This window comes from Choloepus didactylus, chromosome 15 (assembly GCF_015220235.1).
Source record: "Choloepus didactylus isolate mChoDid1 chromosome 15, mChoDid1.pri, whole genome shotgun sequence".
Taxonomy (NCBI): domain Eukaryota; kingdom Metazoa; phylum Chordata; class Mammalia; order Pilosa; family Megalonychidae; genus Choloepus; species Choloepus didactylus.
In genome coordinates, this window is record NC_051321.1 from 15,212,728 (window position 1) to 15,335,138 (window position 122,411).

The 122,411-nt window shown below is 38.9% G+C and overlaps 1 long non-coding RNA gene across 1 annotated transcript; it reads left to right on the forward strand.

Moving 5' to 3' along the window:
• Positions 1–15,921: 15,921 nt before the first annotated feature.
• On the forward strand, positions 15,922–98,629 carry LOC119510960. Its single transcript, XR_005212084.1, has 3 exons — positions 15,922–16,114; positions 69,326–69,519; positions 98,206–98,629. It is a non-coding gene; the product is annotated as an uncharacterized LOC119510960 (long non-coding RNA).
• Positions 98,630–122,411: the final 23,782 nt, after the last annotated feature.

Consider the following 122,411-nt stretch of genomic DNA (forward strand, 5'->3'; position numbering starts at 1 on the left):
ACAAGGTAAAATTCATAGTATCTGGCATTCAAGCAAAAATAGGCATGCAAAGAAGCAGGAAATTATGACACATAATGAAATGAAAAATCGATCAATCAAAACCAACCCGTAACTGACACAGATGTCAGAATTAGCAAATAAGTGTATCAGAAAAGTTGTTATAACTGTATTCTATACATTCAAAAATTAAGTATAGATGTGGAAAATTCCATGTGAATTCCAAAGAGGAAAACTACGATGTATGAGATGGAAAATACACTGATAGAAGTAATAGCAGATTAGACCTTGGAGAAGAAAGAATAAGTAAAATTGAGAACAAATCAAGAGAAATTTACTCAAATTAAGAGAGAAAAAAACTAATGAAAAAACATCAGTGACCTGTGAGAACACTTAAGAATGGACTAATAGAACTGGAATTGGAACCCCCAAAGGAGAGGAGGGGTGAGAAACAGAAAAAAAAAAATAAGTGAAGATATAATGTCTGAAAAAATCTTCCGATTTCATGAAAACTATAAATTAAGAGATCCAAGATGTTCAATAGAACCCAAGCACAAGAAAATTACACTATGGCACATCCTATTCAAATTGCTAAAGGTAAAAAATGTAAAAAAAAATTTTTTTAAATAAAAAATCTCAAAAGCAGCCAGAGAAAAAAAGATGCATTATATAGAGAGGAACAGGGATGAGGATTATAGCAGATTTCTTGTCAGAAAATAAGGGAAGCTGGAAGGCAGCAGAGCAACATCTTTATAAGCTGAAAAAAAAAAACTGTCAACTTAGAATTCTTTACTATATAAAATGTCTTTCACAAATGAAGGGGAAATAAAGATTTTTTTTCAGATATACAAAAATGGAAACGATTCATTAGCATCAGACACGCACTATGAGAAATCTTAAAGGAAGCTCTTCAAGCAGAAGGAAAATGATACCAGATGGAAATAGTGATCTTCCCAAGAGAATGAAGATCCCTGGAAATGATAACTACATGGGTAAATATATGCTTTTTTTTTTCTTTTTTTTAAATCTCTTTAAACAGTAACTGACTTTTTAAACAAAAATAATAGCAATGTACTATGGGATTTGTTACATGTAAAAGTAAAATGTATGATAAAAGCCAAATGCTTGGAAGGGAGAATGGAAGTATACTTTTGAAGATCTTATAAATATGTGAAGTAGTATAATATTACTTGAGATTGCAATAAGCTAAAGATGTATACTAGAAACCCTAAATACCACCACTAAAATAACAACAAAGAGTTATGGCTAATAAGCCAACAAAGGAGATAAAGAAAACAGGTAAAGACAAAAAAGGGGAACAAAGAAAAGAAGGGATAAAAAGAAAACAAACAGCAAGATGATAGATTTAAATGTAACTATATCAATAATAATGTTAAATATAACCAGTATAAATATTCCCAACTAAAAGCAAAAATTGTTATATTGTATAAAAAAGAAAAACTTAACTATATGCTGTCTACAAGAAATACACTTTATATATAAAGACACAAATAGGTCAAAAGTAAAAGGATAGAGAAGATATTATGCTAACACTAATCAAAAGAAAATTGGAATGGCTATATTAATATTAGACAGAGTAGATTTCAAAGCAAAAAATATTACCAGAAATAAAGAAGTTTATTTCAAAATTAAAAAGAGGCAAAAGGGGGATGTGAAAGAAAATGAAATAAGCTTCAGTGGCAGAGAGATTCCAAAAGGAGCCGAGAGGTCACTCTGGTGGGCACTCTTACGCACAATATAGACAACCCTTTTTAGGTGCTAATGAATTGGAATAGCTAGCAGTAAATACCTGAAACTATCAAACTACAACCCAGAACCCTTGAAACTTGAAGACGATTGTATAAAAATGTAACTTACGAGGGGTGACAATGTGATTGGGAAAGCCATGTGGATCACACTCCCCTTTGTCCAGTGTATGGATGGATGAGTAGAAAAATGGGGGCAAAAAACAAACAAACAAAAAACCCCCAGTGTTCTTTTTTACTTTAATTGTTCTTTTTCACTTTAATTTTTATTCTTATTATTTTTGTGTGTGTGGTAATGAAAATGTTCAAAAATTAATTTTGGTGATGAATGCATGTGCCGGTTTGAATGTATTGTGTCCCCCAAATGCCATTATCATTGTGGTCTTGTGGGACAGACATTTTGGTGCTGGTTAGATTTGCTTGGAATGTGCCCCACCCAGCTGTGGGTGGTGACTTGGGTGGGATACTCCTATGGAGGTGTGACCCCACCCATTCAGGGTGGGCCTTGATCAGTGGAGCCATATAAAACATGCTGACTCAAAGAGACTGAACGGAGTGCAGCTATGAGTGACATTTTTAAGAGGAGCAAGCTTGCTAGAGAGGAACATCCCAGGAGAAAGCCATTTTGAAACCAGAACTTTGGAGCAGATGCCAGCCATGTGCCTTCCCAGCTAACAGAGGTTTTCCGGACGCTATTTGCCATCCTCCAGTGAAGGTACCCGATTATTGATGTGTTACCTTGGACACTTTATGGCCTTAAGACTGTAACTGTATAGCCAAATAAACCCCCTTTTTATAAAAGCCAATCCATCTCTGGTGTTTTGCATTCTGCAGCATTAGCAAACTAAAACAATGCACAACTATATAATGGTACTGTGAACAACTGAATGTACGCTTTGTATGACTGCATGGTATGTGAATATATCTCAATAAAAATGAATTTAAAAAAAAAAGAGGTTACTTCACCAACCCCTAAATGTTTATGCATGTAATAACAGAGCTTCAAAATACATAATGCACAAGTGAATGAAAATGCAAGCACAAAATATCAAACTTTGTGAGATACCTTTAACAGTACTTAGCAGACATGTATAGCACTAAATGTGTATATTAGAAAGAAGAAAGGTCTTAAAAAATATTCTCACCTTCAATATTAAGACAGTGGAAAAAGAAGAGCAAATTAAACCCACAATAATAGAAGAAAGGAAATAATAAAGATTGCAGCAAAAATCAAAGGAATAAAAAAGCAAAAAAAAAAAATAGAGAAAATTAATGAAACAAAGATTAGTTCTTTGAAAGGATAAATAAGATTCTAGCCTGACCAATCAGAAAAAAAGATAGAAAACACAAATAACCAATATCAGGAATGAGAGAGATGACATCACTACAGAATAGACAGATATTACAGGATAATAAGAAAATAGCAAAAATAGCTATGTAAATACATTCAACAGTTTGAGTTGACAAAAGACACCTATGAAAAAACTACAACTTTATTATTATACTTAACGCTCAAAGGCTGAATGTTTTCCCTCTAAAAACAGGAGCAAAAGAGGAATAACTGCTCTTACCAATTCTATTCAACACTTGCTGGAATTTCTAGTGAGTGTGCAAGTCAAAATAAAAAATAAAAGTTATTCAGTTTGGAAAAGAAGAAGTAAAACTGTTTTTATTTGCAGATGACATGATCATCTATGTAGAATATCTGATGAAAGTTATCAAAATGTTACTAGAACTAATAAGTGAGGTTAGCAAGATTGACGGATGCAAGTTCAATATACAAAAATCAACTCATATAAGTACGCTGGAAAAACAATCAGGAATTGAAATTATAAAAACAATACCATTTACAATAGCATCATATAACATGAAATACTTAGGGATATATCTGGCTAAAGATGTGAAAAACCTGTACACTGAAAACTATAAAACATGGTTTTTCATTAAAGAAGACATAAATAAATAGCTATATCTTGTTCATTAGGCATTAAGTTGTCAATAATTTAAGTAACTGATAAAGTTGCTTTCTTTAATTTACTTATATATTTAATGCAATCCTAATCAAAATCCCCACAGGCTTTTTTTAATACAAATTGGCAAATTTATTCTAAAAGTTCATATGAAAATTCAAAGGACCTGAAATAGCCAGAACACTATGAAAAAAAAAATCGACTTCAAGGCATATTATAAAATTACAGTAGTCAAGACACAGTGGCATTGGCATAAAGATAGACAAAACAACCAAAGGAATAGAATAGAGAATCCAGACATAGACCTACAAATATATGAAAAACCAATTTTCAGTGAAAATGTAGAGGCAATTAAGCAACAATTGAACTTCAACAAGTGATCTGGAACAACTGAATATCCACTTGAAATGAAATAAAATTTGACTCATACCTTACAACATCTAAAAATTAAAAATGGATCATACCTGAATGTAATACTATAAAACTTTGAAAACTGTAGGAGAAAACCCTTGTAATCATGAGTTGGACAAAAAGTACTTAGATACAACACCAAAAGTACAATCCATACTGATATTCATAGCAGTAATATTTATAATAAGGAAGTTTTGGAAACAATCTAGAATCCAACCGTAGGGAATTTTTTTGTCACGGAAATTATACAACCATTTAAATTCTATTTACAAAGACTTTGTAATAACTTGGGGAGAAAGCAAATGATTAATGCTAAAAACCAAAACCAACTAAACAAAACAAAGTCAACCCAATTATAAACACAGTATGATTATGACTGTGCTTTAATAAACTATTTTTATAAGGACAAAAACATATTAAAGATTGGACTGAATTCATCAAGGGTGTTGACAATGGTTTTATTTAGGATTCTAAATTTATAGTTGATTTTCTTTCCTTCTTTCTTTGGATGTTTCTAATTTTTTTTTAGTGACGTATTGTACTTTTGTACTAAGGAAATTAAAAATAGAGAAGCAGAAAGTTTGGCCAAGTGTTCACAAATTTTACAGTTTGAGAATAAAAGTTTGAGTTTCATTTATTTCCTAGTTATTTGGAGGTCACTGAATATAGGCTGTTTTTAACTCATAAAATATCTGGAAAGAACACTGTCCAGTTCCCATCTTCGACACCAATTGTCTGTGGCAAATTTATTTTAAATCTTAGTTTCTTGTCTTTTCAATGAGAATTAGATGAGTTTTATATAGTCCTTCCTCACATATTTATGAAGTTCCCACTGTGGAGAAGGCCCAAAAAGTGGAAAATCCATGAAGTTCTTAAGAATCGAGGATTCTCTCTAGGGAGCTCATTTGAAGATCAGACTTCTGAGAATTGTTGATTTTCCATGAGCTGGCCTTGGTTTGGTTTTGGAGTGAAAACAGCGTACAGTGGTCTCTTTCCCTGAAAGAGTGAGAATAACCCAAAGGTTAATGGCTAAATGCACATTTATCACAGGGATGTGTCCATCTCTAGGCTAAAAGGACAAATAAGTTTGCGGGGAAAATAAAGTATAATATAGACCATTTCTTGAAGCCCAGGTACTACATCCACCCTCAGCATAGAGACATTTTCCTGGAGAAAGAAATGACAGCGTGTGGGAATAGTTAGAAGGAGGAAAAGGCAAAATGCTAGTGATGTCCGGGAGGAGGGGTCCACTCTGAACTTTGTGAATGTATAATGTATTTATAACCAAGTTGAATAGGACTTGAAGACTGGAGGCTTTGTAACAAGTCAGGGGGATAGTTCTGAATGAGTCACGAGTTCTGCTTTCACTGGAAGATTACGATGCTTTAGCTAAGGTTGACCCCAGGATGCATCCTCCCCACCTCGAGACACCTTGCCTGTCTGTCTTTACCATCCTGACTTTAATGTTGGTGAATCAAGAGTAATCCGCCTGCTTCAGACACTCATTGGGAAAAATGTGCTAGTCAGTCTTTAGCCTAGATCAACATTATGCTTCTGAGTTAAGCCTAAGAAAGAGGATCTATTTTGACTTTTCTATAAGCAAAAAGTGCTCATTTGATGATAGTTTCTCATGCAATTCAAAAAGAAAATTATGAAATGCATGTAGACAAGTACCAACTTGCAATGATAGGTTCAGCGAGGATGTAGAGTGTATCAAAAAAATACGTTGCTAGAAATTTTCTGTTTGTTTTCATTATCTAATGTGCGTGGGGTTTGGGGGATGTGAGCGTGTGTATATGTGTTTTTCTATGCAGAGAGAAGGTGTAAAGTTATTAACATTCTCATCTGCAGAAATTGATCGAAAATGTATTCATTGACTCACAAGTAAGATACGTTACAGGGCACTGGCTGGCACTGTCTACTGAAAAGTATATCGTGAGTAAGAAATTGTCACTCTGGAGGCAGCAGTGGCCGCTTTTTCTGAGACAAGGGTTTGGAGGGGCTTTTTTAAAGGAGTCTGGCTAGAGTTGGAGGGCCCTCCAGGCTCCCAGGAAAGGTTTGAAAACAGTCACACTCTGGCTTGACATATCCTTAGAAAAGCGGATCCGTTTTCTAAGTCCACGAGTGACAGGATTATTGTGTAAGTGCCCCTGAAATGCTTTCATCTTGACAGTTTTCGTCTGAAGCTGCTGGAAGGGGCTTTATCAAGAAAAGCAAAGAATAAAATAGAAGGATGCCCTGCGCTAATGTCCTAGGTTTCGCAAGTGCAGTGCCAGGAATACAAATGGGAGGCCTCTGAGAGGAAGTGGAGATGGGATGGAGGCGCTCGAGGATTTGCACAGCCGGGAGGCAGGAGAGCACCTTCACCACGTGCCCTCGCCCAGGGCAGAGCCTCAGCCCTGGAGATTTTCCTCCCCAGCCAGAAGTGTCAGAATCTCTGCAGTGACAAAGCCATCTGAAGAGCTCATCCTGGGCCAGGGCAGTGTCCCCGCTTTGTGCAAGACACTTGGGATAAGTGTGTGTTGTTTCTCACCATCTCTCCTCTCGAGAGGCCCAATGCTTTATCAGCACCCTCTGTTGATCCTAAACCGAGCGGCATTTCTCTAAATGTGCTTTGTGGTCTCCCTGCATCAACACTGTCAGGGGCAAGCATTGAAACTGCAGATTCCAGACCTACTGAATCAGAATTTCAGGGGTTGACGGTCAGAATCTGTTTTTCACGAGCTCTCCAGGTTTGAGGACTGCTGACATAGAGCAAGAAGTGTGGTTTGGCTTCTTTTACCCTTAGGCCTGCTCTAGCAGTCTGCCCTGCACCCTCCCACTCTGCTCCCCACCACCACCCCCCAACTAGGAACCAGAGTCCTGGGGAACATGTACACAGGACCCCTTCTCATCCAACCATGATCTGCTGGGAACTCAGACTACGTAGTTCTCCGAACATCTTTGGTAAGCAATGCCAGGGCCCCATCAGGCTGGCTCCTCAACCCTCTTTTCTACTCTCTTCTGTTTATCTGCCCCCTCTTGGGTCCTCTTGCTACTCACCCCAGCCTGTTCTACACACTGGGCCCAGGGGTACCCCTGTTTTGTTGTGAACAGACTGTCTTGCAACTGGCATTTTCTTTGGACATTCCTTTCCTATCCTTGTTATCATTTCCACTCCCGTCAGGATTGTCAGAATCTATCCAAAAAGTGTATTCTGGGTCAGGACCCACTATTGACAAAATGTGCAATGTGGGTCTCTACCTCCCTCTGACGTGTGTCCTGTATTCTCCTGATTGCTGCCTGCACTGAAGCAGGGGATCCTGTTTACTTCTCTTTTCTTCCCTCTGATTCATCCAAGCTTACATACCCTGGGTTCCAGGGCCTCAGGACCCACTTTGGAGCTGAAGTCAAAGTTCAGTGTTTATAAAAGACTGTGTATTACCTTCTCTTGGACACTATGGAATTTCATCAGAGTCTCTCAATATTTGACCTAAGGGTGGGAGCAAAGTTGGCCTTTTAAGCTCCAAGTTGGACCAGAGGAAGAAAGAATGTTGTAACCATTAGGATAGGAAGGGGTGCTGCCTACCAGCTTTATGATCAGGCTTAGAGATGGTAAACTTACTTAGCAGCTTTTTTTTTTTTTAATTAGAGAAGTTGTAGGTTTTTAAAAAAAATCATGCAGAAAATACAGAGTTCCCATAAACCTGTCCCCATTCTTAACATTTTGCATTAGGTGGGAACTTTGTAAACACAATGTAGCTTTTAACATGCCTCAAGAATTAGTCTCTGCCCTGCATTGTGTGTGTGTGTGTGTGTGTTAGGGACACTGTGCATGGTTGTGCAGGTTGTGGACTGCACAAGTGCCACATGTAAGGAGGGGCCATTCATGAGGCAAATGTTGTGGATGCAGATTTTTATTATGACAATTAGCTGGCACATGTGACTTATTCTAACAAAATCATTATACACTGATAATTTGCTTACAGATGGAAGTAAAGTGTCTCAAGACAGAAGTCCATTTCTAACTTAGAGATGGAAAAGCCCAATGCAGGTTTCAGGAGAGACAGGCAGGTTGCAGCTTGTTCCTTACAGGCTCTCCCTTCTCTAGTGTCTCTTTCCTTCCTGCTCCCTGCCCTGTAACTTCAGGCTCAGCTGAAGAGGAAACAGTCATACTGGGTTGGTTTTACCAGCTCGTTGATGGCTTTTTCTGCTGGGTCCTGGTGGTCCTGCTTCTCTGATTTGCCACACCCTCCTATGCAGTCTGTCCTCACAGCCCCCTGCTTTCCTGGCCTTCTTTCAGTTCCTGGGAAGTGCCGTGCTCTACTCCCTCCCAGCTGGAGTCTCTGAGAATGCTGGGACTTCAGAGTACCCCAGATTTTATAAGGATATACATTTACTTATGCCTTTGTGCTAGAAAAGTAAAGAAAAAAGATGTTTCCTTGCTGTCTATTAAATAAGTCTAAGCTTCTTAGCTGGACAGTCACCTCCTCCAGGATTTATCCTTCCTTGTGATTGTGAACTTTGGTTGGTTCTGGGATGCCCGGCATCCTTTTCTCCTTCCTAATTGCACCCTGGTTTCCTTTTTCTCATCTTCATTGGATATAGTTACCTGGGGCTATAATAAGAAGCCCAGCCTCCCTGAGTCAAAGGACCAATAGGCCCATGGAAGTTTCCCTCCCTGGAATTTGAATCTTGAGCAGAGGGTCAAATAGATGGACGGTTGGAATTCCATCCTGCTAGGGGCTGCCTGAGTCTGACCACATGTTTGACCTCCAAGCTGCATTAGTTCCTTCTCATTTCTGTAACCTCCCCAAATCCTTCCAATTAACTCCCTGATGCTCAAGTTACCCAGAGTTAGTTATAGTTATAGCTCTGATTAACTACGGAAGAATCCTCTCTGATAACCCTGCCCTACTTCTTTACATTTCCAAATCCTACCCATTGTTTAAGACCTTGTGCAAATATCACTTCCTCCTGGAGGTCTTCCAGAATCTTCTTCCTCCCATTCCAGGCAAAAAGGAATAATCCTTGCCTCTGCTCTTCCAGAGCTCTTTATCTATTCTTATTTCGTATATCAAAAAGTACCAGCATTAGTCAGTGTGGAATGTTTACTAACTACCCAGGTTCTTTAGAGCAGGGGCAAGTTCTCCTTGAATGTGTGGCTCCCTAAGGGCCCCACACAGTGTCTTTCACAGAGTAAGTTCTCAGCAAAGTCTTGGCAGATGAATACTGAATTAGCTGGGGTAGTTGGGAGTAGATTATGTTCTCTCTGCCTCCTTGGCTAACTGTGCATGTGTTATCATCTTTGTTTGCTTCCTTTGAAGAGAGGAAACAGAGGCATAGAAACCTCGGAACTCTTTCTGGTACTGTTACTCCATAACCTACTTTGGTAGTGCATGTTCTTGTAAACAGTGAAAAGCATGATGATTTTAAGGGATAAAAATAAACTGGTAGCACAGAAATGTTAAGTAGCTCAATCACATCCTTGTGCATAAAGAAACTTGGGTAAATCTGAGGTCTTGCAAATGATACCAATCCTAATCCCGTAGTGGTCTTCTGGTTTAAGGATGGCACACAGGTGAAGGCTAAGAGTCCCACAGCTCCTGCTTTCTGAGTCTCTGTGCACTGAGCAGGATAACATAGAATAAACATGGTGATGCTCCAAGGTTACTAGGCAGCTCTGTCAAGCCAGTGAAAGAAAAAGTGACATCAGTAGAGCAGATTGGGGAGAAAGAATGAACAAAGCCTTTCTTGTTTCAGATTGAGATGACACATTGAGGCAAATTTACCAATGGAAATGGGCTGTCTTTTTCCAGACTCTTTAAAGTCTTATAGGAATATTCTAGGAGACATGGTAAATTCAAAGCAAGCCATGTTCCAATGAATGCAATCATTTCATCTGATTTAAGGGCTGCAAGGTTATTGATAATTGTATTTATACTAGCTTAATGAAATTAGTTGACTTTGGAAAATATCTTTGTTAAAGTGAAGTGGAATGCTTGAATTATTTGGGGACTGACCAGAAAATCACCATGACTTTTGAACACATCACTTAGGCCGTCTCCTCTCATCTTGCATCATGCCTTGCATGTCACAGAATGTTTTATTTGGAAGGAAAACCTAAAAATTCTCTTATGTGTCAGTTACTATTTTAGTGGACAAATAGCTTTTAAAAAACAGCAAATCCCATTTCCTTTCAAGGACATTTCAGCTTTGAGTTAGCATTGCTCGTTCATGTGTGTAGTGCAATGAGAAACGGCTTGGGTGTGGTAGAAAATTAGGTAGAATGTACAGTTGCTCAACTTTCCATGTCATATTAGAGAACACTGATGAAGCACAAAGATATTTAGATCAACCCTACCTCATTCCTAGAAGATTGCTGGGAAGAATCTCTCAGAGTCTTTACAAAACCTCCGAGAACAGATTGTTTTCAAGATTATCTACCTTGGATTGTCAGTTTTGGACACTCAACTGGCCGTCTGGTGAGAGCTCATCTCATTGACTGACTGAGGATGGGATGACAGAACTTTAGGACAGGAGGGGCCCTCCTGATCAACTTTGCTCACCCCTTCTTATTGTCACTCCCAAATCTGCTCCACTTCCAACGTCCCTAGCTCAGTAAATGATTTACCTTCACCCTGTTGTGCCCACCTATCCCTCAACATTCATTTAACCAAACACCAAGTCCTCTCCAATCTGTTCCAATTATATCTCAAATCCATGTCTTCCTTTTCCACTCTCACTGTCCTAGTCCAAGCCACCATCATCTCTAGCCTAGACTGTGGCCCGAGTCTCCCAATTGCTCTCCCTGTTTCCTCTCTTGTCTCCCTCTCCCTTCCCCATCCCTTCTCCACACAGCAGCTAAGATGATATGTTGAAGTCACCAATTTGATCATGTATTACCCTTATCTAAAGCTCTTCAGGGGATTTCTCTATGATCTCGAGCATGGCCTTCGAGACCCAGTGTCATCTGTCCCCTCCCTCACTCTCTGGCTGCATCACTTACATGCACCCCAACCTTGCCATGACTCAGCCATCAGAACTTGGCTGTGCTTTGCTCCTGCTGATTCAGGGCCTTCATTTATGCTATCCTTTCAATTTTGCCCCAACTTCCTCCCTTCCACCCAAATGTGTCTGGTCAGCCCATTTCCAACCTTCTGTCTCACCTTGAATGCCAGTTCCTTAGAAAGGTCTTGCATGATCCCTGAGGTTAATTCCTTCTGTTAGATGTGCTTGGTGTGGGGGAGGCAAACTTTTCCTGTAAAGGGCCAGATAGTAAATATTTTTGATTCTGTAGGCCAGATTGGTCTCTGCAGCAACTCTGCTGTTGTAGTGTGAAAGTAGCCATAGAAAATATGCAAATGAATGAGCATGACTGTCTTCCAATAAAACTTTGTTTAAAAAAAAATAGGCGGTGGGCCGTATGGAACTCACGGGTGGTAATTTGCCAACCCATGGCTTTGAGTATCCTGTCCTTTTGCTTTATAGTACCTATACAAATACGTAACTAGCATGATATCTGTGTGATTAGGACTTAATGGCTGTCTTTGCTCTTAGGACTGCACCTCCATGAGGACAGAGATCAAACCTGCTTTGACAATAGGCATCCAACTAAAACAACATGTGACTCAAGCCAAGCTGGTCATTCCAGTCAGACTGTATCCCAAGTCTTTAGCTTGAGCACTGAGGAAGTGGCCTTTGCTCTTACTCTATAGGACATGAGCCTTTGTGTATAGGGGGTTTATGGGGCATGTTGGTATCACACAGGGCCTGAGAACGGGGACAGCACAGGGGAAGTAGATCTGAAAAATGGAGAGAAAAAAATGGATCACGGTTACATCATTGAGGCTCTGGGTCAAGCCCTACCTGACTTATCCTGTCTATTATTTGACTGCAAAGTTACATGAGCCATATATTCCCATTTTTTTTATTAAAAGCATTTTAATCAGATTTTTGGTCACATGCAATGGAAAAATACTTATATAGGACCCAAATAATTCCTCATCTGTAGAATGAGGATAATAATACATACCATGAAGGGCTATTTTAAGCTTATAAAAGATGTATACAACAATACCCAATAGGGTAACATTATGCAATAGTGCATAACTAACAGCCACTATTGCTATTAAATAAATGAGTAATCCTACTAACAAACACATATGATTTGATGAACGGCTGTTTATAATAATATAACTTTACTCCCACCTCTCCTTCCATTTAAAACTTTGGATTATTAAAAATCTTGTCATTGTCAGTTGGCAAGCAATCAAAGTAGAGCTATCATCTTAATATACAGTATGAGGCACCAGAAAAACAGAATGTAAATTATAAGAATTTGTTTTACCTACAATTTTAGGAATAGAAATCTTACATTCAAAGAGGCTTGCCTTTGACGACAACATGTTGAGTGAAATAAACCAGCCACAAGAGGACAAATATTGCAATGATTCCACGTACATGAAATACCTAGAATATGCAGATTCAGAGACAGAAAGTAGATGAGAGGATACCTGGTGGAGCAATGGGGAGTTATTGCTCAATGTGTACAGAGTTTCTGTTTAGGGTGATGAAAAAGTCTATAGTAATCGATGGTGGTGATATATATAACATTGTGAATATAACCAATGCTACTCAATTGTATATTTGAAAGTCGTTAAAATGGGAAATTTTCAATTGTATATATGTTACCACAATAAAAATCTTAAAATAAAAAGGCTTGCCAGCACAATGGTTAAAATAAAATTTACTTAACTAATCAAAATTTTCCTTGGCACCCCCCCTTCCAAAAAAATTAAAGAGGAAAAGTGAGACACTATTTCGGAAGAATCAGAAAAGAGAAATAGGAAAAAAAGAAAACTGATGAAATCTCCAAACACACCTGAGGATTGGGCCACACTATCTTTGGCACCAGCTTTTCAATCTTCAGCATGAGTAGAAAGAGAATAGAATTCATTTTCTTTTGTCTAATCACGCAGGAACACCAATAGCCATTGTGACTGGGGCTGCCAAAATGTGAAAATAGTGGGGTGCCTCTGATGCAAAGAGCAAATGACATGAAGCTGAGACTAGAATGATGACTGGGCCAGACATAAAGGTGCCACCTCAAATGTAAATTGGAGTTGGTTTTACCCCATGCTGAGCCCTTCAGTGGCGCTTCACCCCACTTAGAATAAAACCCCACGTCATCACCAGGATCTCCGAGGTCCTGCGTGTGCTGATCCTGGCTGCCTCTCGGACTTCATCTCCCACTCGCCCTCTGCCACTCTGGCCTTCTTGTTTCTGCTCTCCCTCCCTGGAAAGCTCTCCTCCTGTCTGCACTACTCCCTGCTACTTCACTCTATTTTCTAATCAAATGCGACCTCCTCAGACAGAGTTGCCACGCGATTTAAAATGTCAGCAATCCTCCCTCCATCTCTCTATTCCTGCTTTGTGTCTCTTCACAGCATTTATCACTATCGAATACCATGTCACTATTGCTTCATTCATCTGCTCCTTGTCTGTCTTCCCACCTGAATGTGAGCTCCTGAGGACAGAGATCTCCATCATCTTATTCCCCTACCCTCACTGCAGTATCCACAATAGTGCCTGATACACTGTAGCAACTCAATATTTATTGATTGAATTTGTTGCAACCAATTTCTATGTCTATTTGGCAATTGCATTAAATTCACTGTTTGATTTTCAATAAAAGGAAATGTCAGCGACTACGAACCTCCCTGGAACCACCCACCTGTCTCCAATGACTGAGGCACTGGTGATGGAGAGCGCAACCTGACTCATTTATTTCTGATCAACCTCAAACACTCATAACGTAAAGAATATCATATGCATCCTCATGGAACGGAGACATACTTTTCAAGAGGATTAGCTTATAAGAGTATGATAATCCTCCTGGGTTAGATAAATAGATCTTATAGAAATTCCTGGGGCACGTTCTACATAAGGCCTTTTGCTAAAATTAAATTAGCAACAAAATGAGCTTTTCTTGGGGTAAATTAAAGTTGATTTTCTTTTACAAGCTGTTTTAAACGACCACAATGTGATAGGCAGAGACTTCCCCAGACATGCACTGTTTCAAATGCTTCCTTCCAAACTGTGTGCCCAACTGGAGAACAGGAAAGACGAAGGAGAGGAGGGATGGAGCTCTCGAAGGGGCACTAGCCAAGTTTGCAAAGGGCAGCAGATTTGGGGCTTATAAAAAAAAAAGAACCTAAGGACCAGTGATTTAGGAAAACTGCTTGCTTAAATCAGTGACTGTAGCAGTGAGAAACACACAGAGGAACTGAGATGAATTAAAAAAGAAAAGAAAAGAAAAACGGAAAGAAAAGAAAAAAGAAAATCAGCCTGTTAGCTGCTTCCCTGACCCCACCCCCATCCCACAACAAACACAGGCTGAAACTTCCATTATGTCACAGCCCAGCAATGTTTGTCAATAGCTGTCACTGGGGCAGTGACCTAACCCAGGGCATGCAAAATGAGGTTTGTGTGTCTCCTACAAAAATGTTGGTTCTGGGAAGGTCAGTGTAAGCATCTTCCTCTCCCTTCGGTACCAGTACTATCTCTGCTCCAGACTGAATCACACAACTGTGCAAATATTGTACTTTCATATATCATCTGTAGCAAGTGTAATACTGAGCTCTGAAGGTAAATAGCCAGAGAAATTGCAGTTGTATTATCGGACAGACATTCCTATCATCTCAAATCAAACTCTGTTGTGCGGAGCCAAAAGCAAATAGTGGTTTTAGTCAAGACCCTTTTTGGTGTGTGTGGGCTGTTTCAAACTATATATACAAGGCTGTGATTTTGGTCAGCAAATAATCAAGTAAAAATATATTTTATAAGGGTTATCCTTGTCTAAGGGGTTGGACCCTTGAACTCTTCATTTTAGAGTCATATATCTTCTCACTAGGAGTCAGAGCTAAATTGGGGGAGTTAACATACTCGAAAGTATCTGGTTTAAATTGGCAAGCACTCAAAATCTCATCGGAAGAGCTCAGGCCTGAGGCGGCCTCTCTGCAGTGACAATGAGCAGAAGGTGAGGCTTATTACCTGCATGTGAAGGCTCAAATCATGTGAGGCCAACCTAGTGCAAAGCTCTGTGCTAGGGTTTGGGGATATAAAGCGTGCCCGCACCCCTTCCTGCCCCCGCCCCCGCCTGGAATTTATACAGGTAGGGAAATAAATGACCCACAGGCATCAATGGATATGAAATAAAGTTTGTTACTCACACAGTAAACAGGAAAATGATTCATTCCCCAAGGAAAAAGGCTCAGGTTCGGTCCGCAGTGAAGCAAGAACCAAGCTGGGCAGGTGGCCTTGGGGGAGCAGCTGGCTGCAGCTGAAGGCTGCGCTATTTGAAATTCCCACGGATGTGCCGAGGCGAAAGCACGCACGCAGGCGAGGAATCCTTACCGGGTCCCGCAGCGAGCTGTGTTGCAGGGGCCCTGGGAGCCGGTCAGTGGCTAAACAACAAGGGGAGAGTCGGGGGCTTTATTACAAGTGCCCAGCCCAGGAGAGCTGCCATGTCCTGGGCAATGGGATGAGCTGACTGGCTGTGGCCCGGGCCCCACGCTTCAGGCTGCCCCAGGGACAAAGGCTCAGGAGGCGCCGAGCGGAGGGTGAGGGGGGGCTGGTCACCCAGAGGGAAGTCAGGCGTGGTGGCCGGTAGAAGGGCGAACGGCGGCTGGCAGCAGGAAGGATAGATTTCCATTCATCGAGGCCAGCTTGTCCCGGGTCATGTGGATAACAAGGACAGAGCGGGATTTGATACTCGGCCTGGGTGTCTCCAGCATCCTGTTGTTCTGTATATCCCTACTGACTACTTGAGCTTATCTTCCCAACCGGTGGTCCATCTGTCCAGAAGGGCTGGAAGCGTGTGGAGTTTCTTAACCTCTGGCGCCTTTGCAAGCTTGAGAAGTGCACACCAAGAAAGGTTTTCAATGATGTGAGAGGATCCTTTGAATCTCTTTCTGTATCCCAGTGCAGGTAAGTAAGACTTGGTCTTTACCCAGCTCAAGCGTGGTTTCAGGAAGCAGCCAGATCTTCCAGGCTGCAAAGGGGATTTAGAAGACCCTGGACACCTTTGTGAGGGGGTGTATGTGTGGCGGGATGGACACCGTTATCTATAAGCCGATTCAGTTTCATAAGGCATGACAGAGTACCTGCTTGATACTGGAAGAGTGGAGGTTGCAAAGATGAGTAAGACCCAGCCTCTGCCATCTGGCAGAGCAGGGACACGCATCAGTAAGGCGTCAGGTAAACAGCATGTGAGGTTTGGTGCAAGACAGTGGAAGGTGAAAATCCAGATACTGGTTTTCCCAGACTCTCTTGAAATTAGGGCATGGGCAAATGACCTGGGCTCTATCTGTCAGGTTCAGGTTCAATCATCCAGACTTTGAACTAGCGACTCAGAAAAGCAGGGAACACAAAGAATCCTATCTGATAGTGGAGGAAGTGGAGGCATGATCCAGTTATTATCCATGGGGTGTTGACAGCGTGGGTAATATGTCAGAGAGTGGCACTGGGGTTGGTGATACAAGTGGCCGCATCTAGTCCCTCCCCTAAGCAGTTATGTGGCATGAAATTAGGCAGTGTTTTTAGCCAATAATTGTCCATCCTAGGGATTTGGATAAATGCTCAATATCCTTCTGTTTATTTATTTTTATTTAAATGGATATTTGTCCTTTATATTATCAACTTTACTGAGGAATAATTGACATACAATACACTGCATGTCTTTAAAGTGTACAATTTGATAAAGTTTGACTTGTGAAACCATCACTACAATTTGGATAATGAACAGATCATCGCCCCTAAAAATTTCTTCTTATCTCTTTGTAATTCCTCCTGCTTACCCCAAACGGCATCCCTAGCCCTGATCTGATTTCTGACACTATGAATTAGTTTTCCTTTTTCAGAATTTTATATAAATAAAATCATACAGTATGTACTCTTTATCTGGCTTTTTCACTCAGCGTAATTCATACATATTGTTGCATGTATCAACAGTTTATTCTTTTTTATTACTGAGTAATATTCCTTTATACGGATATACCGTGCTTTATTTAGCTACTTGTCTGTTGATAGACATTTTGGTTGTTTCCAGTTTTGGTCCATTACAAATAAAGCTTCTGTGAACATTTGTGTATAAGTTCTCCTACAGACATATGCTTTCATTCATCTTTGGTAACTACCTAGGGGTGGAAGGGTTGGATCATATGGAAGGTCTATGTTTGACATTTTGAGAAATTGCCAAATTGTTTTCCAGAGTGGTTGTACCATTGAAGATTCCCGTCAGTGGTGTACAGTCAGCCTTTTGACTTTAGACATTCTAATAAACGTGTAGTGGCATCTCACTGTAGTTTTAATTTGTATTTTCCTAATGAGTATTGAGTTGAGCATCTTTTCATATGCTCACATCTTTGCTAAAATGTCTTCAAATTTTTTGCTGCATTTGAGTTATTTGTTTTCTTTTTATAGTTTGGAGAGTTTTTTATATTTGCATGTTCTGTATCAGATCCATAGTTTGCAAAGATTTTCTCCCAGTCTATGGTTTATATTTCCATTCTCTTAACAGTGTCTTTCAAACAGAACAGTTTTTAATTTTGCTTCAGCCCAGTTTATCAATTTGTTCTTTTATGGATCATGATTTTGGTGTCATATGTTAAGAACTCTTTGTCTAACCCAAGGCCACAAAAGTTTTCTCCTATCATTTCTTCTAGAAGTTTTAAAGTTCATGGTTTTACATTTAAGTCTATGATCCATTTTGAGTTAATTTTTGCATATGGTACAAAGTACTGATAAAAGTTCATTTCTTTGCTTATGCATATTAAACTGTTCTAGCACCAGTGGTGGAAGAGATTTCTTTCTCCACCGAATTGCTTTTGTGCCTTTGTCAAAAATCTGTTCTCCAGTTATGAACTCTATTCTGTTCCACTGATCTACTTCCCTACCTTTATGCCAATACTCACTGTCTTGATTTACTATATATATAGTTACATAGTAAATCTTGAAATATTCTTTTCAGAGTTATTTTGATTATTGTTGGTTCTTTATATATCCATATGAATTTTAGAATAAATTTATCAGTTTTTACCAAAAAACCTGCTGAGACTTGAATTGGTGTTATGCTAAATCTATAAATCAATTTGCACAGAACTGAATTCTTAAACATATTGATTCTTCTCACCCATAATCGTATATATTGGATTTCCTTAATTTCTCTCAGCAATATTTTGTAACTTTCAATGTCAGATCTTTCACATCTTTTGTCAGATTTATTCATACTTCTTATTTTCGATCGTATTGTAAATAGTATTTTAATCTTACTTTCCAATCATGTGTTGCTAGTATGTAGAAATACAATTATTTTTTCTGAATTGAGCCTCTATCCTATAAATTTACTTAATTCACTCATTAGTTCTACTAGCTTTTTAGCACATTCAATTGGATTTTCTGCATAGACAATCATAACCGATGAATAAAGAGTGCTTTACTAGCAGGGACTCGAACAGACGTTTGTACAAGGACGTTCATAGCGGCATTATTCACAATTACTAATAGATGGAAGCAACCCAAGTGTCCATCACCCAATAAATGGATGAACAAAATGTGGTATACAAATAAAGTGGAATATTATTCAGCTGTAAGAAGGAATGATGTTTTGATGCATGTGACAACATGGAGAACCTTGAGGACATCATGTTGAGTAAAATAAGCCAGACACAAAAGGACAAATGTTGTATGACCTCACTGATATGAACTAATTATAAGTAAACTCATAGAGTTAGAATCTAGAATATAGTTCCCAGGGGATAGAATAGGGGTAGAGAACGGGGAGGTGATGTCTAATTTGGGAAGAATTTCTATTTAGGTTGAGTGTAAATGTTTGGAAATGGATAGTGGTGATGGTAACACATTATTGTGAGTTTAATTAACAGCATTGAATTATGTTTGTGAATATGGTTGAAAGGGGAAGTTTGGGATCCTGTACGTTACTAGAAGGAAAATCAGAAGACAAAACATGGGACTGTATAACACAGTGAATCCTGTTGTAGACAATGGACTGTGGTTAATAGTGCAAATATAAGAATGTTCTTTCATGGATTATAACAAATGTGCAACACTATTACAGGGTGTTAATTATAGGGTGGTATATGGGAAACAATACACCTAATGTTAACTATGGGCTATAGTTAGCAGTAATATTGTAATATTTTTTCATTGTAACAAAGTTCCACACTTTTTCATGGTTCCTGACCTTTTGCATCCAAGAGTACTGTAAACATAAAAAAAAATTAGCTAGAATCAAGAATCTGGACTTCTATGAGGTGTGTGTCAGTGACTCAGTCCTCTTGGTAGGCTTCTTTCCTGTCTTGCCTTAACTCCTTAATTTCAATTTGGAATGAGTTGGAGCAAATCTAACACCCTCAACATGGCTTTAATATTTAACATATTAGAAACAGTATACATTTAGGTTGAAGAAAATGGTGTGTTTTTTTTTTCTTTATAAGGAGCAGCAGAATTCCACACACAGTGTTTTGTAAGCCAGAGCCTCCTAAATAAGAGTTTAAAGTCATTTCTTAGACTCATTTAAGAAGTTTTGGATAGGGTCATATTTTGAACATATGTATAAAACAGCATTCCATAATTGATTTATTAACTTATGAGGTCATGTTTATGATTTCTTTCTGAAATATTTGAAAGCAAGCTATAACTGCATAATCCTATAAAATCTATTCATCACAAACCTGCTTCAAAAGTTCTTAAAAAGCACAAAAAGAGCCAGCATATTGTATTTAGTTACGGTTGAAGTTTGTACTCCAAAGGATAAATGAATACGATTTGTATTTGCTATGGATCGTGCTGTGTTTTATTCACATTGTATTACATCTCAGGAGAGAGTTAGCTAAATAGGTCCAAATGGCAGAAGTTCAGAAATCCAGAAAAATGCAAACATCACTTTTTTTTTTCATGGTGGACAAGACAGAAATGATTAAGAAATCCTTTAGAAAATATTACATTTTCAAATGTTTTGAAAAGGCCACAGAATTCCTAAAAGCTAAGTCCCTTCCCATCCCATTCATCTTGAACTATGCTGTCATTTCATGTGATCCTAAAAACATAATGTGCATACTTTGCTTTGCTAAACCCTTTTAATTTAGGCTTCATGGATCCTTTGTATTCAAATACATTACTTGTCATCGTCCCCTGCTGATCTCAATGGTTACCAGAGAAAACTTTGAGCCTAAATTGGCTCAAAGATAGGCTAAGTACGTTCTTTGTGATGCAATATCTGGGTTATCAGAAAACCCCTTTTTCCCACAAAGTTATTTCCTAAAACGCCTGTGTTAATACCTCACTTCTTTTATCAAGGGACCTTGGAAGAGGTGACATTTTGAATTAAATTTACTCGAAGGTGTAAATGATAGTTATGAGTTCTCTTTCTGAGATGAGAGGGCAGAGATCTGGTACTTGTCAGAGTCTTTAAAGAGGAATGAAAACATTTGTGAGTAAAGAGCAAAGGGATCAAGAAAGGAGACGCTTGCTGTAGCAAAGACAAATACTCTATTTCACAGTTTTCCTGGTCAGACATAAAAAAGAAGAAAAAACCACCTACCAAGTGCAGACATTGTCACGTTATAAACCTGGCCCTGTTTAATCCAATTGCAATCTCTTCTTTTACAGAAAGGAGGATGAAAATATACTTTTTAAAATAGGCAAAACCATGACGATACAAATATGCATACTTCAGAGGTAACTTAATAAATATTGAGAGAACCGGTAAGATGTCAAATGCCTGGTGTAAAGGAAAATCCTTTGAGCAGACATATAGAAAGGCAATGAGGGATGTTGACGTGAATTTGCTAATAGATGCAGAACTGGTCAATATCTACATGGTGATAGTCAACTGCATCCCCACCAGGACAAATTTCATTTGTATCTATATGAACAAGAATCATTTGCATCTCTATTGGTTCTAGAATTTACAGAATTATAAAATAGCTAAAAAATGTTAAAGGCATAAATCCCTAAACAATCAGATAACCCTGGAGGATCTGTTTAGTCGAGATAATTCTTTGCAGTAGAGGACTGTTCTGTGCATTGTAGGATGTTTTGCAGTATCCCTGTCCTATATCCACCAGATTCCAGCAGCAACTACTAAGTTATAACCAAAAATGTTTCCTGATCCCACGGGGACAAAGTCACCCCCAGATGAGAACTGCTGTTTTAGGTAATGCCCAGCATTTCATTGAAAGGACACCAGTCAATTCTTTGCTCATTTATATGTCTGCAAACGGTTTTTTCCAGACAGAAAAGAGACTTAGAAAATTTAAGTACCTTGGTCAAGATTGTAAACCTATGAAATGGTGAAATGGAACACAAAACCATTCTGATCCCAAAGTGTATTTCTTCCCATTCCACCACTCTGAAAATAGAAATAGGTGATATTCAGGTTCTTATATGAAGTGTTCCATTAATAATCATAATACAAATAAAAATCCTGGATCTTCTTGCCCTTGCATTAACTATTTCTGCTTGATATCACCATTAAGAGAAACACAAATCTGAACCCAAAGTTCTAGAAAAGTAATGTCTTTACTGAAGTCTCTTGAAGAGGCAACAAATAAGAATTTCCTCACACAAGAAACAGAAAAACTTCTTTAAACCCTTTGTTGTAGGCATCTCCTTTCTGGAAGCTCCACTTATCTTTGTAGCTGCTTCCTGGATATCCCGTCCGTCTCTCTGAAACTCCAGCTTGCTTCTCGCATGTCCCCTTGTCTTCTGCAGAGAAATGCACCATGGCCTTGCATAAACCCAATTTATTCTATCTATATATCCTTCAAATTCATCTCTCTACCCCTTACTCTAATGGGCACAACAAAGGGATCTAGAGGGGGAAAGAGGTAAAGCTGTAAATACTTACATTTTGGTATTTTTTCACCCTGATGCAAAAAGTATATTCTTCTTTTTTAAATGTGGAGTTAGATGATAACACATTTGATGGTCTACCTGTTGGAAAAACTGGAAGCAGTGACACTCCAGGAGCATGAGCATTCCTAATGCCCAAATCTTGGTTTCTAAATACCAAGATCTCCACTAAAAGAAAGAAAAAGTCTCCTTAGAGAAATCTGTTGGGGTGGGGAAAGCACCAGGTAAGCTTGTAACATCTTGTGCCCAGAAAACAAGGAAGTTCTCAAAGCTTGATAGGGACATGTCAGAAAGACACAGGAGCCAGCTAAAGGGTCTCCCTCTGCTTAATATGAGACAATTTGAATACCAGAAAAATAATGAAAGTTATGGTTTACAGCATCAAAAATCCATGAGTCCGTAGTGATACTCAAAGCAAAAACCTTGGCGTTCTGGAGAGAGATGGAGAAGGGAATGTTTTTCTTTACCAAAGAATGCCAATTAGTAAGTGTAGAAGGAACGATACAAACCTCTACTGTTTGTCTGCATGAGTTTAATTAAGATAATTACCCCTAATTACCAAACTAAAAAATATATATAGTTACAAATAGATCCACTGGTTGTTCAAGCAGTCTATCTGTATATCTATCTATCTTCTATCTAGCTGTCTATATCTGGATTTTATATAAGAATCTTTAGGTTCTTCTACTAAAGAAGTTTGAAAGCTGCTGTTCCAGAAATTATTCTTATATGTATGGCTAGCATTTCATGGTCCAGGTATAACAATTTTAATTTAACCATTTACTTTGATTGTTGCCAATTTTTAAATTATTTCCTTATTATGCTAAAATGGACATCCTTATCCATAACTCTCTGTGTACATCTCAACTATTTCCTCCAGATAAACACCAAGACGTCGCATGACTGATTCAAAGGCTAAGAATGATCGTAGGACTTTTGGTAGAAATTTTCCAGGAAAACTGTATGTACCTATACCTCCCTCCAGCAGGCGGGTTGCATGACTTTGGGATTTATTAACATAACAGTGACACTAATTTCCATTTTCTGGGCACCTGCTCTATGCTCCACAGTTGCTAGACATCCCTCACATTGTCTTCTCAACAACCTTGCGAAGTTGGTAGTATTTCTCCCATACAAATGAGAGACCTGAAGCTCAAAGAAATTGAGGCACACAGAGTCATAAAGCAAGGTACATGGTGTGCTAGAATTGAAGTCATTTTGCAGGGTCTCTACAACCCATGCTCTTTCCATTTGGCCAAACTGCCTCCCACAATATGCTGAAAAGAGGGTCTCGTTTCCTGTGACTCTGTGTCTTTCAATACTTAGTTTGGGTCCCGGCCATCTGAGTGCTCCCTGAGCCTACGATTGCTTCCCTGCTTCCCACTCTCCCACCCTCAGCCTGCAACAGGATACATAAACACACATGCATCTGAAGCCTCCAATTCTAATCCCAAATCGTAGGATTCTTTTTGTTTGTTTTTTTCCTCCATAACATATTTGTTATCTCCCTTTTCCCGTAGGGAAGATCCTGGTTCCCAACAATGTCTGTATATTTACTTATTTTCTCAATTCTACAATACAGTGCTTCAGAATCACTATATCAATACCACTATCAAACAACAAATCTACTGAATCAAGCTAAATTCCTAGCAATTCTTTCATGTCTTTAGAATACATCCCAATGAGGATGTACAGTTAGAGGACTGTGCTCAAACCTTATTTAGAGTAATTCTTATTTTTCTTCTGTATAGTTGTATTATCAGTTTCATATAGGGTTAGATTAATTTGTTTCACTTTGTATTCAATTTTAGGGTATTCCCCATCCATTCTGATTTAATTTTATGTTTTAGTACATAAAACTTAAGCATGATTTAAAAGTCAAAACTATTTATTCAAAGAAGTCTCATCCTCCCAGTCCCTTCCACCATGTTCCTATCCCCTCTTGAAGACAGCCAAGTGGCTTCATTTCCAGCTAATCTTTCCTGTATTTCTTTTAGGGATAAAAGTTCTTATTTTCCTTTCTGCCCTTCCCACAAGGAGCATATTACGTATAGTTTTTTTTCACCTTGCTTTATTTTTCACTTAATGGAATATCCTGAAAATGATTATCTACCAAAAGAAATCTTCATTCTTTTATTTTTTTTAACATCTGCTTACTGCCCCACTTAGTGGGTATTTAATTCAACAATTCTCATAGATATTGTCATTTGGGTCATTTCCAGTAATTTACTATTATAAATTGTAACTTCAGGGAATAACTTTCTGCATATTTTTTGCTATTATTAGAAGTTATCTTCAGAATAAATTCCTAGAAGTTGGATTTCTGGTTTACTGGGGACATGCATATGTAGTTTATTAGATACTGTTTACTAGTAGTGTATGAGAGTATACAGTTCCTCAAAGCTTCATCAAGAATATGTTACCAAATTTTTGACTTTTTTCAATCAAATACTGAGAAGTTGTATTTCTATGCAGTTTTAACTTGCATTTCTTTTGTTATAATAGAGGTTAGACATTTTTTATATAGACATTTGTATATGTTGTGTGCAAGTGTGTATCTATTTTTTGTGAACTTTTTATCTCTTTTTCCCATTTTCCTGTCACTTTTTTTTGTTCTCTTTTTATCCTGTGATTTTGGAGTTTGTTTTTTTTTTTTTTTTTTTAAGTATATAAGAGATATTAGTCCTTTGTTAGTGATATGTGTTGCAACTATTTTTTTCCAGTGTAGCATTTTGTTTTGACTTTACTTATAATCTTTTTTAACACAAAAATTTCTTTTTAATTCAATGTTTCCTTTGTTGCTTCTTGATTTTGAGTCATAGTTGGAAAAATCTTTTCCCATACCCAAGGTATGTGGAGGGATTCGCCCATGTTTTATTCCAGTACACAAATGGTTTCATGTTTTATGTTTAAATCTCTCATCGATTTGAAAATTATTCTTGTGTATGTTATCAGGGAGAAAAAGATTTTAAATTAGCCTTGAAGTTGGTATTTGCCTGTCTTGTGATTTCTTTTAGGAACTTGCTAGAAAATATGACATAAAATGAAAGCACCATGTGGACAGGGAACATCTAATTGGTAACATTCGTATAAGAATTCTGAGGTCCTGGAGATGTTCTTTTGCTGAAGGGGGTTCATGGCCCAGAGCAGCTCCTCTGAGGTCTCAGTCTTTATCACTGTACAGGGAGGACTGGGATTCAGGGTGAATTGCCAGTGCAGTGGGAGAACATCTAGAGGTGCTTCTGGAAAGATGGGCCAGGAGATCCAACTATCAGAGAAAAGCAGTAGAAATCCTTCCCTCTAGCAAAGGGCTAAAAAGGCAGGGACAGAGTCAGGGAAGGAGGAAATTGCGAGCTGATCACAGATAAGTTCAGAGAAGGGGGAATTTCCCCAAGCTGAGTTGTGCTGGTTTGGAGCCCAGAAAAATGCCATGTTCTTTTTTTTTTTTTTTTTTTTTTTTTTTTTTTTTTGTACTTTCGATTGTTTATAGTACCATTACATAGTTGTACATTCATCACCTAAATCAATCCCTGACACCTTCATTAGCACACACACAAAAATAACAATAATAATAATTAGAGTGAAAAAGAGCAATTGAAGTAAAAAAGAACACTGGGTACCTTTGTCTGTTTGTTTCCTTCCCCTACTTTTCTACACATCCATCCATAAACTAGACAAAGTGGAGTTTGGTCCTTATGGCATTCCCAATCCCATTGTCACCCCTCATAAGCTACATTTTTATACGCCATGTTCTTTTAATCCATTCTTGTGGGTGCTGATCTATTGGGGATGGGACCTTTTAATTAGGTTGTTTCATTTAAGATGTGACTCAATTGAATTGAGACCAATTCAAAATGGGTCTCAAGCCTTTATTGGAGTCCTTTATGAGAGGATAAAAGGCAGAGACATTTTGGAAAGAGAGAAGAGAGAGAAATGCCCAGGGAAGCAAGAAGGACCCACAGGAGCTGAGAGAAAGAGCCAATGAAACAAGAACCCAGGAAAGAAGGACCAGAAGATGTCTCCATGTGCCTTTCCGTGTGACAGAGGAACCCCGGATGCCAGCACCCTTTCTTCAGAGACAGTATCCTCTTATTGATGCCTTAATTTGGACATTTTCACAGCCTTAGAATTGTAACTTGTAATTTAATACATCCCCATTGTTAAAAGCCAACTCATTTTCTGGTATATTGTGTTTCGGCAGCTTTAGTAAACTGAAACATGAGTGTAAGGGCCAAAAGGAGGAGCTTCTGTGAAACGAGGGTCTGGTTCACCCAAAGGGCATAAAATGATCAAGATCAGGGTCTGGGTAGGAGCACGAAGTGTCAGCAGGGTGACGAGGAACCCAACCCGGACGGAGGGGGAGCGAGGGGCCTGCGTGCACCCCTGCCAGGAAATTTCATGTTCATCTGAGATTTATGCTCTGGATCTAGTGTTGGATTTTACCCAGCATTTAAAGAGATCTGTGTTCTTCAAACTTGGGGGATGGGGAGAGAGCAAAAAATCAGCCATCTTGGGGGGGTTTATGGATAAGCCTCATGAGCATTCAGGAATGTAGTTGTACAGAACAAAACACAACTTACAAGGAGTCAGAGAGATTTCTGACACAGACCATGAAATCTGGTTTGCAGAGGCATCCATAAGTCAAGAGTATTGCTCTACATAAAAAAACAGAATTAATTCTGCTAAGTGAATTATTGCTGAATGTGAAATCATGGAAAGTTCTTACTTTATTTTAATTAATGTGTAATTGCGGCCACTTCTCCCATTCTCTACTGCCCTCTTGGTGACTGGACCCTCCAACACCAGGAGGCAGAGAGAGCTCAGAGGTCATATGCTGACATATAGCCTAATCAGGATTGCAAAGGAGCCCGATCTCATATTCACAACCTAAAATAAGGCCCAACACAATGCATTTCACGGTAAGGTGATACCACCTGTCAAGGAAAACCAGGCGAGCCTGGTAATGGGCAGGTTCAAACTCCCATCCTAAATATAAGGGGGTGGGACAGGGAGCCCATGGTAGGCTCAGGTATCACTCTGGAAAATGGGACCCTGACTAGGTATTGAAGAAAACAGAGCCAGAGAGCAGGCTACACACTCTCCTGAGTGAGAAGCAGGCTGTAGTTTGAGTGTACGCAGCAGCTTGGCAGAGCCCCAGAGATAGGCCTTTAAATTCCAACACACCTTGTTCCTTGCTTTATGACTCTGTGTGCCTCAATTTCTTTGAGCTTCAGGTCTCTCATTTGTATGGGAAAAATATTACCAACTTTGCAAGGTTGTTGAGAAGACAATATGAGGGATGTCTAGCAACTGTGGGGCATAGAGCAGGTGCCCAGAAAATGGAAATTAGTGTGACTGTTACTGTTAATAAATCCCAAAGTCATGCAACCCCCCTGCTGGAGGGAGGTATAGGTGCATACAGTTTTCCTGGAAAATTTCTACCAAAAGTCTTACGATCATTCTTAGCCTTTGAATCAGTCATGCGACGTCTTGGTGTTTATCTGGAGGAAATAGTTGAGATGTACACAGAGAGTTATGGATAAGGATGTCCATTTTAGCATAATAAAGGAATAATTTAAAAAATGGCCACAAAGTATGGTTAAATTAAATTTGTTAAACCTGGACCATGAAATTCCAGTCATACATCTAAAAGTAATTTATGGAACGATAGCTTTCAAGTTTATTTATCAGGGGAACTAAAAAAAGTTTGTATGAAAACAAAACACACATATGGATATATATAAAGATGGATAGACAGAAGTATAGATATAAACACAGATTTATTTGCACGTATATATTTCTTTGCTTTGGTTAAGTAGGAAAAATTATTTAAAGTGATAGAGACAAATGCAGATCAACTCCTATTAACGTGCTGATGGCCACATAAGACCTCTGAGATAGTTTCTCCCACACAGATATTCATTACAATTAGAACTGAAATTGTCCTCTGCTGGGACAGAACCACATGTTGGGCTTCTTAATAAACATAACAAAAATCAGTCTTTCTATCTAATCTCAGTTCGGCAACTGCAAGACATAGATCTTTTTTCAATCAACAGAGTATCATGCTGCTCTTCAGGCTCTCCCCAGACAGCTGTTTTGAAAGGGCTGCTCTGTATTGCCATCAAAAGCATGACTGAAGCTAAGGGTGCTGGATAGATGCACCTCTACATCCTTTATATTCTACCCTCATAGGAAATCAGGCTGTAAAGCAGACTAGAAATGCCTTCCCTAAACAGCCCTCTAATTGAACACTGTGTCTACACTTTTTGTCACAGTTTCTCTGATTGGAATCTGAGTGCTAGTATAAAGAACATGTGTGGCCCTTGCACAGAACTGTTTTTGATGAAATTTGTTGCACTATTGTTATTCTATGAAAATACATTATAAATTCTGTCTGAGATTTAGTATCGTGAAGTTTGCCACTCCTGAAGACATGGTAAACTACTTTTTTTTCAGGCAATGAGAGGTATGTGCTGTGCTGGGTTTTCCTTTTCACCTTGGCCATTGGGAAGCTCAGAACTAGATTTAGTGTCCAACTAAAATACATCTCATTACTGTTTCTGGTATGATTATTTTGCTTTTTATATGATTTCTGATCTTGTGAAACTTTATTTTAGCTATCCTGATTATAGGCAGTTGCAATTTGAGAACACTTTGATAAAGAAATGTCATAGACATGCTCAGGCAAAGCCTTCTCGGGATAGCTCTATGAAGGAGACTAAGACAAAGTCTTGTCTTCAGTCTGGTAGTTCCAGACACTGGATGTTTTCTGGAACAATATGCCAGAGATGATTAGGTTCGAAGACAATCTCAAGCTAATGAAATTCATGAGAGTAATAGTGACTGCTGATAGTCACGATAACAATAGCTAACATTTTTTGAATGCCCATTTTGTGAAATATACTGGCAAGCAGCCAGCCATATGTTTTCTAGAACAATAAACTAGAATTCTTTAGTCCCTCAGAGATTATCCCAAGTTAATAAAACTCACAAGAGACCAACATTGATTGCTAATATTAATGATAATAATCACCTACTTTTTGAATGACACCTGCAAACAGCCAAGATAATCAGTATTGAATAATGTTAAGAGTTTAGTACTTAGACTTAGGTCTGGGTTCATAACCCAGTTCTGCCACTTACTACATATTTGACAAGTTATTTCCTTTTCTGTGCTTGCTTCTTCATCTGTAAACATGAAGATGGAGATAATTATAGTACCTACCTCAGAGAATTGTGGGAGGTGATGTATGTGGGTATTCAGTTCAAAATTCATAGCATAGAGGAAGTGCTAAACAAATGGAACTCATGATGGTGAGTGGGCATGAAGGTGGTGATATTAGTTGTCTGAGGAAAACCCATATGGGAAACTACCATATGGCCCAACAATTCCACTTCTAGGTATATGCTCCCAAATAATTGAAAACAGGGACTCAAACAGATGCCCACATTCATGGCAGCATTACTCACAATGCCCATCAACAGATGAATGGAAAAACACACAGAATGGAATACTATTCGACAGTAAGAAGGAAAGAAGTTCTGGTATATGCTACAACATAGATGAAACTTGAAATCATTATGTTGAGTAAAATAAGCCACACACCAAAGGATGAATATTGTATGATTCCACTCAAGTAAAATACCTAGAATAAGCAAACTCATAGAGACAGAAGGTGTTAGAGATTACTAGAGGCCAGGGAGAAAGGGGAATGGGGATTTATTATTTAGGAGCTACAGAGTTTCTGTTGGGGTTGATGAAAAAGTCTTGGTAATGGACGGTGGTGATGGTAGCACAACACTGTGAAAGTAGTTAATGCCACCAAATTGTACACTTAAAAATGGTTAAATTGGGAAATTGTATGTTTTATGTATGTATATATATTACCATAACAAAATTTAAAAATACAAATTAAAAATTCAAAAATAATTTTTAAAAATCTTAACAATGAAAAAAACCAAACCCACCTGGGAAGCCATGGGGTAATAAAAGAGTTAATAAACGAGTGAGGTTGGATTCAGAACCAAGGGAGGTAAAATATTTTAACGTGTGCCCAGCTAGTCTAGCTTCATGCCTTCTTCACATTCCAGGGCTTGAACATTCAGTAAATGAGGCCCATCAACCACATGACAGCCCACGACATTACATCTTGATTTCCTTCCCTCTTTATCTTTCTTTGGCTGCAAGTTAAGCACAGCCAAAGACGGCTCAGCCCCCACTGGCGGGTTGCTCGCCCCTCTCGGCTTCAGTTTCCATTCACTGCCCAGATTTCCTCTTTCTTGGGAAAGCGGTTCAGGCATGTTGGATTCCTAATTGCTCCCTGGTCTTTTTCATGGACAAGGATGCTGTCACATCTCAAGCACCCATGCCATTTAAAACAAAGAGATCATTTAAAAATTTTTAAATTTTACCTTAATAGATAAACCTTTTTTTCCTTTAGTTCTTTTTTTCTTGTTTTTTTTTTTATTAGAGCAGTTGTATGTTTACAGAAAAATCATGCAGAAAGTATAGAATTCCCATATACCACACCCCCATTCCATTTTCTCTATTGTTAACATTTTGCATTAGTGTGGTACCTTTGTTACAATTGATGAAAAATATTATAATTATTACCTGTAGTCCACAGTTCCCCAGTTCTTGTGACTACTTTATTCCTGCATACTGCCAACCCTGGTGTATATATGCTTTTATTTGTTTGTGTGTTTTTAGTGTAGGCTGCTTCATATGCTTTCTTTTTCCCTTTGGAAATAGACAGAGCATTATTATTTTTTAAAACCCAATCAGTGGTTTTTGCAAAAACATATTTCAAAAGCTTTTAAAATACTAGCCTACTGGACAGATGAAAATAATAATTGTGTTAATTTTAAAACCTACACACTGCTTGATGGTGGGAAAAAAGAGAGGAAAGAGCAGCTGGTTGAAAAATAACCACAACGGCGACGACATCAACAGCAACATACACCCTGTGGTTTTTATTTGTAAATCCAAGAGGAAGAGCCAAACTCTGAGAAACCAGAGCTATTTGCCTGGGTACAGAAATAAATCATAGATTATTTTCTTCTTCCAGTGAAATACTATTCAAAGTGAATATTTATATTCTTCCTTTCCCTTAAATGCTATTGAAAATGAATATGTATCTGGTGGGAATTTAAGTGCTGTATATTGTCTAGTTGACAGAGTCATTTATAAAAGTTGAGATATTTTATACCCCATGAGGGCTTAATTAGGGTTTATAAGATCACTGGAAGTTGCAATAGAAATATTGTGTTCTTTCTTCCCCCAAGACTTTCCCTAGGTCCTTTATGAGGGCCTTTAAAACTCATTTAAGTCTTGCTGAAGTTAATCATAACTTCAGATTATGGCCATTTCACAGGGGAAGCTAGTCTCTGCACCTTCCCCATTTCTCCCAGAATTTCTTGGATAACCATTAAGTGGGGTCAGTTTCAAATTCTGTTCCTCCTCTTAATAGACTTTTGAAAGGAAAACAAGGAGGTGATGGAAAATACACACAAATCTCAAGACATCCGTGCTCATAGAATTTCAGCTGACTTAGGGCAAAGAATAAAAAATGAACTGTTTAGTAAATCCAAACGATAGAAAATGCTGACAAATGCTGTCTTTGCACAGGAGACATTAACGCTCTGACTGGGAGGGTGAAAAATTGAACAGATGGCACCTCTAAATGCAAGGCTCATATACTCTATTTCCACTGTGTTTTTTGTAAACTTTCATTTTAAATTTGGTGCTAGGAACAAAAAACCGAACAAAAAAAGAAGTGTGTTAATGGCACCACCCAGGGACAAACTAGCACAAGCTTCTCTTTTGAACAGGATGCAGGCGCTTCTAATTCCGGCCTTCAGATCTCATCCTCTTCTGGGTCCTAAGTTTTTCTGGGAACCAGTTAAGGTGAGACCTCACAGGAACCAGGATACTCAGTCAGATAATAACTATCATAAGGTTTTTACTAAAGTGAGACCTCTGAGGTCACTTTACACCAAATGGAAATCCAAAACCATTCTCCCTTGGGCCCATCTGCACTTTGCTTTATCCTAAATATTGTCAACAAGCAATTCTTGAGCTGCAACTATGGGCAATGATCTTACTATTTGAATACGGTTGCTTGTTTATTTATGGAGGACAATGGGTTGATGATGACTTCTAACTTAATTGTCTAAACAAATTGTCAAAGCATGTCCTCTCTAAGTTTACTGTTCAGTCTTGAATTTGACTATAATAAGAGGAAACTTCAGAAATTGTTTAGATTCTACAAATTCCATTCCTTTGGTTATGTTATATAATTAGTTTTTGTTGTTGTGTTGCTTTCAGAATGGGTATTTGGGGAACTGGATGTTTATCTGGAAATATGTACATGTCTTATATGTGTCTTAACCACATTGTAAGGGTTCTCAAAGCAGAGCCATATCTTATGCTTCCTTCTCTCCCCACTGTCAACTGCATTGATCATACCATCACTCACTAAATGCATGTTAACTTGGCACACTGGCTTACTTTAAAAAGAGAGTGGAAAGATATATGACCACAAACATATTTTATATTTATATAAATTTGAAGACTTAGAGACCAAATGTTCAGGAAAGTGAGGGCTGAACAAAATAACTTTATTAAAAAACAAGCTCCCCCAGATCTACAGCCAACTGATCTTTGATAAGGCCCCCAAAGCCACTGCACTGGGACATAATAGTCTTTTCAACAAATGGGCCTGGGAGAGTTGGCTATCCATATCCAAAAGAATGAAAGAGGACCCCTACCTCACACCCTACACAAAAGTTAATTCAAAGTGGATCAAAGACCTCAATATAAAAGATAGTACCATAAAACTCCTAGAAGATAATGTAGGCAGACATCTTCAAGACCTTGCATTAGGAGGTTACTTCCTGGACCTTACCCCCAAAGCACAAGCAACAAAGGAAAAAAAATAGATAAATGGGAACTCCTCAAGCTTAGAAGTTTTTGTTCCTCAAAGGAATTTGTCAAAAAGGTGAAGAGGCAGCCAACTCAATGGGAAAAAATTTTTGGAAACCATGTATCTGACAAAAGACTGATATCTTGCATATATAAAGAAATCCTGCAACTCAATGACGATAGTACAGACATCCCAATTATAATATGGGCAAAAGATATGAAGAGACAGTTCTCTGAAGGGGAAAAACAAATGGCCAAAAAACACATGAAAAAACGTTCAGCTTCACTAGCTATTAGAGAGATGCAAATTAAGAGCACAACAAGATACACCATCTCACATCAATTAGAATGGCTGCCATTAAACAAACAGGAAACTACAAATGCTGGAGAGGATGTGGAGAAATTGGAACTCTTATTCATTGTTGGTGGGACTGTATAATGATTCAGCAACTCTGGAAGACAGTCTGGCAGTTCCTTAGAAAACTAGATATAGAGTTACCCTTCGATCCAGCAATTGCACTTCTAGGTGTATACCAGAAGATCTGAAAGCAGTGATGTGAACAGATACCTGCACGCCAGTGTTCATAGCAGCATTATTCACAATTGCCAAGAGATGGAAACAACCCAAATGTCCTTCAACAGATGAGTGGATAAATAAAATGTGGTATATACACATGATGGAATACTATGCAGCAGTAAGAAGGAATGATGTCATGAATCACATGACAACTTGGATAAACCTTGAAGACATAATGCTGAGCAAAATAAACCAGGCACAAAAAGAGAAATATTATATGCTACCACTAGTGTGAACAATGCATGGGGTGTTGAGCTTTCCCACCTCGATGGTTGCTGATGTGCTCACAGACATTGGGGACTGGTGGTTTGATAGGCTGAGCCCTCAATCATGGGACTTGCCCTTGGGAAGACTGCTGCTGCAAAGGAGAGGCTAGGCCTGCTTACAATTGTGCCTAAGAGCCTCTTCCCGAATGCCTCTTTGTTGCTCAGATGTGGCCCTCTCTCTCTAGCTAAGCCAACTTGGCAGATGAAATCACTGCCCTCTCCCCTATGTGGGATCTGACACCCAGGGGTGTAAATACCCCTGGCAACATGGAATATGACTCCCAGGGAGGAATCTGGACCTGCATCGTGGGATGGAGAACATCTTCTTGACCAGAAGGGGGATGTGAAATGAAATAAGTTTCAGTGGCTGAGAGATTCCAAAAGGAGCCAAGAAGTCACTCTGGTGGGCACTCTTACACATAATATAGATAACCCTTTTTAGATTCTAATGAATTGGGATAGCTAGCAGTAAATACCTGAAACTATCAAACTACAACCCAGAATCCTTGAATCTTGAAGATGATTGTATAAAAATGCAGCTTATGAGGGGTGACAGTGTGATTGGGAAAGCCATGTGGATCACACTCCCCTTTGTCCAGTATGTGGATGGTTGAGCAGAAAAATGGGGGAAAAAAAAAAAAAGCACCCAGTGGTCTTTTTTACTTTAATTGTTCTTTTCACTTTAAGTTTTATTCTTATTATTTTTGTGTGTGTGGTAATGAAAATGTTCAAAAATTAATTTGGGTGATGGATGCACAACTATATGGTGGTACTGTGAACAATTGATTGTATGCTTTGTATGACTGTATGGTATGTGAATATATCTCAATAAAATTGAATTATTAAAAAAAGGAAAAAAAAAAACAAGCTGATAAATCAACTCTGGTTCTCTTCCTATTAATATACTTTGGATGTTAGGTACTGGGGTCACACACACACACCGGCACCACCATTCGCCTCTGTGCCAGTCATGGAAAATCACAGCATCAGCTGGGGTCCCAGGTGAAAGCCACAGACACTGACTTTGGATAATCCAAGTTGCAAAAGGTATTGGGTGAATCACAGTATCTCTGGGAGGGTCAGAAGACATGGCTGGGGGTCAGGCAGCCAAAAACAAGACCAGGTGATGCTGCAAAACTGGTCTGCTTGAGCCATCACACCGGTGAGCTCAGGGCACAGATGATTTGCACGACAATGTCACCACCACCAGTTCTAGGCATCTGATGATGCCCCTCCAACCATTGCCTTGGTCACCTCTGGAAACTGGATGCAGCTGTTGCTGCTGTTGCCAAAATGTATCCACTGTGTAGAACCTGCTTCTTTGCTGCTCTAGCCCCTCATTCAAAACTGAAGAGGGGTGGGGACATCTGAGGGAGATGAAGCCATGTGCTGTGTCCTAAGTGCAAAGCAAGCTGACAAACAAATATCTAGTGTTCTTAGCTTCTCAAGGAGGAAGAGATCTGTGCCTTATAAGGTAATTTTCCAAGTATCAGAAGGGAGTTCAAAGGCTGGGCAGACACAAATAAAGCCAAATATCCACTACATTTACTATTTCATCCAAATTCTGCAGGGCTGGCTCTCCCTTGTCTCCCCAGTCCATCCCTGTAAGCACCAGTGTCAGCCATCGGTTATCTTCTACCATACTGACAACAGTCTGCTCCCGTTTCGCCTCCTCGTCAGCCTGTAGGCTCCCTGAGGGGAACGGTGCTGGCCCTTTATCACTGTAGCCTCAATGCCCAGTCCAGTCCCTGGCACAAAATAGACTCTTGATAAATCTTTGATCAGTGAATGGAGATGCATAAAACTTTGTCTTCTCTGGAGCTGCTTTTTAGGCAAGTTACAAAGAGGGAGAGATGGGGCAGTGAGAACAATTCCAGTCTTTTGAACTTCTTAATCACAAGCTTCAGGACACCTGTGAGCCTCCAGCAACTCTATACCAATGTTTGTGTGTGTGTGCATCTGTGAATTTCTCTGGGGAGAGAGTCCATTGTTCATAGCATTTCCTCGAAGGAATCAGAGACCTCAGAAAGAGATCCCCTAATAAAAATGACATCTAATTATGTCTGATGCATCTTTAAAGGAAGGCACGCTGGTATGAATACTTTGGAAACACATCACAATCCTACAAGAGGATGTTTCTATGGAACAGATTAACGTGTCCCTTTCTTCTTTCCATTTTTTTTTTTTTAGGAAGATAAAATGTTAGTATAGACATGTATTTATCAACCTATACAAAATGTGAAGTCAGTAGAATAAGAACAGCTTTGAATTCAGGTTCTACCTTTAGCTGTGCACCTTGAATAATTAGTCAACATCTCTGAACTTCAGCTTCCTTAGGTTTAACTTAGGTGTAATGCCTACTTCATAGGGTTGCTGGAAAGATTAAATGAGATGATGTGAGTAGATGTTTGGCAAAGAGTAAGAGCTCAATAAACAATATGTTCTTTTTTCCCTATTCAAAATATCTATCAAGCATAACGACAAGATTTCTAAGTTAAATTTACTCCACCCTTAGAAAGATTTTACTCTGTCATTCTCTGTCTCTGATTTCAGCAGTTTGGATATTTGATGTTGGGATTCGTCTCTGTGCTTCCAGCATGGCTAAGGGAACAGAATGCATGTCGGTTGACAGAGAAAGGGCCTTTCATTTCCTTTGTGGTGTCCTGAGATGTTGGTAAGTGCAAGTCCTCCGAGAGTGAGTGGCACTGGCATTGTCTCCCCTAAACTAGAAAAGGAATGGCGTGCGCAGATTTGAAACACCAACCAGAAAGACCCCCTCCCATGACACAGAGGACCCTCAAATCCTCTCTCACATCTTCCCTCTTTTCCTTTGCCCAAATGGTAAATGGATTCAAGAACCAGTCAGAGATTTCACAAAAAAGAAGAAAGAAGAAAAATTATTCATACTTTTGCCACCTCAAAATCCTGACATATTCAATGCTTTTGAAAAGTACTTTCATCAGAAGAGAAAAATAATCACAGAACAGCTAATGGAGAATCAACGTGAATTGTCCCTGTGCCAATTCGGTTTTGTGATGTCCCTCCACTGGCATGCTGAGCTCTCTAAGTCAACTTGAAAAGAAACAGAATTGACCACGGCTTCCTCAGGCCTGCAGGGAACACAGCCACCGCCTTTTTAGCCATGTTCTTTTACTATAAGAGGTAGCATGTGGAGCATGTCACACGCCAGATATTGTTCAAATGGTTGTAGGTGTTCGCTCACTCAATGCTCACAGCAGCCCTAATGAGGTAGACACTATTATTGTCCTTGTTCCCATTTCACAGATGAGGAAGCAGACACAGAAAGCATAAACAATTCATCCGTGGTGACCCAGCTTGGAAGTGATGGAACCAGGCATTGAACCTGAGTCCACTAACCCCCAGGCCATGCTGCCTGTGCGGCTGTTGAGTGAGCTTGGGATTCCACAAAAGCAAGGCTCCGTATGTTCAGTGGCATCCACTGCAAGACCCTGTTCTGCTAGTGGTGGTTCCTTGATGAACCCTGACACTCAAGGCAAAATTATTTACTATAGCTAGGTAGCCTGCCTTCCTGTTGGCTGGGTCACATCCCCCAAGTGTAGACATACTCTTAGGATTCTCATCTATCAGAGAGGCATACCCACCAGCTGGACTTTGTCCTGAAGGCCAGGTTGCCTCACAGCAAAAAGGTTCTGGAAGCAAAGTAGAAATGAGAGTTTTATGCTATGTGTAAGCCATCAGAACAAACCTTCTCATTTTTTTTTTAATGATGGCAGGATAATTTATATTAACTAAAGAGATTAGGTTTTGAGTTATTTAATTTGTTCATGTAACAATTCTCAGCAACGATCCAAATCATAGTTTATAAATTGTGATACAAATGGAATGATCCAATAGCTGTCAAATTGTTTTAGATGTTATTTTGTTTCAGCTTCAAAGAAGAAGTTATATGTCAAAACATCTTTGAAGAAGACATATTTTGTGGTTGGAAAAAAAAAATCCCAGAATCTTTAGAGTTGAAAAATCCCTTAATACTTACCACGTTCACCCTCCCTCTCCACCCAAACACTTCTCCCCACTGTGTGTCATGCCTGAGTCTCTCCACTCTCGCTACTCAAAGTGGTCAATGGATGATCAGCAGTGCTGTCAGCTGGGAGCTTGGTAGAAATGCAGACCCTCAGACCCCTGCAGACTTACAATCTGCATTCAAACGACATCCTCAGGTAATTTATGTACATATTTAAGTTTAAGAAACACCCATCTAGAGTAATGGTTGTAAACCTTGACCTCACATTTGAATCACCTGGGGAACTTTTTTCTTTTTAAATTAAATTCAGTTTTACTGAGGTATATTCATATACCATACAGTCATCCATGGTGTACAATCAACTGGTCACAGTACCATCCTATAGTTATGCATTCATCACCCCTATCTATTTTTGAATGTTTTCCTTACACCAGAAAGAATCAGAATAAGAATAAAAAATAAAAGTAAAAAAGAACACCCAAATCATCCCCCCATCCCACCTATTTTTCATTTAGTTTTTGTCCCCATTTTTCTACTCATCCATCCATATACTGGACAAAGGGAGTGCGATCCACAGAGTTTTCACAATCACACTATCACCCCTTGTAAGCTACATTGTTATACATTCGTCTTCAAGAGTCAAGGCTACTGGGTTGGAGTTTGATAGTTTCAGGTATTTACTTCTAGATATTCCAATACATTAAAACCTAAAGAGGGTTATCTATTTAAGTGCTTAAGAATGTCCACCAGAATGACCTCTTGACTCCATTTGAAATCTCTCAGCCACCAAAGTTTCACTTCGTTTCATTTCGCATCCCTCTTTTGGCCAAGAATGTGTTCTCAACCTCACAATTTCAGGTCCAGATTCATCCTCGAGAGTCATATACTGCGTTGACAGGGAGATTTCCACCCCTGGGAGTCAGGTTCTATTTATGGGAGAGGGCAGTGAGTTTACCCGCCGAGGTGGCTTAGTTAGAGAGAGAGAGGGCCACATCTGAGCAACAAAGAAGCACTCAGGGGGAGACTCTTAGGCACAATTATAAGCAGGTTTAGCCTCTCCTTTGCAGTAATGAGCTTCATAAGGGGCAGGCCCCAAGATAGAGGGCTCGGCATACTAAGCCGTTAGTCCACCTGAGGAACTTCTGAAGCCTGTGTCTACTTGTAGTGGTTCTGATTTAATTGTTAGAGGATGCACCCTGGACAAGGAGAGGTTTAAATGTTCCCCAGGTGATCCTAATATGCAGCAAAATGTGAGAACCCTTGATCTTTTGCTGATTCAACAAGTGACTCTCCTCCCTTCTCTTGAATATATCCAAAAACTAACAGCCTAGTCCATTCCTCTGTGGAGTTACAAATTGTCACTTGATGTTAAATTGAAGAAATCTGCCTCTAGATAGCTTCTATCCACTTGGCCCAGTTTCTGCCCTTGGAGGCGGTATAGCAAATGTCAAATCCCTGCTAGGCTGACCAGCTCATCTGGTTTTCCTGGGACATTTCCCATAGCACTGCAAGTCTCACATTCTGGAAAACTCCCCAGTTCCAGGAAACCAAGATGGTTGATATAACATCCTCCCTTCCAGGACTTTTCTTTCTCAGGCTAAATATACATGCTTTCTTAATTGAGTTCATTTGTCCTTAAATTTTCATGGAAACATCTGCATCTGTTGTCCTGCAATATTGGGTCTATCAACACAATTCATAATGACATTGAACCCTCAAGTAACAAGCTCAAAAAAAAAAAGAAGTTGTGATCAACACAAAATAAACTAGTCTTTAGGGGCTTTTTTTTTTAATAAATTGAGTTTGAGATACTGCTTTGAAAAGAAACTATTATCACTTCTCTTTTCAAAGGAGGATCTCGTGTTATTTTCACAAACTTTAGGTGCTGAATGCTACATGTATCTGGAATTTTACTTGTTGCTGTAAATGCAATCACTGGCAATAATGAAATCCCTATGAAAGCAAACAAATTACAGAATTAAGTTTGAAACCAGAAATTATCACAGAAATCTTAAAACAAATTATTTGGGTTTAAATTCATTTTTTTCAAAAGTAATACTAAGAAAAAGAAAAGGCTACCTGAATAGAGGTACTTAGCACAGTGTTGCTTACAACTGTGAAGAAAATTAGAAATAATGTCAATATATAATAAAGGGTAACTAAATTAGGGCCTACCCACTTGACAAAATGTAGTTCCACAATTTAAAAATACAGTTATGATGACTATGTAGCAACACAAATGCTTCTTATGTGATATTAATTGAGTGAAGCAAAGTATAAAATTAAATCCATGCTGTGTTTACAACTTGTCCCCAAATCACAGTTGCATATAGGCAGAGACTGCAAGGAAACAAAGGGGTTGGTACAAGTGTGTGTGACCTTATCTTTTAGTTTAATTAGGCTTCTAATTAAAGAAGTAGTGTTATGTATGTATGTATATTGATACAATTATTAATGTATGGTATTAGTGTAAAAGTTATAAGGACACCTGTATTCTCTCAAGCCTTAATGATTATTTTTAGTTTTATTTGGACTTGTTTAAAGTGACATTTCTGTCCATGAGAAGCAGTAGGAGGCGTGTTTAGGAGCATGTTCTTGCAGCTGATGCTTATCCTGCACCTCAGCTTCCTCTTCTGAGAAATGGGGTAATTCTAGCGTTCTTGTGAAGATTATATATGTATGTATGTAATATTTTTGGAACAGTAACCTGGTGCATGATAAGCCCAGTCTAATACTTTTTAAAGGCTAGAGAGAAAAACAGTCAAAAGGCTGAGTTGCCAGGGTCGGCTGTTTTCAAGATGTGTGTGTGTGTGTGTGTGTGTGTGTGTGCATGCACGTGTGTGCTTGACCGGCTGGGAGTGTCTGTGTGTGTGGGTCTCTATGTGTACAGAAATGTAGACACCCCCGTGTACCTGCGAATGGGACTTGAAAGATCACCGACTCAAACCCTTTGGTTTTACTGAGGAAGACCCGTGGCTGGGTGCCAGGAGTGGGGGTGGGAGCCGCATCGGATCTCTGCACCAGAGCAGAGTGAGGGATATGGGGCAGCCCCACTCCTGGCCTGAGCTCAAAGCGGGTCCCCTCCCTGGACAGTGGGACAGGCAAGTGGCTAAGCCTCGCAAGGCCTCTTTAGCAGCACTGCACCCCACCTGGCACATAGTGAGAACCCCCGAAAGCCTCCCAGGGACCCCAATCCAACATTGCTCTATCAACCTGGGAAAAAGCAAACAAACTGAAAAAAGCAGACAAAAAGAAAACATAGGTGGTCCTTCTGCTCAAACCCAAGGAAATAAAGAACAGTAATATTGAATTAAATGCAATCTCAGTTAATTCCCCAAACTGCCCTAGTAGGCAGGTGTGGTATTGTTTTTCCCATTTTGCAGATGAGGAAAATGAGTCTGAGAAATATTAAGTAACATATTCAATAAACAATTCACATAAGAAGAAATAATGTTAGTGAACATGAAAACATAATCGAATCCACTAAAAATCAAAGAAATATATACAAAATACCAATGAGATACCAGTTTTGACACATCAAAACTTTTTCCGTTTGCTTTTTTAACAAGATTACCCAACCTTGTACAATTGGAGTAAAGTGGAATTTTAATATAGAGATGTAATTTGGTACAACCCTTCAGGAGAGCAATTTGACAATGTGATTCAGGGGCTTTAAATTTATGTTCATACCCTTTGGCACAGCACTTGCATGTCTTGGAATTTATTCTAAGGAAATAATCCAAAATGTTAATAAAGACTGAGGGGCAAAGATGTTCATCAGTGTTAGTTATACTAGCAAAAAAAAAATACATATATAGAAATAAAGTATGTGGCCAAAAACAGACCAATGGTTAAGTACACTACATGCAATATAACATTATACAACTGTTAAACAGAGTATGGGAAAATGCTGGTATAATGACATTAAGTAGAATTATCAGAATGCTTAGGAACGACTCTGGTTTGTTAATTTTCTTGGGGTATGGTAGGAACATGTTGGAAGCAATGTAGTTATTTAGGTTATTTGCTTTTCTTATTCCTTTGTTTTGTTTTGCTTGAAATGTTTTTTTATTGTTCATTTTTAAATTTTTGATAAATAAAATTTAAAAAGTAGTGACATTACGTAGAAAACAAGGTACAATATTATAAATGAAGCATTATCTCAATCACATTAAGAAATAAGAAAAATGGGAGGGTTTTATACCTACGTATTATAATGATTAAATTGGATGATTCCTTTTTTCCTGCTTTTTATACTTTTCTTTATCTTCAGTCATTCTAAAATTAGCACATATTAATTTAGAATTAGGGAATAAATGAAGTAAATCTTGTCCAAGGCAATATATAATCCAGGGCAGAGCTAAGATTCAAATCCAGGCCCATCAGACACTGAAGCTACGTTGACTCTACCACACCAGGGGCCACAAACTCAAAAACTACAAACTCTCAGGTAAGGTTCATAAGCCAAGAGGATAGGGTGTCAGCATTAGGAAATGGGGGGACTCTGGTGCCCTGGAGGTCACCCCCCCTCTGTTCCATAGAAGAAGGCAGTCATGCCAGATCTTTGGATTTTTCAAGAGAGGCCAGGAATCCAGCTTTTGAATTTCTCCATGTTTCAATGTTGGTAACAAATTCAAAATATTTAAAAGCACCATGCAGGCCATGGAAAGCCAACCTGGGATCTCTGCCCTATACCATGCCCCACTTTGTACAGTCAGGGGCCATCCCCTGAATGAATCAACCACCTATCCAGTCCTGTTCCCTTTTGCCCCAGCAGCTCCAAGGAGCATGCAACGTCCCAGTCTTCCACTCGGCTCTTTGGCTCACTCATCTCAAGAAAGATGCAATGAGCTTTGATCAACTAGCTTATATTTGGAACACCATAAAAATGAAACTGACTTAAAACAATTTTTTCATAATAACATTTCCCTGTGTTCCCTGAGATGCAGTTTCATCGAAGTCTAAATTTAATCAGCTGTAAAAAGTTATGACACAGGCCAGGCAATAATTTGGTCCATGTCACAGAAGCAGATATTTTCTGTCTGAATAGAAACTCGGGGTACAAAATCTTTTCCCAGAATGACATTTTACAAGTTGTATCATGTAACATATGAGCACAGATAGAATAAGATGATGTCCTGTATATCTAAAAAGACAGATGCTTGGTAAAACTCCAGGGGATAAAATAGGCATTTTTGCAAAACTGTTTACAAAGCTGCAATTCAAGTGTCTAACCAAGCATAAAAATGTCATTCTTCTGGGAAAATCTCACCCTCTACTTGTGCACCTGCTTTCTCATTTTTTTTTTTTTTTTTGAGTTTGAAGTAAGGAATTGGAATTGTTCTCTTTGCCCCAACCTGTAGCAAAGAGAGACCTAACGGAGTAGATGGCATGTCTAGAATGTAGGTGAGTGTCTTTGTCTACTTTTACATAATCAATCTTAATTCACTGGTAGACCTGTCTACAAATATTTTATACACTGCAATGTTTAGGTGTTTCTCAAGATTAATTGTTTGCTAATATCCCAAATTACCCTCTGTAGGTACAGCAGCTGTTTCCTTTCTTTGGCACATGCTTTTATTTTGACAGGAATGTGACAAAGGATTAATTGGACCCATTTATTCTTCAAATGTTGGACTCTCAGGGAATTCACGAGTTCCACTTCTAATCAAGAGAGAAACTGGCAAGTGGGTAGTTAGCAAAGTTGGCTGCACATCTGCAAATATCAAATGTCTGTGAATGAGAATAAGAACACTCTCTCTCCTTTCTTGTCAGATGGCTTCATTTAAGATCCAAGAGGTCAAGGTCACAGCATGACCTCATCAAATTAGGCCCAACAGAGAAAGGTGTTTAGCACAACAGAAAGGAAATAATCTGAAGGACATTAAATGCAAATGAAATTGCCATCTGCAAACTTCAAAAAACACCTGACCTAAAAAAATAAATCTCCCACTTAAAGCTGAAACCTTCCCTCCTTGCCTGCTCCTTGAGAGTGGACACAGAAGTCTGTTCTTGTAGCTGCCTGACAGTCACTCAACCTGCCAGAGCCCATTTGCATTTAATATTCGCCTCCCGACTCTTTTCTAGTTCAAAAATTTAACAGTGATCTCCGCAGAACAAGAAGAGGAAGGCTCACATGTGAATATCACTCCTTTGCCTCTGTGCCTGAACTGCCAAATCAGGCACAGGAAACTTGGATTTCTGAAACCAGAAGCCAGTCACTTTAGGGCACGTTTTTGTGTGCCTCAGTAGTAGACTGGGCAAATTCCATGGTGCAGCCTGAGAGGGAGGTCCTGCGGGTGACAGGAACTGATTGCAGCTTGCTCTAGACTAATTCAGAAAGTAAGTCTTAAATGCCAGGAAATGTGCCAGGTCCTGGGGAAACACTGTTAAGTCAGAAGACGTGGTCCCTCTCCTCTCGGAGCTCAGACAATTAAACAAGCAATTTCTATAAAGTGTGGCAAGTGCTGGGAAGGTGCAGATCCCCACACTGGGAACTCAAACACCCAAGAGCCACCCGACTGGGCTTGTCCTCCCCAGATCCAATCTAGACAGAGAACAAGGTGGGTGGTGACAAGCAACAGTATCTGAATCCTCTCTCTTATTGAGGGAACCAGAGTTAGAACTCGCTGGGGTGATGCTGTGTGGCTCTGACACCCCAGTTACTGGACATGACGTGCAGGACACTTCATCTCACTAACACGTCAGGCTCAAAACGAAGCCTGGTAGTTGGAGGTGGAGATGTTCTGGTGGTGCAAGAACTTTCTAATAACGTAGACTTCTGGCAAAATCTGACAAGTTGCTTTGTAAGATGAGCTGCTCTCTCACTGGCTCTGGTTCAGAAAGAGATGGAAACCCACTTGTCAGGGTTGTTGAGGGGCAAACCAAAGGGGAGGTGATTCCTAAAACCAATTCCCGCTCTAGCATTGTGGGAGACTAAGAGAAGTATTTTTCCGCTGTAAAATTCTATGATTCTATTCATTTGAGTAAAATCCTCTGTGAACATTTTGTCCACGTTATATTAGAGAAAAATTCTCATTTGCCCCAAAATGTCAGGTGGGTGGTGCTTCCTGAGGTGGTTCAAGGCCACGACCCTGAGAAACTTAAAGAAACACCTTTTTTAACAAAATTTAAAGTTTTTTGAGAGACTGGGTGCGACACCTTCTTCGAATTTCTTCCAATGTGTCTTATAGAACCCAGGTGGTCAAGAAAGACTTGTGATCTTTATCAAGGTCTGTGAGATTTCTCCTGACTCTGAGTAAGGTTTTTGTCCTTGTTAGCACTGTTGGTTGTGGCTTGTGAATAACAGTTTGTGCCATATAGAGCAGTGGGAACTGACTTTGGATTCAAGTTTAGGCTGTGCCACTCACTAGTTATTTGACTTTGGGCAAGTCTTTTAAGCTCTCTGAGACTCAGTTTTATTGTTTGTAAAATGAGGATTTTTTTAAAAATTGACAAAACATACCTGCAAGGATTTTATAAACTGCAAAGAGCTATTGTTCTTTTTCAAACCTAGGCACCAGGTCTCCCATGAATTCTAGTGGAGAAGTTTTGGTAATTGAAAGAGGGATGTCCTGGCATTGAGACTCTCAGGTGTCTTTTTGTTGCCAAAGTGATCTGAAGATGAATGACTAACAAATCTCAGAGTCCTGCCTACATTTTTCCAGGATAGTATAGGAAGCAAGTAGATATCATGGCTCAGGAGAAAAGGTGAAATAAAAAGATTTCTATCTTGAATAGTATCCACATCCATTATACTCCAAGGACTCGCTACTTGGAACTTGCTCATTTATCCTAGGAGAGTACATGGGAATCAGAAAAAGAGAAGCCTTTAATGTGGGCAGAGCTAAACGTGAGAGATGGGGGAGGTCCAAATGATTAGTCTATGCCCCTGAGTTTTGGGCAGATGGGAGCCTGGGCTTAGGGCAACAGCTTTCTCTAAGACCCATGCCAGGGACACAGGCAACCATGCATGCTCCAGGCTGGGGGAGAATAGACAGGTGGGTGAAACAGTGGATGGAAGAGAGGACAGTGGAGAGGAGTGGAGGGGAGTAGAAGAAGGTATGGATGAGGGGCAAGGAGGACATGCACTCCCAGTTCTGCCATCATCTGATTGCAAATAGATGTTAGGGAAATCTTGGGGGCTCAGTTCACTCACCAAAACAACAAAATTACTGAACCAGATACCCTCCGAAGGCTTGGTAACGATGCTGCGGAAAATACATGGGATTTGGCAGTGGAATGTCTGGGTAAGGAGAACCAGCTCTGCCACTTATGGGTTATGTGATATTCTACAAGTCACTTCACCTCTCTGAAACTTACTCTTCTCATCTGTAAGATATACCAGTAATATTTACCTCCCTGGGGTGTGGAGAGGATTAAATAAGAGAATGAGGGCAGAGATGCTCTGTTAAGTGCTATACAAGTGTCGACTGGTGTATGGCCCCATTAGTGAAAAGAATGAGGGAGCAGAACCTGCCCACTGACATATGTAAGTGGTTTCTCTCTATGAAAGATGGATCTGAAACATTAATGGCTAAAACTGGCTTCCCTGGAGCCAAAGCACTACATTCAAGTATTTTTCATCACTAAGCATTTTTTAATGCATCAGTAGATAAAAGAAGCCAGACAGAAAAATATAGATTCTGGCCAAAATGTAAGGGGCCTGGACATTCATTATGGCAGTTGGGCCTTGGTAGATGGGAAATAAAAATGCATGCTGTGTTGCTGGGGTCAAGAAACTTCTTGGACCCAATGGTGATATAGAATAACTTCATCAGCTTGGTGTTTATGAGGAAAGGGGAAGGTGGATTTCGGCATGAGGCCCAACTGTCATCTTCCTTGGGTTTGGGAATGATGACACCTCATCGATCTTGTGTCATTGCAGAAAATGGCCAGTCACCTCCCTGCCTTGGAATTGGGTCAGGGAGCAGCGATCCAAAGAGACATTTGTTAGCAGTGAGGTTGCAGCCAGTGCAGGTAGCAGGGGATTTATGAATTTGAGCCCAGGAACGCTGGGTGTGGGGACGCACATCTGGCCACAAGATGTTCCTGGGCTGCCTTTTGGATGCAAAGGCTTGGTCAGAAGAGGTCACAGCAGGTTCACTGGGATTGCAAAGGGTGGGAGCTGCAGGGAGAGTAAACAAGCCAACCTCCTGGCTTCAGGCTTCCCCCCGAATGGGGAGGAGAAAGGGGTGTGCTCATATTTATTTACAAGATCATTACAATATTACTAGACTCTCAGAGACTCAAAAATGACAAATCTCTCTTATTAGTCAATATTGAGAATTTTGTGTGAGAACAATGACATTTAAAAAGCTACCCAAATCAGAAAATACAGTGCTAAAATAAATAAAGGGGTTAAAATATATATATATCCCTAAGTGCTATCAGTCCTACAAAGTAAGTCAACAATCAGTTCCACCTAACTTTGACATGATTTATGCTGTTTTCCTAGAAAAATAAAAAAATAAAAAATTGGTAAAAGGTTTTGGTGACTTTAGTAAGGTTTCTTTAAATTTGGGTTATTTCATTTATTTTTAATTCAAAAATAGAAATTAATAGTAGAGAAAATAAATAATGGGGACAGGAATGAAATTGATCAATCTGCAGTGCTTCAGGAGGAGGAAAAACCTAGAAAAAAATGGCCGGTAACTCTGCTTGGGATTGGGCTCCAAGGAATTCTTTTATTTAGTGAGACTTTTGCAGCAGCCGCTACTCCTAATGCCATGTTAAAGAAGGAAAGACTTTTAAAATACAGATTCAGCTACAGAACCACCTTGGTTCTTTATCTGCTGGACTTTACATGTTGGGAATATTCATTCCTGGTGTGGGTAATCCACATCATGCAAGCAGTTTAAATTCAGCCCCATGTCTACATGTGACATAATTTGGATTTCTCATGGTGGTGGCGGTGGGGTCCCCTTCCACCCTTGTCTAGAGCCCTAGACAGAGAGAAGCCTCCTTATTCCTTCCCTTGCAAGGTGTGGACTTTCTACAGGGATCTCAGTGCTAGCTGCTGACCCTGCCTGGGCTTTAAAAGCCCCCAGCCATATGAACCTCTGTTTGAGTCCATGACCCTTGAATGGTCCCTCAACAGCTGCCAAGCTTTCTGCACTAGCTTTGCATCTCCTCTTGATTCCTGGCATCCAGGGATTTTCCTTTCTTTCTTCCAAACTCAGTTGTGTGTGTTCTGTTTGTTCATTTGTTTTATTTTCTTCCATTTTATCCTCAATTTCTAGGGGACTGTAGCAGGAGAAAGTTCCATATTGGCTCAGATCACCATTTTGCAGAACTGGGACCCCATGATAGGGTTGATCACAAAATTAATTCCTCCCAAAGTTTCCCAGACAGGTTTCTCATGGAACTGATTTTTATACCATCATCAAAATGTCATGTCTTTTTCTGTCATGTGAATAATAGTGCATTCTTGGAATTGGCCAGGCCTGGTAGTGTTGGAAGAAGGAAGAATGCAGAAGAGGACAAGAGGACAAGAGGTTCACTGTCGCTTCCTAGCCCAGTGACCTGGGACAAGGCACTTAACTTCATCTGTTAGGAGAAAACAGTAATGCCAGATCCCCACAAGTAAGACAAGGACATCACAAAATGTGAGGAGAAATTGTTATTTCTCATTTAGTTTTTACCAGTGGTGGCACCAGGGTTCTCAGCCAGGGAGGCTCTCTGGGCCCAGAAAATAGCTAGGTCTAGCTTTTCAGAACTGTAATGATGAGTCATTCAGTGAGATAGAAGGGACTTTTTATTAAAGCAGAGTTTATTAATGCAGGGAAATGTGTGTTTCTTTTGTTGTTGTCGTTTGTAGAGAAAAAAATGATTTCTTTTATAGGCGTAGTGAGTGTGGTTTTCTATGTTCACCATGGACTGGTAGAGCAGATGTTAATACCAGTTCCTGTGGATGGTGTCATGAAATGGAATGTTCCACCTGCCCAGCTCCATATGCAAATTTAGCCTGATGCATTTGCCCACCGCAGACCATTCTGCAGTATCTCCCCTTGAGCATCCTCTTTCGTCAAGCTGGATAAATGTTCTTATTGGAGCATCGCTCTTCTCCCCATCTTGGAGGTGAAAACATTTAGTATCAGAGTATGAAGTCCTTTGCTAATAAAGAAAAAAAGGTGTTGGAGTCAGAGCTTGGGATTCCCAAGAGAGGTGGGCTCGCATCTACCTCCCCCACACACTGAAGAAGAGAAAGGAAATGTTTTTAGACCATCACTGTTTTCTTTTCTAGGCCTAGGAGAAAATGCCTTGGTCATGAAAGACTTTGGTCCAGGTTTGGGAAGGTTGCAGATGCTGTTTTAGGAATCTTTCCATTCAGGAGAAGACATGAGAAGGACACTTTTCTAAGCAATGACCTATTAGCTCAGCCATTCCAGGCAGAGCAGCGAATGTGGGAAAGAAAGGGCCCATACTGCAGCAAATGCCTTGTATAAAACCATGTTTTCAGGAAATATGTTCAGGAGTAGCAAACAGATACAGTAGTCAAATACTCTCAAGGATTTCTGAATCAGATACGATCATCCCAATACTGATCTCTCCAAATTGGACTATTAATCATTGAAGTCTCAAGCTGATTGTATTCTTTAGTAAACCATGTCACATTTCACAATTCATGTCTCAGTTCTTTATTCATTTTGCACGCATGGAAAAGAACCTCATTTCTCCAAAGTGAAATCAAAGAAAGTTTTGAAAATCTATTTTATATAAATTATGAAGTTTAAAGCAGAAAATAGGATTTCCCAGATGAAGCTCTAGTTGGCTGAATAAACACTTAACATGAATATAAACCAGAAGATTAGTCTGGCCCTTGCTTAGGACAACATACAAATTGTGAAGTGACTGACATTTTCAGGAAAAATTTGTGTTTTGTTTGTTTCATCTTTGTACTTTTCTAAACTATGCAAATTCTTTACAATGAACATGTATCACTTTTATAAAAACTAATCATTTTTATGAATAAGTCATAGCAAGTATTCCAAGATATTAATAATGATTAGTTCCAGGCACTGGAATTTGACAATTATTTTCCTCTGTGCGCTATTCCAAACTTCTAAATTTCCCAAAGTTAAACAAGTTTTAAGAAGAATACTGAACTGGAGATAATGTAATAACAACATAATCATTGTTGTCTATAATTGTAAGCAGCTCTTTAAAAGGGCATTTTATTGAATGTCATCAATTAACTAAACATAGAAATATGTAAGCCTTCAAAATCTATCTTATTAAGTCCTGAGTGATAGATTTTCATCACAAAGATTTATGAAATTTTTAAGCTCAAATAATTTATGTGTTTTAATTTAAGACATCTGTTTTTAATTTGACTAGTTAAAATACCTTCTGTACAATGTTAGTTTTTTTTTTTTTTTTTACTCAGCACCATTTTAGTTTGATCATCCTTTGAGTTGGAGAAATACTAAAAGTCCCAATTCATTGAAAGTATAAATCATTAAAAAAAAAATACAGATTGACAACTCTGTCCTATCATACCACATCATTCCCCAACTGCAGGGCCAGCTTCTCAGGAGAAATCATTCTTTGTGTTCATAAAACTGTTCTCTTCCTCAGCAAGGGAAGGGAAAAGGAGACCAGTTCAGATTTTCACAAAGTTAACTTTTCCTTCCTTCGTGCTCCTCTGAGTGCTCACTTTGCCCCTGTGGAGTTGTGCTCTCTAAAGAAGGCACTAACCTTCGACCAAAATGCACAGGGATCCACTGCCTACAAGACGCTATTCTAGGTATCGTGATGGAATGTGAATAAGATAGAGTTAAGTCATCAAGAAATTTATAATTTACTAAGGGAGGCAGAGATGTAAATAATTCCTCTAATAAAGACAATATGTAGTCATGGCCATGATAAGGCCACAAAGAAAAATGGGAGGGTGGCTCAAGAAATGATTAATCCTAAGTGTGGAAGGGGGAGGGGGAAATTTTAAGAAGTTATCTGAGCCAGGGTTTGAAGGGTGGCTAGTAGGGGAGGGGATGTGCATTCCAAAAGGAAGGACTGTAATGAACAAAAAGGACTAAGCTGAGGAAGACGGGAAAATTTATGGTATATGCAAGGAATGACCAGTTTCTAAGGAACCAGAAGAGTAGTTTTATCATCGACTGAGACAATTGAGGCTATTCAGAAAAAGCTTCAAAAACTGGAAATAAGTTTTTTAAAAAAAACTGCACATCTTTTAATGTCCTATTAGAGCAATGTCTTAATTCTTTAGGGAAATGTCACTTTGCCTCATTATTTGTTAGTATTTGAGACCCAGAGTCAGTAAAGTTGTGTTAGCTTGTAGACTTTTATAAGTTGCAAATAATTTTTGTGTGATAGAGATACAAATTATTATAGTTCGGTAGAAAAGAGACACCTAAAGGTAATGGTTGTATTGACTTGTGGGACAGAAACAGTTTTCCATCTAATGCAGCAATCTTATTTCCTTTTCCCATATCCTCTTTTAAATAAGTCATTTACGTAAATACTTGACACATGTCCACTATGTACTATATATCTTTATGAGAAATATGTTTTTAACTTCTTCATAATTATACTTTGAGAGGAGCTAAAGTAGGTAGAATGGAAATACCAAGTCTGTCCTTGATTTAATAGGCAAAACAATATATGAAAAATTATCTCAAATGAGGATTTCAACAACCAAAAGCCAGAAAAGTGTGTTTTGGTTGGGGAGACAGTGTATCCTGTACACTTCAGTTGTCTAAAACCCTTCACATGGCTTGCTTAAAAGTATTTCCCATTAGTGCAATTTACCATTCTCTAATAATGGTGCCACAATATTGCCCACATCCTTAATTATTTATTTAGGATAAATTACCAGGATAGAATTGCCTGTTCAAAGGATATGCACATTTTTCTATGGTTTTTGATAGGAATTGTCAAATTGTACTGCAATTTACATTCCTTCCAAATGGTAAATGTGAACACTAATAACCTTGGACAACTGGCAACAATGGGAATTACCTCTTCTTTCCTTAAGTTATGCCAATTTGATAATTTAAAAAATGATTTCAAGATAGCTCAGCTGACACAGAGAAAACCTCACCCACTCTACGCACATTTTTTACAAGCTGATAAAATATAAGAAAACAAAACTCATAGGGGTATAACTGAACCAGAAAACAATAAAGGAAAGAGCTAGATGCCTGGTTCTCGAAATCACAGCTGTGAGTGAAAGCTGAAGCGAAGGAGCACAAAATGAGTGGGCCTTCAGTGCTTCCACAGGAAGGCAAGTATGGGGTACAGGCCCTGACCACACCCAGATCTTGTGTGATGCTGTGCACATAAGGTCAGGAGAAGTAAAAGAGCTGCCACTTCCTTGAAAGAAGGACAGGAAAAATTCCACCCACAAGCCCAAGCTTGCCGACTATGTGAAACCATGAGTGGGGAAAAAACCAACATAATGCTGCCATTATGCAAAATACCTGAAATGGGTTGGCTTTTATAAAGGGGGTTTATTTAGCTTCTCCAGGGAAAACTCTGGGGTTCATCTCTTAGCTTAGCATCTCCAAATGTTCTTCTGTCTACATCTCCAGGCATCTCTAAGCATCCGTGTCAGCAAGCTTCTCAGTTTGTGTTGGCTCTTTTTAAAGCTCTACAGTAAACTGATCAAGACCCACCCTGAATGGGTAGGGCCACACCTCCATGGAAATAATCTAATCAAAAGTATCACCTACAGTTCAGTGATTCACATCTCCATGGAAACAACATAATCCAAATATCCCACAAGATTGGATTAAAACATGGCTTTTGCAGGGGACATAATAGATCCAAAACAGCATACTCAGGAACCTGAACAGAACTGAAACACACACCAATGTGGTGTCAGAATTCATGATACTCACATGGTACAGGAGTGCCAAGCTGAAAACTTAACTAAAAACCTGATCCTGGACCAGAAAAACCTACAGAATCTATGAAACTAAAAGCTGAATAACTATGCAGGGATGCTTTTACAAACTGATGGGACTTTCATGAAAACAGCTACTGATAAAGATGAGCTCACAACAGAAAATTACAAACCTCATGAGGAAACAAATGCACTCCCAATACTGGATATAATAGAATAATTTGAAATGAAATTTAGAATATACAGTGTTATGGGATATACATAGAATATGCAAAGAATATTTAGAATACAAAAAACAATTTATAATAAAATATAAAAAATGCACAAAAATATTTTTACAAAATTTATTTTTATGTACTAAAATATATTTAAAATATACAAAAATGTTTAGACTATATAAAGAAGTAAAACAAAACAAAACATGAGGCAGGAGCAGAACACTTTTTTTTTTTTTTAAAGAAAAGCCTGTTGGAAAGCTAACCAAAATAGAAATTAAAAAACCTCACACCAACAACACTCAATTTACAGAATATATAGTATATTATTAGACACAGATATACCAAAACTCAAATTCCAGAAATTTTTTTAACATAAAAACCAGTTATGTATCCACAAAGTAATTGTCATAAATCACCTATAAAAAGATGATTATGAAAATTGGAAATGAAAAAAAATCCTAAACCTAAATCATCCAAAGATTAAAGAAGAAATCACAATGGAAATTATGGAATACTTAGATCTAAAATAACAGCAAAATTCTCCATATCAAAACATGCGGGATGCAGTTTAAAGAGGTACGTAGGAGTGAAATGTATAATCTTACATATATTTACTAAAAAACAAGAAAGGGTGGGGAGAAAAGGGAGTTATTCACTTAAAAGGCTAAAAGATAAGAGCAGAATTAATGAAATAGAGAACAAGGAAAAATCAAGATTATCAACAAAAGCAAATGCTATGCTTCAAAAAATATTAATAAAACAGACAAATCTCTATCAAGATTGTTTAAGGAAAAAAGAAGGCATAAATAATATTAAGAATTAAGAAAAGAATGTAACTACACATGGGAATATTTAAAGTCATGAGATATACTGTGAACCATTTTTGTGAATAAATTTGAAAAATTAGATGAAATAAACGATTGTGTGTTAAGAATCCAAAGTATTTGAAAATAACGCACTCTACAGAGAAAACCCAAGGAACTCTATAGACAAACTATTAAAACAAAATAAGAGGGTTTAGTAGGGTTGCTGGCATAAGATCAGCCAGCAAAAAAATCAATGCCTTTTCTGTGCATCACCAATAATCAATTAGAATACACAAGAGAACAAAATTATGGCATTTACCATACGAGTTAAAACTCTGAGAAACCTTGGGACAAATGTAACAAAGATGAATCGTAGGAGTATGGAGGAAAGAAGAAGCATTACTGAAGGATATTTAAAAAAATGTGAGTAAATAAAATCCATGCTAATGGATTAATAGACATGACATTATAAAGATACCAATTCCCTCAAAATTAAGCTATGAATTTAAGGCAATTCTGAGCAAAATCCCAATAGGATATCTCATGCAAATCATTCTGGGGCAAATCATTCTAAATTTATAAGAAAAACTAAAGATCCAAGAATAACCAAGAAACTTGGGGTGGAAGCAGGAGGAGAGTGGGAAGAAGAGGGGGAAAGAATTTTCTCTACTGGTTATTACCTTTAATTATAAGTCATAGTAATTAGAACAGCCTGAAAGTGGTGCCGTACTTGAAATCAGATTGATGGAACAGACCTGCAGTGATAGCAAGTCCCCAGGTAATGGCTGATGCTGATGCTTTGGGGACCACCACTGTGTAAGGAAAGGCTAAGAACCTGAGGTGGAAAGTCAGGAGTCGGGATTCCTTTGAAGAGAGGTGCGGAGGTGCAGTTTGCCCTCTGCATTCAGACCCATGGAAAGATGCTACCCCATTATTCAGAGGGCTTGAGTTCGGCCCCCTGTAGTGCCTCCTGCCTAGGAAAGTCTCAAGATAAGAGCCTGTGGTTGGCTGCCCCTATTTGGGGGCAAAGCCAAGAGTTGGGGATGTGGCTGGGTCAGCCTACGCTTCCAGGCATGGCCGGTGAACTGATAGCTGTGTGTTCACTGAGGCTGAGGGCCAGATAGGGGCTCTGCAGAAGGGAGCTGGACTTGGGTCTTAGAGGCATGCCAACTGATGCACGAAAATGACCCCAGCAGAGAGGGACAACTCCAAAATCCAGGGGAGTTTTATTTATCTTCTCTCTTTGTCCGAATGAATTGTGTTTTCTTTTCCTTTCTTTTTCCCTAGTAATTTGCAAGGCTTATATATAGCTTATTTTAAATACTATTAGATGTTTTAAAGTTAAAGAAAAAAACGACTGACCCTCTATTTCTGGATTTTAAGAATAAAACATATACTTGAAAGTGGTTAAGATGGGAAATTTTATGTTGTACATACATTACCAGAATAAAAAAAAAAGAATAAAACACAATATATATAGACTGTCCCCAGTTCTCCCCTTTCTGTGGGATGAGGAAATTAGCATCTTGCATCTTATTACTTCCTTCTTCCTCTCCAATCCATAACATCTATATTTTTGATGGAATCATTTAGAAAGCCTAATTTATTGTTATTAAATGATTATTGTTTACATTACATATATTATCTTCACACAAATTATTTATGATATTTGCATTCTATATTTCACTGATTTCAACAACAGTTATTTACCTTTGATTACCATTAATTCATACCAGTACTTCCTTATTTATGACTTTAAAAAAATTCCTCTTTCAGCTGTAAAGCATCTTGAGGTTTGTTTGTTTGGGGAGGATTTTTTAATTTTGTTTTTGTTTCTTTCAAGAATATTTAATGGATACATTTCTAATATCTGTGTAAGAGGCTATTATATAATACCCTCAGTTAAGTCTTAATTCTGTTTTTAAATGGACTTGGTGCTCACTCCCGGTCTTTTTACCCTGGATTTGCCATTCTTGAATTCTTAGTTTTGATTCATATCTTTATGGGCCAGATTTAATTATAAGCATTTTTAAAGAAGGGCTCAGGGATACTGTGTTCCAAGTTCTTCAGTATTTGACAATGTCCGCCAGTTACTATTCGTCTTCAATGAGGATAATATTCCTGCTTCTCTCTTTCTCTCAGAGCTTTGTTCCATCTTCATCTGGCAGTGAGTGCTATTGTGGCTAAGTCTGAGATCAACTTCCCCAGTCAACCCCCAACCCTCTTGGAAAGTTCTTTTTTCTTTATCTTTGAAAGTAAATAATTCATCCAGGCCAACAAGGATTCTCCATGATCCTCAAAGAGCTCAACTTTCTTCTGAAAGCTCTAGGTTATGAACAGTGCTCCAAACTGAAGGGTCTCCCTCTCTTCCATAGCCCCCCTCAAATTCAGCCCTTGCTTCTGCACATTGGACATCTGTGGGGACTTCCTCTTGTTTTGAGGGATTAGCAGCAACTCTGAAGGCAAGTTGTGACTTGTCTTTGGTAACTTTCTTCTCCCTATTTTCCTACTCTTTACGCCACCCAGAAGTTCCTTGAAGTTTATAGTGTATGAGATTGCACTCATCCCTATTTTCAGTGTTTTCATCCCATTTTTATTTACCCCTGATATTTTCTATTAGCTAATGTTTGTTAACAGAATTAAGCTACGAAAGCTCATGCTCCTGTTGATGGGTTTTCTTAGACACCTTTTTTCAGTTCTGTTTATCCACCATCTTTCTGCCATTCTTCATACCACATAAAAATGAAAAAAGAAGAAAAGATTGTGAAATTTGGATCACCTTGCTGAAGGAGAAGAAGATTTACCCTTTGTCCTCCCTTCCATCCATTTATTCAACTGGGGGCCAGGAACTTTGCTAAACTCTGGGGATAATAGGATGAAGCTCAAAACTTAGCTGAAGAAAAAGGTGTACAAAAAAATTGAAATACAGTGTCCAAAGAGCAATAGGATTTTGCTAGAAGAGATTCATTCTACCTGTGGTTATTAAGGAAGGCTTAAAAGAGAAACAAAGAGATGTGTGTGGTAAGAAACTATTTATTGAGGACTTTCTATTTCCAGGCACTATATTGAGCATTTTAATTTTTTATTGCATTTAATCCTCAAGTAAACCTATGGGCTAAGTATCATTCTACCCTTTCGCCAGCCAAGGAAGCCAAATCTTAGTGAGGTTAAGTAATTTAGGCACATCCCTGAGACGGCTTCCATCCCAAGTCAGTCTGATTCCAAAGCTTGAGGTCTTTCAACTACAGCTATTAACTCATCTTGGAAGAAGAGAGTTTTCTAGAGAGATTCTGTTTATGTTTGTGCATACACGTGTATGTGTGTGTGTCTGCAGTTTTTAGTTGCTGGGTTATATTTGGTCATGTTCTTGTACAATTGAGAATTGTGATTCCCGTCTTATCTTAGAAATAAATGATCATATCAACATTGTTCCTTCAATGCATTAATCATTTACAAGTTTTAGATCTGCTCAGCATCCCTGGGAAAATGAAACCATGGCTAAGTTAGAAAACGGAATCTCACATCTTCCCATGTAGAAGTAATTAAGGACATCCCCTCCCCAGCCCCAGATGTCACTGGGATTGGTGACCTGGGTGGGAAATGTTCACAGGCACAATCCAGAGGTAGGCATGGCCCTTTTCTCTGAAGACATTCAAATTAATTTCTGTAAAAAGATTTGCAGCTTCAATTTAATTAAATTCTGTATTTCAAGTCTGTGAATAATATTGTTTAAGTAATACTTAGTCATTTTATTTTGTTGTTTTGGATTAGCTTTTTAAAGACAAAAGACTTGAGGCTCCAATTAGTTGCTGCCAAAAATTAATTTAAGTCACCTAATTACCTTCTCGCTGTAAGCTACATACAGTCCTGGTGCTTAAATAATTCAGTTCCTGACAAAAGTGAGAGTGAGCTTTATCCTGTCTTATAAAATGATACTAGATCAATCTACTGTCAAATACTCACTGGGCATCTCTCCAGCTGGGTTCCACCTGGTACTTGGCGTGGCCCATGGCACACATTGAGTCTCTCACATATAACAGGAGCTCAAGGAATATTTGCTCCTGATCTGGGAAAGATGCAAACAAAACCAACCAGGTCCTCAAGGCATTAATATTTGGGAAAGACAAAGCTTATGGGAGATATAAAAGCTAACATAGAGTTAATAATCAAACGAACAATGTAGACCATCAGTTCAGAGGAGAGAGAGTGAGGTCACCATAGAGGCAAAGATCTCAAAAGCTTTCTGGAAAAGAAACATGTTGATCAGGCTAAGTGTTCCTCAGCCTTGAAAGAAGAAGAAGGAAGAAGAGAATGAGACTACCCAGTAGTTTCCTTCCCAAGGAACTACTCTTTCTAAGGCAAAGACTTACTGAAAACAAACTTCTGACATTCCTGTTATCTTTTCACCCATTGAGATTAAAGTTCTCAAGAGTCATTGGTTTGGGTTATAACGATCATTCAGAAATTAGGTAAAAATTAATGAAGCGGACATTTTGGTTCAAAGTAAGGAAGAACTTTCCAAAGAGGAAATGAGCTACCTCCAAGGCAAATACTATTTACCTGTAACAACTCAGCTCAAATATCACATTCTCAGATGCCAACCCAGGGCCCTCCAGGCACAGTTAATCCATCCTGGCTGACCCAGCGACTGTACACTCCTCCAGTACAATGTTCATCTCCTCTTAAGACATCTTGTTACAAAACACTGTGAACTCCCTATCTTAACCATGATTGTGGCCTGGCATATAGAAGGCATTTTGTAAAAGGCATTTTGTAATGTTTCTTAAATATGGACTGGATGAATAATAAATAAATAATGTTGGGTGATAACATGGCTAAGTGTGAGGAAATTCAAGTAACATCTAAGGAGTTGGATTATAAGACTTTTAAGATCCCTTCTATAAAACTCAGTACCCTTGTTAGCCATGAGCAGCCTCCACTCCTTACCCAAAGCCCTCAGTCTTGGCCATCATGGGCCAATGTTTTAGGGATCTCTTCTGGTATTCACAGGGTCTGATCCTGAATTTACTCACCTTGCTGACCCCATTTGTAGAGCTTTCACTTCACATAGATTTGCACTTTCAATTTGGATTTGGCAATCAGGACAGTTCTTCTTAGTTCTTAGAAGTAGGGAGCTGCAGACACTGTTTTCCCCTCTTTGCTCAATACTTTCCAGCCAAGGACAGATTCCCCCCCACATCTAAGCCCTGCTCAATCCATCAAACCCAGGCCAGAACCCCAGATCTCTTGCCCAAGAGAAGAGTTTAAACACATTTCATTCCAGAGTCTTTGACAGCTACACCAGGATGTACGTTGAGTTGAGAATGCTGCACACATTCCTCTATAAATATTGCCTATCATAGGCAGAAAAGGCATTTTGTAATATAACCAAGTGTATTCATTTCTTGTGGCTTCTATAATAAATTACCACAAACTGGGTGGCTTAAGACAATGGAAATTTATTCTTTCACAGTTCTGGAGGCTAGAAGTCTGACATTAAGGTGTTGACAGGGCCACACTCCCCTCTTCTCTAGGGAAGAATCCACTCTTTGTCTCTTCCAGCTTCATGTCGCTCCAGCATTCCATGGCTTGTGGCTGCATCACTCCAATCTCTGGTCTCATTATTTCCTCCTCTTCTGCCTCAGAACGCCCTCTGCCTCTCTCTTATAAGGATACATGCGAATGCAGTTAGGTCCCACCTGGATAATCCAAGATAAGCTATTTCTCTCAAGATCCTTAATTTAATCACATCATTTGCCATATAAGGTAATATGTGTAGGTCCAAGAGATTAGCACACATAGACATTTCTTTTTGAGGGTCATCGTTCAGCCCTTTACATCATGTAAAATGTACTTTGTCCTAAAATTTTTGGGAGATGTTATGGTATTTTAAAGGCCATTGTATACTAAAGGCAAACCTCTGGGAAAGCAGATAAGGAAGCCTGGGCCCAGTGGGGGTTCCATGACTGGCCCAAGGTCACCCGGTGCTAGAGCTGGAAACAGGGAGGATTCCAGGCTTCCAGTTCCAGAAGTTTGAGTCCATATCAGGCACTAATCCTAATAGAAAAATTATATATGTGTGCATTTAGTTAAAAGAAATCCCTTTATTGAGTTTGTGTAGGTGTCAGGATGGGATTATGGAAGGGAAGCAACTAAGACAAAGCAAGTCTGAAGCCATTTCATTTAATATCATCTCTTCTTCATCAGTGAGGAATAAAACGCAAATAGCCAAGTGTTCCATTCTGTGCCACGTAAGAGTGGTGTGAACAAATTCCATAGAATAAATTTGCCCAAAGAAGCAGAGAGTGTTTTCACAGATCAAACATGGAAGGACTCTCAAAATACACAGATGTGGCCTTGAATTCCTGTTCTTCTGATTCTAATGGGGCATCTTTGGTAGAGTGATTAACATCATCTGCAAATGGAGAGAATACCCATCCTAGTGGATTGCTACAATATTTGTATGTAAAATATCTATGAAGCACCAAGCTCAATGACTGATAGTGATAGACTCTTGATCAGCAATAGTTATGGGAAACTGGGGGATGTACTTTCCTGGGGAAAAAAAAAAAACAACAACCAAGACACATAAGGCCAGATCTGGGAAAATATCTGGAAACTCATTTTAACATACTATTTTTTACCAAATCATAAAAAATTTGACTGACTTTTTTTTGGAACTGAAATTATTTTCAAACTTTGCAGATATTAAGTACTCTTGGACCATATTTATTCTCAAAAAAATGTAATATGCTTGTTTACTTCAACAGAACTTCATTGAACACTTACCACATGCAAAGAATTATAATGACATTTAAAAGTGCCAACTTTAAAATTATCTTGAGGGCAAAGAAGTATCTGACCAAATAAGCGAGGGTTCTAAATGTACTGAGACATTTAAGGATGGAACAAATTTTAAGTGTGGAACGAAATTGTGGAGCACATGACTTCAAGGGAAGTCTTCATTTCTCCTTTCGCCAGCAGTGGGAGAAGGAAAAAGTCAATGTGTATTTAATAAAAGAGCCACAGAATCAACTGAGAATTTTAAAGACCTCTTCCTAACTTAACATAATAAAAAATAAATACAGTATGTTTTTCAAAATAAGGTATGAAAATAAGAACAGAATTTCAGGGGAGGCAATATAATAGCAGGGAAGAACACAGCTTTGAAATCAAACAGCTGGGTTTGAATTCTGGTACTGTCACTCACTGATAATACTGGGGATAAGTTACTTCTCTTTCCTAAGCCTCAATTTCCTCAGTAAAATGGGGATCAGAATGAGTACTTCATAGAATTGTTGTGAAGATTATAGTAGTGCCGAGGACTAGGATTTTAGTGAGTATCTGGTACATATAAGTGTTTAATAAATGCTAGCTATTTATGAAAATAAGTACCAGTAGCAGAGCTGATTTCATTACAAGAAGCATCAGACCATTATTTGTGTCTAAATAAAGAAAAGCATCCACCCTTATTTATGTTCTTGTTTTATCTTAGTCGATATATATTGTTGCCAACTAAAAGGATGTTTCATTGTTCATCTGTTTCATTCATATATTTATTTCATGTATACACTGAAGCATATATATATGTACACACACACACACACACACACACACATACACTCATGTTCTTATCTTTGCATATATCACAGAATGGAATTCCCTATTAACTATTCATGCGGGAAACCATATGCATGTAAGATGTAAGGGTTAGGTCTAAAATACCCAGATATAGCTCTCCCCCTCTGAAATACTTCCATTTTACACCTAGAAAGCAATCAGCCTAAATTGTTGTTGACTGTAAACCATGGCAAAGACTTCAGAATTATCTTAGAGGAAAACATGTTCTTTCTTTTTCATAGTTTGAGTTTTATGGAGGACAGCCCAAATGTTCAATGAAACAGCTTTTGCTATTTTTTTTGGTGATGCAGTTACATTCCCTTGTGTGAGCTAATCCATACTCTTCCATGATCCTTGGGGACAGAAGTAGAATGGATAAGTCAACAAATCTCATTTTTACCATTCACTATAATCACTCCTCTCATGAAAACTTATATTGAAATTACTCAAAACAAACAAACAAACAAACAAACAAACAAACAAAAAAAACCAGTTGAGCTGAGATACACCTTCCTTATGAAAAAGACTTCCCTTTTCATAACTGGTACTAGCAAGAATTAGCAGTTTGTTTGTATTTGGGGGCAGAGGTAAAGGGAGAGAAGAGAGGGCTTGGGCAATAATGTAATGCGAATTTTTTAAAAAGTTACCCCAGGGTCTTTGGTCTTGATAAGGGAAGAATAAATTGCTGACTGCCTTCCTTCTACCCACTGAGGCTGATGGACTGGCTGAGAACTCTGCTTAAGAATATGAATTGTGGCAAATTAAAGGAGAAAATGAGATTGCAAAGCTTCTGTCAGTGTTTTGCTTGCTAAGGGTATAGAATCTTCTGTATAGGAAAATGCCTTGATAACTTTTCTTTGGTTGTTTAAAAGTTTGGAAGGAGATGATTGCTACAAAAGGCCCAAATTGCATTGCATAGTGAAGTTAAAACAACAACCAGGAGATGCTCCTCAGAAGCTAGATAGGAAGGAAGCTTTGAACAGGCGATTTCTCTGATCTGGGGAGCGAGCAGAGGGGATGACATCTGGCTAGTCAGAGAGAGCAGGCCCTGGCAACGTGGCAGCCTGCCAACCAGACCTGACGAGAAGGATGGTCAGTGGGACTTTCCTAGTGGCAGGGACAGCAATGGGACTTTTAATAAAAATGCTGAATACTATTTAATTTTAAGGTGTTTCTTGCCATGCACAGGATTGCTATTCCCACCTAATATCACCAACCTTCTGTAAAAGTGGTTTTCCTTGTGCTTGAGCAAAAGCAGTGATTTTTTTAAACCTATGTATCTGAACTCCTGGATTCCTGGGATCCTGGATTCCGTGTATATGCCTTAGGTTTGGGTGCAGAAGGTGAGAGGGGATGCTGATAGGCTGGGCTTCAGATCTCCCATCACCACTGCAGCCTCACTTCAGCAAAGCAGTTCCTTTTCTTATCTGTGTCATACAGTGAAGTACATAGCAAGAGATCCCTTTTTACAAGTTTAAAGATCATAGATTCCAGGAATTCACATTGCCACAGTGGAAACCAAGAAGTAACACTGATGCGAGTTTTTAAGGACAGCTTAATATAGCAGGAGGAATATTACTTGGGCATTCAAGAAGCCTGGGTTCCAGTTCAACTCTGCGCTGAACAGTCTGAGTGAACTTGAGCAAGAAGCTTTATCTCTCCAAGCCTCGGTTTCTTCATCTGCAAAAGACAATGGTTATTCTAAATTGTCATGGAGGTAGCGCTCAACTGTAAGATGCTGTTATGTAATTATACAATAATACCAATGAAATAAACAGGCAGAGAAAGTGTTTGCATTGTACATGTGACAAGAATAAATAAAACCCTTGAGCCATGGGAATCCTATTCTAAGAGAATGGAAACTTCAAATTTGAATCTGTGTAGTTAGTTGGCTTACAAAGAGTTAAGGCTTCCTAGTGCTCCAGGTCTAAGGTCTGAGAAACATCTTTGGGTCTTTAACTGTTCTTCCCAAACACGGGAATAAGAAAGAATTCACTGCTCTCCAGATTACCCGTGAATAACAATGGAAGATGTTTATAAGAGAACTCTGCATATAGCACAGAGAATATTCAATTCCGTGGTTTCATCACTGTACCTAGCAAAGTCTCAGCTGTCCAACACAACTGGTGGGCCGCAGGTGGCCCCTTGTTGCCAGGCTTCTCAGCTGCTCAGGAGAAGCTAAGGAAGAGCAACAACAGGCCGGCCGGGCCAGGGGGGTTTATTCCTCTCTTCCTTCACTGTAACAGGCTGCCGGGCCTCCTAAATTAACACAACTTTGTAACCACACTGACTTCAACACCTCAAATGAGTATGTTTCTGATGAGAAAGATCACTCTTCATTCATTCATTGATTCATTCATTCATTCAATAAAGATTTATTCAACTGTTACTATGGCCATATAGATGAGGTGCCCCATTGCCCCTACTACCACCCCTAAAGATGAAGATGCCTTTAAACTGGTGATTGCTGGCCCTTCTGACAATCTGCATTGCCCAGAGCATTCCATTTTCTAAAACCACAAGTTACTGATCCTTAGCATTGTAATTTTCCCAGAATTTTCCCTTTTTGTGTTTTATCACTCTATGAAGTCACATATACCCCAGGCTATTGGAACTATTCAGCTGAGCCTGAAACCTACTGAGAAAGAAGAAATTAGAAAAAGGGAGAAAAAGTTAATGGCAAAGACTCTTAGCATGGCACCACTCCCACAGGTCCAACAGGTTCCTGGTAGCCTTACAAGCTTGGTTAGTGAGGTGTGCCTCCCCAGGGAGGGGCTAGGACGTCCGGTTTCTTTAAAGGACCCGCCAGGCCAAACTTCCTGGAGAAAAACCCACTATCCATAAAACACATTTTGAGCAACACCAAAGTGCACAGTGACCCTTAGCTTGCTTCTTCTGAACAAATTGTTTAAAGACAAAGATGTTTTGGGGAGATACCGGGCACTGGAGAATTAGCAGCAGGTGCTATATATAGAGCCACTGAGCTCTGAGTTACCCCTGCCCAGGAAAAGCCATTAATCTTCTGCCGTAAAAGAAAAAAAGAATAAACTTAATAATTATTTAGAGTAAAGGAGGGAGAGAAAGCACTGAAGCTAATACTAAAGTGGCTCTAAGCCAAAAGATTAGTTTCTTCCTGTGGAAAGCAACACCCATATACACACACAACACACACACACAACACACATACACACAACACACATACAACACATTAAAAAATGCAGACCTCATTCCCTGCCATCTCTCTAAACCCACTGCTTCTTGCTCTGCCTCTCAAAACAGCAGTTAAATGGTTTTTCTTTTTCTGAGGCTGATAGACCTATGTCTATAAAGAGGGCATTGCTTCAAGGAATAACTCTTTGGATATGCTACGCTTAAAACAGAAAAACTAAGGTACCCAAGGTTTACTAAACCTTACGACACTGTTCCATGCTGCTCAACAAACAGCTTTTAAATGAGTTAATTATTGATTTCCTTTATCAGCAAAAAATGTCAAGACATTTTATAACATCCATATTTCACCATATGTATATTTAAATTCACATTCCAGTGTGAAGGCCTAGTAGCTCATGAGAATCTTTAGAAACAGGTTTCTGTTTTTGTACATAAGGGACACTGCCAGGTACCTCAACATTAAACCTCCCATTCATCAAAGGGTCTTTTGCATTAAGAAATTTTCTTTTTTTTAAGGTCCACACGGACAACAAACAAATTATGAAAGCAAGATATACGAATGGATAACTTTTTTTTTAAAGATGTATAAAAGTAAATATGCTTCCAAAGGAAATGACTGTCCTCATTTGAGCCTCTAAAGTTCTCAGAGAGTGCCAGTTAGCGGGAAGTATTTTCATTGCAAACAATTCTGCCTTTTTAAATGTTAAGTATCCTTTATTCCTGGACACCAACCAGAGACAATGGAAAGAAAGGGGGACCTGGGCATCCAGGCAGAAAACAGGCCTTGTAACACAGCCAAAATGAATTTAGAATTCTTGTGCAATACAATGTTAAGGCAAGAGTGTTGAGTAGAAATGTGTAATGAACTCCAAGTGGGCTGCCTTTCAGAGCTCAAGAGCTGAAACTGACTTGACGCCGGAGACCGCTGCTTCCCCTACTCAAGTATTCAAGGGACTGAGGCACAAGGGAATGACAGAGAGAAAGGAACAAAGACCACCACTTCAGCCTGGTGTTCTTGGATGGAGACGGGCCACATGTGCACGGGCAGCAGACCCCCAAAGCACTTTGTGCATAGCAATTTAAAAGTGTTCATATAGCCGCGACGTAGGAAAAAAAATTAGGGACAGATGGCAGTTGATTAAGTTTGTGTCACTTTGGGAAGGCTCTTCTGATGCAGAAACACTGGGTATTTCACATTAACCTCATCTAGGAAGGAGAATGGCATACTACAGGACTTTATTAAGTAAAATTCCTCTTATTAGACATGAGATTATCAGGATGTAGACTAAATTGTTAAAGGAAAAACATCATCTCATAATTTGTATGCGTTGATAATGCCTACTATCTCAATTATTGTTCATCAAGACAAATCTGTAAAATAGATATGGCAGGCATTATCATCCCCATTCTGCAGATAGGAAAACTGCAATGTACCGAGTTGATAGCTCCATGTGAACAGGATGGTAATAAACCCATGCTAGAACCCAAGTTCTTGGTTTCTATTTTATTGATCATTACAACTTAGCAAATTTAACATGTAGCACAAATCTCTAGTCTCTAAATATAGTTATGGTGTCATTGGGCCAACTGATTGGAACCTTATAAGATAAAGACAATAACTGTAGGCTGAATTGTGACAAGGACCAAATAGCCTTGCTCCATTTCATGGCCACAGACCACATCCGTAACTTCACTCAACTATTTTGCTAATATATGTATACCCAGGATCCAAAGAATTTGCAATGAGGCAAGAGAAGAGATAGACCAGAAGAGATTACTTATCATGAACGGGGGGAACGAAAACAATTCAGGATAATTTTGAAGTAATTGTAAGTCAATGATTAATGTTCATAATAAAAGACAGACATCACATTATCAAAAGGTAGCAATACTATAACTAATTTTGAATTTTTCTACCTCTATGGGAGAATAGAATAGCACACCAACAGTGCAGGCACCACCTGCTAGCACCCAGATGTCTATATTTAATATGTTCACCAACCTACAACTACCCTGGTACTATCTCAGGGAAGGATGAAATACAGAGAAGGCAGAATTGGCTTTGATCCCATTTAAGGCAGCTTAGAACTTTCTCCTTGTAAGAGTTTCAACAATTAAAAGGACCAATGATCTAATTCCACTGATGAAATTAGAGTGAGGCTCCCTCTCTGTCTAGTCCTTTGTGCCACTGACATTTCATTAGATTTTTTTTTTGAGAGTTCTTTTACTTTATGGGTAATGACCAATGATTCTCATTTGCATTTCCCCGTTTTTTGAAAATGCCCTTTAAAATACTTGTTTACTAAATAGAAATATTCTGGAAACTATTTAATAACAGGTAAGGAGCATTTCCATTTTTACTTCCTCTAAAACAAGACAAACTGTTCTGAACACACTTTTTAAAGGCTGTGAGCAAATCATGCTACATTACCATCACGTGGAGTTTTGTTGGGTTTTGTTTTGTTGGCTCATTCATCATAAACTTGATTCGGAGTTCTGTATGATGCAGAACTCCGCCAGAGGGAGGGGGAAAGGTCAAGAGGGCTGAAGCAGTGACATGTCTTGACTATGAGAATTATATGGAATTCCAGAATATCCCAACTCTAGAAGAAAACCCCAATGATAGGTCAAAATTTCCGTATGAAACCGCAAGAGCCCACTTTTCAAATGGTCTCTCTCTTCCTGTATCACATAACAAGTTAGAGACAGTAAGCAAATTAGCCTCTGTCTTCCTATATTAAGTACTGGCTACTACTTGATACTGCATCAACAAACTTTTGTGCCAATATCGAATGAATAATGCTTTGCATCAAAGTTTTCTTGCTTGTTTTTCAGAGGTTCCACCACCAATTACAGATAAAAAAAATAGCACCAATGATTTCTTTTTCTGATAGCCATCTTTGTGGATATCAGGGGTTGCTAGCTGTACATAAATATGCTGCTGTGAAGAAACACAGTGAGATCACACTAAGGGGAATTTAACCAAGAGAATACAAGCTAACAACTGAGTTCCGTGTTAAAAGAATAGGTGAAACCAGTGACTTTTAATTCCCTCTTTGTTTAAATTCATGGATTTTGCCATTTCCATTATATTTCATGAAGGATTTTTTAAAATACTATTTTAAAAGTTCCTATGCTAAAGGTAGCCTGTTTTTCTTAAACCCGGGAAAAGTTCAGGATCTAGAAGGCTTCTGCATAGTTTTCTCTGGCTTGTCGTCAGAGTTTGGCAGTATAAAGATGAGTGCCCCTCACAGACAGCACAGCGGCCTCTGACACACTTCACTAGGTGGTCACGCCAGTGTTGGTGAGACTGTGTCAAGGAGGCATTGTCCCCAATGCAGCACAGCTACTGAGAAGGCAAGAAATAGTTCCTTCTGGCAAATAAGTGGCCCAGGTTGTTCTCTGAGCTTTCCCAGCCTCCAGTTCCAACCAAGAAGGACACATGGGGACAGACACAGCCAGTCACACCAGCATTCTTTACTATTTGCCCCCACGCAGGTGGGCCAGTGGCTCGTCTGGAAGGCTGATTACTCAGTAATTCAAGTAGATTAAAATCACAAAATTAAAAGCCAGAGTTCAACCATATCCTTTAACAGAAGGAATATCTTAATTACTATGGTGCCCACACGGATATTAAAAGAGTGCCAAACGCCAGCAGGGGAATTCCTTCACAAACCTGGTAGAAGGGATTTAGCAAATCATCCAATACCTAAGTCGAAGTCTCCATAGCCCAATCCTCCAAAAATTGCAGTTCACCAAATTTTCCCTCTTACTGACAAGGAAGGCTGCTGTGCCAGCAAACTGCTAGATTTACTTTTCTAGGAATCATCAGTCAGACATATCGAAATGCACTCACCATGCCAGGGGAGACACTTCAGATTTATAGTTTGGCAACCGGCTTGATTCCTGCTTGAAATTCACCAGTAGCCAATTCATGAAAGCAGGATGGCTCCTCCAAACAGCACCCGGCTCGGAGAAAGGGAAGAGTGATAGCATTCCCACGTCTCTCCATCAGACTGTCCGGAGTTTCTTGACAGCCAGACTGGATAATCACCAAGGCACATCTCCGAAACCTATTCTGAAGCAAAGGGCAGCCCTCCCTCCTGTCCGAGGACCCTCTCACTGCAGCGTGCCATTGGTGCCCACGCGAAGCTTCTGCTCAGGCAGTGGCCTGCCTGCATCTCACGCTCTGGAAGCTGCATCCTCTGCCCAGGATACCGTCAAGCAATTTAGGCAACTGCTCCGTTCCCAGGCAGCTTTCAAAGGACGGAGTTGGATTCTGAACCTTCCTCTGCATGTATTTATCTCCGGCTAATGAAGAATTCTTTCATGGCTCTATTGATAGTAGACGTTATCGCAACAATCCTGAACCTGATCTGATGAATCATGGTGAATGTTTACTTGGGCTTTGAACACACTGCTCTGAACAATTTCGAGTTCCTTGTACGCTTAATTTAAATATCATTAGTTTTCTCAGTGATATTACGGAAAGCATGTTTTTTAAAAAAGGTTTCTGTCTCACAACTGTATTCTATTGGGACAGGCTAGAGGCTTGTTCCCTTGTCCCTTTGAGGGTGTTTTGAATGGCAGACCAGAATTAATGCTAAACCTCAGGTAAGCAAAGCCTCTGAGGTATTACAGGGGAATCCCTCACCTAGTAAAGAGCATCATATCATTTTCCCTACCTTGAAGAGATTATTTAGTCCAATTTTTTTCCTTAGGCAATGTTATAGTATGATTTTATAATGTCGAGGGAATGTAGAAAATTCAATAGATGTTCTGATAAATGTTCTTATTGCTTTTTGCAGATGAGGAAACTGAGGAAGAGGGCCCTTTTTGTTAAAGAATGCTCAGCCCATCAGCGACAGAGCTGGGGTGAGGTCATGTGAAAATTCATCAACCTACTTTTAAGCCCAGCTCAATGAGTGCCCACCCCCACCGTGAGGAGACCTGGGCCCACAGCCCCATCAACCTGGTCCAAAATCAAGGATGTGACTGACTGGTAAGAATTACAGTATAGTCATTTCATGGAAACCACAGTCAAGGCATGCAACTTCTTCCAAAGGAACGTCTCCCTGTCTAGGATATTTTCTTCTTGTGGTTTTCATCTTTACCACTTCTCTACCTCAGTTGCATTCCTTGCCTTTTGGAGTTAGACCAATGGAAGTGGAAAGAAAATCAGGAATTAACTAAATAAGTCCAGAAATTGTAGTAATTCAAAAACAGAGAGAGGAATGCATGTGTGTTTGTGTGTTTCAACAATTAAGTCATTAATAGGCAGAGGTATCACTTCTGTGTCTTTTAAAAAAATCTTAGCTTCTTAGCAATCAAAACATAAGCACAGGTGAATACATAGCACTTAGCACAGTAGTTAGCTTTTAATTTTTTTAAAAAAATGAATCCCAGCATTTTGGGGGTATGGAATCTTCACAAGTGTACCAGGTTTGCATTTGACACCAGCAATATAAAGAGAACAGTCTAGTTCTCTGCGTAGAACTGTAGCTGCTCCAGCTGATGTCACCTCACTCCCCGTATCCTACTACACCCTCACCTCACACCCACCCAGCAAAGTCTGCCAGATGCTCTTTAAAAATAATATAAAACAAATATAATATTTAAGAAAATTGAGTAATAACATATAATATAACAACATAACATATAATAATATATAATTTGGAGCCATGTTGCAAAAAAGAAAAATAACAAATCTTCCTGTTGGCTTCAGAGCTGGGTTAAGAGCTGCTCTTAAAACTGTACTCTGGTGAATCTACATTTTCGAATCATTTTGGGTCTCACAGATGTTTCATGATCATCAGCTTTTAATGGCACTTAGTTATTTCAGCACCAGGAGCCCTGCAAACCCACAATGATTCGCCAGACAGGAGGGACAGAATTTTTCTGGCCGGAGAAGTTCTGCTCAAAATACCAAATCCCTTATGATGCATTGGTTAGATATTTAAAAATTATTTAATGACTAGCTTATACAGTGCTTGAAGTGGAAGCAGAAAAGTCCTCAGTGCCCAGATATATTAGGACTAAGTTTCTTGGGGGGAGTGGGGAGAGGAAGGAAGAAAAAATTATTTGTTTTTAATTGTCTACTGCCAATTGACAAATCAGTAGCATATGCTGGTTGTTAATTTCTTGTTGCTATTTTGCTATTCGGATATAATTGCTAATATCATTGAAACGATACATACAAATGAAAACTTGAACAAGTCACCATCCTAGCAAGTCTAGGTTCTAGGGGAACCATTTCAAATGATCTTACTTAAAAAAAAAAAAAAAAAAATTTCGTCTTTTATTGACAATGGAGTGTTCTCTCAGCAGAGAGAAGATCTCCTTGTATTGAAAGGCTGTAACTCTTTTGTGACAGAACAATTGATTTTTCTTGCTTATATGACTTCACATATCATACTGAGTTTCACAACCCACATATATCAATACGAAATGATTTTTAAAGAGCTCATGTAGGAGTCATTTGTGGGCCACATATGTATATAAATATGTCCATAGAATTTTTTTTTAATCCCTAGGTTACAAAATAATAAAGAGCATATAATATAAGATTATTTATTTGATGAAAAGTTTTCCTCCTTTATACCACTGATGTTGTTCTTTTCATGCTGAAAATACCGGTAATTACCAACCCCATAGGAAAAGTGGACGCAAGCGCATGGCATTTCCATTTGATTTTTTTGAAATTGCATGTTCAGGGAAATTACTACTATATTTTTTAATTAAAGAAGAATCTTGCTACCAAACTGCTCTCCTGCACATCACTTGGGGTTAGGTAGCGGGAACACGATTTGAGATGGAAAGAGGCCGCACAATGCGCTTGTTAAGAAACTTTCCTGGCGAACCACCGAAAAATATCATAAAGTGTGACTCATCACATCTGCATCAAGTTATGAAAAACTAAGGCTTGTTAACCTGCTGTTTGGAAACCAGAACACTTTTATCAGTTCATATAATTGCTAACCCCTTATTCACTGCTCAACACTGGAGAGTTCTTTACCTCCTAAGATCCCACTAATTGCTGACAGATTTGATTTCTCCCTGACAGCAGGAGTCCTGTTTCTGGCCTTTGCATCAAGTAATTGCTTTATTTTTCTCCCTCTGCTCTAAAAAACGGAATTCCCCTCTCCCCTGCTTGAACCTCTTTAATGGCTTCTTTCTCTGTTATTAAATCCTTGCCATTTAAATCACATTTAGCGATGTTTTGAATAACTGATTCCAATTACTAAGGCTCTTACCAAGAAGCAGCTGAAAACGCAAGTCATTACTTGCCCACAGACAAGCGGTTACACCTTGCAGCAAAGTCTCTGGTGAACTGTATTGTATTTCTGCTCAGTACGGTGCAATTTATACTCACAGGAGGCTGATGTTCAGCAAATATACAGCTGCTGGAGCCCTCCTTCCCTATCATTTGCACATAAAAGATATTAGATTTTATATTTATTTTATAAATAGCCTGATGCCTTAAAGAAATCATCCCCTCCTTCCCCTAGTGGCCGGGGTCTGTGCTTGGACCAACAGTTGAGATGAACAGCTGACCTCCTTGTGACCCACTGGTAGGTTGCTCTTCCAAGCTCTAATAAAAAGCATGGCAGGCCAAAGCAAAACAGCACTATGGAGCCGCCATGTCTGCCAAGGACAGCACTCAGCTGCATCAGATTTTGCTTTGACAGCCCACAGTTTATTTTCCCTTGACATTGCGGAATTTAAAAAAAAAAAAAAAAAATCCCTGCCATCTTGCCTTCCTCCTCTTACCACGCTGTTGGGCATTGCTGTCCTTTTCGCATTTTTTTCTTTTTGACTTGGCAAAGGGATGCTTCTGCTAAATTTCATGACTTGACCACATTTCTTTTATAATCTCATAATTTAAGGCTTTGGATAGATTCTTTTTCTCAATCGCATTGGATGTAAGATGACCCCAAAATTCTACACTGTTCCTTTTGGTGAATCAAATCTAATGTACTGTTTTGGCCCCACTAAATCGTGTATTTTCTTACTTCATTTGTACTAGTGGAACATGATTTCGTTGTCATGCCGGAAAGGTTCTGTTATACCAGGTATTTTTGCAGGCATGGCATAATTTATACATCTTCAGCTTTCTTGTTTTAAATATTGAATAACCAATTAATTGTATACACACATGTAAAACGTGTTGGGTTTTAATGGTTCACCATGTAACCTTGACAGGGCCTGGCCATCGTGGCTATCTGGCAATCTAACTTAATGAACTGACAAACGTGAATGCAGAGCTCATGCTTCTAATTTTATTAACTAACCATACATCTCAGCTTAGACTAGGGCTGAGGAAGTTTATCACTACTTCCAAGTTGAGATTGTTAGAGAAAAAAAAAGGTCTCTGAATTTTATATGTTACATCTAAATATGAAAAGAGTTTTGTGCACGAGGCTGTATTTAGGAGATTTAACAAATATCACCACAATAAAAAATTAATGATTTGCATGGTAATTAATTAATTCTGTTATATATTGTACTAGACTTTTCTCCACTTTGGTGAGATTCTAACAGAGGTGTAAGTAAATTCTAAACAAAAACAGAATGTTAACTTTTCTTCTTAAATTCCTGGACATTTTGGTTTTTATCTTCTCGTTAAAATAAGTAATTGAAGAAAAACTTTTGAAATCTGTTATTCTAGTATATGACCCTCTTCAAAACAGTGACAAAAAGCACAAGTATCTAAGAGAATTTAAATGAGGTCTCAGATTGACAGAGCATTTCAAAAGCTTTATGCAGCCTCTGATGTACCCATGGACATTCAAGAGAAGCAGAGGCCCATGGAAGGAGTGGTAAGCACAGATTCACCTGGGATTTTGTATTTTCCATTTTTAAACATTGCCTCTTAAATTATTTATATTTGATATTTGTGAAAAGTGCCACCCTGGACGGCCCAGAAACTCCAGCTTTCTATTTTTATGTGGAGCAGGACATGGAATGGTGGCCCTGCCTATCCTAGAGTTTGTATTATTAATGTACAGACTTAGAAGCTAAGGCGAAGGCCACTACCTCATTCCCCTTGTCCAGCCTCAGAACCAAGGTGGTGCTTCTGCATCCATAGAGACACAAACCTTGTTATGATTCTGGGACTGAGTACATATCAGCAGAAACAGCACAGCCTTTCTCAGTGTCTGTTATAAACAGGTAGCCCTCCAATTCTGCCCAGCTCCAAGCCCCCTGCCCATTTTTCACCTCCTTATCAGCTCTTGGTAGAGAAATCCACTTGCAAAAAGGCTGTCCAAAACTCAGGGCTTCTCCTATGAAGGTTTCCAATGGACCCTCTGGGACAGTATATTTAGGGGTCTTGAAGACAGCACAGCTTTTGGACTGTAAGTATCAATCCTGGGAAGTCATGAAGTCAGCCAGATATGGTGCAGGGAAGAGTCTTGTTGGAGCCATTTCAGTGGTGAGATAAAACAAGATGGCTCAACCAGGCCACTACAATTGCAAAATTGTAATGTAGATGGATGGTCAGTGCAGTGGTTCCAGGCTCAGACTCTGCAGACAGACAGCCTGGATTTGAAATCTGCTATTTATCAGCTGTATGACCTTGGGCAAGTTACTTAACCTGTCTGCCACAATGTCCTCATCTCTAATAAGATGATTATAATAGTGTCCACCTCCAAACCAAAGAATGTGGTGAGGATTATATGTATTAAACATGGAGAACACAGTGCATGTCATAGCTCAGTGTAAAGACTCCACTAGTCAACCTCAATACTCTCATCTCCCTGATCATCTGTCTCCCTTCCTTAAGTGATGATATTCCCCTCCCCTTATCTGCGGGAAGCACCAGGGTCTTCCTGTGTATGCTCTCTTTTTCCTTCCCTATCAAAACTTGTTTTCCAAGATTTCATTTAGCTTAAGGGAGAAAATGACTGATAACATCTTTGGTTTTTCTTATTAGAGGTACTCATACATTAACAGGGATCTATAACTAGGATGAAAGAGTATAAATGGTGGCCTTTTAGATGCCAGCCAGGGGGGTTGAGAATATAGGGATAAAGGAGGAGTCTTCCTGGGCCCTGGCTGAAATCATGCCAGAGTGGGAGCTGCTTCTTCGAAGGTTGAACGTCACCCTCACTGTCAGACACTCCTTGATCAGCCTCCGCCAGCCCACACTGCTTCTTGATCCACCTGTCCCACCCCTAGAAAATCCACTGAGAATGAAAAAAACGAAAATTGGTAAACTGATCCCTAGGCATGGAGTTGGTACCATCCTGCTGCTGATGGAAAGATGGAACCTGGCATTCAGATCCTATGCCATGGAGCTCATGAAATGGGTAAAGAGCAAATTGCAAAGCAAATGCTTTCATTTATAAGTCATCACTACAGTTCTATAAATGTTTCAGCTTTTTATTTGGCAAAGTTTCTTCTCGAGCGTAGACATCACTGAGTAGCATCAACAAGGATGGAGGAATTAGCACCTCTTCCTAAGAAGACTTTCATCTAAGTCCAGGAGAGATGCTGTGAACCAACTAGGGATGCCATGGAGGGTCCAGGGAGCATGTGAGTTACTCTACTGGTCTTGGGGAAAGGGACTGGATTAAGGTTCAGAAGACCTGCCTTCCCAGTGATGAGCTGGGTGACCTTGGGCAAGTCCTTTCCTTCTGGTCTGAATCTCCTTAGCCATACAATGAGAGGGCTGAACTAAATGATCTCCCATGGTCCCTTCTATCACCAACACTGAATGCTTTGAAATAAATCAATCTTCTGTCCCCTGGGTTCCAATTTTTGCTTGCTTATCCTATTTATGACTAGGTTTTCACCCAAACAGATGCACTTCTAATATTAAAGCATATTTAAAATACTCAAAAAATTGTATTAGACCATGTATCTATGTACATATGCATCCACAGTTATTTGCTTCAGAGATAGCTCTGCTAACGCCATCCTTGTTTCTCTAGACTGGCCTTAGTCATCTATTTTAAAAGAGCATACAAGCAGGACCCTGAGCGTTTCAGGGTAAAGTGCCTCAGAGGTACAATGTTTTCATAAATGTTTGCAGCCCTTATGAGAAGGAGAGAAAATAGTGGGACTATTGCATCTTTACCTCTGGAGTTCTCCAAGGAGATAACTCTGTGCAGTCATCACCTTTGAAATCAGGCTTAGAACCCATCAGGGAAATACATTTCAACAGTAAATATTTTCTGACTTGAATTTAAAGAGAGACCATAAAGTATAATACTAGTATAATACAACATTTCTTCTCCGTTCTCCTCCTCTTATTATTACTAATTAACAACAGCATCAGCAATGATCAAAATAGTTGGGCTTTTTGGTGTTTGTCCATTCTTTATAACCTGATAAAACTATCATGAAATCCACTTAGAACATTTCATTTAACAGACCACATCTGTGCCCTTAATGAGTAGTAATTAAAGCTAACAGCAGCAACTGCATTAGGTGATGGAGGGTTATTATGCACACTTTCTATAACAGGTAGACTTTAGACCATGTAGTCTGCCTTTCTATGCTGGTGTCAGCAACAAGGAGGAAATTGAGACTTAATTCCAATTTTTCCATTTCTAGAGGACCAGGCACTCCTTTCAAGGTAAATGTTAAGTTTGAAAATCAAAATTCTGATTTTTTCCTTTTCCAGTTGTGCCAGTTTGAATATATTGTGCCCCCCAAATGCCATTATCTATGATGTAATCTTGTGTGGGCAGACATTATCAGTGTTGATTAGATTGTAATTCTTTGAGTGTTTCTGTGGAGATGCACCCCACCCAGCTGTGGGTGATGACTCTGATTGGATAATTTCCATGGAGGTGTTGCTCCACCCATTCGGGGTGGGTGTAAGTTGAGTCACTGGAGCCATATAAATGAGCTGATGGACAAGGGGAACTCAGTGCAGCTGAGAGTGACCTTTTGAAGAGGAGCTACAGCCAAGAGGGACACTTTGAAGAAAGCACAGGAGCTACAGATGAGAGACAGTTTGAAGACGGCCATTGAAAGCAGACTTTTGCTCTGGAGAAGCTGTGAGAGGAAAAAACACCCCAAGAGCAACTAAGAGTGACATTTTTGAGGAACTGCAGCCTAGAGAGGAACATCCTGGGAGAAAGCCATTTTGAAACCAGAGCTTTGGAGCAGACGCCAGCCACGTGCCTTCCCAGCTAACAGAGGTTTTTCGGACGCCATTGGCCATCCTTCAGTGAAAGTACTCTATTGTTGATGCCTTACCTTGGACACTTTATGGCCTTAAGACTGTAACTGTGTAACCAAATAAACCCCCTTCTATAAAAGCCAATCCATCTCTGGTGTTTTGCATTCTGGCAGCATTAGCAAACTGGAACACCAGTGTAGGATACTATGGTATAAAGCACCAGTGCACACTCTAGTCCTTGTTCTTTCCCTATGTGGTTGGACGATTGGCCTCAGGTAAGACACTCATTATCTCCGGCCCTCGGTTTCTCACACGCAGAGTGAGAGGCTGGGTTAAATTCTGCCCAAGATCATGTTAGAATCTAACAAGCGCAAAATTTCTCTCTGCCCCGATAATCCTGGCATCAGCCATTGTGGCCAGTGGTGACTCCTATACAGCCCAAGTCATCTGTCCTTGGGAATGAGACCCTTTATAGTAAAAAGGGCATAAAAAGTCCCCTTGGCCTCAGAGCTTTAGTTCCTTCTTATTAGAGTGTTGCATGTCTCTTCTTTCCCCTAATCTTGCCTGATTTGTGGCTCCTGACTCTGCCTGGACAATGGCTGCTCATCTGCCCTCCATTATCAAAATATTCTGGGCCCAATCTGCTATCCACCAGTAGGCTCTGATTTAAACAATAATCCATTGTAAACAATAGATTTCTTAGTGGTGAGACTTCCTGGGCCTGAAAGCTTGTATCTTCCTGGTCCTTTCTTTGGTTCTCTTAGTCCCTGGTCCAGATCCTACAAGCTGCTGTACCCCAAGATGGCAATGGTTCCCGCTGAGGAAGATGTGTCTTGTTTGGTTCCCCTAGAAACAGTCTCTGAAACAAGGATTCAACTTCGAGTTGTTTATTTGGAAGGTGAAGGAAATGCTGTTAGGGAGATGGAGAAAAGAGACAAGAGGTAATTCAGTCAAAATATGGGAGTATTATCAAGCAAGTTACCACAGTGAATAAATAGACCTTAATCCCATAGAGAACTCAGAGCCAATGGAGAGCGTGTGCTCAGAGTTACACCCCCAAGGAGTGAGGGATCCGGAGTATTTATATACTTCCTACCTGCCCGTGCTTAGGCAGAGCAGGTTCTGCTCGCCAGAGAAGACCCTCAGGTCTAGAGATGCAGTGCCAGCAGTTGGGAGACAGAGAGTGTTAAGATGATGGTAAGATTGGAAGGGGTGTGTGCAGACTCCCACAGCACACCTGGGTTCAAATACAGTCATTTGGATTCCATCATGGTAAGGATTCTAACCCTTATGTAAAAGGAAATCAGTGATGAAACCCTATCAGACTCTTCAGCACCAGTCTGTATCCCAGATTCACCTCTTTGTGCCCCGTTTTCCTTGTGGCCTAATCTCTTACTTCTTCAGCCACCTTCCCTTTTTGTAGCCTTCTTCATTTGGCTGCCAGCTCACTGCTTCTTTTCTCAGCAAATGACCAGTCTTTGTTCCATGGATCACAGTTTTCTGCTCCAAATATCCAATATGTGGCTACCATTTCTGTTTGGTCTCTCTCCTGACTTATTCTATGAAAAGTCCAGTGTTTTAGCTTTCTAACATTTCCCCAACTTCCTCTGGCTTTGGCTTCAAAAGGTCAGGAGTAAAACTATAAGGGTTATGATGATAGAACACCCCCCATTTGTAAAGCACTTTGTAAAGAAATTTCATGGCACTTTATTGAATGAGCATTGGGGGTTGAAGTCAAGAGTCTTGAGTTGGCTTCTAGGGCCTCACACTGAATTAGATTGCCAAGCTGCTATGACAAATACTACACCATGGGATGGCTTAAACAACAAGTATTTATTATCACAGTTTCAGAGGCTAGAAGTCTAAATCCAAGCCATCAACATGGCTATGCTCTCTCCCCGAAGTCTGTAGTGCTCTGGTGCCGCAATCCTTGGGGATCCTTGACTTGTATCTCTACCTCCTCTCCCTGTGTCCACTCTTTGATTTTCCAGCAACCCCCTTTGATTTTCTCTGACTTCTGGCATCTGATTTCTCTCCTTTATAAGGCCTCTAATAATATGGGTTAAGACCCACCCTAATTCATTTGGGCCATGCCTATTCACAAATGAGTCCACACCCTGGCTCACCTTAACACTTTCAACAATACTGTTTGCAATTGGTTTCATACCCACAGGAACATGTATTAAAATTAAGAACATGTCATTTCTTGAGGTACAACATTGAATCTTATACATGCATTTACTAACTCTGTGATTTGGGGCAAGTCACTCCCTCTCTCTAAGTGTTGGCTTCCTTATCTGTAAACTAGGGATAATAGTGGTAAAAACTGCCTTCCTTACTTCACAAGGTTGTTTTAGGGCTGAGCAGGACAATGGGACCGGAAGAATTGTCAAGGCCATACATGCTGATTATCTGATTTTTTTTTCCATAAGTTTAATGCTTACAGCAGTCCTGGGAAGGCAGGCAAGGTGATGTTATCCCTGTGTTCAGGATAAGGGAAGGTATAAGCCATTCTGACTCTAGTGCCATAATCTATAGTTTTCAAATGCATGCCAAGATTTATTGTAGCTTCAAATCAAATCGCATTCAGAATAAATCGGTAATGTTACATTCTTAAAGAGAAAAGTAAATGCATGACATTTGGATAAGCACAGTCACAAATCTCAGGTCTGAAAAAGCAGGATACTTGAGTCATTTAGAAAAAGTTGTACTCTCCCTCTTAAAATTAACCACATAGTTAACAGAAGCAGGCATTTGAGGTGCTAAAATGTACTAATAGGGTTGGACTGAAAAGCCAAGAACTATGTACTTATCTGTTATTGCTTTTTTTTTTTTTTTTAACTTCTCCCCAATGACTTTTAATTCCCTAGATAGGGGTCAGCCAGCCTTTTGATGAAACTCATTTATTTCAGCATCTCTCCGAGTTCCTAATGTAAATGTTTTTAGGGGCTGATTTGGTGAACTACAACAAGACATTTCTGCTATTGCTTGAAGGCAATTTGCATCTCTTAAAGATGAAGAGGCAGAGGTTAAACATAAGCTGAAACTCATCATGACTTATATACATGGGATTTTTTTATATATCATTTCACACAAATCAATTTTTTAAAGTTGGATATGTGCTTTATAAAGTCAACTATCTGCAAAGGAAATTGGACTGACCCAATTCTGCCCTCAATGTTTAATGGTAAGGATGTTATGAAATTTGAAGCAATTTTGTTTTCCATACACATATTATTTTTTAGGACAAAAATCTTTCTTTGCTCCACATTCCTCTTTGTGCCCACAGAAATGCTTGATTTGGTTTGGTATGAGTCAAACTGTTCTCATCACAAGTGGAGCAAAGAAAAAAGAACTTTTCGTCCAAGTTATGGGTTCTGGAAAAATATGTGTAAAAGAATTCTATGTAGCTACAGTTGTTGGCCACTCTTTTATGAGCTATCCATAGAATAGTTATTTTCTCCTACATCCACCAGGAGAATAACAGGACACAAGAAAATTCAGCCTGTTAAAATGTAGGAAGTATTGAACATTACTTTTAGAACATCCCTATTTTCTTTTCCCATCATATGAATGTTCATGCACATCTATGGAGAATTCTTTCTCTTTTTCTCTTTCTGTCCTTTTCCCAAGATTGCGTCCTGCCAGGCTTGCAAATTTAGGAGGTGAACTACAAGGCAGGAACCATATCTAAGGTTGAATGTCATGTGACTAAGTGCACTACGTATTAAATCATATCTACCACTCATGCTATAATTCAGTTAATGCATTTGATAGAAATAATTATGATTCTTAAATTACAATATTTAAGGGTGGATATTTAACAAGAAGAAAATTAAAAGGAGCCTTGGAGAGAAATTATATGGTTAGCCATTTCCTCCAATGCAGAAAGCTTCTTAGCAAATGAAAAAAATAAAATGCCACCAATGATCACAGGGGAATGAAACTAAAACCTCAACAAACCCTCTTAGAGATTTTTAGACCAATTTTCCAGTATAATAATTTGGAGATAATAGAATGACTTCTCCAAGGCAGTAGGATACAACTAACCTCAGTGCTGAAACTCTTTATAGTAATAGCTAGTGTCCAGGCAAAGCTGGAGTATTAATACTAGAGCTTGAATGGGCCTGAAAAATCAAAGGAAGGGGGGACACTGGTGAGGAGACTTTGTGGTTTCAGTGCTGGTGGGGTAGCCAAGGGAGCTTCATCAGTTAGGGAATGACTTGGGAATGTTCTTGGGATCCTAGGCCCAGGAAGAAACTGGAAATGCCATGGAATGTCTGCCCACCTGCCTCCAAGCAAGACGACGCAAAAAAATTTTTTTAAATCCCATGAAGTTTACACATTGCAATTTAGTAACATTGCTGCCTAAGAAACCTTGGAAAATGGTAACTGATTTGTTTCCCTTTTGAAATATCAAGTCAAAATAGTTAAGAGCTCTAAAATCATTGATTCTCAGATAAAATATCACACTGAAGTGCCACCCACTTTTCAAATAAGCTTTGGAAACACTTAAGTCTTGGGTGTTTTGTCATTCTGGTTTGAGATTGAGCATGACTTAAACACTAACCAACAAGTAAATGTCAGAAGTTGAAAAAAAAAAATCTTTCATGCTCTGTTTTTCATAAAATATATAGATTTAATAAGTTTCTAAAGAAGAACAGAATGATCATGCTAAAACACTGCCAAACTTATAAACTTTGACAGTCCCACATACTGAGATGTATAGGAAAATGCATTTCACGAGAAATAAAACACACTTTTTGTCTTCTAGATCCATCATAGAAGGAAAAAAAAAAACCACATCTATTTCAAATTTCTCTGGAGGAACTGAATGGTTCTCAGTCTTCCTTAGCAATGATGCTTACTCTTTCTACTGGGTTAACTTAGACAGTTTTAAAATATATGATTTTAATGCTAGGGACAAATGGAAAAATCTTTGTCTGTATTAACATCTCAGATGTAGAAATAATTCCAGAATAAGAAATTATATACTTATAGGGTTGTTCACCACAGGGTTGCATAATATAAATAATTACAGCATTTTGTTTCTTTAGCGCAACATTTGCAAAATGGGGACAATCATACCCATTTAATAGCTCTTGTGAAGATCATATGAATTAATGTTTATAGCTACACAAACATAAGGGCTATTTCTTAAAACTCAATTTAATATTAAACTCCGGCAGCGTAGAGAAATGGGTAACAGCATGGACCCGTGAGCAATACTCCGTGGATTCAAATTCTATCTCTGCTTCTCACTGCTTATGTAACTCTGAGCAAGTTTCTTAACCTGCCCATGCCTTACTTTCCTCATTTGTAAAAGAGGGATGATAAGAAGATCTACCTATTAGGGTTCTTGTGAGAATTAAATGAGTTAATATATATATAAGTGCTTACTGTCTGATGCATGAAAGTGCCTGTAAGTTATTTTTTCTCTTGCTGTTGCTAATACTTGTTCTATTCCTCCCTTCTGTCTAACTTGTCTCGCTGGGGCCAGGCTAGAGTAACCCAAGTGGCCAAGATGCAGAAAAGGATGTCGGAAGACAGACAAGGATGTCTGAAATGAAGAGGTCTAGGTTACCAAGTGTGCTGGTTTGGATACATTATGTCCCCCAGAAAAAGCCATATTCTTTAATTCAATCTTGTGGGGGCAGAGTTATTAATATTTTTTATTAGGGTGTGACCTCTTGATTGAATGTTTCCATGGAGATTTGACCCTGCCTGTTCAGGGCAGGTCTTGATTAATTTAAAAGGGTCTCACACAGAGAACAGAAAGATGAACATGCTCCAGCATATGCTAAGCCAGGAGACCCAGACGCTTGCTGATGCTTAGAGATGCTTGGAGAATCAGACAGAAGGACATTTGGAGATGCTAAGAAATGAAGCCCAGAGATATTTTGGAGAAAGCCATTTTGAAACTCAACCCAGGAGCAAAGGAACACAGATGCCAGCCACATGCCTTCCCAGCTGACAGAGGTGTTCCAGATGCCATCGGCCGTTCTTCAGTGAAGGTATCATCTTGTTTATGCCTCAGTTTGGGCACTTTTATGACCTTAGGACTGTAAATTTGTAACCCAATAAACCCTCTTTATAAAAGCCAATCCGTTTCTGGTATTTTGCATAATGGCAGCATTAGCAAACTGGAACACCAAGTGTATTACTTAGGGTTCTCTAGGGAAACAGAACCAAGAGGAGATATCTGTAAATATGAGATTATATAAAAGTGTCTCACGCAGTCGTGGAGATGCACAAGTCCAAATTCCATAGGGCAGGCAGCAAGCTGGCAACTCTACTGAAGGTCTTTGATGAACTCTCCAGGAGAGGCTGGCTGACTGAAGAAGCAGTGAAAGTTCTCTCTCTTCTCCCTTAAAAGTCTTCAACTGATTGGATAAAATCCAACTGACTGAATTCTCTCATTGCGGCAGCCATGCCCTTTGTTGATGTAAGCAGCCACAGGTGCAATCAATTGACTGGTGATTTAATAAACCAGCTTATTAACCAGCCACAAATATCCTTGCAGTAACAGTCAGGCCAGTGCTTGCTTGACCAGACCCCTGGGCACCATCACCTGGCCAAGGTGACACATGAACCTAACCATCACACCAAGACTAAAAGAGATAGGATGAGAAAGGCCACAATTTGGCTCCAAAAATGCATAGGAAAGTGTGTGGGAAGGCCCAGTCAGAAGGCACTTCTGCTAATGTGCACCAGCCAGCCCAGTGAGGCTGCTGTCAGGGCAAGACCCTGGAGGAAGATACATGCCATCAATTTATCTCTTTCTAAAGGATTTTAAAGCACGTTCTGGAAAATATTATATAACAGCAATTACTGGAGATGTTTTAAAGCAATACTCCAAAATGTCAAATGTCTTAGTTTGTTGGAGCTGCAGTAATGAAGTGTCACAAACTGGATGGCTTAAAATAACAGCAATTCATTGTTCTCACAGTCTGGGAGGTCATAAGTCTGAAATCAAGGTGTCAGCAGGGCCTTGCTTCTCCTGGAGGCTATGAGTCTGTGGTGGCTTGTCGGAAATTTATGCCATGATTCAACCTCTGCCTCTGTCACGTGGCTGTCTTCTCTTTATCCATCTTCTACCATGTCTACATCTCCCCTCTTATAAAGACACCAGTCATACTGGAATGGGATCCACCCTAATTCAGTTTGATCTCATCTTAACTAGAAACATCTTCAAAGATCCTATTCCAAATAGGATCAGATTCACAAGACCGGGGATTAGGACTTGAACCTATCTTTTTTGGGGGACCCAATTCAATCAGTAACTGCAAGGAAGTCAGGATTTGGTGTTCAGATAAACAATGCTCTTTGTTGGTATAAATGACATACCAATCTTGAAGGATCAATACCAGCAGCCTCTCCAGATAATGTAGACCTTCTGGTTCACATGGCAACCAAATCATCTACTCTAGCAGTGCCCAATCCAGTAGAGGGTCTTCAAACCATATAAAAGACTGAATCTCTGTCAACTTTGTCAGTTCAGTAAGTGATGCAGGAAAAAATAAGTCGAATCATTAAGACATCATAAAACAAATAGGCATTTGGGTTCTATGTGGACAAAAGTTCTGAAATGTTGATTTTTCAGCCAGTTGTTTTGTCCTTGTATAAACAGAATCCCTTACTATTTAGACACTTCTCTTGTGCTTGAATATAGGATTTTTCTTCTCTTAGAAGAAAATCATTTAAAACTCTGTGTATTTTACTTTACTTTTAAGAAAAAGAGTTAGGGAGAAATTTCCCCTGGACAGTGCCTCTCAGACTTTAACCTGCATCAGAAATATCCAGAGTGGTTGTTTAAAAATGCAGATTTCTTGACCCTACACTATGAATGACTTATGGGAAAAAGCAGAAAGATACTTAAAAACATAGAACTGAAGGAAATGTCCTTCAGAAATATTTATGTGCAAACTGCCTCTTCATTCACAAAATTAGGAAAGGATTCTTGTACTGAAATATATTAACCATCCTCAGTCTAGGTTTTCTGGAACAACTATCTCCAAGCCTAGTTCTCAACCTAACTCCATATAGGTCTTTTTTGATTGGTATTTATTTTTGTTTGATTATATAAGTTCTGGTTTTCATAAAAACACAGATTTAATTTGTTTTCCAAGAAGAGCATTATTTCATGGTAGGCTGCTCTTTGTGATTAATCAGTATATAAATAAAGGAATGGATGATTAGGAAAAGTGCAAGAAGTGTGAATGGAAAAAGTTAACTGAAGACAGGATTTTTTTCTCTTCTTAATATATATATTTTGCTTAACAGGAAATCCTCCAGTTTATTTTTAGAAGGATGTAACATACATGCCTAAATAAATAACCATAATCTGCTCTTTTATGAGAATACAGATAAGACCTAATGAAATCCTAAACACTACTTTTTCTGGAAAGTTCCCAGAAATCACAAAGATGGCCTGTATGAACAAAAGTAACAGCCTCAGAGAACACAGCTAACGAGATCCTTAAATTCATATGCCAGATAGTATGGTACTTGAAGTTTTTGAAGAGTAGTGTATTTACCAAATTAAAATGGCCCTTCTCTTCTACTTTTTCTAAGTGAATCCAACCTGATAATTGCCCAAGGAAAACAATGTCTGGCCACCCAGGCATTCTCCTTTAGCTTTTTGACATCTATCCTAATATTCTTTCTGTCTCTCCCTCTAGTGTGTATCTGAATTTTGGAGATGGCCTTCCTCCCTTTTCTTCCCCTACTATTCCCCAACCATTCAACACTTGTCAAATCTTTGTCCGACTGAGGGAAATCGAGCATGGTTACCTTCAGAATTATTGATGTGTTTTTTGATATAACCAAACTGGGAGCAAATGTGCCCTGTTTCTACAAAGAAAATGGAATTCTTGAATGATACGATTAAGTGGAAATGATACTGGTGTGTCATCATGTTTGAAAACTGAGCCTTTTTAATTGTTAATGTACTGTATAGAAAAATCATTTTTCTTTTCTTATACAAGGCTCTTACAAGACAAGTCTCTCCAGGTCTCATATATCTTCTATTCTAATCCTTACATATTAATGTCACTATTATCTAAGAAAAAACAAGAACCATAGTCTGATTGATGCAGTGGATTTCATGGGGACATTTACTCAGATGCATCCAAAAGCAGAGATGGCCAGGGAGGGGCAGTCGTGGGAAGAAATGCCTGTGTTGATTCAATAATCAATAATGAATAATAATCAATAATAATAATCAAATTATTGATTCAATAATTTCATAGTATAAAAAGGCTAAGCAAAGAATTAGTAAAAACTCATGTCACCTGAGGTCATGATTTCCATTCCCACTGCCAATAGATGGGAGACTATATAAGCAAAGAGAAAGCCATTACTGGATAGGAGCCAGTCGGAGTCCTAGTTCTGGCCAATTAGTTCTATAATATGGGTAATGCAATTTAAATTCAGTGGGATTTACTTTCCCCACTTGCAAAATAAATGAATTGGGCCAAATAATCCCTAAAGTCACCTCTGACATTAAGGCTTTAAAATGTACATGAGAGTTTCTTTCACTTCATATATGTGATTAACATTCATCCTTACTTCCTTCTTTACAACAAATCCAGATGAAAACCTTTTCTCCCTGACTATTAAGAAAACCAACAATAAGTGGGTGAGGAACCACAAACATTTCTCAATTTGTCCAATATAATGATAAACAAAACCTTATGCAGATGTTTATCATTTCAGAGAAATGCCTCCAGTCTATGAAGTACCAAGGAAAAACAGCATAGATATATTCAGTATAGAATACCAATCTCAGTGATTTAAGCATCCAACATTTCTGTTCCTTCTTGGGAATATTTTTACTCTCTATCCCTCTTGACCCTGTTTCTGAAAAATTACCTCCATTACCCATTTCTTCCTTTTTTTTTTTTTTTTTTTCTGTTGATGAAGCACTTCTATATATTTTCCCTTGGTTACAGAAACTACTTTGGAAGTATCAAAGCAATTTTTTGAGGCAAACTATCCCCTGTTGTTGCAAAAGATCCCCAGAGAAAAGTATATAGCTTCTACTTCTTCCTGCCAGAGTTTTCTTAATGCATAGCTCCAAGGTGATCTCTATCATTTATGTCAATCTAATTTTGCTTATGGTCTTGGTTTGACCTTGAGACAGACACCTAACTTGACTTTCTCTCAGGCCCTAAAGAACAAAAGGTTCTTCCTTTTGCAGTGAGGAATTTGTAGCCTTAGGAATTGTTAGCACAGGCGATATGGAGGTATGAATAATTACCCTGTTTGGGGAAATGACATTAGACAATCTGGTGATATATGCAGAGGAAATGTTTCCCTGAGTAGTAGGGTCTTTTGTTCAATTTGCTCATCCAACTACAGCATCTTTTCAGTCAGAAAGCAGGAAATGTTATTTTGGAAGCTTTGCCTTCTTTGCTATTAGTAGTGAAACAACAGTTTTTGGTATGTGCCAAGATGAAGTTTCCCCAGATTTTATTCTACCTTCTTTTCTTTGAAAACATTAAGATTTTGAGCAATTATACAAGGAAATCTATCAGAAGTTCTGTATAAAAAGTATTTCAGCAGATAAAATTATTCAAAATGGAACAATGAATTGCTGGCCCTTATATATAGCTTGAAAATTCTTGACTTCAGGCCTTTGACTAAGCTGGTTTTCCCACCCAGGCTACCCTCTTGATCTTCCTGGCTGCGTGAACGAATTGTGTCATTCACTCAACAAATAGTTGTTGAAACTGTATTATGTGTGAGGCACAGTTCTGGGAGGTAGACAATTAACAAAACAGACAAAAATCCCTGCTCTTATGGAGCTTATACTGTGGTGGCAAGAGATGTATAGTATCAAGATGAGACTTGATGAAAGGAAGTCTATGCTACTTGCCCTATGCTTAGGAGCCATCTCATTGGCTTGGTGCACCAACACTAAATGACCAAGGAAAAAGGCTTCCTAGAAGCCATGGGGCCGATTTGTTAGTGAACCCTGTCAATGAATCTTTCCTTTGCAGTGAATTCTCTCTGGTAGGCATTAATGTGCTTTATGCCCATTCCCAAAGGTCCATCCTTCTAGACATGCCCCTTCTAGAACACTTTTTTTAAATCTCCAATTTTCCAGTATTGCTTCTTCTAAACTCCTGACCAAATAGTCAAACCGTTCGCTTCTGCCCAGAATTTTGTGTATATCTATACCTCAAGGCCGCTTCTCCCTCCATACAAAGAGAACAGTCAAGTATACTACTCACAGCTCTGCCCACTGGAAGGAATTCTGTCCTCCACTGCTTGTTAGGGCCACCCGTGGGTGGGGAGATGGTCATTTTAGACTAACAGCAACGTATCATGCCAACCCATCTGTGAACTAAGCCTGAATTTTTTATTCCCCCTTCAAGAATTCATAGGTATGAGCTGAGAGAGAGGTGTTGATGCAATGGGAATGAATGCTGTGAGTGTGTGGGCTGTCTGTCTGTATAATTTACTTTGCCTTCTAGACCTGCTTGGCTTGGTCCCAAATGTATCCGTGTCATCACACGAGGCATTGCCACTGTGCCCATCCAGCTTTATTTATACTCAGGGGATTCAGATTATGATGAACAGTTCCAGTTGTATGTTCAACACTCAGGTGCTAAGTCTCTACTAGGATGACCAGGAGATGATTTTCATGTACAAATGGTTCTCTGCCCCAGAAGGCAGTACCTTGCTCTAGAACTGTAGGCATCTGCACTGCAATTCTAGGAGCTCCCCAATTTGCCACAGATCCTCCTTACACATCATAGAGATGTGCAGCTTCACATATGCTTGGTCCTCTGACTCAAGCTCAGGTCATTTGCATCATAGCTGGGAACTTCAGGAGGCAAATAAGTCCTCAGACATTTCTAGCTGTCAGGACCTGGAGGCAAAGCAGTCTTCAGTAACCCAAGGGCAATTCTCCAAAGAAGAGCTTCATATGCTGGGTGTTAGGATTGAAACAAAAGCACATAAAAATGGAAGGGAGTGTGCACAGAAGAAGGGAAAAGAGACTTGAGGGGATCTGGGGGCATACCAACACTGTGCACCATGTTTGCTCTCACTCACCATGGTCCATCATATTTTGTAGAGGCCAGACAGGTGAGATGAATAGGGGTATAATGGAGACCACTACTCCTGCAACTGTAGTATCTCTGAGTGTGATACTAATCTCTGCAACTCTCCTTGGCCCAGAGAAGCAGCCCTTCCTATCACATAGTACTTACTCCACAGGTCCGGGTAAAAAGCTGAGAGTTCTAATGCCCTACTAAGTGTATTGATTTCAATTATATGCTCAACAACTAGAGAGAGCACTAGAGTGAGCATCCTGGAACCATTGGACAATGAGGGAGGGTTGGACCTAAACTATGTAACACATGGTCTCCATAAACCTGGGCTCTATCTGGAGGATCATGCTGCATTTCTGTTTCCCAGACATCAATATCAGTTGAGATTCCTATCCAATAGTCTCTAAAAAGTCTGGGCATTTCACTTTTACCAAATCCCTGACTATAATCAGGTGATGGGTTCCTCTGTCTCACATAATAAAAGTTAGTTCGAACATTCCTGGCTTCCTGAGTTTTCTGTCCCCTTGCTCACATCCTGTGCTGAGGCAGGTCCAGCATCTCCACCTCATTTACTATAGGCATCATTATGTCCAAGATTTAAGGAGCCATTCCGGTAGCATATTAAGACTAGCTGCATATTAAGACTAGCTCCATATTAAGACTAAGTCCTTGCCAGAATATTGAAACCTGAGTCACAAGTGACTGATCCCTTTTCAATCAATTCTCTCATATCTGTCTTTACATCCTGCTCCCAGCCCCAACTCCACACCCTCAAGATCAACTCCAAGGTGTATTTCTCTGGTCTTTGCCAGTACATATTAGCCTGGCCCTGCAATTCCTCCAGTGTGTAAGCTAGTCTCTCTGAGAACAGGGTCTGTCTTTTCTTGCTTGGGGGTGTATTGAGACTTGACCCTGATTATCAGCCTGGAGGCAACAAGGGGAAAAGGGGTGAGTCTTGAGGAAGAAAGCTTCCTCTGTGTGGCAGCTGCCTTGGGCAAGGTGGTGGGTTAACCAGGCAAGGGGAAGCTGCTCTCATCTATGTAACTAAGTGTGCTGCTTCTATTGACTTGGGGTAGGACATGGAGCTTCATGGGAATCAGACAATTAAATCAGGTCTACCTACCAAAGTCTCCATCCCAGGTCTCAAGGTCATACTCATTTCCTATGAAGACTCTGACTTTGACATAGAAAATCTGTGGTCTGTGCCTTCAGGCTGCTGTACAGCTCTCCTTTCTCACAAACAGATCCTGGATCTAATTTTCTGCAGTCTTCTCTGCATCTGTAGATGTAAGGCTCTTTAACATGACAAAGAGTCTTTAGAAGTTCACTGCATGCTTGAAGTTGATGGTTGTTGACCTGAGCTTATGGCTTTTCCCCACTAGATTTCTAAAAGCAGTTAACAAAGGCCAGGACACTCCACAATCCATGTAACTATAATTGCCCCCATAGCATTCAAGTTCCACAGCCAACTTCCATCTGTGACTACATGCTGGGGGGTTATCACCACCCCACTTATCGCTGGCAATGGAATTCTTTTGTTCTATGGCTGGTGAGTGATCCAGCTTCAAACTCCTACCCTGAGAGTCTGCTCCCTAGGGTCACTCTTGATACTCCTTCTTAGCAGCACATCACTCCTTTAACTTTTTCCACACTTTCTTCAGTTTGCTTCCTTGACACTGCCTTCTCCTTGCTTTTATCCTACCTCTCTGCCCCTTTCTCCCTCACTTTTGAAGCCTCCTCATCCTCTACTTATACCTCAAGGATTGGTATTTCTATCCCTGGCCTTCTTCTCTCCTGACACTTTGGTTTTCCTCAGGAGATCTCCCAAGAGCATCCATTACCATTTTCTGTATGCTGTGATTCTCAAGTCCGTATTGCCTGGCCAGCTCTCTCCATGGCCTAGTGGACGTCTGCATTTGTATGTCTTAAATGCACCTTGAATTCAGCCTGTCCCAAACTGAACTCAAAAATTTACCTACTCACCAAACCTACTCTTTTCTGGCTGAGTTCCCTACCTGATTAATTAGTGTCACCAGCCACCCATTGGCATCATCTTTTTCTCTCTTTCATCTCTCTCATACGATCGATGATCAAATTCTGTTAATTCTCACCTCTTCATTGCTCTGAGATCTATCCAGTTCTTGCCATGTCTACCAGCAGATGATATTCAGCCACAATGTGCCATACAGCTATAGTGGTTGTTTACAGCCAGTGTGCATTTTGTTTGGTTATTGACCCTGCAGCACTGATGGTTAAATATTATTAACATCACCCCTGTCCATCACCTCTTTCCTGGTACGAGCTGTCATCGGGCATGGCACCATGGCTTTGAATTCATCTACATGCTGATGACTACCAAATGTGCATCCCTAGACGTGACCTCTACCCTGAGCTCCAAACCCTGTAGACAGTTGCTATTTGACATTTCCTGTGAAATGTCTAAAAGGCATCTTGAACTTAACATGCCCCAAACAGAACTCTTGGTTTCCTCTCCCAAACCCTTGTCTCTGCAGTCTTCCTCATGCCAGTCAAGTGTGTTAAAATCCACCCAATTTCTCAGGCCTAAAACCACAGGAGTTAGCCTTGGTTCCTTACTTTCCCTCCCACCTCACATCAGATCTATAGGCTTTATCCTCTCTATTTGTAAAACATATCCTCAAACCTGATCATTTCTCATCAAACCACTGTTACTACACTAGTTCAAGTTGCCATCACCTTTCTTCTAGACTATTTTTTTTTAGCCTCCTAAATAGTTTCCTTGCTTCTTCCATTCTTGAACCACTGTGATCTACTCTTAAACTTAGATCTATATATTCTCTGATTGAAACCCTCCAGTGGCTTCCCAAGTCCTTAGAAGAACCCTGGATTCACAGGCCCCTAATGATCTGGTGCCTGCTACTGCCCAACTTCATCTTCCACCTACCCTCCCTCTTCATCATCCAGCTGCAGCCACTGGGACCACCTATCTGCTCCTCAAACTCTCCCAAGCTCTCATGGGGCCTTATACTTGCTCCTTCCTCCGCTTGAAATGCTCTTCCTCCAGGTTCTTCCGTGGCTACTTTCTCTCAGGACTCAGACCTCTTTCCTCCTAGAACCTTCCCCTGGCAAGCCTGTCTAAGATGACCTTTCATGCCTTTTCACCATCTACCCTCCCTAAATGGATATTTTCTTCATAACACTAATTATCTGAAATTACATTATTATGTATTTGCTAGTTTATTGATTGTCTTCTCTAGTAGTACATTAGCTCTGTTCCATCACTAAATGACCCTCAGGGTCTAGAACAGTGTATGGCATACCACAGAGACTCAATATATATATTTGTGAAATAACCAAATAAATAAATTGTAACTACCTGTTTATCTGTATCTTCTTCACAGTTGCATCTCCATGCCCATGATAGTCCCTGACTATGCATGGATGAATGAATGAAGGAATGAATCTTTTCTTAATAACCCTGCCTTGAAGAGCTCTCTCCCTCCTCTGAATTCATATATTCCATCACTTCAAATGTCAATGCATTCTTCTACCTTTTAGTCAATTTGTTTATACATGCCATCTCTCTTACTAGACTATAAACTCCTTGAGCTCAAGATCAGGGCTTCTCTCATCTTTATTTCCCACACAACATATTTTGCCACACTTGCAGAATGGTCACTCACTAGATATTTGGTGAATGATTGGCTGAATGACTGAATCAATGAATGACTGAAAAGGACATAATCTGGTAATTGTAGACTTCCACATAGTTCTAAGATTGTTGATTCATTTCATTCTTGTCCCAGATCTGATAGAGCTCTCCACCAAATCCACCACTCAAGGTATTCGAGAATCAGAAAAGTTCATTTCTTCCCTCTGAGCATTGAATTCAAGAGGCAGCAAGTAGCAAAACACTCATGATACTCATGGGCCTTTTGGACTCTTTTTTTGGCCACTAACTCACTTAATTTGGTATAGTTTAGCACATTACAAGATTGTTCAAGAGTACTATAAGTGATGTCAGACACCATCAGAAACCACTTCAGAAAATCATTGCCTGTAGCCAGATCAAAAGGTGAACACCTGGAAACTAGCAATGCTAGAAAAGCAGAATAAATCATGTTTTCTTCTCAGCCTTTTAGAGATTTGCCCCCCTTTTTCCCTAAAGATTGTCCATGTTCTCTTAAATTTTAAGCTACTACAATATATTTATAGAGCATTTGTACAATAATAATAGCATTTTGGCATTTGATTGAAGAGGATTTATCCTGGGCTGTGATACTATTTTTCAACAAGTAAAATTAAAGTACACAAAGACAATCATTTATCACGAAAAATAATAACAATGCTTAAATTTCCAATAAAGAATCTTTATTGAACTTAAATATTTTAAGTTGAATTTAAAAAGCAATGTTGTAGTTTTTCAATGCTTTAAGCACACTAGTTTAGGCAAAATATAGGGCTCAGAACAATAATACATTTACATCTTTACATTTTTTTATTTATATTTTCTATCTCAGAGCAGGTTGCAAAAGACAGGGTTGGTAGGACAGAGATCCCATATGAATGACAGTTAATGCACTTACTTTAATCCAACTATTGGCATCTTAGAGTGTTCACTTGCTTACTGATAGCTACTCTGTGTCTCACAAAATGGTAAATGTTGTTAAGATGGCTTTGTCTCTCCTTGGCCTTGTCCCCAGCTGCTTATCAAGGTACTGGGGTCAGGTAACTTATAAATTGAGAATGCGTTCAGCCTGCATACAACAGTGTGTGTATCTGCAGTATTTCCCATTACCAAAGAGATACTAAAGCTGAGCTTTCTTAAAGTAGTGTGGGAAAAGGAAATGAGATGTGGGAAAAACTATACTCTTTTTTTTTTTTTTTGGTCATTTTTATAGCTTAAACATGGTTTATCTGAAATTTTGTGAACTTGATATGCTGTTGTGTTAATGCATCAAGGCTGCAGAGTTCAAAAAGAGATGCTTTGTTTGAAAGTATGGTACCAAAATGTGTTTCCACTTTAGGACTTTACAAAACAAATGCTTTAGGGATCTGAAGAAGAGGAGAGCGTGGAAAGAAAGACCTTTCAAATTTTGTTTTAATATTCAGTTCCTAGTACCCAGGGTACTTTGGTCCCAGAGCACTATGACAATCACATCTGCCAAGCCCCCTTTGACTCATCTCAATCTTAAATGAAACATACAAAAATGCCCAGGAGGCTACTGTTCCTCTGAAAAATGAACCTGCTTCCCTCTGAGGATACTTCTTAAAAGCACGTTACTTCTCTGAAATATTACAAGATTAAAACATATCATGAACCATCACTTGTTCAAAAAAATGTAAAATTACAGAATTAATCGACTGAACCAAAATGTGTTTCCAAGTGGACAGTTTTGTCTCAATATATTTTTTCCTACTTTAAATATTGAATGGCCTGGAGTATAATGGAGAAGAAAATTGTGTGTGTGTGTGTTTGTGTGTGTGTCTGTGTCTGTTCATGTAGGGAGGGCGCTTTATTGTGATTTTTTTTTTCCTCCTTCTTAGGGCCTGGATGAAATAGTAAAGCCTTAGAATGATTAGTTTTCACAACCTTTTAGTTTGCCCCCACCCCATTTACAGATGGAGGAATTGGGAATGGAGAGCTGTGAAAATGTTTGAGAAGGAGGTGATGGGGAAGCAAGTGCACATTGAAAAAGTCACTTCTGGTAAGAAGGCAACCTCATACTGCCCAGAATCACTCCCCAACCTTTAAGTCTTTTGTTTTTTGTTTTTTTTTTAATTTCAAGCTCACAGATTTATGTTATCCAAAAAAGTACAGAAACAAAATTGTATTTACACAAGTTTCATAACAAAATAATGAAAAAGGAAAGACAGGTGATAGTCTTAATAACAAAAATAGAGAAGTATTATAATCTATACTGAATTCCTCAGATATAATTACAATTTCACAGCATTCCACAAAGGCACATTAATGCACATGAGTGGTGCAGATGAAGAGGTTCTATAAACAGCCAGTTGGAACTGGGCACTCTTGTGGGAACAGCCAGAAGAGACTAAATCCGTGAATGATTTGCTGGATCATCAGTTATTTTTCTGAAGATTCAGTCATCAGTGTAAATTAAGGGATGTTGAAATGAATGATTTCTATGCTGAGTTTGTGCTGTGTTTGTGTGAAGTGAGTTGGGTGTACTGTGCACTACAGTTTTCTGATAGAGTAAGCCTGATTAAAGACGTCCATGCTAAGGGCCTTTTAGATCTATCAACTTCTCTATTTAGTAATTGTATTTTCATTATTAAGACTATCACCTGTCTTTCTTTGAACAGTCTTTTTCTGCTATTGGAGAAAACATACACAGCTATAGTTTTACTCTTTGCATTTGCACAAGAAAACTTGGAATTGAAAATGCACAGTATAATTCAGAAAGATAGTCATTTGATCTAAGTGAAAAGTCATGCTTCACAGTGTGATGTGTAATTGAACCTTCTGCAGCTGCATGAGTGAAATTGTAGATTTTGAGCATAGTTCTGTTAAAAAAAGTGGATGCTGATGCTTCTTCAGGAGACTTGTGTCTTCTGTCTTCATGCGGTTAATAGTATCACTATAGCCCCACATAGATTTTTAAAATAATCTTTCTTTTTCAGAATAGTTTTAGATTTACAAAAAAAAAAAAATTGCAAACATAAGTAGAGTTCCCCTATAACCTACACCCAGTTTCATCTTATGTTAGTATGATGTACATGTTATAATTAGGAACCTACTGATACATTGTTGTTAACTAAAGTCAATGCTTTATTAACATTTTCTTGTTTTTTAAAATAATGTCCTTTTTTTTTGCTGTGCTAGGATCCCATCCAGGATACTAAATTACATTTAGTCATCATGTCTCTTTAGGCTACTATTGCCTTTGACAGTTGTATAATCTTGGCTACTATTGCCTGTGACAAAATGTATAATTTTGAGCAAGATATACATTTATCATCAGCTAAGAGATTTAATTGCAAAATATAAAAGCATTACACCAATTAAAAAAACTAGTACATTTGAACTCTACTAAAAATGGTTAAATCATTATAGGAAGAGTATTCCAGTTCTGTGGCAGGGCTGCCCAACTTCTGTTTTCTGTACCTATTTCATGTACACCAGGCCTATAATTTCCCAATTTCCCACTGATTCCACCCAGTGGCTGCCTGGTGGCCTTGCACATCCTCTTGCACATTCTCTAGGTGGCCAGTGAGGCAGCCAGTCCCTCCCACCGCCATCTGTCACCTGAGCGAATCCCCTGTCGCCAGCTTCTTTTGCCCAAGCTTACTTTGTTCTATCAGTGAGTGCTCTGTTTCCTGCCCCTGAAGGCAAGTTTGAGTTACATTGTGTCTGGAAAGGGCCAGGAAAGCAGAGATTGGTTTATCACTGACCGTATTTCTGACTTAGCCACACGAGAAGACTTTTCACTATAAGGATGCCTCACGTGCTACTAGGTGAAATGATGACAGGAGCTGGAAGGAAAGAGTGAGAACCATGCTAACTCAGCCTGGATTATTTTAATACAACTGTTAATAATTAATACTTGGATAAAGAGTGAAAATTCTGTACAAATGCTAAAGCAGACAGGATGCAGGGCAATGAGAATACACTGGGATAATCCCAGGCAAACCTGGGAAGATGACAGAATTTATCGAAAGGGAAATTTTGCAGAGAAACTGATATGGCACTATTTATTTCTCCTCAAACCTCTATCTATCTTTCCAAGATAGAAATTTCCAGTAAAAAAAATATAATACATTTGCTTGCAATAACACTACTAAATGACGTCTGTATTTAACTTGACTCAGGGAACGTTGACATAAGAGAGATGCTGAGTGAGTAAATGTGCATCGTTAGATAAGTACTCTTAAATACAGAAGTATATATTCATACATATGTATAGCACATTAATAATGTGATCTCCACATATGAAAAAAATTGATATGGACCTAGGGGCAGAGTGTGAGCACAGGCCGGTTTTCCTGGGTGGAAGGGTGAGGTCTGTGCTGCCCCATCCCCATTGCTATGCTCAGGGCTTTAGGTTAATATACTATATCCAGGGTCAGCAAAGGAAAGCCCACTTGGCCCTCTGCCTGTTTGCATAAATAAAGTTTTATTGGAACAGCCTTGCTCATTCGTTTATCATCTTCATGCTACAGTGGCAGAGCTGAGTAGTTGCAGCAGAGATCGAATGCCTGCAAAGCCTGAAATACTTTCTTTCTGGATGCTTTACTGAAAAAAGTTAAAACTGACTCCTGGACTTTGCAGAACTTTTTCCAGTGACTTTAGTCATGGCCAGTTCTCATTTTCAGTGCCACTAGTTCTGGTGCCCATGTGACGTTTCTGTCCATAGGGCTTCCACACCACACCACTCTTAGCCTTTTCTCAAAATACAACACAGACACTGATGAGAGACAACCATCTACTTCTTTCTAACCCGGCTGGGCAGAGGGATCAAGAGTAGAGGCAGATCATAACAATGGCTAACATTTACTGATTACCTGTAGTGTGCCATGCACTGTTCTTTGAGCTTTAGTAGGGGTTGATCCTCACGACAACCCTATGTGGCAGGTTCCAGTATTAAACCCATCTTATGTGTGAGGACAGTGAAGCTCTAGAGGTTAAGCATTTTGCCCTGAGTCACGAAGCCAGGATGTGGTGGAGGAAGTATTTGAACTCAGCCAGACCATCACACTTATCCCATTTACTGTTCATTCATGCTTTAAGAAGCCCTCTTCTGTTTGGGGTTTGTACCTTCTCCAAACCTTCAACGCAATGATGCTTGCTGTCTGTCTTTTCCTCTCTCCGTTGGGAAACTGCCAGTAACTAAATGTCAGTGATTTTAAATAGGAAGCAATTTGCAGTCTGAATTGTTCCTCGACCTTGAATGAATCTCGTGAACACTCTCATCTTCTAGAAGTTTTTAAAGCCTTTTGGGGAATGTTACCAAAATAAGTACTTATGTAAGTAAAATATTTTCCAGGGTGACACAAACCCGGGAAGAATTTTACCACATAAGATATACTTGGGTAGGAGGTCCTGGCTCAGGCACTGGTGGTTTAATACTTGGATTAGATCATCCTTTGTCCAAACAGCAGCAAAACAGGCACTTGAAGAGCCCAGGATGCCGGACCGGCTTGTCTTCCCAAGTCTCAGGCTGGTGGCACCAAGTGGATGAGACCACTGTGTGTTTTCTCTCATCTGTTGAAAGGTTTCATAGTTCTGTGGATTGATTTCAAATCCCTTTTCTTCTGCCAGAGTTCAGATGTCCAACATAATTGGGAAGCAATATGATGTGTTGATCACAGGGCCTCCAGCATCGGGCTGGGTGTGGAGCCCAGCTCTGCCACGTGATCACTGCATGGCCTTGGCCGCTTAGCCCCACCTGATCAGTTGTTAAATCAGGGTGTTGGATGGGTATGGATTTTGTGCCAAGGATTTCTCAGTGGTCCTCCATAGCTGTCATTCTGGTGTCATTTGGCCCCACAGGTGACTGTGAAATGCTCTCAGATGTCATGGTTCCTGGAATGGCCTTTTCAAACACCTCTTCGTTCTCCGGGTCTCTGGTTCACTCGAATCCATTTCGTGACTTGAAGTTCAAAAACCATAGCGCATTTTAAGCTGGACGACGTATCCCGAGGGCCGCCCCTCGGCGTGAGAAAGAAACGGTCAACTGCCTCGCGACGCAACCTTCCGCGGCTTCAGCCCGGCGCTCACTTGCCGCGCGAGCCCGCACTCGGCCCGGCCAGGCGCTCCTCTGCAGCGGCTCGCCCCGCGGGAGGTGCGCATGGAGGCGGGGGCGCCGGAGCCCGCATCTCAGCGCCGGCCGGGGCAGAGCAGCCCCAACCTTTAAGTTTTAAAAGGTTGAAAGATAAACACATAAACGAGAGCTCATTGTAGAGTTTCTTTTCCTAATCTTGTCATTCACATATGACTTTAGAATTTTTTACATATTCAGAGATCAAATTTGTTAACAAATTTGACTCACTTTCTTTAAAATAAACACTTAGATAAATTTATTTTGTTAATGGGAAATTTCGTTCACTATCATGCATAGATCTGATGTGCTGGATATCATTTTCTGAAACACATTATATTAAATATGTGACTATTCAAAAAGTGTGTCACCTAAAATCATCTCACTTTGGGAAACATTGTTATAAGCATCCAACAGTAGAATGATTTCTAAAAGAAAGGCAAGAGTCTCAGGTGTTGAGCCTGGATAAATCCAGTTGACTGGGAGTACATCTAACCGATGTTGTCCTTTCTTCCCTTAATTTTTCTGTTCCCTTCTGCCTTGACTTATCACAGCATCCCATCCAATAGTCACATTTTCCTCCCCTTCAATCCCTTACTTTGACATACCTCACAGAACTTACACATAACCTTTGTTTAGAAAAAAAAGTTGTAGCATGTTCATGGATCCAAGGATGAGGAAGCAGTAGGTTATAGCAATACCCTTGTTTCACTGTTGAGAAAAGGATCCCCATCTCCTACCCAATAGGCCCGTGAGTGTCATAAATGTTTAGCTCCTTGCTACCTCTTGTGTTCGCTGGATATCTGCATATCAGTGACCACCAGAAGCCAAGCTCCATGAGAGCTGGGGTGTTTGTCTATTTTGCACACTCTCTTCTCCCCAGGGCCTGGCACACAGTAAACATACAAACAAAATTTGGTGAATAAATGAATGAATGAAGGTAATAAGCAAATTCATGAAGTTATGTTTTCAAAATGTCCATTCTCAACATCGAGAGAGGACTTTGGGGAAACATGCAGTGATAACCTGATAAACAACATAATACTTCTAGTCTTTCTAGGGGCTATGTCCCAAATTGTGTACTGATCCTCTCTTTAAAACCAGCAAAACAGTGAATTAGCAAACACCCAGTAAAGCTAGGCGGTGGTCATAGGTAGATAGCCCACATAAATGAGGATGCAATTACTTTTTACTTTACTTTACTAGTTAACTCTCAAACTCTCCCTCAATCAAAACTGTCTATACTGGGCAGAAGAGAATGGTTTTGACATCCAAAGGGAGGCCAGAGACATCAGTTCATGAACACCTACTCTAGGAGTACAAAAACTGAGTCTAATCAAAGCAGGGGCTCCAGAGTGCACACTCTGAACCACTCTGGTATACTGCCTCTGAGACTCGGTAAAGAAACATCCTTAACTCTCTTTGACCTAGTGTTCCCAAATTTATTTGACCACAATATGCCAATCAATATCTCTAGAACCTAGTTGGGAACTCGGAAATGGAAGACCTCTTTGGTTCCTTACCAGGCTGTTGTGGGTTAAATTATGTCCCCCCAAATACACGCTCGAGTCCTAACTCTTGATACCTGTGAACAGGAACCTGTTTGAGATAGGGTCTTTGCAGATGGAATTAAGTTAAGATGAGCTTATACTGGATTAGGGGGAGCCCTAATCCAGGGACTGGTGTACTTATTAGAAAAGGGAAATTCAGAACCAGAGACACAGTCGGAGAGAAGATCGGTGATGACAGAGGCAGAGAGTAGATGGATGCTTCTACAAGCCAAAGAACATCAAGGCTTGTCAGCAACCACCAGGAGCCCGGAGAGAGGCATGGAACAGGTTGTCCCTTAGATCCTGCAGAAGGAACCAGCATTACAGTCACCTTCAGTTGTTTTATGCCACCAGGTTTTTGGTAGTTTCTTATGGCAGTCCTAGGAAATTACTACAGGTACACTTCCTCTGAGACTCTGTAAAGAAACATCTTTAGTTCTCTTTAACCCAGGATTCCCAAACTTATTTGATGGCAATTACCAGTCAATATTTCTAAGACATAATTTGGGAAGCACTGAAGTGTAAGTTCTCTGGTTTCCTAAAAGTCAAATTTTATGACCTTCCACATAGGAAAATGGATTATAATCAAGATTATTCTCCTAATTTTAGGAGAAAGTTAATATGGATTCAGTTTGAAATCTTAGCATCTACATGTCATATGACTCAACTTTTACAGGAGAAAAAGAGGAAAGATATTCTTTACCATTTCTTAGGAATGAAACTTGGCTTCTTTGATATTTGTGAGATGCAAACCAAGTAAAACCATTTGAAAAGTACATGGCTGGCAAATGACATGACAAAATCATGAAGTTCATAAGAAAGAAGGCTACGTGTTCCATTTTCCAAAGTAATTGAAACCAGGGCTTCACCATTCACCCATGAGCTATTCCAGCTGACAGAGTCCTTCTCCCAGCCATCAGCAACATATAAATAGTCCTTGTTTCAAAGTCTAATGGAGAACACCACTTGGTTGGGCATGTCTGCCTATTACCTCAAGTAGGGGAAGTAGATTCGACTAGGCAAGGATGTGTTTCTTCCAGGAGTAGGCAAGAAGAGCTGGTCCCTCTGAGAGGCACATGATTCTGGTCTACCACCTGGAACAGAGGGAGCTTTGAGCTACACTGTCATTTCTTGACCCCATCCACCAAGATCAAGTTAAAGGCAGCAAGTAGGGATGATAGAAGAGCCCCCAGGTAGAAAAAGGAGCTGCCAAGTCACTTCATCCTCACACCTCTGTCATCTGGGGTGGATATCAATGCCAACTTTACCTAAATGAAAGTTCAGTCAAGAAAGAGACTCTTGCAACACACCAACTGCTTTGGCTTCTTTTCACCATTACTTACTGCTAAATGGGCCATGGATTCAATACACTCTCAAAAGGAAACATCTTGGTGAGATGAGGCTGTCTGGATTTTCCTTGAAGACTTTTCATTAAAATTCTCATTATTGCAGATATGCAAATTAGATAATATCAGAATCTAAGGATATGGCCATGCTTTGTAATGCATAGCATGTGAACTATTCTCCAAACCATGCTATTTCAAATATAACTAGGGGAAAACTGGTGCTTAATTATTCCATTACTAGGGCTCTATAGTTTATTTTACTAAACTTAACTTTTAATGTTATAAGTTGACATAGCTTTGAACAAAGGAAATATCCTATGTTGATGGCTGTAAAGAATCACATGCATATCCATTCTCATAGTTCTCCAAGTTAAAGGTACAAGATGAGATATTTCACTGGAACACATAATGGAATCCTTGAATAGTTCAATGGATGGCTTGAATTAATAAACACATAGGGAAATTATTCTTTAAAACCATGAATTCACAACTACAAAGCCTATTTTTGCTTTGCTATTATTAATACAATAAGAGGTTTGACTTTGACCCTGGTATTAGAAACGTGGAAAACATTAACTATATTATACTGACATGTTCTGAGACTCTCTTTTTCAGTATTAAACTGGGAACTGGAGCTTCTGATAACTTTGGAGGAGTCCCCGTGGCACCAAATAAAACTAAACAATTCATAGAGACTAAGATCAAGGAAGTCTAGTCAACAGAAAGATTCCAGCTCCTTGATAAAAAGAAGTCTGTTTGAAACCACTTGCAGTTATTGTTCTAAAACCATAATTTAAGAACTCATTATTTTAAAAAATAAATATTAACCTTTTTGAAAATATATCCTTTGTAAGAGGATATTTAACAGGGTTTTCGAAGACATCTCAGTCTCAGGTTGATAAAAATGTTTTCATGTTACTAACCTAGCCTTTTCCCTTAACCAACATATGTTTAAAATGCCTAAGAATTAATAAAAGGCTACGGTTTATTTTAATGTAATAATAACACATCCATTACAATATCACAAACTACCTTTTAAAATATTGTGATTTTTCCTAGAAATATTTAACACTTAAGGTTGGGAATTGTCAACACAGAATAAAATGGGAGTTTTGTCTTCCAGACCATCAGTGAGTTTCCTCATTGATGGCAATAGAGTGGCAGTATATTGAGAACTATGAGTTTTGCTGGGTTATGCTGTAACCTTGCAACAGGAAAACTGCACGTGGTGGCACAGATTGCATGGAAGACACAATGCTGTCTTTCTCTTGCTTTTCAAACTAAATAGACCAATAGCCATGAAAACGGTTCAAATGGGACATACCCCAGAGATAGGTATATAACAAAGAGAAGTAGGAGGAAGCAATTGTCACTGGCCATCTGGTTGTGATACCTCAAGTAAGTATTCAATCCTAGCTTTCCCCAAATAGGATAAAACAGGCTGGAGACTTGGTATGAAGCCTTTCACATCCTGAAAAGAGCTTGCATGAATCTGAGTGCCTGTAAATATTGCTACCTATTATCATATCAGTGGTTCTTTGGAGATCACATTTTCTTAAACTTCCTGCTGAAATTACTGCTTTGGTAAAGCTTGCAGGATGAATCACATTTCTGAATATATTTTTTGTCAGAGAAATAAAGTAAAAAAAAATATTTTTTAAGGTACTTAAAGGCTATTCCCTTTTAAACCTTAAGTATATACAATTCTAAAATATTAAACTGTAGTGATATTTGCATATCATCAAATGGGATTTGTTCCTGCTTAATCTTCAGCCACACTACAAAGGTAGCACTCCATTAACAGAAGGCAAGCACTGAGTCACTTTTCAGTTCACACTGTTGTTACCTGTTGATAGAATAATGGCTAAACTGAGCTGTCTGTTCACAACAATCAAAACAAACCAAAACAGTAGTCAAGGCTTTGGAGGCTGGGAGGCTTGCTTCCTCCTGGGGTCAGTAGTGTTCTGGCTGGTCAGAGATCCTTGGGTTCCTTGGCTTTCCTGTCACATGGTGATGTCCTCTCCTTTCTCTTCTGGGTTCTGTTGACGGCTAGCTTCTTGCTTCTCCACATGGCTTTCTCTTCATAAAGCCTCTAGTAATAGGATTAGGCCCAAACTCATTCATCTTCCAAAGGTCATATTTACTATGGGTTCATACTCATATGAATGGATTAAGATTAAGAATGTTTTCTTTTCTTCTGGATTACTTTTTAAGTTACCACTGTGTCCTTTAGAGTTGCTTTAGTATGCCCCAAAGACAGGTTCTCAATTTACTTTTGGTTTAAACAATGAGTGTTCAATTTATCTAAGGAAAACCTGCTCCTCCTTTGGACTCTAAGTTCCCCCACAAATCTCCATTGTCTATTTTTGAGTCTAGCAAATGTTAATACTTGTTTTTAAGGGGGCTTTGAATAATGTTTGGTCTCATTAGTTAAACACCTACAAACGCTTTAAACTTTATAAATTTAATATGCTCCATTTCTATTCTAATTATCCAAATTACATAAACGTGGGTATATACTTAAATAGTTTTTATGTATTTAATACATTGAACTCACATAGTGACACTAAAGTTCTCCTTCGATATTGTATATGAATTTAGTAAAATTTCAATTTAAAATCTCAAGTATAAATAAGATGACCAACCATTCCCAACTGAGAGTTCCCAGGATGTGGGACTTTCAGTTTTAAAACCAGGACAATCTCAGGCAAATTAAAATGAGTTGATTACTCCAAGTCAAAGATCACACAATTACATAAATTCAATTCAAGTTGCAAGACTGGCATTCCAATAGGCCAAGTAAATAAAATAAGACACATGCGAACAGATTCCTTCTTAACACACAAGCACTAATATTTCAATTTTAATGATCTCTATACTCAATTCTAAATTCTCCCAGGATTAAAGAAAGCCCATTACCATCCCAGCTAATTTAGGTTGCTTGTGAACAAAGATTTTGGCCTGGATGGGAGCTAGATTCTTGTTAAAGACCCTAATGAGTCTTACTGAACCTTGTTTTATGGTTGAAATGTCATGGGTGTCAAAATGTGAGCTCTGGTTTACTCCTTCCTCAATAATTCTATACTTAGAGTTAATTTATTTCAAATGTGAGGCCCTACTCACAAGTATTTAATCCCTTCTTAGCATCTTCACTTCCACACTAAGAGCATGCTTCCATGGTTCCTGTTAGAAAGCAAGATTTCAGTAAATGATGCTGCTGAACTGTTCAACTGTTTTTCTAAGTCTGAGTTTGAATTTAGTTTCAGTTTTGCTGCAGTGCTTTCCTTCTTGCTAGTCATTTGTAGTGGACTTGTCAGAGCAGCTCAGTTAGATGTCAAGTTCATGTACATTTAATGTTTGAGACATCAAGTACTTCTCAAAAGCTTAAAACCTTAACAAAATGTTCATATTTTTTTGAACTGATTAACTACTTGATGAATTAAGAAAAGTACAGAAGGCTGGTTTGAAAGCATGTTGAAAAGAGAAAAGCCCTTCCCCTTGTTTATAAATGATAAGACATTTGATACAATTCATTTGTAATTTGAAATATATAAGTTATTTTTACGTCCAATGTCATAATATGGTAAAATCTATAATATTCTGGTTTGGCTAACCATGGCAGCTGCAGAAAATTAAAGCTAAACTAAAGCTTTGGGAAAAAAAAATCCTAAATACTTTTGCAACTATCTCATGCCTCATGATTACTAATAGCACTAGACAAGGTTAATGGAAATGACTTGATTTTCAGCAAATTGCTCATTCTACAAATTGGTTTTCTAGGACGTTGATTGTCTCCTCTCCTTTTCTATTTGGTTATGTAACAAATATGCATCCATAGACATGTTCAAGCAGCAAGAAAAATGCGTTTGGTAGCTGCCTTTTTAAACTGCACGTCATTTCCATAGCTCAATCAGAAGGAAAATGACCTCTTCATCAAATAGCATGATACATTTGCCATGTGAAGATACGACCTTCAAGTATGAAAAGTTTTAAGCTTAACTGAAGTTACCAGTGACAAATTCAATCCCAATGGAAACATTTTTTTGCATTGTATACTAACTAGAAAGATGGCTTTTTTCAAGTGACATTTAAAAACATTTAGTAAAACGGCTACTTGACATTTAACATTTTTCCCTCTTGAAAACGAATTTATCTTTATCAGGGTCAAAGTGATAAATATACTGAATGTAAATGAATACTTTACAGTGACTTCACATGGTTATCCACCCCACATCATTAATGTGTAATAAATAGATGTTTTAAATATTTGCTCCTAGAGGTCTCTTCATGAACTTAAGCATAAGTTATCTAAACAGTTGGAAAAAGATTTATAGTTATGAAGAGGCCTGTATGTCAAGGGAAGTTTTATGATATGTTCCATAATAAATTAGCAATAAATGGATACAGGTGACTGTGGAATTTATGACCTTTAATGCTTTAATACTGCACTAAAGAAAAACTAATTATTAAGGTCCTAAAGGGTAATATAAGAAGACCATCTACAAATTGTCAAATTAAGCTGTTAGTGCCAGGAATTTGAGGTGGGTGCTTTTTATGCTGCCCAGTCAGATAGGCCAATAACAAATAAATACAAGAAAACTCAATGCAATGCCAAGTAGTAGAAAAGTAACAGTCAGACTTTTTAGTTGAAACTAAAAAATTACTTGCAAATTTTTTTGTCTGCTTAAAAAATAATCATTCTCTCAGCACTCTATTAATTATACCCCCCAAAAAGAGAGTGATTTTTATTAGATTCTTCTACAGCATTCATTGCCTATTTTACCCCAAGTATGCATGAAAATGTTTGAATACAAAAGTTCCAGAAAAAGTGTTCTGACTAAAAAATCAATTTTAAGCTACTTGCCGGTTTTAGGATTGTCCTTTCAGTCAGAAATTTCACTAAACCACTTATCGTAGTGAAGCATCTCCACTTTCATCTTTAGTTTTTCGTAAGAAAAAAGAGATCACCCTCTTATTCCTAATTTGAACCTCACCAGGAGTTAGATGAGTTTGTTCCTGGAGGGAAGAGGCTATTGTAAAAGTCTGCTTCTAAAATGATCTTCCGGTTTCCAGCCTCTCACCCTTTTAATCCATTCTCCACACTAACACCAGAATTGTCTTTCTTAAAAAAAAAAAAAAAAAAAAAATCTGATCATATCACATCCCTACTTAAAATCCTTTGATGAGCTCCAACTGCTTAGTTCCAACTCCTTGGCCAGGCACGGGACGCCTTTCGTAATCTAGCCTCCACCTACCTGCCCAGCCCATTCCCTCCTGGAACTTTCTCTTTAGCCTCATAGGACCACTGGCCGGGCTTGCCTGGCATGCTTGTGGTTCTCAATTCTTGCACCCTTTGCTTCTGCTGCTTGAATATTCTTTCTTCTTTTTCTTCCTTTTCTTCCCAGGACTAACTCAGACATTACTCTCTGTGTAAAAATTGCTTCCTCCCTGCTTCCGTGTCATTGTATCCTGTCTCATGCATTGCAATTAATTGTGTTATTGTCTGTCTTGTTGCTAAATTGAAAATTATGGAATGCAGAGGCCTTATATTGCATCCTTTCATTCCTGGCATCTAAGGATATAGAGATATAATAGGGCTCAACAAAGGTTTTTGAATTAAAAAAAAAAAAGCTGGGGAAAGGGTATTGACGGGGAGACGTGATGTGTGAGTCTAAGAGATGGGTCAGTAAAACTTTCTTCCTCTTAGGTCCAGAGTTAAGAGGAAGTCTTAGAAAAACTAATTTAGCCTTTTTATATGTTCTAAAATTTCCTTAAATTAAATAATGACATGGGAAAGAATATATCTTACCTAAGCTTGACAGATATTTAGGCATGGGTAAAAATTACAGAAATAGGGAGTTGAGATCTCTAAATCTAGGCAACTGCTGCATTGTGGGTAAAATGTCTTGAAATTGGAATCAGAAGACAGAAGTAAAATCTCATCCCTCTCTGTGATCTCATGAAAAGCTTTTTTCTTCTTACCTTGTTTCCATCTCTGTAAAAATGGGATAATAATGGCCACTTCACAATGTTTTCATGAGTATTAAAAGAGATAATATAAATGTAATGATAATACCTACCATTTACTGAAGATCTACTTTAGGCTAGGCTTTCTACTATATGCTTTATGTATATAATCTTTAATCTCTAAAAATGTACAATGTATTTGTAACCGTCCTAATCATCAATAGGCATTGGTACTCTTTTCCAAATGATCACTGAGTAGTCTGACTTTTAAAGGTTTTGTAATATCAGGATCTTAGCCAAGAGACATGGATATTGGAGGAATACCGTAGACAAAAACACCCCACAGTGTTTCTAGTGTGTGCATGTGGCCAATGTTTAGCATTAAAACCATGTGCTTCCTTAAAAACACGGCCAGCTGTAGTCAAAACTGAAGGAGGTAAAGGTTCCTGCCACTTCCGATTTTTGGTCACCCTCTCCCCTGTCCCAATTGAAAAGGCTGTAGTGCTTGTGCCAGGAATCAGGGTCCCCAGAATCCCCCAGAACAGCACAAGGACTTCTATCTCTGATACTTGAAAATGACCTCTTATCCTTCCCCGAACCTGGTAAATGATCCAAAAAGCTGATGAAACTAATTTGCCCCATGCCTAACTAGTAGGCGTCTGCTTAATTTGTTAAGTTTCTCTGGGTGGGCATTTATAATTTGAAGAAAGATACAAATTAATATTACCTACTTACTCAAGAATTCTTAGTTTAAGACTAGTCCAGAGGCAGATTTACTGTGAGCTAATGAAGTTTAACCTGCATAACCTGTCCAAGTCCTCTTCTAGTAAATATTCACTCAAACTGTTTATGCTCTAGGCCCCACAGAACTTGGAATCACCCCTAAAAATGTCCTATCTAAAGTTTCCAGCATGATTCTTCTCTGCTTCTGGCTTTGCTTCTGGGATTGGCATATTTCCTTCCCAGCTATTTCCCGTGATCTTTGATTTGTCCATACAGGTCTTGGGTAAATCTGAGGGCAGGCTGGGAAGAAGGGCCCACTACAGAAACTCCAAATGTTATACCATCTCTCTACGGTCGAAGTCCACCCCCCAGCTGCTCAGAAAATCCTATTTATCACCTTCTGAGTTTAAATGAATTTGTTTTTGATCACTCTGTACTAATAAAATAAATTATTTAAAATGTATACTCTAAAGGGGTAGCACAAAGGAATTTCTTTATGGTGATGGAACAGCTCTGCATATGATAGTGATAGAGGTTACAGGACTCCCCACACATGTGATAAAATTTCATAATACTATATACCAAAAAAGAAAGAAAAAGTGCATATAAAAACTAGAGAAATCAGTGTAGAGTAGTCAATAGTATTGTACCAATGTCAATTTGATAATGTGTTCCAGTTATCATTGGGGAAATTTAGGTGAAGGATATAGAGGAACTCTGTACTATTTTTGCAACTCCATGTGAGTCTCAAATTATGTCAAAAATAAAAGTTAAAAAATATATAATGTAGTATTTCTAAAATTACCTGAATAAACTTTTTCAAGTCTGGGGCTTAGTTGGCAATATTGGTGGAAACCATCACTAAGGCACCAGCTTACTTGGCCAAAGCTGCTACCCTCCTCCAATAGGAGACCATGAAATAACAGAGAGCATAGAAAAGTCTCCGTTTTCAGTAGTACCTTGTTTTAATACATATTCCAATGCAGAATAAAAAGTCCTGCTTTCTTTTACACATCTGCCTTTCTGTACTTGCTGGAAAGGTAGAAGGCAGATTTTGGGGGGACCCCCTGCTGTGACCTTCTTTCCCACCTATTAATAATCGGATGTGAGGGTCAGGATCTGACGGCTGATGTCAACAAGCAGATCTTAGCCAAGGGGGTTTAGAGAGGGTGTTTTCATTGAGTGGAAGGTTAGCCTAGCTCAGTGGTTCCTAGTATACATGGACTGTACCAGTACAATATGAAAAACTCAGTGCATGAGTCATTTTAAAGTTGATCTATCCATTTGGGGAAGGACTTGTCTTTTATTTTTTTTATTTTTTTTTTTTTGAAATGAAAGCAATCTAATATTTACTGAAATTTATGAAATAAATGTGTATCTATGAAATAAATGGGAAATTTCTGTGCATGAGCCATAGTAAACCAAAAATCTTGATCTCTCTCTCCAAGTTCTACTCATCACAACACAGCAGCAGTTTCCAATCTGTCTTCTCTCTGAATATTAAAACAAAACAAAACAAAAAAACCTAGGCCATGGTCTTTGATTTTGACATTATGTCCTTTGAATTTTGTTAGTGCATGTTGAATTTTATTTTATAAACCTTATTTTGCTGTTGTATTGATTTTATGAAATAATCATGGTAGTAGATACTTATTTGTTTAAATGGTTTACTTGGTGGAAGAAAAATTCTAAGCCACTCATTTTTTTTCCTAAGTCGTCATTTTTTCCCTTCTAATTTCACCAATCTATGAAATAAAAATTCCAATAACCACTTGATTAAATGTCTTTCAAACATCTTTAAACTCTCATAATTGGTCATTTATTCAGTGTCTACCATTTGCAAAGCACATTATATGGATTCTACTTTCCAAAAAGTAAGGAGAAGAAGTGCAGAAATAATATTATTGCAGGGTAGAAAGTGAAAAGCACTGTGAGATGTTTGGAAATGAGCTTGAAATTTATTCTGATACCTATAAACACAGGCAAATCTGGAAAAGGTGGGAACCAAGATTTCAAGTGTAATGAAAGGAACCTAATATCAAGATTGACAAGAATGTAGACTGGAGAAAAGCAAATACAGTTAAGCTTGAAATAAACAAGCAATGTACTCAAACAAGTTTAAAGGGAGGTAGATATGAACTGGAACGTATGTCCCAGGAATTCTCAGAGCACAACAGGAATGAAGTTATTTATGTCTGTACCCTTGAGCAGTTCAGCAATGAAATTTTTTACATCCTGAACCTGAATAAAATGTTGAGCCTGACTGCAGAATGATTTGATATTAGATTTTCTAAAAGCTGAAATGTTAAAGCCAATAACATTTTTAAAAAGTGCTATCTCAATATGTGGATTATAGAAATAAGATGAGCAAGAAAAAAGAGAAAAAAGAAAGGGGAGGAGAATATGAAAGGAAAGACAAATCACAGAAGTTACCACTGCAAGAATTAGGGGAGAAAAGAGCAGACAAAGGCCAATGATAGAAGAAAGTCAGAAATTCCTTCATTGAACAGAAGGTTTTGTTTTCTCACTCCTTATTGTTACTTATCAGCTTTGTTCATGAAACATATAAACAGCTGTGAATTTAAAGGGCTCCAATGTGGTGGCTGTATTTGTTCAATTTTTACACAAGTGAAAAATGGATAATCAGGCTCATTAATTACACTAGGAATTTTATATTATCCATTTCCAAGAATTTTAAAGCTTAGTCTATTTGTTTTCCCCAGCTTCTAATGATGTGCTCTATTACATAGACAATATAATAGTAAAATGTTGAAACTGCTTTCTATGGGCTAGAAAAATTAATTAACTAAAAAAATTAATCCCAAAGAACTAACAGTTCAATTCTCTAGCCCTTACTACATTTTTTTCCCCTAAAGGTGTTTAAATATATTTCAAGTGTGGGTGCTGTATCAGTTACCTATTACTGTGCAACCAATTACTACAAATTTAGTACTTAAAAGAATATATTTATTATCTTAAAGTTGCTGTGATTTACTAGTTTGGGCATAACTTATCTGGGTCCTTTGCTGGGGTCTCTCAAGGCTACAATCAAAGTGTTGGTTGGGCTGAATTCTCATCTGGAGACTAGACTGAGGAAGAATCTGCTTTCAAGGTCACTGAAGTCATTGGCAGCATCATCTCCTCGCAGCTGTGTGACCGAAGCCCTCAGTTCCTGGAGGCTGCCCAGGGGTCCCTGCCACATGAACCTATCCATAGGCAGATGACAGCATGGCAGCTTATTTTTTTTAAGACCAGCAGGGAATTGAGAGCCAGAGCTAGCAAGATAGAGTATTAAATAAGGCAATGTAATCAGTGGAGTGATACCTCATCACCTGTGCCATATTCTATTGATTAGAAGCAAGTCTAATCTATTGATTAGAAGCAAGGATATTAGGAGGGGAGAGTATTGGGGGTCACTGTGCAGTCTGTTCACCTCAGGTGCTAAAAGTAGACCTTTCATATTTGGGGTATTTTTTTATATGTCAAAAGTAGATATAACTTTTAGGTTAAAGTGATGATAACATAGGGCAGTATTTTAATAGAGAGGGGAACATTTAAAGAAGAAGAAAACTTTAAAAGGCACTTCTTGTTAACCCTTTCAGAATACAATAAATACAATTCAAGTTTATGTTTTTAAAATTATTTAAATCATAGTTAGTGTGAAATTGCATAAATATGTTAGCTAATTGATTTCTTGAAATTTTAAGTGATAGCAATGTTTTCACAGGCTAAAACAGGATTCAGATGTAAACAAAGCCCAAAAGTTAAGTAACGAACTAGAAAAAAACATTTGAAATATATTTAACAGAGAGAGGACTTTATCCTCCAAAATATATAATGATCTTCAACAAATCACTAAAGAAATAACAAACAACTCCAAAGAAAAATGGACAAAGCACGAATAAGCAATTCACAAAGAGCAAAAACAGTAAATAGAGAGAGAACTGCTCAATTGTGCTCATAATGAAATAAATGCATATCAAACAACAATATAATATAATGTTCACTTATACAACTGGAATGATAAAACAAATGATTTGTAATATCAAGGGCTTTCAAGGATGTGAGAAGATTGATGCTCTTATTTAGTGAAAATATTCATATTTAGTGAAAATATTCACATTTAGTGAAAACATAAACCTTTTGGAAGGCAATTTAGCAAAACCTTAAACAATTTTCAACAAACCTACTATTTGACCCAGCAATTCCATTTCTTGGAATCTTTCCTAAAGAAATATCAATATTCGCACTTTTTAAAAAGTGATTGTTTTAGTTTCTTTGCTGCTAAATCAAATACCATGCAATGGATTGGCTTAAACAATGGGAATTTATTGGCTCACAATTTGGGGGCTAGGAGAAGTCCAAAATCAAGGCATCATCAAGGTGATGCTTTCTCTCAGAAGAAAGTCATTGGGGGTTGGCTGCTGGTGATCCTTGGTCCTTGGCTTTTTGTCACATGGCAATACACATGGCAGCCTCTCCTGGCTTCTCTTCTAGTTTCTGTTGACTTCCAGCTTCTTCTGTCATTTTCTCTCTGTGCGTCTGAATTTCATTCTGCTTATAAAGGACTCCAGTAATATTGTTAAGACCCATCCTGATTCAGTTGGGCCACACCTTAACTGAAGTAACCTCATCAGAAGGTCCTATTTACGATGGGTTCACACCCACAGGAAGGGATTAAGTTTAAGAACATGTTTTTCCGAGGTACTTAGCTCCAAGCCACCACAGGGATGTACAAGGATATTCACTGCAGCATTTTTATAACAGTGAGACACTAGAAACAATGAAAATGTACAGTAATAGAGAACTGAATTATAAATTATGATACATTGATACTATGAAATTCTATGTAGCCAATAAGAAGGGAGTTGACTGACATCTACTAGTTTTAAAAGATCTCTATGACTTATTAAGTGGAAAAAGGCTGAAGAACTATAGGTAAATTATGATCTTTGTATGTTTCACACATACAAAGGGAACTGTAAGGATACACACACAACCGTTGACCACCGCCTTCAAGCTGGACATGGGAGGAGTGGGGGCATCAGAAGGAACTGTCAAGCTTTGTTCTGTGTAACTTGATTTGTTTGGCTCATGTGCATTGAGGACGCACAGTAAGAGTAGAAATAAAAGAAGTGGCACCACCTTTTTCTTTGCCATAATAAAAAAGTTAACAAATATTTTTAAAAAGCCAATCACCTAAACTTATTTATGTCCTACTTTGAATACTGCTTGTTGAGTCAGCTAACTTCCTGGCTTATAATAAATGTAAACAAGAGATTCAAAATTAAGGAAAACATCATCTACATCTATCTATCTATCTGTCTATCTACCTACCTTCTTACCTATCATCTGTCCATCGTCTATTTATCTATCACATACCAATCTATGAAACATAATATATAATTCCTGCTATTTATATTCTCTGTCTTTCCTTGACAACTTACACTGTTTTACATGCCAGTCCTAAAGTTTCTACCTTTCTCCCTTCAGGAAGTATGTTTTTCAAAATTTGTGAAATAAGAAATGGAAGACCTGTTTCACAATATAGCTTCAGTATTTTCTTGTCATCTGAAAAACCTTTCTTGCTTCAGATTCACCATATAAAAGTTTCCAGAAGCTCTATTTTCTCAACAAAATGATAACAAGCTGTAAGGGTCCATGTTACAATTCCAATTTATTTGGTCACAGTGAAGAACTTTTTAATGTTACCGCATGTCACTTTTTGCTGATAGGAGTGTTTGTTACTGTAGTTGGTGCATTTTATTATGACTAACACTGGCTTTGTGCAAAGCAGCAAGCAACATTTTTAAAAGGTTAATCATAATTTTATATCAAAAGAGCAAACTCGAAAGAGCTTAAAATTTAAACCCCAAATTAAAAACATACAGATTGGGGTCTTTGTATTTGGTTGGGTAAATGCACATATAAATTATACTTAGACCTGAAGTTCTCATTGCCCATTTTTACTTTATGATTACCTCAAGTGAATGTAGTGCCTTGTAAAACTGTACGTATGCTGCACTCATTCCATAAACTCTATGAAATAAAACACATCTTTCTGGCTCACTGGAGTTCTGAAAATCTGGGTCTTCATGCCTATAAATGTATCATATTGCATTTACTGGCTAATAAAGTCTCAAGGAACAGGATTGCCCTTCTTTTCACAACTTGATCCTTTACAAATTTACAAATGTAATGCTTTAACCTGCTTGAACTCCACTCTGGCTCCCTGAGGGAAGATGCTAACCGGGTGGAGGTGTCTGTTCCCGGTTAGCTGGGCCTGGGCTGGCAACAGTGAGTATCAGGAGGGGGCGGCCGCAAGCCTGCGGGGTGCGGTGGCCTCCCACTGCAGGTCTGTGTAGCCCGAGTTAATGAGGTTAATAAAGCAAGGTCAAAATAAGAAGGCAAAAGGAGAGAGTGGCCACCTAGAAGTCATAAAACAGGAACCTGGTACCAGAAGGCCAGGTTGCAGAGCAAGGGCAGCAACTGTTATCAAGCTGGAAGCCAGCTCCCTGAAAACCAAATAGAGATAAAAGCTGAAGAATAGGTGACATTCTTCAGAATGGGGGTGTTTGTTTCTCTCTAGCATCAACTGGTTAGAGGAATATTTTTCTGCAGAGCTTCTGTATTTAAACGAAGGAGGCGACTGTGAAATTCATTTGGCCTCATGGATGGTTCTGGATGAAAAACCCTTACAAACTCAAAGGCCCACCTAGACCAAGTAATTTTCATTAGATTGTTTGTTTTAAAAAGGTATATTTTAGAAACAGAAGCTCCAAAGGAGATGAATAAATAAGGAAGAAACTAGAATAACAATTTAAGCAATAAGCTGAACGTGACCTTGTATTAAAATTGCTTCCAATTTTTTTTTTTAATCAAACAATGAAATGTTTTGTCCACACCAATGAAAGCATTCTGAATTGGAAACAGCACAACGAGCTTGCACAGGAAGTGGAAGGTGGGAGGCAAAACGAAAGACCAAAGATGAGGGAAGAAATATGAGGTAGCAGGAGGGAGAGTTCGAGTTCCCTCTGAGAAGCAGCGTTGCCTGTTTCATCTGCCAAATAAGAAAGGAGCTGTCCTGCAACAACCTCAAACAAAGGTTTGAAAATTATCTTCATGTAAGTTTGGACATTTTCTGAATTCCCTGGATGTTTGACAAAGTCCATTTACTTAGCAAAATGGATAATTAGGGCTGTTTGCTAAATAATTTGAAGAATTACTTCAGTTTCAACAACAGAACACAATGCATAAGTTATCCAGGTAATTTCAAATCAAAGCATTTGTATCTAAAATGATTCCTGACTTTTCCATGCTGGTAGATCTTCACTCAAAGCATAGAATACCAGATGGTTTCTTAGAGAATGACGCACACACACCCGATTTGTATTGATGTTTTTAACCGGGAAACTGCACCCTTTTCTAGAGGTTAAGAGCCACCTCTGACTGCATCTCTGCCTCCTCAAAGAATAAAAACAACTCATAACCCCTAGCCAAATGCTGATGGTAAAGTCTTTGATCACTAAGCTTCAACATAAACCACTAAAAGCACTCAGTGGCCACTAAACACCCTCATGCTTGTTTTCTACATCGTTTAACAATCAAAATCTTATGTGATTGTAAACTGTTTGCATTTCAGCAAATAATTATGATCAAAATGGTTGTCGCCCTGGCTGCCCTGAGATGAATGCAGGACCTTCAGGAAATAACATTACATAAGGGCCCCAATTGCCCACATTTTAATTGAGGGAGAAGATCAAGCTACATGAGCCTTTATGCAACCCTAAAGAAGAAAAGAATGGTATCATGACGGTGGTCCGTGGAGGTGAGGAAGGGCAGGTAAGGAAATATTGAAAGGACACAGCTTATGGAGAATGTGCCCAGGAAAACATGTGCTCCCCCTTTGCACCTCCCTTCAGCCCAGTGATACAAGAGACGGTTTTGTTCTCATATTCAGGGACCCACCTCACCAGCCAGAGTCCCCAGCTGGAGTCACTGTCCTGTTCCCACAGGGCAGGCGGCTGAAACCACCGTCTTTGATTAATGCATGATGAACAAAAACCACCCCATGTTTTGGCACTGAAATGCCAGTTTGTCTTTGTTTTACAGATGCTTCTGTAGCTTTATCTTTATTTTGATCAGTTGAGATACCATACATTTTTTTTAATTTTTAAGTTTCTGAACATAAGAGAAAAGCGTTCCAGTGAAAATCTGTTTGGAGGGAGAATGTGCTTGCCTGAACATTTTGGGAAATATTTGCTTCTTCTTCATTACAACAAAATATTTGGCAGAGCAACTGTACAGAGTAGCTAAAACTCTGTAGTGGAGATGTTCTTGGTTGTCATCCAAGGAGTGCTGAACATTTCCATTCGATTCAATGTATGTATTGAGCTCCTACCCTGTGCTTAGCACCCTCTAAGTGCTGAAGATACAAAAGAAATATAAGGAGCAGCTCCTGCCCTTTTCAATGTTATCAAAGAGAAAAGACAGAAATAAAGAACTGTGTAAGATAGTATGTAATTAAGTAGCAACACATGTCACGCCAAGGATATAGTCTTGTTTAAAGCCATAAGGGGAAAAAGGAATTGTACTGAAGCTTTGCTAAGAAAAATGTCTAAGCCCTTCTCTCCCTCCCTTCCTTGGAGGCATTATGGTATAGTGGCTTAAAAGCATAGGTTTTAAAGTCAGATGGTATCAATTGAGGTAGTCAGTGGGGTGGCAAATATCTCAGCCAGATCATCCTTACACAGACCTGGGTTTGAATCCTGACTTCTCTACTCATTAGTTCTGGGATCTGGGGCAAGTTTTTAACCTCTTTGAGATGTTTAATTTATTTATTTCGGAGTCTCAATGAAGTGGGGTATAAACATGGAAAGGTTTTTTTCATGTTTTTTTTTTCCTAGTCACTGCTTTTAATTGTTCTCATTTGAGAATGGAAACCTTTATAATTTCTTGTTCCTGTATTAAGCAGGACTGAGACCAAGCAAATAAGTTGCCTGCTTGATCCAGAAAATGCTTTTTTTCTGGAAGATAACACTGTAAATTAGTTCTGGAAGATAAGATTGTAAATGAAACAGCTTACTTATTAAGACTAGCAACTTTCTCAATAAGATTCACTTCAACGCCCTAGACTTGCTTTATAGTTATTCAAGGCTATTATGTCACAAACTGACCAATCTCAACAAGTACCCCCACCCCACTTCTGACTTGCAACACTCACCTTAAAATCACCCAGCCCAAGCTTTAATACCTTTCCTAATGTACTCACATTGAGGCACCACTAAAACTCTGTCAAAGTATCGTTCCCTCTTTTGCAGGTCTAATAAATTCATCTTGGCTTGATCAATGGGTTTTTCTAGTGTTTTTTTTTAGAGTTAATGGTCAACACATCACTCAACAATAAATTAAGTACTTTCATAATATTCTGGCCACCCCAGAATTAGAACACATATCTTGTCCAGATGATACAGCTAAATTTATATCCTATTCAAAGCATTCTCCCACCTTACCTCACCCCAGACCTGTGGCTCAGGGGACTTGGAAGGGAAGACTGCTTGGCCTTCTCTTTAAATGGGATGGGGAGGAGGAAGAGGGGCAAGTCTGGGTTAAGATTTCATCCTTTGGAGACCTAATAGTTCTAGGAGGAGGAAGGGTCTTCTTCAGTAACTGGTCTTTGATGGGGAATGGTTCTTTGTCATTTTGCTGCTCTGGCTGGTTCCATGTGCTGTGGATAGTCTCCACTAATATGGTAGATGGTGTGCATGGCTTCTCTGGACGTGGTCAGCTGGCCCCTCCATTACTGATGTCCCACTCATAGAAGATCACCCTCTCCATCAGATCCTGCTTCCAGAAACCTCTCTTGGTGTAGTGTTGACCTGTTCTGCTCCCTCTTATAAATGTTGTGCTCCTTCACAGAGATCTACAAGAATCACTGAGAAAAAGATAATAATAAAAGAAAACTGTAGTGAGAATGAAACATACTACCAGAATATATGGCACATTGACAAATAGCTATAAATCTCCTTTCTACCCTGATACACAATGCATTGTGTCAGTGATAATATCTTTATATAAATTTAACATTTCTAAGTATAAAAGAAAAGGTTCACACCTATTAATACTTCAAAACCAAAACAAAACAAAATTAACCTACTGTGATCTCATCAAACTAAAAACTAATGTGAATTTACCATCATGTCTTTTAAAATTCTAGTCAACAATGAATAATGAACAAAATTTTGAAGCCAGAGTGATAGTCTGTTTTGCCTTTTCTGTATGTCTCTTAATAAATAATCTTTAATTCAGTCTTAAAAGTAGATGCTTCATTGTTGATGTAGTTAGATTCTCTTCAAGGTGTGAAATGAATATGTGCCAACACAAAAGTGGGATATTTCTTAAATAACATTTTCCGTGACATGTCTTAAAGGCTATTGCTATTTGGGGGAGATCCAAAAGAGCATAGTGAGAAATATTTATAGCATATGAGTGCAATAAAAAAATGTAATCATGAACTAACAATACATTAAACTGGTAGGATATAGTTTACATTAGATCACAGGAATGAATATCAAAAATACAGGCAAAATTTTTGGAAAAAAAGAACCAACAGTGAAAAACTTATTTATAATACATACCAGACACTCCAAAATAATTTGTGGTTTACTTAATTCTTACCGTTCATCCTATATTCTTTTGAATAAGCAAAGGGAAGGCACCCAAGTAACTATCTCAGCTGTTTTTGATTTTGATTCTGAATTTTCAGTGAGATGAAAACACTAGTCTGTATAACAAAAAGAGATGGCATGCCATTTTTAAAAATTTAGATTTTATTCCTCAACGTAGATACATATTAAAAAGAAATGTATTACAATAAATTACTATATTTCCAAATTGTCTCATTATTTCTGGGCAAACAATAATTGCATATAAATTCTGAATAAAGGGATATCACATTGCATCCTATGTGTTCTGCAATATGCACTGATAGAAAATCATTACTGTAACAAAACCAGCTGCATGTAATAGAAAGCAAATGATTTACGATGTTACTATGAGAAACTACTTTATTTCATATTATCATAAAAAGAACAGAACTGAATATTTGCATGACAAACAGAAGAATCCAGGAAATTCCAAATATAACTCAGTTTTTTTAAATAGGTATTAATGCTGGAAAGTGATTTGCAAAGCCTCCACACTAGAGAATATTAGCAATTATAATTTACAAAGTCATTATTAGTCCAAGTGAAAGAAAAAAAATCTACAAACTTTAATAGACTATAAAAAGAAACACTTCGAGTAATTACCTGTTTCTATCATATGACATTTATATTACAAGAACTTATATATTTAGTAATTTTTGAACACTTTTTTTTTCTTTAATTTAAGGGGAGAAGTAGAACGCATTCTGTGTTCCTGAATGAAGCTTGACCCTGAAATTTGAACCACACCAAGTCTTCAATGTCTGGGTTTAAAAATGTTTTACATGTCAATCATTGTATCTGCCTGCCCACCACCCAGGTCAAGGAAACTGCGCCTGCGCAGACCGAAGGGTCCCAGCCTTTTCCCTCCACCCAGCCAGAGCCACAGGTGAAGAGCCGAAAGGAAAGCTGACGGGGCCAAGGAGCGTCCCTCTCAGCAATGGAAGTTAAAGCCGAAAGTCAGTGCCAGAAAAAGTCCCGGCAAGGAGAGGGAGCATTAAGATGATGGGGAAACAGAACAGGAGTAGGCATGAGCTTTGAGATAAAGACAACATACAGAGTAGAGGGTAACAGGGGGTAGATAGTGACACACGGAGAGGCAAAGAGCCTGCGCGGTGAGGCGCATCCACGGCGGAACCCCGGTGTACTTCGTGAGCTCCTGCTGCCCGGAGGCCCAAACTCCCAGCCTCCAGCTCCGGTCTCCAAGATGCCCAGTCCAGGATTGACTCCAGTGCTTAAATGTCCACGAGATTCCGTATCTTAGTTTGCTGCACATACATGATACGATGAAACCTCCCTAAATAAATTAGTTGGCATTAGCCTCAGGGTCTTCCGAAAGAACCTATAAATTACGTAAACATACACATATACACAGACATTATATATATGATTATATCAAGTCTACATTATATAATTAGTATACAATATAATGTTCTATTATGTAATTATATATTTACATATAATATTTATAATAGAGTATGTTAATACATTTATAACATACTATATAATAAACATATAGTAATTGCATACATGTTACATATTAAATATTAATTTATATATTCATATATAATTTTTATATGTTATGTTTATAAAATTATGCTCACATTTTTTCACCAAGCTAGAAAAGGTCCTAGGACTCAAACTTTTATGCTTCAAGTCTAGCCTCCAAGTTCCTTGTTAGAGCTCTGAGACTGACACATGACTATAAAACAGTGGTTCTCATCTGGAGATGGTTCTGCGCCCCACCCCCACTCCCGGGGGTATGTTTGGCAATATCTGGAGACATTTTTGGTTGCCACAGTGTGTGGAGGTGTGGTGGGGGGAGAGATGTGGCTGGCATCTAGCAGGTAGAGTGGAAATGCTACTGAACATCCAACAATGAACAGGACAGCCCCTCACAGCAAAGAATTATCTGGCCCTGAAGGTCAACAGTGTTGAGATTGAGATATCCTGCTGGAAGTTAATTGGATTAATTAAACCGCAGTCTGTAAATAGTGAGTTGATGCTAACCTATCTTAAAATAGCTATCCAATTAGAGTTCTCTTTAATGACCATATTTTTCAGAGAAGCCACTAGACATGTTCAAGTTAATAAATTTTATGGTGGTGCACTTGGATGAATATAAGAATTTTTTTTTAATAATTTGAAAAATACACTAAATGAGCACATTAAACTGGCTCTTGGTTTACGTTTTCATTACTCATCACCGTATATCATAATAACACTAAACTACAGTACAGCAAATACTACAACAGAGTGGGCCATGACAATGAAACTTGGGGCTTTTCTGTGATATCTTTGTTTATAAATGGTTGCTTTCCCTTCTTTGTAAACTTGAAAACCAATTTTACCTAATTTTACTGTATCTAATGCTGCTAATTGGTCAAATAACATGAAGACTGAGAACTGGTCCTGGCAACATGCAGGTGCTACTGATTTGGCAAAGGCAATTTTGGTAGAGTGATGAAGGCAAAAATTGATTGAGTATATTCAAGAGAAAGTGGGAGAAAGTGCAAGTATGGCCAAAAAGAGCAAAAACAAAACAAAACACACAGAGAAACGGTGCAGAAACTGGAAGGGATATAGAGTCAAAGGGAACTGTTCTGTTTGTTTGTTTGTTTGTTTGTTGTTTTAAGATGATAAGTATTAGAGAATACTTGTATACTAAATGAGACTGATCCGGTAGAGAAGGAAAAAATTGATGGCAAATGCAAAATCCCTGAGAACACAAGACAGGATAATTTCCATTACCTGAACAGAGGTACCATGTATAGATGGGAACAGCTAGTCGATCCACATGGTAGCAGGAGAGGAGATGAGAGGCAAGAGAGCATCAGGGCACTTTCTTGAACTGTATTTTCTATCATTGTATCCCTAATTTGCAATAGCTTTGCAAGAAGTCACACCACATAATATTGATTCTTCTGCCGTTAGAATCAACTAAAGCTCTTCTACTTTTCCCTAGGTACTGTTAGATCATCAAATCTGCATGCAGTTAATTTTTAGGAGTAAGTTCTTACTGGAGACATCACATCAGGTTTATGTTAACTTATTTCGTAACATTTAGTCCCAATGTACCACAAAACACTGATAGCATAAGGGACCTGACACCTTCTCCCAGCATCAAATTTGGGATTTGCCAAAGGCACCTCAAATTCCTGGGGTCTGGCATCACTCCAGATCGCTTACAGTGCATTATCCCTTGAGCAGGTATAGTATTTCAGGCCATGTATTCAGGTGAGGTGCAAAAAATGTAACTCTACGTTCCTAATACTCAATCTTCTATTTTGATTCCCTCACTTCTGATTCTGTCAAAATTCATCCAGAAAATGCCAGATCTGGATAAATTCAGTCATTTCAGATTTTAAACTCAGTTAAGACAGAATTTCCCCTCCCTTTCCTTTTCCCTGGGACAGAACCAAAGTTCTAAAAGCTGGACTGAGGCTGAAGACCAAGAGAAGTCACAGGGGCTGTTGCCAACTATTCCTGCAAGCATCTTGCTATTTATGGAAATATGTGTAGGCACTACCATGGACCCTGGTCCTTGATCCATGTACTCTGAATCTTTCCAATCCTGACATCAAGGATCCTTTAGGTCTGTGAGCCTTCGCTCAGCCATTTTCACAGCTTTCAGGGGGAGATGAAATTC